This window comes from Gorilla gorilla, chromosome 10 (genome assembly GCF_029281585.2).
Source record: "Gorilla gorilla gorilla isolate KB3781 chromosome 10, NHGRI_mGorGor1-v2.1_pri, whole genome shotgun sequence".
NCBI lineage: Eukaryota > Metazoa > Chordata > Mammalia > Primates > Hominidae > Gorilla > Gorilla gorilla.
The window spans coordinates 20,361,398-20,505,576 of record NC_073234.2 but is presented as its reverse complement, the minus strand read 5'-3'; the positions used below and the strand labels follow the sequence as shown (position 1 = coordinate 20,505,576).

Below are 144,179 nucleotides of genomic sequence, written 5' to 3'. Positions count from 1 at the left end.
CTGAGCTTACTCTATCTGCAAAGCCAGGAGACCGACCTGTGTTTCTTCTCATACTACAGGTCACCCGTGGCATAAACGGCTTAATGTGGATGTACTTCAAGGAAAGGGAGGAAAACCAAACAACTTAGAAAATCAACCATCCCCCCTCCCTGCCAAGCCTTGGTTCTCGACGGTGTCTGTGCACATCAAGATTGCAGCGATGTGCGGGGGCCTCGGGCACGCAGTGTTGCAGTATTTTCTGAAAGGCTTTGCTCGCTCTCTTCAGTACTTTTCCTCTTCTCACACCCTGGAGCCTGCAGAGAAATAGCCCTGGTTCCCCCTAGTGGCAGAAGCTCATAGCGCCGACCTGGGACACTTCCCACGATCGTGGTAATTAGCCAGTAGTTTAGTTACAACCACACTCTCATTAACTAACAGCGGGAGAAGAGACTGTCCCTGTTTCCTTGGAGACCTAGCAGCGCGTGCTTCTATTGCATTGACTGTTCCTGTAAGCTCAAAAGCCCCCAGGTTGTTATCGCATAGTGTTTACTGCATTGGATGGAGACCAAGCCCTGGTAACACTGTGTTCCCCGCCGGTGCTTCTCAAAGTGTGGTCCTCGACCTATGCATCAGCATCACCTGGGAGCTGGATAGAAATGCAAATTCTCAGGCCTCTTACGCCTACTGAGTCCATAACTCGGGGGTTCAGAGCCCAGGAATCTGCATTTTGACAAGTTCTCCAGCTGATTCTGATCCACAATGAAGAATGAGGACTGACCTAGACAAACCATGCCCTGGTATTTTGTTCCTATTAATAACCAGAAACAGCTGGGCACAGTGGCTCACACCTGTAATCCCAGCACTTTGGGAGGCCGAGGAAGGCGGATCACCTGAGGTCAACAGTTTGAGACCAGCCTGACCAACATGGAGAAACCCCATCTCTACTAAAAATATAAAATTAGCCGGGCGTGGTGGCGCATGCCTGTAATCCCAGCTACTCAGGAGGCTGAGGCAGGAGAATCACTTGAACCCAGGAGGTGGAGGTTGCAGTGAGCCAAGATCACGCCATTGCACTCCAGCCTGGGTGACAAGAGGGAAACTCTGAAAAAAAAAAAAACAGAGACTTTTCCCATTAAAGAGCTAAACAAAAGGAAGTGGAAAGATACTTCTTCCTTGTTCCAAGCAATATGTATCCAATATGATTCCAATCAATAACATTTATGTATTGACTGGAATGAGAAATGCCTTCTCCCAGGTTTGTCTCTAAGGAGATTCCCCTACTCTCCCCATTGTCATCCACTTTGTCATCTAAACCCACCTTGGAATGGAGTCACTGAAGCATCTCCAAGAGATGAAGCAGTACTTGGAAATTGAAAGCAGTGAGGACTCTGTCACCAGCAGGGGAGGTGGCCTCACAGAGCCCCCTGAGCTGGCACCGGCTGGCACAAGGTAAGCAGGACCAAAAAAGAAACCAGACACCAGGCAAGCGACTGTTGACACAGGAAATGTAAGCCTTGGCCCTGTGCTTGCACTTTTCCAGCCTAGTGCTGTGAAATGCATCAATTACTGTCAACATTGTTGAGCTCAGAAGGGCTCAGCATCATTTTGATGAGTTGGCTGGTTCTAAGAGGCCAATCTCATTTTATTTTAACTGGTATTTTTTTTTAATGCTTGCTTATGTGGGAGATGGGGGCCACTTTTAATATGCTTCAGACTGCGGAAAGTAGCAAGTTGGTGACAAATGACCCATACATAACACAGGAGGAAAAACTGAACATACCACTGTCTATTGCAGGAGGAAATTTGGAGACCGCCTAAATCAACTTCCCGCTTGCCAGAAGGGGAAACCAAGGCCCTGAGTGGAAGACTGACACCAGAGGAAAAAGGGTTGCATACAAGGTCACCTTCCATGTCTCCCCTCCTCACTCTGGGTCCAATGATCAGGTAGGCGTTCAAAATAATTCAGCCTGATTCTTAGCCTGGTGAGATTCCAGAAAATCTGTAAGCAAGTGGTATTGAATTTGACCTGGAAAATCATTTTTCCAAAAGACACCTGATCCCTTTGCTGTGTTATATCCTGGTCCCTACAGATAATTTCCCTCCACAGAGCAAACTGAGCCAAAGTTCCCAGGGCGTCTAGCCTCTGCGTGGAGTTTCCAGGAACACTTCCTGCTGCTTCCTGCTGCTTCCTCTACGACCTCTTCCTGGAAGTTGCAGGCACCCATAAGCAAGGACTCTCTAAGATGTCCACTTGCTTTCACAGGCCAGGAGATCGGGGGCCTCTGAGGCCTCAGCTCCCCTACAACTACTTGGAATCCCCGAGCAGCCACATTTACTTCTGCACCCAATACCTCCGGCGGAGTGGGGCAGAAGGGCAGGTGATTACCCCTTAACTGGTCATCCAGCCACATCTGGACGGCTGGCCGCACCTCTGTCAAAGGGGAAGAGAATCCGGCAGCCCCTTAGGAAGGCAGTGCTGACTCCCAGCCCTGAGTAGATTCACACCGCAGGCTGGGTTGGTCCTTCCCTGTGAGCTCTTCCAACAGGCGTGGCTTACCCCAGGGCAGCACTGAGCGTCTAGGGAGAAATATTAAATACAAGTGGTGATGTCTCCCTCTAGTGGAGAGTCGTCAGAATGCGAATGTGGCTCTGAATCTTCAAGGAAGGGAGGTCGGGCTCTGCTGGAAGCTACAGGGCTGATGTGTGCGGCTCAAAGATTCTCATGCCTCATGACCTGAGGGCCATGTGTGTGGCCCTCATGACCTGAGGGCCATGTGTGTGGCCCTCATGACCTGAGGGCCATGTGTGTGGCCCTCAGGTCACACACACAGCTTCTAGAGGAAGCTGTGTGTGTGTGTGTGTTTGTTTGTTTGTTTCATCATGTCCAGCACGTGGAGGCCTTGGCCATAAAGACAATCACTCTTCATCCCATAAAGACAATCACTCTTCACCTCTGACTATAGCCTCACCGTCAGCCACAGGTGGGCTTGAAGCCAGAGATTCCGGAGTGCTTCTCCCCTACCTTGGAAGCCTCTTTCAGCCCCGCCTCGCTGTGAACCAACCACCCTCCCTTCCCTGAAGCTTGTTTTCCTCCGTTTGCTAGGGGGTGTGGTGTGCAGGTCCACCCGCTGACCTCCCGTCTCTAAAATGTTCTGACACACAAGGACTCCACAGAGATGACTGAATGAGTTCATGGTTCATTGTTCGTCTAAGAGGCAGCCAGGAGAACTGTTCATGGCCTTCTACACTTGGAGGGAGCCCGGCAGCCACACGCACTTTCATGAACATCACCGCAATTTGCTGTCGCGATGACCATCAGATTCACCTTATCCTCACCTCTCCCACTTCGCCCCAGCCACCAGGTTGGCTTTGTGTTCTGAGATTGAGCTGAGAGAGATAGGTCCTTCTCTGCAGCCCACAAAGCCAAAGCAGGCCCAGGGTTCAATCAGGGCTGTTGGCTTGGCCTAGGAGCCCCATGAAACTGAAGCTGAGGAATTCCAGGCTTCCTTAGCAGAAAAAGAAAGTCTGTGTGACCCATTCCGTAATAGTGATGACAATAATGATGATGGTTAACACTTACGCATGCTTCCCGCCGGGCAGGCACAGGAAGCGCTGTGCTTACAGCAACCCACTTAATCATCCCAGCAACCCTATGTCACAGGTCATCCCAAAAACCTGCCACTCTTGCCTGGACCCAGAATCACTGTAATAAGAGCCAGAGTCACCTGGTTATTATAACTTCCTGCCACAGAGCATGGATGCTTAACAGGTGTGGAATTTACACGCATCTCCCTAGCCAAGAGGAGAGGGCTTCCATTTTCCAGCACGGACTTAGAAATCGGCTCACCCTTGGTTATTCTCGTGACAGTTACTAATCTCAGAATTACTAAGTGGGAAGAGACACTGGAGATGATCTGGTCCATTTCCCCATTTCCCAGGTGAGCTAACTAGGGAATGAAGATGTGGAGTGCTGATATGAATCCCACAGTGAGGTAGTGGCAGGGCTGCGGCTGCCCCCCAGCTCTCTATGCTTCAGCCCAAAGCTTTTCCACTCTCCCATGCTGTGGCCGCCATGTACTCGAGTGAATGAACAGCCCTGAGGTCTCCCCTTCGACAGCCCAGGAAGCTCCATGGTCATCAGCCAGCCCAACTGAGCTCTGGAAGCAGAATCTTTCAAATATCAGCCTACAGCACCCAAGAGTGTCCTGGCAAATTGTTTCTCTGTTACCTCACCCTGAAAATGAAGACAAGAGTCACCTCTGGAGAGACACATTCCAAAGACAAGCAGACGCAGAGGGCAGGGCCAGCTGGAGGGCAGCCTGGGCCATCAGCCCTCCTGCTCACATCATGGTGGGGGGCCATCCCCCATTATCTGTCCACTCTGGAAGAGACCACCTTGGCCCCTCCTCAGGAGCTATGATGGAGGTGTTCTCAGCCTCCTACTGGTTTTTCTTCTTTTCTCCAGAATGGTTTCAGGTCCTTCTGCTGAGGCACTCCACATACCCAGCTTTCCCTTCCCCACCACCTCTACCCCAGAGTATTTGGTGTCCTGCTTCCCATTTTGGAGTAGCTTCCAGCAGATGTCACTTGCCAGCTGGAGTCAGTGCCAGTCATATCGCCAACTTTCCTAGGAGTGGCTAGGTGGAAGGAGCACCTTCCAGATAGTCTGTCTCTACGGCTCTGTCGCCATAGACTTGGTGGCATTTCCCTGGCCTGAGGGTACTTTAGCGTTCTCTAGCTACTTTCTTGTGGGTGCTCTGTCACATGGCCAGCCAAGAAGCAGACCTGGCCTGCTCTAGTGTGAGTGTGGAAAGTGGGAATGTGAAGAAGGTAGTGAATAAAATTGGGGGGTGGGTGTGTGAAGGGCAGGAAGGGTGAGAAACTAAGAATGAATCACAGACACTCAGATGCCTCCCACCCCAACACAGGGTCAGGAAGACAGGCAGGGAGTGCAATGACAGTGTCTCCTCCCACTGGCTTCCTCGAGAGAAAGGTGGAGGCTGGGACATGGAGTCAGGCCCTGCTAGACCTGCTCTGAAACATGGAGGAGGGTCGGCCGGCATCAGAGCCTGCTTCGCTGGCTAGGGTGGCCCCGCAGGCCAGCCTCTGGGAGCTTCTCGGAGGGGTGGCAACCAGCCCCAAGCAGCAGCCAGGGAGAGGGGTCCAGCCTCCAGGGCCCAGTTGCTGGCTCAACTGCCTTTCCCTTCTTCCACTCACCACTCAAGTTCACCACCTTGGAGTCCTCCTGGCCTTCGCTTTCTCTCACGCCCACCCCGCATCCAGTTCCTCCTGTTGGCACACTCTGCAAAATGATCCGGATCTGTCCACGTCTCCACCTCCACTGCGACAGCCTAGTCCAAACCATCCTCAGCTCCCTGCTGGACTATTCAAACAGCCTCCTAACTGGTAATTCTGTTACAATTTACGTCCGGTCATATCCCATCTCTGCTCAAAACCCTGGAGGAATGGCCTCTCCTCCGAGAGTATAAGCAAAGACCTGCAAGGCCCCGGCTGATGGGCCCCACTCTCCACCACTCAACTGTCCCTGGCCCCACCTCCTGCTCTCCTGCTGGCTCACTGCCCCCCCGCATGCCACAGTGCCCTCCTTGCTGTTCCTGGAACATGCCAGCCACGCACCCACCTCAGGGCCTTTGCACTTGCTCCTCCTCCGAGAACGTTTCTAATTTCTAACCCTCCCCTGCACCGCACATCTACCTGGCTCCCTTTGGCCTCATTCTGCTCTTTATGCAAACATTACCTTGTAAGTCATACTTTCCTTGTCTCCCTTGCTTTAAGCTGCTGTCCACCCCGCAACCTGACACACACACACACACACACACACACACACACACACACACACTCCTGCTGTATTCTCTAGCCCCCTTGCTTGATCTTCCTCTGTTGTCTATACTCACCTAGCATACAACATATTTTAATTATTTATTGTATTGTGTGCCTTTCTGCCCAACCAGAACCCGGCCTTTGTAGGGGCATGGGCTCTTGTTGCTTTTATTCATTTCATTCACCTAGAAAAGTGCTCAGTACATAGTGGGCACCCAATGAACGCTTGCTGAGTGATGAACAAATCAATGTTAGACATGGTTTGGGAAACAGACCCTCACAGGAGATGTCAAAATTGTTGGGTTTATGTAGTAAGAAATTGGGTAGAGTTCATATAGTAGAGTTACTGGGTTTATTTAGAGAAGGCTGGCAGAGAAAAGGGGTGTGTATATGTTTGTGTGTGTGCGCGTGTTTTTCAGGGATGTTTGACAGCCACCTTCACTTGTAGTAAATAATGTGTGGGCCCCTGATTATTTGTATGTAAGTGTTTTAACCGTACGTATTAACCAGATCCAGCACTTCCTTCATTTATTTCCTCACTCATTCATTCACCACACATTGTATGAGTGACAATTCTGTATCAGGTGCTCTGCTAGACACATGGCGAAGGCTACGGTCCCTGCTGTCCAGACTTCTGCAGCAACGTCATGAAGCCCCAGCACTCAGGACAATCTGGGAGGGTGTGGGCATTAAAGCAACCTGGAGCCCCAGCAACACCTCATTAGGAAAGAAAATTCCACGCAAGAAAATCATCCTAGTCCTTCATTTTGTCAGGAAGAGGAAAAGATTTGTGAATGAGTGACTAGCAGTGGGAATGTCCCCCACCAGAGATCCTAGAAGAGTGCAAGGGCTTGTTTGATTGTTAACAAGTAGCATTACCCCCTTCCACTGAGGACAGGCCAAGAGAGAACAGCTGTCAGTTGCAAGAACAATGCGGGTGACTAGAAAGAACGTCCTTACTGTACCTGGGAGACCCCGCACACAGCATCATCTGGCCTCTGGGAAGTCCATGTAAAAAAATAACTCTGCCCTTGATATTTGCTCATTCGTGTGTCTATCAGAGGCAGATAACTCTTAGATCATGGGTTACGCATCTTACTTTCTTGCAGGATGTCCCCTATCTGTGGGCCGGCTCATGGCAGAGGGTGATCAAGCCCTCTTCCTGGTGATCTATGTGTGGCCATCACATCCTCCTGTGTAGTGAGGATGCCCAGCAAGCTGCAGGTGCTCTGAATTTCGGATCCCTGCCTACTCTTGTGGAGACCACTCGGCTTGTCTGCCTAACTTGGCCGTCAACGTTTTCTCATGGCATAATGCACAGCCTCTGAGACTTTGCCTTGTGTTTATTTGCCATTCTTCCACAGCCACCCTTGTCCTGGGGGGGTCTGTAACATAACCATGCACCTCCCGGAATCCCCTGACCACCCCATAGCTGGTCTCTTTGCTCACACCACCAGCTTTCACCCTGTTCCTACAGCTTCACCCCGACATTCTGGGCCCCATCTTTAGGGACAGCGGGTCTGGTCTCAGCTTTTTCTGGCTTGGTTGCTGCTTGTGGGAGGCCTCCAGAGCAGTGTCAGGCCAGATGCCTGCCAGCGGTGCCAGGCAGGGGTCTCGTCTTCTGAAGAGGTTGAGGGTCCAGCTGCTGTCAGAATTCTATGCGTAGATGTCCCTGCTTGCACCACCTGCCAGCATTTTTCCTGCCAGGGAGGAACCAGAACAAAAGGACGTGTAGTTAGTGATACAAGGTTGTGTCGCATGAGGGATGGAACTGAGAAACCTGGACACACCAGTGTCCTTCCTCACCCCGCTGGCATGTGCCTAGTGAGCTCCTACCGGGTCCCCATCCTTAGGTGCTCTGGTCTGTTCAAACTGTACCTCCCACTGCCACCCACTGAACTCCAGCAACTAATTGGTGACTATGAGCTTGTACAACCTGAAGCCATTTCTGCCCGTGTTGTCCTTAATACTGCTGTCATTAATACCCCACCTTTAATGGCCCCTGAGTCCCTCTAGAGTCAAGTCCAAGCCGTGTGCCTGACTTCCAGGCCCCAGAAGGCACAGTCTCATCTCATCTATCCAGCTGCTCTCACCGCTCCCTGACACCTCCCACCATCCACATGGTCGAGAGGTCCCCTCTCGGACCCTCAGCCTGCACCAGCGTCAGGCGTGTCCCTCTCTCCCTGAAAGAGTTCCTGCCACCACCTGGCTCCTCCTTACCCCGCCCCTACCATGCCGGAATGTTCTCGAGTCTCCTTCCCACAGTGCTGAGTCCAGTCCCTCTAGGCCCGGCTGAACCCCCACCTCCAAGAGCCCCTTTGGCTGTCCCCTGCATGACTGATCTCTCTGCTGCCTTTACCATCGGGCCCACACTCTATTGCAAAGCCTGTGACATGTGCTGCCCGAAGTCCTGTGTTTAACATCCACCTCTGCCGTGGCCTGGGCAAAGTTAAACTCCTCACTTGTCATCCCTGACACAATGCATGTGTCTCTGTGACTACCACAAAGCACTCCAAGGGCGAGCCAGCGTAGCCAAACAAACCAGCAATCATTGTCATTTCTGTTTCTGCACGTGAAACGGAAGCAACGACAACAAGGTGTTTGTGAAACTGCTTTGGAAAAGGTAAATAAGGTTTCCATAAACTCCAGTTGGTATCATGATTGTGCCCATGCAATAGATTTCTGCAGAAGGAAAAGACTTCATATTTGTAATTTAAATCATTTGGGAGCAAGCCCAAAGGTCCATAACATGGAGTAACTTGTAATCTTACTCAAGCACAAATTTAACTGTAAAGCCTGGTGTTCAGGACAGCAGTTTGCCTGGTGACAGTCACTGACTGTCTGGCGTCAGACTCACAAGGACATTGCCCAGAGGCTTCCTGCTGGCTTCGTCACCTGCAAAGTGGTTAAAAAAAAAAAAAAAAAAAGAGCAAAAATCTCTGTGTGAAATTCCAGTGGCCATCAGGTGAAAGGTAACACCTTAGCAAATGGTCAAAGTTTTCTTTGGTTGTTTCAAAGGGAAATGAACAGAAAACTCATTGCTCTTCCCACACACATGTGATTCAGGAAAAGACTGTACAGGCACTTTTGCATTCATAAATGTGGAGTTGTGTCAGGTGCCTGAACACAAGTTCCAAACGCTAAGGGTCATTAGACTCAATTCTCCTGCTATGAATGTAAATTAAACATCATAAGCTTTCTCCCTGGACTGCTCTATGGCTCCACCTACAGCATGTTCTTAGGGAATGCACCGTAATTTTTTTTTTAATTTTATTAATTTTTATTTTATTTTTATTTTTTGAGATGGGGTCTCGTTCTGTCGCCAGGCTGGGTGCAATGGCGATCTTGGCTCACTGCAACCTCCGACTCCCGGGTTCAAATGATTCTCCTGCCTCAGCCTCCCGAGTAGCCGGGATTACAGGGGTGTGCCACCACGCCCGGCTAATTTTTGTATTTTTAGTAGAGACGGGGTTTCACCGTGTTGGCCAGGATGGTCTCAATCTCGATCTCCTGACCTCGTGATCCGCCTGCCTCCGCCTCCCAAAGTGCTGGGATTACAGGCATGAGCCACTGAATGCACCGTAATTTTTATATAAATTCCCCCATTACTGGGGAAGTCCATCTGATCTAGAGTTTAAAATGGCTGATTAAAAAGTTGGGATCAGCTCGACCAACATGGAGAAACCCCGTCTCTACTAAAAATACAAAATTAGCCGGGCGTGGTGGTGCACGCCTGTAATCTCAGCTACTCGGCAGGCCGAAGCAGGAGAATCGTTCGAACCCGGAAGTCGGAGGCTGCGGTGAGCCGAGATCGAGCCATTGCACTCCAGCCTGGGCAACAAGAGCAAAACTCCATCTCAAAAAAAAATTTTTTTAAGTTGGATCTTTTCTCTTTTTTTGCTCCCTCCTGAAACCCTACAAAAATAATAGTGTAGGAAAATTTTACAGAGGAGAGAGGAGGTAAATTACACAGACAAATAAATCAGAATAGTGGATGAAAATATTAAAAGCCAATTTGCAGATGATGGAAAGCCCCTGGAGAAATAGCATTTTACTTGGGAGGGGGCAAGATTTAAAGCCTGAGTCCCTGCTGATGCCAATGAGATACAACCTGATTTACCCCCAGGAACCTATAAAGGCTCAGGAGTTGAGGGTGTCAGGTGCAACAGAAGCAGGGTTGAGGGGCAGAGCTAAAAACTGGTTGCAGGTGGACACGCCTTTTCAGGTCTCCTTTGCAACCTCACAAAGCCAAGCACCTACTCATCCCACCACCTTGTCAAAAGATGTAAAATTTATTCTGGAGAAACTAGACCAGAAAGGCCTAGACTCAAGGAAAGCTGGCACCATATAAGGCTCTGGAGGAACTGTACTGAAAGCAAGGAGTTAAGTGTGAGGGGAAAGTCCACATGCTGAACGGTGAGACAGTTGGCCACTTCCCCTGCTCTGCTCCCAGGGTAATATCAAACAGGCAGTTGGAGCATATTTTCCTGGAAAAACCAAAGGATTCCAAGAAAAAAAGGCCTGTAGACACTGGAGGCCCCCAGTGAGACAGCCTGATCCCAGCTTCATCACTCTGCAGTAAGCTCACCACTCCACAGGCTCCAAAGACACAGAGATTCCTGTAAGCTTCTTAGTATTTCACTCATGAAAATGAACAGAGATCATCAAATTACAAACATCTCAGGAAAGCCTCTGAAAGGTCAAAACCAAAGACAGAAACTCAGAGAAAACAGAAAATTCCAGAAGCAAGAAAAAAACTTCAGACATATTAAAAAGCCTCAGATAAATAAGATGGACTATTTTATCCATGAAAGAAGAACAGGCTGCTATTAAAAAAAGGAACCACCCAAGAAGAAGGAAATAATTCTTTGGAAATTAAAAATATGACAGCCAAAATCAAAACTTCAACAGAAGAGCTAGAAACTAGGGTTGAGGAACTCTCCCAGAAAGTAAAATGGAAAAGAATAGAGAAAAAATAAGAAAATTTGAGAACCAGCCCAGGGGATCCAGAGTTATAGAAAAGGAGAACAGGCAAAAAGAATGAAAGAATATTATTAAAGAAATAGTTTTTTAAACGTTCAAGAATTGAAAACATGCATTTCCAGACCCAGAGTGCCCAATGAACACTCAAGAAAATGGATAAAGATAGACCTACATCAAGGTATAGCATCATGAAATTTAGAAATTAAGATATCAGATGTTACCAAAAGCATCATTAGAAACTAGAAGACAATGGGTGTGGTTTTCAAACTCAAATGCTATCCTCATCAAAGCAACTACTTGCAGCAGAGAGGCAGAGGGAAATCTTTGGACAATAGTAAAGAGGTGTTCCGGCTGGGCGTGGTGACTCACGTCTGTAATCCCAGCACTTTAAGAGGCTGAGGCAGGTGGATCACGAGGTTAGGAGATCGAGACCATCCTGGCTAACACGGTGAAACTCCATCTCTACTAAAAATTAAAAAAAAAAAATTAGCTGGGCGTGGTGGCGGGCGCCTGTAGTCTCAGCTACTTGGGAGGCTGAGGCAGGAGAATGGCGTGAACCCGGGAGGCAGACCTTGCAGTGAGCTGAGACAGCACCATGGCACTCCAGCCTGGGCGACAGAGCGAGACTCCGTCTCAAATTAAAAAAAAAAAAAAAAAAAAGAGGTGTTCCAGGACAGTGGTGAAGCAACAGGCCTAGACCATACTGGAGCAGGGGGACAGAGTGGCCCCGGAAGTCAAGATGAAGGTGAGAGAGAGCCTGGTGCATTTGCATGTAGGAGGAGATTGACATTTCTGGTGGGAAGTTTACTGAACTCCACTCTCCATTTGGGTATCAGTGATAGGTATATAGAAAACTAAACAAGGAAAAAGAAGATGTTCAGTAACTCCAAAAAAGCAAAAAGTAGTACAAGAAAGGAAACACAAATACAACACTGCACATTATGTCGCTCGAGGAGGAATACTATTGACACCATCATAATAAAGTAGGATGAACACTGAACTAATAAATATGTCATTTATATTACAGTGGGTTGAGATGGGTATGTGTCTATATTGTGGAGAGTAACGGTGGGCAGTGTAAGAAAGCTAAATCCTTATCTTGCATAGTTGGAAGTCAATTTTCCTAAGACTTAAAAAATAAAAATTAAAAAGCAATGTTAGTATGTTACAGGTCTAGCATCCCTAATCCCAAAATCCAAAATCCAAAATGCTCCAAAGTCTGAAACTTGTTGAGTGCCAACATGAAATAGTGACACCTTTGCTTTCTGGGGGTTCGATGTACACAAACTTTGTTTCATGCACAGAGTTATTTAAAAATTACCTTCAGGCTATGTGTACAAAGTGTATATGAAACATAAATGAATTTTGGTTTAGACTTGGGTACCATCCCCAAGATACCTCATTATGTATATGCAAATATTCCAAAATAAAAAAAAAAAAACTCTAAAATTCGAAACATGTCTGGTCCACGTATGTGAGATAAAGGATCCGCAACCTGCACTGAGAAATCCAGTGACAAATGTAGAAGAAACAGCTAAAGAGTTCCAAGAAATTGTTTCTGAAGGATGCAAGATAGGGATGAGGAAGGCTAGGGCAGGGGATTGTTACTGTTGTTATAAGCCTTATTGAAATGTTTTACCTTTTTACCCCTAGACTAATATTTTAATTTAAAAGAAAAGAAACGACACATGAAAATGGCCCCAAACTGAGTCTCTGGACTGAAGAGGCTGAGTTCTGAGGTTGCCAGATTTAGCAAAAACAAACAAAAAAGGACACCAGGTACATTTAAATTTTACATTTAAATCTTTTAGTACAAGTATGTCCCAAACATTGCACAAATTACTCCTAGTTTATCTAAAATTCACATGTAACAGGCATCCTCTGTTTTTTCTAGGAACTGCGTGCCTAATGTCCAACACCTCCACAACAACGCACGTAACCGTGACTGCGGAGCATCCAGAAAGAGAAAAGCTTAACAACCTGCAGAAGGACAGAAGTTCACGTACAAAGAAATCAGAAAAGCGCTGACTTCTTGCAGCAAGGGTGGAAGTTAGGAAACAGCAAAGCAATGCTTTCAAAATTCTAAGAAACCATGATACCCATTCTGGAATTTAACATCCATCCAGTAATTAATAAAGTTTGAGAACTGCATAAAGGCATTTTTAGGCATGAAAGCTCAAAACTGTACTTTCCATTTACCCTTTCTTACCCTACTGAAGGGTTTGTCCCATCCAGAGAAGAAATAAACCAAGAAAGAAGCAACATATAGCCCAGGAAAACGAAGACCCAATGTAGAAGGGAAGGAAAAGGATTCCCAGGACACCAGCTGTACAGGGCAGAGAGAAAGCAGGCAAGACAGTGGGGGAGGGAAGCCTCCGCAATGGAAGGCTCCAGGAGGAAAGGAACCGAATGGTCCAGAGCCTGATGCATCTGATCCCATAGAAAACCATGTTTAAAGGGTTTTTTCCATCTCTGTTGGAAAATCTGGAAATAATTATAAACAGGAACACTGAAAATTAAGCAGGTGAAGAAAATGAGGCAATTATTAACAAAATGTTTACAAGAGATTAAATGAACATTATAATATACTGCTTGACAATGCAGAAAATAGTCTTTGATAGTGATAATGACAGATACACTGAACACTGATTTAACCAAAATATTATGGGGGAGGCAGAGAAAGTGGTAGACGACATACATGTACAAAGGCAAGAGGTAATGCCAATCATGCAGTCACAGTCCTTATGGTAGCCCAAAGGCCCTATGCAATCTGTGTCACCCTGGCTTACCCCACCCAAATTACTCTCCTCCTCATTCACTTTCCTCCAGCAGTAAAGGCCCCTTTGCTGTTCTGTTCCTCAGTTACCCCATGTCCTCCCACCTCAGGGCCTTTGCACATGCTGTTCCCGTTGCTTAGCATGCCCTTCCCCTAATATCCACAAGGTCCAGTCCTCCCATCCTTCAGGCTCTGTGCTCAGATGCCATCTTCTCAGTAAGGTCACCGCCTTCTCCCACTCTGTCATTTAACACTGTACTTCTTCCCTGACATTCCCTACATCACCTCTGCTGTTGCTTACTTTTCTCCATATTATTTATAATCATCTCTATAAAGGGCACCACCTCATTATAATGAGATGGTTATAGTAATATTTTATTTAAACATTTGCTTATTCTCCCTACTGGAAGGAAAGCACCATGAGGACAGGGAATTCTGTTTGCTACATGTATCCATAATTTGTTTGCTGATGCATCCATGGTTAGAACAGAGTGACTGGCACATAGTAGGTGCTTTAGAAAATGAAAAAGTAAATCAAGAAATAGCAACGTCTGCATTTACTGGGAAAAAATAAAGGTCAATCCCAGAAAACGAACTTAAAATAATTGAAAGTGGTCCCCCTATGGACTGGCTTCATGGTAAGGAAGAGAGAGACATGGGCAAGCCGGTTTTCCTTGGAAGCCTCATACTATTGATATGGTTTTGGATCTGTGTCTCCACCCAAACTTTATGTCAAATGTAATCTCCAATATTAGAGGTAGGTCCTGGTGGGAGGTGGCTGGGTAGTGGGGGTGGAGTTCTCATGAATGGTTTAGCACCATGTCCTTGGTGCTGTCCTTGAGATAGCGAGTGAGTTCTCATGATATCTGTTTGTTTAAAACTATGTGGCACTGCCCACCTCGCTCTCTTGCTTCTGGTTTCGCCACGTGAACTGCCTGCTCCCACTTTGACTTCTACCATGAGTAAAAGCTCCCTGAAGCCTCCCCAGAAGCAGATGCCTCCATGCTTCCTGTACAACCCACAGAACCGTGAGCCAATTAAACCTCTTTTCTTACAAATTATCCACTCTCAGGTATTTCCTTATAGCAACGTGAGAATGGCCTAACATAACTATTGTTTCGCTTTTCAAACTGTGTGCATATATTACGTTAATAAAAAGTAAAGAATTTTTGGCCAGGCGCGGTGGCTCACGCCTGTAGTCCCAGCACTTTGGGAGGCCGAGGCAGACAGATCACAAGGTCAGGAGATCGAGACCATCCTGGCTAACACGGTGAAACCCTGTCTCTACTAAAAATACAAAAAATTAGCCGGGCGTGGTGGCGGGCGTCTGTAGTCCCAGCTACTCGGGAGGCTGAGGCAGGAGAATGGCGTGAACCCGGGAGGCGGAGCTTGCAGTGAGCTGAGATCGCGCCACTGCACTCCAGCCTGGGCGACAGAGTGAGACTCCGTCTCAAAAAAAAAAAAGTAAAGAATTTTTAAAAACATGATCACTGCTTTGCCCTCCACCCAAATCATATTTCATTCCAATGCCAAAATGAAGTGACTATTGAATTATCTACTATTTTGTATTATTAATGCCTAGAAGTCATCCTCTTCCTCCCTTTCTGTCTATCCCACCACCTCCAATTGATTCCCAAGTACCAAAGCTTTCACCTTCCCAAAGCTCTCAACCCCATTCACCTCTTTCCATCTCCATCACCATTGCCCTAGTCCCACCTTTCACCTGGCCACGGACACAAGTTTTATAATTGGTCCACCTGCATCCATCCAGTCCCTCCAATCCATTACACTGTGGCCAGACTGATACTTTCACTCACAAATCCGATCATATTACCCCATCTGATATGGTTAGGCTGTGTCCCCACTCCAATCTCATGTTGAATTGTAATCCCCAATGTTGGGGGCGGGACCTGGTGGGAGGTGACTGGATCATGGGGGTGGATTTCCCCCTTGCGGTTCTCATGATAGTGAGTTCTCATGAGATCTGATTGTTTGAAAGTGTGTAGCACTTCCCCTTTTGCTCTCTCTCTGTCCTGCCGCCACGTGAAGACATGATTGCTTCTCATTCGCCCTTTCACCATGACTGTAAGTTTCCTGAAGCCTCTCCAGTCATGTTTCCTGTATAGCCTGTGGAACAGTGAGTCAATTAAACCTCTTTTCTTCATAAATTACCAAGTCTCAGGTAGCTCTTTATAGCAGTGTGAGAACTACCAAACCATTTCACCACCCCACCACTTGAAACTCACCTAAGGTATTCATCCTGTGGCTCCAAGGCTGAAGATAAAACTCTTCACCTGTGGACCTAGCGCCAAGCTCACCGTGCTCATACTTACCATGTTTCTCTCATCACAGGGTCTTTGGATATATTGTCCCCTCTCCCTGGAATGTGGTTTCTACCTCCTTTGACTATTTAACTCCTGTTAGTTATTCAAATACCAGCTAAAATGTCATTGAGTTAAATGTCCCTAATTTGGACTTTCATAGCAGTTTTGTGGGTATCAGTTCCTAGTAACATGTGCGCAGTGGCAATTTTACATTTGGGCTTAATGGATGAACATCTCCTTCCACTCCTCCTCCTCATCAGCACACACACACACACACACACACACACACACACACACACACACACACACACACACACACGTAAGCTCCATAAAAGGAAGAAATCTTTTGTTTCATTTATCTCTATATCCCCAGTGCCTAGAAGACAGGAGGACCTCAACACATATATGCTGAAAAATTGGTATGAAACACTATTCTTTACTAAGGCAATAACCAGTATGTATTGCTTTGGTTTAAATAACATTTTATTCATCTGTCTCATCTCTACCATAAAATTCTACAACTTGGAGATCGCATGTTTTTTCTTTGAATGCCCTGCTTCCCTCTCTCCTCTCTATATTACCAGTCCCCATTTTTAGATATAAAATTTAAATTTCTGGAAATGGAAATTGACTGACAGAAAGCGTGCAAAAGATCATGTGTTGTATGAGTTTCTATGCCGGCAAGCTAACATGGTACAAAACCCTCCTTCACAGTTTGCCTTTTAGACATAATCATCGATGGTATATTTCCAACACTTCACACATGATCTTTAAATACGTTACCTTCCTCTGCACTTCAATACATATTCAATTGGCTGAATTCCACTGAACATCTGATAGAGCACTTTAGGTGAATCTAATGATTCTCATCTTGCCTCAAGTCTATTAAGTTTTAACACCTATGCTTTGTGCTGTAGATGTCTCTATTTTCTTCTCACTTTTATAAAATAAGGACAAAAAATTGCCAAAAATAAGATTAAATCAATCTTATTAAATCTTTATTATTTATTTTATAATCTTAATAAATTGCCAAATTATTATACATACAGCATTATTACACAGAAAAGATGGTGATACTGGCTGGCTGATGGGGCCACCGTGAGAATGCTCATCTGTCAGCTAACGCACACGATTCTAAATTCAGCATAAGATGAGGGCATTAGGGGATTCTAAACTTGAACGTCCAATGTTGAGCACCACTTGTTTATACTCCTTGTGCAATTAGGTACTGCCTGATAATCCAGTATTAATGTCACCCTTTGCTGAGTAAAATGAGTTTAAATTCATCCTTTCTTTTTCTTCCTGCTTATCAGGACTATATGATCAACCAAATATTCTTTAAAGTTCCTTCTAAGGAGTAAGACTATCAGGTTGTCTTCCTTAAATAAGCTCCCCTCAGACACAAGCCGCAATCAACACGGGGAGTCCTAAATTTTTGTGTTCACAATATAATACAATTGAGAATCTTCCTTGTGTGCACTTTAAAAACACCCTATCCTCTGCCTCCAATCAGTCTCTGGCAATAGCTTGCTATTGGGGGACACATCCCTAAATGGGCTCCACTCCCCAGAGCTTGGGCTATGCCACATCAGCAGGGAATTCTGGGACCAGAATCTGAACCATCCTTCTTGCTGACCCAGTGTGTACCACTGACCATCTCAGTCTCATTGGAGTTAGGCTCAACAGATGTTTCCCAAGCATTCTGCCATTTCTGTGATTGATGTGGAACGTGTCATTCCTTAAAACCTTGAGCTTGGTAAAATTTTCTACTTCCTGCAGATTTGTCAACAGAGCCCTGTGCATTCATTCCCAGGAGGTAAAGAAGTGGCATGCAACAAATTAGGGCTACAGTTTATGCTTTTTAGTAACAGCCATTCTGGCTGGTGTGAGATGGTATCTCATTGTGGGTTTGATTTGCATTTCTCTAATGATGAGTGATATTGAGCTTTTTTCATGTGCTTATTGACCACGTGCATGCCTTCTTTGGAAAAGTGTCTGTTCAGGTCTTTTGCCCGCTTTTTATTGGGGTTGTTACTTACAGGAAAATAGTCCAGACACTCTCAAGCGTCACTTTAAGAGGATGTATACATATATATATATATATATATCATCACCATCAATGAAATGCAAACAAAATACCATTTTATGCCCAAATCAACTGCTTCTTTCTCCAACTAGAATACTCAGGAGTGACATAAACCCTTTCATATAGAGTTTATCATTTCTTTTCCCTGTTTGCCTCTTACCATAGCCATCCATTATAACTTTTCATGATGGAAGTTTTTTCTCTTCCAAAAGAAAAAGTACACAGTCATTATAAATAATTCACTGACTTCAGAAAACTATAAAAAAGAAACAAAAAATTGTGAATATCCCTTCTACCCAGAAAAAAAAGCACTTTGCCTTTGGAGTCACACAAACTTGGTCTTAAGCCAATTGCTTGGTGGCCTCCTCTGATAAATGGGAATTATAACTGAAGCTACTCCACAATGGGAGGATTTAAGACAGTGTTAATATAAGGCACAGTGTTCTGTAACTGCTAGCTATGACTATTATTATTAACATACTTCCAGTCTTTTTTCTATGCATGTATATATACATGTCAATGGGCACTTTTTATGTTTCCACAAGGTGGCTTTTGTTTCCTGAATAGTTATTTAGAAAATACATTGCTTTGATAAATAAATACTGTTGACTTTGAACAACTTGGGATTAGGGGTGCCAATCCCTGAGCAGTTGAAAATTTGCATATAACTTTTGACTCCCCCAAAACTTAACTACTAATAACCTACTGTCGACCAGAAGCCTTGCTGATGACATAAAAAGTCATTTAACACATATTTTATATGTTATATGTATTATGTAGTATATTCTTACAATAAAGTAAGCTAGAGAAAAGAAAATGTTAGGAAAATAGTAAGGAAGAGAAAATATAGTTACTGGTTATTAAGTGGAAGTGTATCATCGTAAAGGTCTCCATCCTCATTGTCTTCACACCGAGTAGGCTGAGGAGAAGGAGGAAGAGGAAGGGTTGGTCTTGCTGTTCCAGGGGTGGCAGAAGCAGAAGAAAATCCATGCATAAGTGACTCATGCAGTTTAAACCCACGTTGTTTACAGGTCAACTACGTTCAATTTATTAAGATTATAAATCTTTAAACCAAGTCTTCCTTAAGCTTTTGAGTTCAATGCACAAACTTTATTATTCTATGCATAAGCAGAGTTTGCCCGCTTTTTTGTGCATATTATGCCTGAACTCCTGAGAGCCTTTGAAAGCAGTCAGAGCAGGAGAATATCTTTAAGGATATGTATTATGGACCAATGTTTGTGTTTCCTCAAAACTCACATGCTGAAGCCCTACACCTCAGGATGCCTGTATTTGAAGATGGACCTCTAAGGAAGTAGTTAAGGTTACACGAGGTCATAAGGGTGGGGCCCTAGTCCCATGGGATTGGTGACCTCATAAAAAGGGGAGAGACACTGGAGCTCTTTCTCACTCTGTGCACAGAGGAAAAGCCATGTGCATCCTCAGTGAGAAGGCAGCCATCTGCAAGCCAGGAAGAGAGCCCTCACCAGAAACCAATTTGCTGACACCTTGATGATGGATTTCTAGCCACCACAGCAGTTAAAAAATAAGTCTCTGTTATTGAAGCCTCCAAGTGTATGGTATTTAGTTATGGCAGATAAGTTATGTGTTCTGTTCAAAATCAGGCAGCAGGTAAACAGCAAATAGACATAACAGAGTTTCTCATTTTTCAGAGATGACTGAGTAAACTGGACCATCATATCCCATTTCATGTAGGCTACACTTGAAAAGCAATAAGAGGTCAAGAAAAGCAGCTGTCTTCAGTCACTGCTCTGCAAACAGTATCACCCTGTAAACTCTCTGGTAGCCCCGAGTGTGTGTAAGGTGCCATGCTACCACCTCCCAGTATCAAAGGCAGGGAGCAGGGCTCCTAGACAAGCCAGGAGCCACAGAGGCTGCAGGCAGAGCTTTAGGTTTGTTTCTGAATAAACCTATTCGTCAAACATCTCCACTCAACTTGATTCCCAGGTAGCTCTGAAATTTTTATGGAGGACATCCCAAGAACAAGAGACACTGTTCCTTACCATCCCCTCCAAGCATCTGAGGAAGGGGTTCTTAGGCTCTGGGAGAGGGTCAAGGGGGTGCCACTGTGGCCATGGCCACAGGAGGTGGAACTTATGAGACCCTGCAGCCGAAGGCAGTCAGATGATGATAACCACCCCATCCCTCCCCACCTTATGCCCTCTTAGTGGGTGTGCTTATTTTCTGCTCTCTCAGAGTGGAACACTTGGAGAGCGGTCTCTGCAGTCTAGCGCAGCAGCACCCAAATACAAAGGCTCTCTTCAAACCGCCTCTGAGCTGCAGAGCCCACACTCAGGCAGTCTATCCATGCACTCCCAGCAGATGCTCAGTAAGTGACTGTAGCCTCTTCTGCTTGGGTTACCATAAAAGCCTCCCACAGGTGGAGCAACGAGGAGTGTGTGGAGAGCAGTCTGTACCCACACAGGCAATAAAGGGTTGCATTGTCCACAGAGGACATTAAAACAATAATACTGGCCAAAAATTGATTGCTTTTTATTTCCATATGCGTCTGTGAGTAGACAAAAAACACAAACTCCTTCCTCTGCTCTCACACCACAACAATCAGCACAGATTTCTGTGATAAAATCTTTGGGGATTCCTCCCCACCAACATGCAAGCAATTGCAGCAGATACCAGCCAGTGTCCTCCAATTCCATTCTGATGCTGTCTACCTGGACACAGCATCAGATCCCACAGGTTGAGGGCTCAGCCCCACAAGACTACCCCCAACTTCCAGTGCCAGTCACAAGCCCCAGGTTGTTTTGCCTGTGCTTCTGAGGGACTGGTTTTATACACTGGAGTTGCCATGACCCCCTCCGTGGGTTTGCTTAATTTGCTAGAGTGGCTGACAGGACTCAGGAAACTTACTTACATTTATGGGTTTATTACAAAGGATAGTGATGAAGAGATGTACAGGGCAAGGTATGGAGAAGAGACACGGAGCTTCTATGCCCTCTTGGGGTGTGCCACCTTCTAGGAACCTCAATGTGTTCAGCTATCCAGAAGCTCTTTGAAACCAGTCCTTTTTGGAGTTTTTATGGAGCCTTCATTACATAGGCATGATTGATTTAACCACTGGCCATTGATGATTGCCTTGACCTTCAGCCCCTCACCCCTTGTGGGGGGCAGGATTGAAAGTTCCAGCCCTATAATCCTGCCTTGGTCTTTTCAGTGACCAGCCACTGTCCTGAAGCTATCCAGGGACTGCCAGCCATCATTAAACTCATTGACATACAAAAAGAAATCACTCTGGAGATCCGTATGCCAGGAAACAGGATGAAGACCAAATATATATTCCACAATATCACTAGCAATTATAAGCAATGTCAATGATAAAATATTTCTCCTGGGTGAGCCGCCCAGGCATGTCTCCCTGCAACTGGCTATATCAGACACTGCTCCCACTGGGTGCCCTCAATGCTAGTCTGTCGCACTCCCATCTTGCTTCAGCCAGAGGCATCATTCCTAAATGTGACCTGAGCACGTCACTTTGATCTAAAACTCCTGCTTGCTCCCATGGCCTTCAGAATGAATCCCACTTCTAAGCAGCTTCATGACTCTTCACAATCTTGAGTCCAACTTATTTTTCTAGCCTTTCCCGCACCCTTTCTCTCACTCCATATATCCCAAGCTCCTAGCTCCTTGAACACAGCATCCTATTCTTGAACCCCATACCTTTGTTCAAGCCTTTTCTTTTATTAAGAATTTTATTTTCAACAATGAAAATTCCAAGTCATCTTCCAAGGCCCTGCTGAAGTGTTAATTCCCCTGGGAAACCCTCCCTGACCCCCTCCAGTGCCAAGGAAGAATTTGTTGTTCTTCCTCACTTACCCAGACCACCTGTTACCTGCCTTCACAGTATCACTTACTGCAGAGTCCACCTGATCTATTCACTGCAGGAAGAGTCCAATCAACAAGAGTGAGGTCTGGTATAAAGACAGTGACTTTTGGCCAGGCGTGGTGGCTTGCGCCTGCAATCCTAGCACTTTGGGAGGCCAAGGCAGGTGGATCACCCGAGGTCAGAGTTCAAGACCAGCCTGGCCAACATGGTGAAAGCCCGTCTCTACTAAAAATACAAAAAAAAAAAAAAAAAAATAGCCAGGCACGATGGCAGGCACCTGTAATCCCAGCTACTCAGGAGGCTTAGGCAGGAGAATCACTTGAACCCAGGAGGTGGAGGTTGCAGTGAGCCAAGATTGTGCCATTGCATTCCAGCCTGGGCAACAAGAGCGAAACTCCGTCCAAAAAAAAAAAAAAAACCAGTGACTTTTTATTCCATAGCTACCTTAGGGGAAGAAGTACAGGCTTCCTGCCTTAAGGGCACCACTTTGCTTTTGGAACAGAAAGAAGGTTCTTTTTGAAGGGGGCCTAGCATGAATGACATGCAGGAGAGGAAGCCAGCAGGTCGGGGTACACATATTGGCTTCGGTGCCTTATCTATCAGACAGCTGAGTTGATGTCTTTGTGGGCAGGACTAGGTTGTTCAAGGTAGCCAAGACTCTCCAGGTGGGAGAGAGTTTCCTAACAAGCAACTTTGGGTTGGAGATTGACTGTTGTCCCATGAGGAAGGAAGTCTCCTGGTGGGAGAGTTCCACTCTGGAACTTCTAAGCGCATAGTTAGATGAAATTGCCCTGTAGGGAGTGTCTGCTGAAGGGAAGGTAAAGGTTAGAATTACATTTATAAAGGGCTAAGTAGGAAGTGGGAACAGGGAGAAATGGAGGGAAAAAAAGGAAAGAAAAAAATAATTTAAAAAAAATCATTCTCGGCCAGGTGTGGTGGCTCAAGCCCGTAATCCCAGCACTTTGGGAGGCTGAGGCGGGTGGATCACAAGGTCAGGAGATCGAGACCATCCTGGCTAACACGGTGAAACCCCGTCTCTACTAAAAATACAAAAAATTAGCCAGGCGCGGTGGCAGGTGCCTGTAGTCCCAGCTACTTGGGAGGCTGAGGCAGGAGAATGGTGTGAACCCGGGAGGCAGAGCTTGCAGTGAGCAGAGATCATGCCACTGCACTCCAGCCTGGGCAACAGAGCAAGACTCTGTCTCAAAAAAAAAAAAAAAATCATTCTCTGTTTCTTAGAAAAATGGGAGTACTCAGTTACATTTTGCATTTATTAGTTTCCCTCCTATATAGACTCCAAGAATGCTAAATTCCTAATCCCAATAGTTGAACCCAATACATTGGTTAGGCTACATTTTACTGGTTAACAGAGTTGTTGTGCCTTAAGTCAGTCCTCATAACCAGCTTGCTTTTCAGTCCCTGGCCCCTTGGGTCAGACCGGGCACCTTTCCTTTCTGTCCGTATGATTCTCACTCCATGAAATCAGCTGGGTAAGAGGGCTTAGAACCACTTTTGGGTCTTGTTCTCTCACCCTCCTGAAAGTCACCTCTAAAAGAGCTTGTCACAGATTTTGGCTCCAAGGTCGATGAGAGTAGGAGACCCCACTTTGGCCTGTAGTCCCATTTGCGGGTTTCAACTCAGTCTTTTACTGGAGAGCCCTGAATTGCAGGTAGCTGGGTCCTGCTTTAGATACTAATAAAGTGGTACCTTGCTGCCTGCATTGGTCTTTACTGTCAGAACCCACTGGTGATAAGGCATGAACAGCAGGGCAGGATCTGAGCCCTCACGTAAGCCCTGAAAGTCTGCCCTAAATCCCCAAGCCCCCGCTTCTACCATTTACCACCATTGTACTTCAGTCAGCTGTTTACTCGTATCTGCCATCTAGACATGACCTTCTTAGAAGATTAAAGTTTTGCTCACCTTTAATTCTCTAGTGCCTCACACATTATAGGCTTAATATCAATGTCTATTTAAAAAAATAAGTGGGTACAAGACACCACGTAAGTTTCTTCTTCCACACCCTACCGGTTCCCAACCCAGCTGTCACCCCTCACTACTGCCTTTGTGCTCTCAGAACCCCAATTTTGTTCAGGTTTCTGGAAGCCAACACTTCAAAGAAGACAGGCTGGCTGGGCATGGTGGCTCACACCTGTAATCCCAGCACTTTGGGAGGCCAAAGTGGGAGGACTGCTTGAGCCCAGGAGTTTCAGACCAACCTGGGAAACATAGCAAGACCCTGTCTCTACAAAAAATAAAAATAAAAATTTATAGCCAGACATGGTGGGGGTGCCTGTAGTCCCAGCTATTCAGGAGGCCGAGGTGAGAGGATCTCTTGGGCCTGAGACATCAAGACTACAGAGAGTCATGATCACGCCACTGCACTCCAGCCTGGGTGACAGAGAAAGACCCTGTCTAAAAAAAAAAAAAAAAAAAAAAAAAAAATTTAATTTAAAAAAGAAGGAGACGAAGAAGAAGAAGATAAGTCCCTCCCAGCCTAGGGATGACTCCAAGTTAATCATGGTAATCCTAACCGTTGGTCTATTCTGGTTAGGACAGCCCCGCCCTAACCACAGCCTAAGGAAAGGCTCATAGGAGACAGCTGGGGAAGTTTTCCTCATCCTTAGGCTCAACCCTTCCTGCCTTCACACACTGTTGTGTGAGGACATGATGCTTGGAACTGCTGCTGCCATCTGTGAGCATGAGGCAAAAAGCCAAGCAAGTCCTAAGAACAGACTTCTTCAAGCCCTAACATCATTGGCTATGGCAGACCCACTACAAAAAACGCTTCCAATGCTCCACCTGCCCTTGGCAATGTGACCTTGAAGCTCCTCCCACGAAGAGGCAGAGTCTGTTTCCTCATTACTGAGTCTTAGTCAACAGCACTGCAGCAGAAGTGACTGCACCAACTCCAAATCTTGTCTCAAGAGGGATACTCCAGGCTGCCCTGCTAGAGACATGGGAGCAACATGGGCAGGATACTGAGGCTCCCTGGCCGACAGCCACACAACCCCCAGCAGCACCACCTGATCAACCTAGAGATGACCACAGATGCATGAGGGATCACAGACACATGAGGAAGCACAGGTGAGACCAGAAGAGCTGCCCAGCTGAGCCTAGCCAAAATTGCTGACCTGCTTGAATTGGGAGCTATAAAGTAATGGTGGTGTTTCAAACTTTTCAGTTTTTAATTGGTTAGCTATGTCACAATAGCTAACTGATGCATTACGAATCCTGAAGCTGTCCTTCCTCAAGTCTCCATTTCATATGAGATAAAAAATGTTCTTTTTTTTTAATGCCACTGTTACATGCAGCCTATAGTTCCCTGATATTGTGCTCTGAGGAATAAAAACGATGAGACAGGGCCCTGCCTTCAAGAAAATGGCAGCCCAACTACACTTAAGACGTATTTTCAGCTAGGTTGTTGACCCCCTGAGGTGAGGGTTTGGTGGCACATGTATCTCTAGAAAGGACTCTTACAGTCTAAAAATGTACAGCAACACAAGGTAACCTCTGCTGAGTGCAAAAGGAGTGGTCCAGTCCACATAAAGACTTCATGAAGAGCTGGATATGAGCTAGGTGGTCTTTGAAGGAGATTTAGGATTTTGAGTCACGAGGACAGAGGGAGGGTTGAGAGAGGCAGGACCCTCTCTGGGTCTAGAAAGATGGATATTCCATAGGGATTTGTTCTGGAGACAGGTGAGTGACTAGGAATTGAATTCAGATGTGGTGATTTAGGGCATGAAGCACATAACAAGGACAAAACAGTGTCTCAATGCAGGCCTGCAAATGTTCATTCTATGAGGTGAAGAATGAACAGAGGGGCCAGAGGTACAAGCCAATGTCCTCTGCAGCCACCCTCAAAAGAGTATCAAAAAGCGTATTGTCTCAGGAGTATCAGGCCACCGCCCCATAACCTCAGATGTGACCAGGCCTGAAGGATCTCCTTCTACCTGTGCGTCCCTGCACCTCTCACTTTATCTTACCCAGTGGGCGCACTGCCACTGGGGTGGAGTCACAGAGGAGGCCTTGAATCAATGCTGGGTTGTAGGTTGAACAAACTTCACAAGACTAGAAAATAAGTAATAGAGAGGTACTTGTTTTTTTCACATTGCCAGAGTCTCACATTTCCCTCTCTGTCTGAGTTTTCCCAAGCCCACAAGGGATGGTCGTGGGCTGACTGATGACACCCAGGCTCTCGGGACATGAAGAAAAGCAAAAGAAAGGCCCTTATTCTCTGGTCCCAACCACAAACATGAGGGCACTAAATAATTCCACAACTACACCATCTTCAGAATCAGAGCACTAGGAAGGAGAGAGTTATTACTCACTTTGACCAGGAAGCCTTGTTTTACTTAGCAATGAGTATTTGCTAAGCATATCTTCTACTCAATAGAACACCCTCACCATGTTTCTGTGAGACCAGAGTGATCCCCATTTTATACTGGAGGAACACAAGGTGTATGAGAAATGTGCCCAAGATCTCAATACTAGTGACTCGGAGAGCCAGGGTTTGAGCCCAGATCAGTCTGATACTGAGACCTGTGCTCTCTCTGTACATAGTATGCAACAACTATCATTTCTTCAAAGTCCGAGCTGAATGCAAGCTCTCCTAAGAGATTCTTTTCAGAAGCTCTGTGTCTTAGCCAAGGGAGTAAGTGAATTAACACACTGGACTCCAAAATCCAGCTCTGTTATAAAGTAGTCATAGTAGCCACGTGGCCTTGGGCCAATCAAGTCATCACTCAGGACCCCAATTCTTTTTGGCATTTACAAAAGGAGAAAGCGGAGCTGGAGGATGGATCCGACCCCTTCCAGCTCCCATGGCTGGGAGGTTTTCCATCTCTTCCACAGAGAGGCTAGCCCAGACTGAACCAGAACGTTTTTTTCCTGACTAACGGTTTCTAGGAAAGAGGCTCATGCTGGCTGGCTCTCAGGCTCAACCCTGGTCCAATCCACTGTCAGCAGGACGTGGTCAAGCAGGTACTAACTTGGCTGGCTGCTTGTGGGTGATAAGGAGTTATTGTGAAGGACTCTTGGACCCTCTGATAGCTGCCTGACAATGCCCAACCAGAACAGTAAAGATCCACCAAGCCAGCCGCTCCGGGCCACATGCAACTTCAAGGACCACTTTGTGCATCTGCACCAAGGCTCCCTCTGTTTTGAGAAAGGAGAGCTCATCGGTCCCATATTCCACCACAGTCCTTGCAAATCCTCTCACCTGGCAGGAAAGCCACCTAAGGTTGTTGTATAAGAGGAGGAGGCACAGCGGGGACCAGCTTTGTTGGCAGAGAGCTTACCTTTCCTGAAAGTCAGTGCTGAAAGATCAAAAGTCACTGAGGACCCTGCTGACTCCCCCACACCAACTCACAAAACCAACAACCCGTGGTGGGCAGGGCCTGAGAGAGGAAAGTGAACGATATCCTGCAAAAGTCTGCTAGGGGGTGGCTTCGTCTCAGTTGCAAGGCTGCTGAATAAGTAGGTAGGTAAAGGCGATGGGGAGAATCAGCATTTGGAACTCTTCCCTGGGTGCAGCGCCCCTGCCCGCATTGCCTGCAAGGCAAACCCCGCCTTCTCCCGCAGCCTCCCACTCCACCCAAGCAGCCCAGGGACAGAGGCTGCAGGATTCTGACACAGGAAGTCTGCAGTCACTGGGAGCCTCTCCAAGATACAGCCTGTGTGAAGGAAAAGGTTTGGACAAGGAGAGGAACAGTAAAGAGAAACAAAAGTCCTCGGTTTGAATCAGGAGATATTTTGAGCCCGCAGCGGGTTGCGGGGTGGAGGATGGCGGAAGGGGCAGATGCCGTTACCTGGTTCTGTTTCTCTTTCGCTGGCCACCTTGTTAACCTCCCATTGGCCAGGTGTCCGGAGTGGGACTCACCACTGCAGGGGGCTCCAGCCCCACACAGCCGCCTCCCAGGAAGGACTCAGGTGGGCTTTCAGGTTATCCGGGGTGGGATGCAGGGGTGAAGGAAGCTTTGGTGGTGGATGTGAGAATTTGGGATGGGGGTGTGGAACTTTACCGGCTCCTGCCATGCAGCGTGCACAGTGCTTTCTGCAGGATGGCATCGAAGGGGCTGGAGCTGGGGGGTAGCACGTCTCTGTCCTCAGACCACGGTGGAGGATGTGGACTGTCCAGGCTCCAAGCTGTCCATCCCTCAGTGCCATGACCTAACTGTTAAGTGGGATGGAGCATGGGAGGGAAACGCAACTGCACGTTTCAGAGAGAGGCCCTCTGAGCAGGAAGAGTGGCTGCAGTAGAAAAGATGTGGCTGAGAAGGGGAAGAAAGAGCCTCGCGAGCATCAGCACTAGGAGAGGCAATTGATTTCATCCTGAGAGTCTCAGGGGAGTGGAGGCTGCCCCTTCCAAAAGAACTGGCAGGACTGGCCATGAGCCAAGTAGAGAACAGCTGCTGCTGACTGAGGGAGAAGCTGTGCAGCTTCGGGCAATTCAGTCAACCTCTCTTGGCCAAGGACAATATAATAATGCCTGCATTACTGACCTTAGTGAATTGTTACGATGTTCAATGGTGAAAGAGAGTTGTAAAATGTGAAGTGCAGTTAAATGTATAGGTGCGATATTATCAGCAGAACTTCTTGGGCTGGAGGTACCCAACTATGGCTGCACACAAGAACCTCTAGAGACTTTTTTTTTTTTAATCCTGAACTTGGAAACCACCCTAGATCAGTTATTCAAATTAGGGCAGGCAGTGAGCAGAAGGACAGGAAGTGGTACTTTTTTCAAAAGAATCTGGTGATGCTGATATCCTATGAAGGTTGAGACCTGCTACCTAAGACTTCCCCAAAATCCATGAAGGTGATCACTCAGAGCACATGTTTTTTAAAAAAGCATATTCTCAGGCTTCTCCCAGATCTTCTGAATCAAAATTTCAAGGGGTCCTGGCAACCTCTATATTTAGCGAACAATAAGAGCAATGTGGACACGTTATGCCAGTGAAAAGTTTGTCGATTAGCTCCTTTTCTACTGGATAATCATATCCAGCAATGCTTCTGGACAGCACAGGCAAATCAGCTCAAGGAGGGGAAGCACCCTCCTCAGACGGTAAGTACAGACATGCTTTGGGGGGATGGGGTTACAGTAGACAGCCAAATCCCATCCTATTCCTGCTCCACCGGGGTGAAACTCCAATTATAAAATGACACATTTCCCAGCCAAAGTGCCTGGGAACCTTAAGATAAAAAGGAAACGATGATGAGTTATCTATAACTAACAGCATCAATTATGAGTGCTTTATTGCTGTGTCAATAGATTGTTCAGGCTTTCTTGCTTCACGCACTGCGGACTCTGTTCCATTCATAAAATTATACAAACACTTGCACATCCATGTACATGCACTCACAAACACAGAGACCCCAAGCTCGTCAAACACACAAATGGGAGGACGAAGAGGATGACAGGAGCCGGTGAACTCTTATCAGGCAACTGCATTACTCCGTTCTAGCATTATTTGCAGGATTCCATGCTACATTAGCGATGTTCCCAGGTAACAGGACCCCAGGGATTCTTCATTTTAGCTCTTTCATCCCACAGGGGCAACACTAGTTTAGCAGATAAGAGCACGACTCTGGAGCCAGACTGCCTAGGCTGAAATCCTACCACCCCACTTACTGGCTGTGTGTGACTCTGGGCAAGCTACTTCTGTGAAATGGAGATAACAACGGGGCAACTGGGACGATTAAATGCGCTGGTACACATAAGCCCTTAGAGGCATGCCTGGCAAACAAGATGCTACGTGAGTGTCCGCTGCTATCAGTGATTGTTGTTTCTGTTGTTGTTTTACTATAGGTGAGAAAGGTGATACCTAGAAAATTAATTGCTCACTTTGTTTACATCTCTTGACTCTTTTAGGAGTATAGCCAAGGAAGGAGTCATAAATGTGAACAAATATCTACACTACAAGTGTTCGTTGCAGCACCAGTCATTAGAAGCAACCTGAACGTCCAATAGGAAGTGGGTTACCAAAAGAACGCTGCATCTCTATGACGGCTATGTAGTAATTGCATGAGAAAACTAGAGATATAATATGAAGCTTTTCAGATGAAATGCTGAATGATCTCTATAGAGATATAGATACAGACATAGACAAAGTTAGTCTAGGGGAGAAATACAACCGAGTTCCAACACTGAGTGTCTCCATAGAGATACAGATACAGACATAGACAAAGTTAGTCTAGGGGAGAAATACAACCAAGTTCCAACAGTGAGTGTCTCTGGTGGTGGGGTTATGGGATTTTTATTTTCTCCCTTATACTTTTCTAAATCGGGGTAATTTTCGATGATGAGCAGACATTCCTTTTAGAGTCTGAAAATAAAGCGTTCAATTGAAGCAACTTGCTCAAGGTCAAACAGCACATTAGGAGCCCACACAGGCTTCCTATCCCTGTCCAGGGACTGTGAGGCTTCATGAGGCTGCACTAAGAGTAGGAAGGAAGCTGAGAGGGATGAGAATGATGAACACACACCAAGAAGCAGCAGGACCTTGGTGGAGCTGTGCAGGGCTAAGCCCCAGCTCGGAAGCTTCCCAGGGCAGAGCTGTGAGGGCAGAGCTAGGCACTTTTCCATCCCAGAGCCACTTTGTGGCACAGTGAGGTGACCCAGGCACTACAATCGAATGCCTGCCCTTGGGGCTGCTCACTGCTGTCTCCCAGAAATGGAAGAAGCCAGCTTCTACTTTGTCTAAGGATACCAGAGAGTAACACCAACCTTTCTTTCCTTTGTCCTTTCTACAGACTTCTTCCTCTAGTGTGGAGTCTGAGACCCAGGGAATACTGGTTCGCATCCCTGCTGGGCTGCACTCCCCTGCTTCTCCTTAATATAGAAATGTCTTTTCTTGCCCAGCATTTTTCCCATCATAATGCCAAGGTGCTTGAAATGGCCAAAACCAAGGAATGTTTATTTTGCAACACCGAAATAAAGAAGGATCTGGAATCACTTAATAACTAGGATAGACTTCATCTAAGAAAAATAGAAAGGAGGGAGGGAAGGAGGAGGGAAGGGCGAGAGAAAGGAAGGAAGGAGGGAAGGAAGGAAGGAGGGAAGGAAGGAAGGAAGCAAGGAAGGAAGGAAGGAAGGAGGGAAGGAAGGAAGGAGGGAAGGAAGGAAAGAACGAGGGAGAGAGGGAGGGAGGAAAAGAAGGAAAGAAGGAGGAAGGAGGGAAGAGAGAGGGGACGATGGAGGGGAGGAGTGAGGAAAAGAGGTAGGGAAGGAAGCAAAGAGAGGCAGGAGGGAGGAGAGGAGGAAAGGAAGGAGGGACGAAGGAATATAGAGGCAGAAAGGAAGGAGAAGGAAGACGTTTATCATTGCTTCACGGTAGATAAAAATTATTGTCTCTCTTTCAAAACTTTGCTACAACCTACTCCGTATATTTTTAAATGTAAGTTCTGATCTTTGTAAAATAATAGACTGGAGTATATGAGCTCTGAAATTCAGTGATTCTACATAAAGTTGAAAACCTAGTAACTCCAACTCTCTTTTTCAAAGATCACTCCAGTGGCAAAAGCCAAGCAATAAAGTCTGTCAAGTTTTCAGGCAGCCAGCTGCACATCTGATTAATACACTTGGGTATCCGCAGAATTTTCAAGCAGAAACCCAGTCGTTGAATCCAATGACCTCACTTTACAGTGAAGACTCTGGTGGGAGAACAATACTAATGGCTACCATTTGCTGAGGGCCAGGCAGGTGACATGTGTAGGGTCACACAGCAGGTTAGTGACAGACCCAGAATTGGATGCAATCCTCACCCACCCCACAGTCCACTTCTTCTGACTTTTAGTGGCTTTAATACCAGAAACTTTTCCTCATGGCTCAAGATGTACAGAAAAGGAATCGGTACAAAGGCAACAACAGGACAAGAGCAATTCCCTCCTTTCTGCTTTTGCCTCTGAGCACAGAAGGGACACCATGGAAGAAGGAATTTCAGCCTGGACCAGTTGGTGAGGAGCAGACAGCAAACCTCAGGCCTTGCTAGATGAGCAGAGGAGGGTCAGAGGTAAGAGCCCTCAGCAGCACCAAAACAAAACAAAACAAACAAACAAAAAACGCCTAGCAGAAAACAGCTTTCCAGGGGACTGAAATGCAAGCACCAGAGGAACCAGGTCCAACTGTGGTGTGTCAGCACCAAAAATGCCCTGGGAGAAAGGACAAATGTCACACTTGAAAACAGTGTTTAGGAAGATGGAAAAGAATACTGAGAAAACCTGGTTACATACAACTCACTGCTGGTATTTGCATCTTTCTCAGATTGTGAGTAAGATTTCATAAATAGGATAGTGAGTAAAGGTTATCATAAACGTTTTCATCAAAAGGTTTTAGTAAAAAAATCCATGTTACAATTTTTGATTTGGTTAACAACGTGCATAGGAATTGGCTGTTACAGTGTAAAGCAAAAGCCATGCAGATGACCTCATTTGCCTGGCAGAGTGCATCAGAGCTGTGGACATTTCCTAGCAAGGTAGCTCTAAACCTAACAAATAAGACCAACTCTTACTGTTATTTTCTCAGAGACTTCTATTTAAGAAGACTTATAAGGACTATAGGGAAGAGGATGTGTTTTATCACATTATTCAGAGCCTTATCAAAACCACTTCCGTTTCTGAACAACTCAAGAGGGGTGTGAAGAACTTTAAGAAGGTTGATAAGAAGCCACAGAATGGTCCAACTGAAAAAACCTTTCATGGCTGAGGGTCCATGCACTCAAATCCATTGCAACAAGCTTCAGATCTCTTCGAGTTTTTCAAAATGTATTTGTTGGATGAGTTTTGGGGGTATGTGAGCAGACATTACTATAAAAGGGGGATGGAGATTCTATGGTAAAAATTTTTAAAAATGTAAGAAGTTGAAAAACACTGGTTTAAAGAAGTGAAATAGTTTTACTGCTGCAGGACTTCTCAGAGCCTTTAATTTCATGTTCAGATGCATTGTGCATCTCCAAGAGGCAGCATTTCTGAAACATAGTGTCTGGGGATTCTTTCTCCATGGAAAGTTGCGTAGGATTGATGTTCTGCAGATCACATTTGAGGAACTCTGGCATGAGTTATTCTAGGTAACATGGTCACTTGAGTATCCATTTCAGCAGAAGACAAAACAGGAGGAAGGAAGTTTAAAGTGCAGCAGGAGATGTGTAACTGAGAAATGAGGAAAACATCCTGACAAAGGGTGCTCAAACACAAGTAGCTTGAAGGAGTCTATATTATGGAGTCTCTTTCTCTGGGCATTTTTCAGAATAAGCCCGGAATAATCTAGACATTTTTCTAATACACAGCAAGGCAATTAATTCCATGACTTTTAGAATTCTCTTCCTGCTCAATTATTTCATGTCATCTGTCCTTATTCTCTATTGATATATTAAGTGAGTTCAGCTGACTGGCTTGCAAATTAAAGACATCCCTGAAATGCTGAAGGTAAAGCCAATACATCCTCTGTAAGTTGAGTCTGTTTTCCACAGATTTGTATTATAATTGCAAAGAAAAGTGTTGACCTTACGCATTGGGGAGGAAGCATCCTTCCTGCACCCTTGTGCATTTCTTCCCGCTCATTCTCCCGCTTACGGCAGCCCACAGGTCAGCCAAGTGAATAGCTGAGTCATGCGATGCTTCCACACTCAGTCATTCAACCTCTCTGTGGATTCCCAAGTTTTCTGGAAGTTCTCGCTGATCTCGGGGATTCTCAATAGGTAAGTCACCTCATTGCTTATGTTCTTTCTTTAGGAATTTAACAAAATCCCTGGATATTCTCTGCTGCTGGCTTTTTTAGCAAGGAAACAGTTTCACTCTAAGAAGGTAGTAAGCCCCTTTACATGAGTCGCCTCTGTTATGACCAAGTATTTGATGATTTAATAGCTGAATCATGGTCACTATTTGATCAGAAAGTCCAAATCTACAAAACAAGAGGAACTATTACATAGATGGACATATTTCCCAAAAGACTGATTTATGAGAGCTTTGAGTGGTTTTAACTGTACCTAACGTTTGGACAAAAGGCCTTGCTTATGCCTCAGTACTCTGTCAAAGTGGGCAAATAAGAAACAGACCATGAAATAATAACTTTTGCTGAATGCTCGCCACATACCAGGCCTGTTAGCATTACCTGCTCTAATTCCACCCATTCACTGGCCACCATGAGGGATGTCTATTAATGGCCCAGTTTTACAGAGGAGAAAACCAAGGCTCAGTGAGGTTCTGAACTCTCCCCGGGTCACACAGGCAGACACCAGTGGGGAACAGCACTGGGAGCTGACTTCCTCAGGGTGGACAGATATCACCTTCTGCCTACATTGTTCACAGATAGACCAAGAGGCTCAGAACCATGTCCTCATGTCTCCTGTCCTGCCTCACCTGACACAGCTACAGGTGTGGGAAAGGCAGTGCTGCCCACCTGCAAATGCATCACTTACAGTCTGCATGCAGTAAGAAAAAGAGAGATTATGATAGATTTTCTTGGAATTCCCCATTTTATTTTTTTTTTTATTTTTTTATTTTTTTTTTTTTTGAGACGGAGTCTCGCTCTGTCGCCCAGGCAGGAGTGCAGTGGCGCAATCTCAGCTCACTGCAACCTCCACCTCCCTGGTTCAAGCAATTCGCATGCCTCTACCTCCCGGGTAGCCGAGATTACAGAAATCTGCCACCACACCTGGCTAATTCTTGTATTTTTAGTACAGATGGAGTTTCACCATATTGGCCAAGCTCATCTCGAACTCCTGACATCAAGGGATTCGCCCGCCTCGGCCTCTCAAAGTGCTGGGATTACAGGCATGAGCCACTGCACCCAGCCGGAGTTCCCATTTTTGAACATACATTTTGAAAAATATCTCCTAGTTCCTACAATGAAAAAAAAAAGCTTTTTTTCCTTTCAAGTCTGATCAGCAATCCTCATCATTTCCATCATTTCCAATGCCATAGCATTCCTCTTCCTTCCACTGGAAGAACGAATTATGATTGCATGAAGTACACTATAAGCTAGTTTAAATTCATTTTTCTACCGACGACATGCTCTCTTTTAACTATACTGTGTAGTTTTTTAAATGTGAAAGGGCTCACTTCTATTAAAAAGCGACTCGGAGAGGAAAATAATTATATTATACATACACAAAACAACAACAACTTTTTGGAAACTCATCTGTTGGAACAAGTGAGGCCTACAAGCATTCAAATGTAAGGCTCATGATGGATTTTATTTCATCCCAACCTGACTGAACATTTCCTGCCTTCCTGGAAAGGGTAAATATAAAGCTTAATAAAAGGAAAACATTTCTTATCTCCTTCCCAAGGAAATAATGTTGGATGTGGTTCCAAATCTACGGCCATTTAGCTTTCGGCCAATAAGCTTCAAAGACAGAAGATTCCACCTGAGAGCTGAAACCAACTGGGAATAACCCAGGAGACGCAAGATCGAATCCGGGCACAGCCATGGGCCTCATGACATCGCAGAAGCAACCGGACAGATGCACAGCCCGTGGCTGGGTGGCCAGTCATTATCAGGAAAGCCACATGATGCCACTCATGAATCCCCACTCTGACGCCCACTCAGTCCTAGCCAGCGGGAGTGGAGTAGTGCTCCACAGTCTGACATCACAGAAACAGGAGGCGGTTCTCTAATTGGATACATCTCTGAACGCAGAAGTTTGCCTGATTTCTCATTTTTACCATTTTGGTTGGGAGTTCTGAATTACATCACACATTCCCCTGCCTGCTAAACTGGACACAGAACATGGCATGCTCTTGTTACTCTCCAGTGCCTTCTTCTCTGTGCAGCCTCACAGTCCTGTCTCTCATGGGTAGCTGGAACCGGCTCCTCCCAGCAAGCAGCCTTCATTTCTGCTCTCATTTCTTTTTTTTTCCAGCAAACACACATACTCCCATCTCCATCTGACCTGCTACTTCTAAGTCAGATAGTTGATTCTGAGCCACTTAGATGAAATCACACAGGAAGGCTCTGAGTATGGCCGCAAGCACCAGTGCCCCCAGGGGTTACCAGGTGACATAAGCCAGGTATCATTTTCCCTAAACATGATACCCTTTCCATCTTTCCTTTTCTAAGCTTTGGTAGAAATGTACATAGAGAGAAATATCTCCCACCTATGAAAAAACATGGCTAGGGGCACAATTAAAACTGACAGACAGGCTGGGCGCGGTGGCTCACACCTGTAATCCCAACACTTTGGGAGGCCAAGGTGGGCGGATCACTTGAGGTCAGGAGTTTGAGACCAGCCTGGCCAACATGGTGAAACCCCCTGTCTACTAAAAATGCAAAAAATTAGTCGGGCCTGGTGGTGGGCACTAATTCCAGCTATTCAGGAGACTAAGGCAGGAGAATCGCTTGAACCTGGGAGGCAGACGTTGCAGTGAGCCGAGACCATGCCATTGCACTCCAGCCTGGGAAACAAGAGCGAAACTCCATCTAAAAAAAAAAAAAAAAAAAATGACAGACGGCCCAGCCTCAGCAGCGGGGACTAAGAACGATGGGCACTGGGCAAAGAGAACCCACGTCCTTCTTCTGCAGGGGGCCGCTGTCCCTCAGCTTTTGCTGATGGTGGGTGGAAAGCAAACATGCAGGATCAACAAGCCCAGACCTTTGCTTTTAAGAGAAACCAAAACTTCAGATGTGTGTGTGTGAAATATTCCAGTATTTCTTAATGTTGCGTCCCATGTGGCTCACAAGCCACAAGTGACAGTTGAGGACCTCTTATAAGGTAATCTGCCCAGTTTTAGGGAAGGTGCTCTGTGATTGCAATTTGGAATTGCTGGAGGCATGTAAAACCATAAACCAGGAGATTGCAGATGCAGAAAAAAGAAAAACAACACACACACACACACACACACACACACACACATCCAAGTGAGTAGAGGGTCTGGTTGGGGAGGGTGTGCCTGGGCACCTGCGTGTGCACACGTATGCTCTCCTGGGTGAACGCGATCCTTCCCCTGAAGCACAGAAAGCAGTCTTCTGCAGGGAACACAGCTATTTTCCCCACCATACCGGACCTCTTTTCTCTTTCCACCAATGCCAAATTGCCTTAAAGCAGCTGGGGAGTGCCTGGCGGATTTATGGCTCAACTACCAGGCCTTCTGGACACGTTCTTCCTCCTCACCCTGGTCCTGTGATTTGTAAAAGAGCTCTGCAACTGACAGTCACTTCTCTTTCTCTATCAGGGCAACAAAGTGCAGGGAAGAGTCTAGAAGCTGGTTTCTGCCTCCCAAGGCATCAGAAGTCAGCGCTCCTGGGTAAGATGCTGACCTTCTGCATCCCTTCCTTCCGCTATAAAATTCAGAAGACTCAGATAACCCCTTGACTTCCTGATTTCCAATCTATGACAGTTTCCTTCTGTCCGGTCACTAAATTTAACAGAAAAAATAAAGCCTTAAGAGGTTAAAGAATCCCTTAATCAGTGAGATTAGAAGCCCAGAGCCTGTACATGAGCCCCTCTTTGTCCAGTGCTAAATACCTTTGGTCTGCACTAGCCCTCAGTCATTAGTCCTCCCTTAAAAATCCAGAAGCTGCTCATCTGGTTCTGGGCTTCTCTAGCTAGGCTCACTGCCTCTGTGCCCTGGAAACTCAGGGGAGGGAAAGATAAAATTTAAAATCACTTAATTCCATTTTCTATGGGCAGCTCTGCTAAGGAGTTTGGTTGGGTAGAAAATGAATAGTTATTTTTAAGTGTGTGTGTGTGTGTGTGTGTGTGTGTGTGTGTGTGTGTGTGTGTGTGTGTTTAGGTAATCCTTACAGTTCCATTTCCCATGGGAAAATATGCTGGAGTTGGAGTTAGAAAATTTGGGTCCCAGGCACAACTCTGCCCCTAATTTCGTGTGTGATCTTGGGCAAATTATTTCACTTCTCTGCATCAGTCTCCTTCTTCCTAAAGAGGCATTCACTGCCCCCTCCATCTGTGACCCTGAACACCACCCTCTGCAATGCTCCAGGGCTTGAGGGAAGGGTTAAGTGAGAATTCTCATTCTAGTTTGGCTGGAAACAAACTTTGTTAAAATATATACATATTACCAGTATATCCATCCTATTCTTCCAAGACATATTCAGATTATATTTCTGTATATTAAATCACACCGTAAGTGCAATTATTTAAAGAAATTCTGCTGTGAATCCTCTGGGCAAAGAGCCTTCTGGTAAAAATAGCTAGCTATCCTGAGTCTATTTTTTATGTCATATTTCATTTAAATGTTTATTTCACAGAACAAAACTGCAGTTGGCAGGGACCCTGCCTTTCTCTGACGTGCAGGTAGTTTCGGCCCCACTCTCGGATGGGCGTCTGGTGTCTCTAAGGGTCTCTCTGCTGATCGGCAGTGGGAAGAGCCACGCTTTGCTAAGAGTTTATTTCCTGCTAAACTCTTTCACTGGCTGCGTCTTCTGAATCTCACAGCAACTGTGTAAGACAAGTGATGTTAGCTTCCTTATTTTGCAGATGACGAAACTGAAGCTCGGTGAGGTTAAATGAGGTACAGCTAATAAACAGTGATTCAGACCAATTCTCCAACTCCCATGGCAGGCAAGCCAGCAAGCTCAGAATCCTCAACCATGAGGGCAGCCACGTCACCTTGCCCTGGGATGGGGCCTTTGTTAAGAAGCCGTAGTGGCTGTGGCAGTGAGCTGAGGGTGAAGACAGCAATCTGGCCCGTGCCAAGACCCCTAACAAGAGATGTCATAAATGCTCTTTAGGTGGAGTGAAGGCCAATGGAGACCCGCAAGGGCAGGGGAGCTGGCTTCTTCCAACTACAAGGCCTCCTGTCTCCTCCACCTCAAAGAAGGACAGGAAAGCAGAAACACACCCACGGGAGATTAAGGGGTACCCCCACCTGCAAAGGGGGCCGTGAAGGTGACTGGGGAAAAGAATGCATGCTGACGGTGAGGACCAGGACAGTGGAAGTTTGAAAGCCACTGGAACAGGGTAGGAAAACTCTGGGCCAGGGGCTGGCTTGTGGGTTCTGTCCCTTCTGCTAACTATAAGACCCTGCATTCTTCCCAAGGAAGAAGGCATGAGCAGGTGTGTGAGGAAAACTCGAATGGAGTGTCAACCACTGAGAATGTTAAAATGGGAGAGGGAGATCAGTGGCAGTACTGAGAAAGGGATCCATAGAAAGATGTTCCACGTATACATACTACACACATATAGAATATATAGCACCATATGTGTGTGTATATATGTGGGTATATGTATAAGCATGTATGTATGTGCCTGTGCATAGGTGTGTATACGTTTGTGTGTGCATATACGTGTGTATACATGTGCATGTGTATATTTATGTTTCTGTATATATACGTGTGTGTATATGTGGTTTTGTGTGTGCATATGTGTATATATGTGTATGTGTGTGTTTTTGCATATGTATGTATGTGTATATATGTGTATGTATGTATATATATTTATGTGTGTATATACGTATGTGTGTATATGCATATGTATGTGTGTGTGTGTGTGTGTGTGTGCACTTTCAGAGACCCATAGGGAACAAAAGCACAGGACACCTGCTGCTGCTCCATCAGAGACAAGCTGGCATGTAAACAGAAGTCTATATACACATTTAGGAGCTATGGCTTCATTCTTCTTGCCCAATAACAGTTAGACCCTCACTGCATTCCATTCTGCTCCATCTCCCCTGAAGAGGATGAAACACACGTTACTGTGTGCCTTTAAAGACATCACAACCCCTCTGAGCTTCAGTTTTCTTATCTGCCAAAGAAAAAAACAAAGCCTAGCCTACCTACTTCATTTCATTGCTGAAGGATGATAATAACAGCTGACGTTGTACATTTAAACACTGTACATACATTAATTCATTTAATCCTCAAAACAATCCTATCAGATTGGTACTATTATTATCCTCCATTTGACAGAGAAAGAAACTGAGGCCACAGAACTGTTTCATAACTTGCCCAGTGTTACCCAGCAAAGGAGGGATTTGAGCCGCGACGATCTGTCTCCAGCAACTATGCTCGTAACCCCTTTGTTAAATAGCATGATGTCTGAAAGCACTGAACGTGTTTGAAAATGTTCTGTAAATGAATGGCACCATTCTTATTCTTGCTAGGACTATTCCCACTGGGAAGGATGCAACGCAAGGTCAGGATTCCCTGGGTGAGGATAAATCCTGCAACCTCAGATCTGCAGCCCCACTAGCCAGGTACCACGCTTCCAGTGGCAAGTCCTCCCCGCCCCTCCCAGCTGCAGGACTGTCTTCCTATGTTCTTTTTCAAAGCAGTGTCTCTGCTGCCAAGAGCAGGTTTGTCTGTCTCCTGGAGACAGCGGTTGTCAAGCCCTGAGAGAACAGCAAGCATGTCAAAAATAGCAGCGCCAGCAGACTGCGTGGCTGCAATTTCCTTTTGAAATGTCGGCTTTGCTCTCACCAAAGAGCCAGGGTCTGTCTGCGCTCCTTGCAGCCTGCAGCAGAAGCTGCTTAAGATTCCAAAATGTTTTCTAGGAGGAGGTAAAGTGTATCTGCTGAGGCTCGTGACCGAGGAATGAGGAATTCTCTTTAGAGTAACGATGATGAGGTTGGAGTTGGATTTAAAAAAAATTGTAATAAATCCCATCAGGACTAGTCCCCAAACAGGTCAAGTGATAGCCAAGGTTAGACCAGTGCGAATGATACTTCCTGTAGGGCAGGAACCTTTCCTCTTTTGTTCTGAAAATGAGGGAGTCCCTCTCCTATTGTTACTGTGCACCTTCAAACACAGCAGCTGCTTTGATAACCCTTCAAAGGCAGTGGCTGATAGATTTCCACTCCCCCTTCAGGGTACCAGGTGAAGCCAGGGGATGAGGACCAAGAAGACCAAGAGGCAGGGTGAACTATTTTCTCAAGTTCAGAACAAAGGGACATGAAAAACATGACCATCCCCAACCCCACGGAGACTCACTCAAGGCCAGCACAGGAAAGTGGTTCATCAGGAGACCTGGCAAGATGAGAGGCTAAGAGCCCATCTGTCTTTCTTCCCCGCGGCCTATGTCTGGGAAGATCCCTCTCCCTGCCAAATGCCAAGCTCCAGACCCTGTTCTGCCATGAGCTATCTGTGCAACCCGAGGCAAAATATGAAGTGGGATGGAGAGAGAAACTCCTACCACCTCGTAAATGGAGTTCTTTTCCTCCCCTAAGTGACTGTGACAAGGTAGGATTGGAGCACACTTTCCTCCCCACTTCCTTCCCATGGCAATAACACACAGTCAAAACCCACGTGAGCCAGGATGGCAGCTCCAGCCAGATTGTCCTGGAAGGACCACGCTCTCTGGGAATCTATCTTGGAATGTATGTTGAGTTGCAGGCAGATAGAAATGCCGCTGCAAGCAAGGGCTCAGCCAGCGGAGAGGAGAAACGACAAGCCACAGGACTGGCTGGTGCATCTGAGGAAAGCACCAAGGGGAGGCAAGGGAGGGTCCAGTGGGCACAAGGCAAAGCAGGCCAAGAGGGGATCAGAGTCTGGGAGAGAATCATTGAAAGGCTCAGTAAGACAAATGAAGGCCGTTACCGCCCACTTCTTTTGTTTACCCGAAGCACCAAAGACTGATGGGACCTCATCATGAGGCTGTTAAGCATCAATAACGACTGTAGAGGGACTGTAGGGAGGGGGCCAGGGAAAATAAAACCTTTATGTACCCACAAAAAAAAATTTCAAAAAATTCAAAAATAAAATAATAACCATAGTAGATAAATAAATAAAACCTTGGGCCCTATGCAATCTCTTAAGGAATTCTGAGTTTACAGGTGCAGGGATTTGGTGGGGTTTTTGGTTTGTGGGAACTTTTCTTGGAGTTTTTTTCTTTTTGCCAGCAAAGTGTAACTTCCCTGGGCAAGCTCAAGACCGTAGTCCTGTATAATGAATAATGTTCAACATATATATCATAGTTCAGTGCATGCTAATTATGCCCTGCACTTACCCAAAAAATGGCATGACATATCTTTAGAGGAAAAAAAAAAAAAAGAAAAAAGCATGTAACTCTCATAACAATTTGATGTCAAAACGAAGCACACACAGACACACAGACACACAGACACACACACACACACACACACACCAGTTCGTGGTATTGTGCATGAATAGCAACGATCGACTGCATATAAGCTCTAAAGTGTCCCCATGTGGCAGAAGAAAAAAACTGTCATTCTATTCTAGATATTGTCTGGTCCATTTTTAGACATGCTAAGCTTCTAGATTTATAGGACCAAACCGTTCTCCCAGCCCAGATGGAAAACTCCCAGATTATTAGACTCGTTGCTTTCTTTTTTTTTTTTTTTTTTTTCACAATTCAATGATTTTGGGGTGCGGTTTTTAGAGTTGTATGATTATTACCACAATCCTGCTTTACAGCATTTCTATTACCCCCCAAAACTTATCTGGGGCCAATTGTAATAGCACAACCTTCAACCCCATGGGGGCCCCTCAGGTTGTCCTAGTGTCCTGCTGCAGGTGGGACTTAGCCCATGCTCTAAGACTTCTAGCAAGGAGTCCATCAATTCTCCTTGCGGACTGCCTGGTGAATCTTAATCCTCCTTGTCAAGGAGTGTTCCCTGCACCTTGCACCACAGAGATTTATGTCCTTTCCTTTTGTTCTGCCTTCAGTACCCGAGAGAGACAGCCAGATACTAGCAAAACCTTCAAGTGAATTAAGGGCAGTTCTAAAGCCATCCCCTATTTAAGGCTTTTTCCAGGCTAACTCCAACCTTATGCCTGCCTCCTAAGCCCTCTTTTCTCTGTTTATTTGACATTTCTACTGTTCCTCTGTCTTTGACCTCTCTGCCAGCCTCCTAAGCTTGGAGACCCTGAGGTGGTCCAGGGCTACTCAGCAGAGGATTTGTCTGAGACTTCTCAGGGTCATTCTCTCCCTCCCAGCCTGCCTTCTCTCATTTATGCTTGCAGGTTCAGGAAATTTCTGGGAGACATTTTTCTGAGCCCATGGCAGTCTCATCTTGCTTGGCAGGTTCATGACTTGCCTCCACAGAGGTGAGCATGGTAGGAAAGAATGGCAGAGTGAGAAGTCAGGAAAAAGTGGAATACTCCTGCTGCAGACAGACCTTAGCAAGCACAGCTGTCCTACAGTTCAATGTGCGACCTCGACGTCAACACTCTAGGTGCTCCCAGCCACTGAAAAGGTGGAGAGAGGGAGAAAGATAAGCAGGAAGACACACATAGAAGGAAGAAGACGGTAAAAGAACAGAGGGGGAAAACCAGAAGAAAGAAAACTGGAGAAAGGGGGAAAAAAAGCAGAGACAGTAAGAATGAAAAGAAGGAAAGAGAAAAATGCACAGAAAAATAGATAATTTTTTAAAGGGGCCAGCAGCATCAAGGGGACAGAAACACAGAAAAAGGAAACTGAAGTTAATGGAGTCAAAGAAAAATACACAGAAAAAGCGAGGTAGCCCCTGAGGGAAGGGGAATGAAAACCTTGCATCTCTCCAGATACACACGTTTCCCCACTTTCTCTCTCTCCCCACCCCGTTCTAATTTTGCCTGCAGGACTGAGCCAAAACCAAAATTCCCCTCCAGTAGAACCTACCTCACCTGCAAAGAAGGCGAGCTGTCCCTCCTCGCTCCTTGGGGACGAATATCCCGCATCTCAGGCTGAGGCTGGCAGTTCCAGGAAGTCCTCTGGGAGCTCTTTCCGGCTTGAGTCAGGTGTAGTGATGGCTTGGACCCTTCCTGTGAATCACCACCCCAGCTGTCCAGGCAACCCAGAGTGCATATTCTCTTGGTGCTCAAGGCACAAAATCCAAATAAAGAGGCTCAGGGTCAGAGAGGGATCACTTGACAAAATTCTTCACAGAAACTAGGTCGAGCTACAGCCTCTCAGTTTTTCTTCGATGTCTTAAGAAGAAAGATCTTTGAGATTCCTCCCAGGAGCTAGATAGGCTGTTCCCGGAGAGGAAGAAGTTGCAATTCTCCGCCTCTTGTGGAGCTGGGAAGAGCCTGCCTCTGCAGAGATGGGAACTCCATGATATCTAAGACTATGATCACACCTGGTGAGGCCCAGCTTGGCCACCACTCCAAGGAGAAGTTGTCCCCTCTAAGGGCTCCCCTTGACAGCTTGAAAAAATTAATACTGACGATGGTTTAACTGGTTGCTTAACATTCAAATTTCTGAAGAATCAGGAGTAAGATGAGGCAGCTTCAATGACTGGGTGGGGAAACTAGGAAGAAAAGTCCAGACAGGAAGCTTTGAGGCCCTGCTTCCTCCACATTTTCCAAAAGTCCCACATCCGTGCCCTGGCACTCCCAGCCCCTAAGCCACGATGTGGGAGGTGCTCCCATTTGAAAAGCTGGGAAGATGTAGTCCCCTGGTCTCCCTTGATGCCCAAAGCAGAAGATAGAGAGAACAGTCTGGAAGGCTGCTACGGCAACCAGAGTCCCTGGTGAGCTGGGCTCTCCACAAACCCTTTCAGGCGTGCTCTGACTTGAAAAGGAAATGTTTTCTCAGGGATGGTGATGAGGGTGATTACATACACATATACAGAGATACATGCATACAGGTCTCAACTTTTACCCTCGGCTGGGAGCTTCCCTTCTGCCTCTGGAATGGGCTTTTCTCTTCTTTCCCCAAATAGCCAGCAGCAATGGGAGAGATTTGGAAAACTAGCACTTTCTGACCTCAGAGCAGGTTTTTGCATCATAAACATCTCTATCTTCTACTGTGTTTCAGGTTTGGAGAAGCCAAGCTCCCAGTCAAGGTGACCTCCAGCCATGGAAGGATCCCCCTGAACATATCTAAAGAGAACCCTCCTTTCTGAAGGGTAAGAAGAAAGGCTGAGGGGCTCAGTCCAAGAGGCCAAGGAGGGATTTAGGGAGCCAATGGTCCATAATGGCCTATTCTCAGGCTTTGGATCCAAAGCAGGAACTCTGGGGGAAGGCCTTGCCTATGGGGGTGTGGGGAGAACTAAAAATCAAATCCATGACTAAGATTCACACGTTTGCATAGCAATGTCCCCAGCTTCCCAGACATTCCCCATGAGGTAGGGAGGGGAAGACAGTAATGTTCCCATTTAATGGGTGGGTAAACTGAGGCACAAAGCGTGACTGTGGACCCAAGTTACCCTGTAAAGTTATGGCAAGATCGAGATTTAGAGCTGGCAGTCACAGAAGCCACACTGCCTCTCAAGCAAACCCTCATAAGGCTGTCCTCTTGTAAGTTGCTCTTCGAGAGAATAATTTTTTTAAAAAAAATTATCATCAAAGAGTCTGAAAGCATAGATATAAAATTAAAAACATGTTAACAGTCCTTTCAGTTTCAGAACTGCACCCAAAAGATCTCAGAACAGTACATCACAGTTTATCAAAGGCAAAAAACAAATGGCAATGTTACTGAGAAACAAAAGGGGAGGTGGGCAGGTGGATAGACGGCAGTGGTCTCACAATGGAAGAAAATGGCTAAATCAAGTGGGAACGCCACCAAGTCACCTTACCAGTGAGAGCAGGTCAAATGCAGCTCCAAGGGGCAGAGCAGGCAAGTGTTTGCTTGACTCAGCAAAAAAGCCTCTTAGAGTGAGGCTGTTGGCAAAGGAATAATGCTTGTTCCTTATTCTAAACCACATATTTCATGCCCATAAAATGGGAAGAAACCCATGCTGCCATCCAATGTGTGCTTTTACCTGTCTAGGGCTTTAAGCTGGAGTTTGCTTGAGGAAGCCTTCAACAGCAATCCTAAATCAAATTCCCAGGAAGCAAGGTAGAGGGCTAGAGAAAATTTGGGGAAAATGAAGGAGAAAAGGCTGCCATCTGCAACACGATTCCTCTGCCCCTTTGAGAAAACAGTATCTGTTTAAGTGGCACCTTGCTTCAGACTGTGGTCAAGCCAGTTGCTTGACTCTGCTCAGACATTCCTCCTGGCTCTGTGGTTCCCTTTCTCCAGTTCTTCTGCTCAGGAAGGCACTTGCACAAAGAGTATTTGGCTCTGAGAAGGAACCTTCCTGGAAGCTGGAGAGTCAGGGGATCAGAGTGGGGAGAACTAAATGTAGACCAAACACCAGTGCCTCTTGTGCTGGGGCACACTTTGAAAAATCCATTGGCCTCTTTGGTCCTGGACTAACCCCCGTGTCCTCCAAGTGGTAAAGTTTGATTGTATTCTCTAATTCCATCCAAGTTTAGAAACGAATAACCTATTTTGAGGCTATGCAAATAAAGATTCTACCAAGGGTCATCTGCAGGAGGACCAGTGGGTGTTACAGGGCACTGGAATAACAGCAAGTTGAGTACTGCTTCTGTCCTCCAGCTTCTTCCAGTTACCAAGTGGCCTGAAGCTAGGAAACGCACATGACCCAAAGCAAAGAACACTAAGGAGGGAGCGAAGACTCAGATAGGGCTGGTTTCCATCCTGTTGACATTGCTGTTCCTTGAGATATTGTAAGTCCCAGACATGAAAAATCAGTCTTGAGGGAAGGTCAGACATAAATGTATATCTCATCCATATGACAGAAGCTGGGCATGATTGGGTGGCACCGCTGGAATTTCAAAAATGTCACTTAGATGGATTAACCTTGAATGCTGCAGGGATTAAGCAACAAGGTTGATAGTCCAGGTATTTGGTCCTGGATGCCAGGTAGTGGGTGTAGGGGAGAGAGTCAAGAAGTCAACTGAAGCTAGAGTGAGTAGTGGAAATGAGAAGGAAGCCTAAGAGACTGTTAGCTCAGTGCTCCCCTCCTGCAGGCCCTGCCTGCATGGGTCAGACCTCCGTGAGCATTCTTTTCTCTGCATAGGCCCGATGTGGTGTAGGAAGGTAGCTGGGTCTCCGTTCCCGGTTAGCCTCGGGGAAGTCAGGCTTGCCAAGTCCGTTGTCAGTTGCCCTCAGGTCCGGCGCAGGCTGCCCACAAGTGACGTGGGTATACTGGCCTTGCTCCTCCTGCTCCGTCTCCCGGTGGTAGAAGTAGTTGAAGTTGGAGACGATGACGGGCACAGGCAGGGCAATGGTGAGGACCCCAGCGATGGCACACAGCGAGCCCACGATCTTGCCCCCCACAGTCATGGGGTACATGTCCCCGTAACCTACCGTGGTCATTGTAACCACTGCCCACCAGAAGGCATCCGGGATGCTGGGAAAAAGCGAATCGTCATCGTCAGCCTCTGCGAAGTAGACGGCACTGGAGAAGAGGATGACCCCGATGAAGAGGAAGAAGATGAGCAGCCCCAGCTCCCTCATGGAGGCCTGCAAGGTCTTGCCCAGGATCTGCAGCCCCTTGGAGTGGCGGGAGAGCTTGAAGATGCGGAACACCCGGACCAGGCGGATGACTCGGAGGATGGCCAGGGACATGGCCTGCTGCCCATTCTGGCCGCCTCCTCCACTGGCTGGTTGCTGCTCCTGCTGCTGCACCAGCTCAGTGCCCAGGGTGATGAAGTAGGGGAAGATAGCCACCAAGTCAATGATGTTCATGATGTTCCGGAAGAAGGCCGGCTTGCTAGGGCAGGCGGAGAAGCGCACCAGGAGCTCAAAAGTGAACCAGACAATGCACAGCGTCTCCACCAGAAAGAAGGGGTCTGTAAAGAAGGAGCCCCCAAGAGTACTGAGTGAGGAGGAGCCCCCGGTCCCCATTTCCCCAGGGGTGATGCCATGATGAAATGTGTAGGAATCGTCTTCATCCTCCTCTTCCTCCTGACTCCCCCTGGAAACTGGGGAGACTCGACTCACACCACCATTGTTTCCACCTCGACCATCTACACGGAACTGGGGTAAGGTCTCCAAGCAAAAGATGACTATGGAGATGAGAATGACCAACACGGAGACGATGGCGATGCCCCTGGCCGGCCCAGAGCTCTCTGGGTACTCGAAGAGCAGCCACACCTGGCGCTGGAAGGGCTGGGAGGGCAGCGGCTTCTCGTCCTCGCCACCTTCGGGCAGGCAGCCCTCGTCCTCCCGGAAGGCCGCCAGGGCCTCGTCCCCCAGCTGGTAGAAGCGGATCTCCTCCAGGAAAATGTCCAGGGGCACGTTGACTGGCCTCCGCAGGCGGCCCCCAGACTGGTAGTAGTAGAGGATGGCGTCGAAGCTGGGCCGGTTGCGGTCGAAGAAGTACTCGTTCCTCAGGGGGTCGAAGAAGCGGACTCGCCGGCCAGGGTCTCCGAGCAGCGTGTCCGGAAACAGCGACAGGGTGCGCAATTGTGTCTCAAAGCGCAGCCCGGAGATATTGATCACCAGCCGCTCGCTACTACAGCAGCCCCCGCCCCCGCCGGCCTCCGGGAAGTCTCCCGCATCCTGTTGCTCCCCCTCCGGCCCACGGACCTCCCCCGGCGCCGCCAGCGTAAGGGATTTCTCCGATCTCATGCCCCCTCGGAGGTGCGCTCCCCGCCACTAGGACGGCGCCCACGACACAATCTCTGGAGTGCGGCACCCGCTCCCCAGCTCCCGGCTGCGCCCTCTTTAGGGTGGGGCCCGCGCTCCTCCCGGTTCGCGGTCTGACCTGGCGGTTGGGTCCGTGAGCCCTAAAGCCCTGGTCCCTGCAAGGCTGGGTCTGGGGAGGTGACCTGGGCGCTGGGGATTTGGTTCTGCGCTTCCCGTTACCCGCGCCCGGGTGCTAGAGCTTACTGGGATGCCCGGAACCGCACACAGGCGTGTGTGAAACTGGCTGCCCGAAAAGACGCGTGGCTTCGCCCCCAGCGGTGCCTGAGACCCGGCTCCCGGACGCAGAGGTCCGCCCTCCAGCCGGGCTAGCTCTTCCCAGTTCCCACTGCACTCCTCCAGCCGCTCCGGACCCCCGACTGCCGCTGGTACCGAAGCGCCAGATGCGCCTCCCTCCGGCTCGGCAAAGACTCCTGGCGGGGCTCGGCCTCCGCCCTGCGTCCACCGCGGGGCTGGGTCCGGCCAAGGTCGCGGTTCCGGCCGCCACAGCCGCCACCTCCTCCCTAGGAGCCGCGCCGCAGGCCTCGCAGAGGGCCCGGGGCTGCCCCGGCGCCCGAGCGCGGGGACCCACCTCCCCACGGCTCAAGGCTTCGCTGCCGCCGCCGCAGCTGCAGCGGCTCGGCTCTCCGCTCTGCCCTTCCTTCCCAACACACACTCTCCAAGTGACGTGGCAGGCCCCGCCTGCTGCCCCCTCCCACCCCACTCCCACATCACACCCCTCGCCCAGCCAGGGGCTGCCGCGAGCCAGGGCGCCATGGAAATAGACGCACACTTGCCTCACCAGTAAGCTTTCCCGCGCTCTCCTGGCACGCCTCTCGCTTTCACACGTTCACATTCGCGCCCCCCTCCACAAGCGCCGGCACCCTAATACCACACCCCCTCCACCCCCGCAGTCGGCTCTTCTCATTCCAATTTACCGAGTTGACCTGCGCAGTGTATTTCATCAATAAGAAGACACACCCCGCCCCGCCACACAATACGGAGCACTGTGCATCCACTCATACAGAAATCTAAAGAAAACATTAAATCATACATTCTTCTGTCTTCAGGAAGACCCGTTTGCCAACCTCTCCAATATCTACAGGAAAAAAAAATAGAGAAAGTATTTTTGAGATGCCTTGAGAGCTTCCGATTTAAATTCCAATATAATTCTCCGTCTACCTTTGCAAGCCTGGGAGGGCGGGGCTGCAACGCTCCTAGAATTGCAAAGGGATGGTAGAGAAAGGGTGGCAAGTCAATCAATGCCTTTCCCATCAGAAGATTTCCAGGGGAGTCCTGAGAGCCTGAGGCAACAACCCCAGTGAGGAAGGACCCAGAAGATGGAAGCACCTCAGAGATACCTCAGCCCAGGGCACAGTGCACCCTGGGGATCCTTTGCTCCCAACCACCCCGAAGGATGCATCTGGAATTTCTGCTTATTGGGTGACCAAAAAAAGGGAGAAGAGGGTGAGTGGAAAAGGGGTATGTAAGAGTGTTGATTGAAAAAAATAATAGCTACATTTACTGGGCATTGAATATGCGCCAGCCACATTCTAGGTGCTTTCCCAGAAAGATGTCCTCTGCTTGTAGGCCATGTTACAACAAAGACCCCTTTGGCAGTATTGGAGTAGGGCAAAGTTGGTTGTTAGGGACCAGCTGACTCTTCCTAACTCTCCAGCAAGAAGGTGATAAGAATGGTTTTCCATCCATTTCTGTCTTTCTTCACGAGACCAGACAAGTTGGGGTATGGTAGAGGAAGACTCAACTGATCTTTTCAGACTGACACTTCCAGGTAGGGTTGACATTTGCTTCTCTGTGCCTCAGTTTCCTCTTTTCTGGCTGGCTGTAGCCAAAATGAATTGGCTAACAACTACAAAGTGTTTTTGTGTAGCTTCTGGTGCATATTAGATCATTAGTATGCATTCATTGAGGTTAATGATGAGAATGACACATAAAGGTGCTCTCAAACCACAGGATGCATCTGAGAGTTCTTTGTATTGCACGGAGTATTTTAAAACCACAGTGGTTCTCAGCAGCATTCACTCTCAGAGAGTTGGAGGAAGGAGAGAACCAAGGCTCCTGGATGTGTCGGGAAGGGATCAGGTGTTGAGTGGGTAAGAAATGTGCTAGTATTAGAACTCACTGCATGCTCATTCTCCAGTCTTGCTCCTCACCAGTTGAGCCAGGCAACAGCCTCTGCTCCCTTTCTGTGCTTGCACAGCTGATTTCTGGCACCAACGCCCTGTGGGCTTTTTTGATCCTCCAGGATAGAAATCAAAAGAGATCAGAGCATACAGTAGCAAAGAGAAAGATTTTATGAAAGCTTATGGACATAAGGGACCAAACACCAAGAAAGGAAGTGGGTTGCTCTCCAAAGTCAAGGTGTGGGTTCCCTTTGTGGAGGTCTGCAGTAAGGGGAAGTCAGGGCATATAGAGGTGACGTTTTTCTGGCGCATGTACGGTGGCTTAAGATGCTGCTTCATACAACATATGTCTCATTAGCATCTTAAATCTCCACCTGTGGGCATGATTTTTAGTACTAAAATAAGGAAAAGTTCATGATGAGGTGAAAGTTAAGCCTAGCTAGGCACGTAGGGCCTCGGAAAGGTCCTTAGTTCTCTAAAGCAAGGGGTTAATTAATTTGTGGTTAATAGCTTCCTGGGCCTTTGATGCTGACTGGCTGGGAATTACAGCTTGAGTAAAGGGCTTTTGTTCTTTTTTCTCCAAACCACATCACAACAGGAAAGCAGCCAGCTTGCCCATCTCATGCTTGCCTGTCTCATTTCCACTCCTTTCTCTCACCTTGCATGTCTCCGTGCAGGGAGAGAAAGCAAGTACACGGAGTCATCCAGCGGAGTTTTCTCACTTACAGACTATGTAATTAAGCCATTTAGACTCCACACAAAAGTTGCTCTGTTTAAAAAATTTTTTTGAAAGAAAAGAAAAAAAAGGAAACCAACAGCAAATACACTATAGAAGATACTCTTTACCCTCATCCAGTTATCTGTCACTTTACCCTTATCCAGTTATCTGTCATTATTTTCTGAGTCATAAATTGACTAACCCCTGATTCTTTTTGTTTTTCTTTTCAAATTCATAATGAATGATTCATTTGCAGGTTTGTTTTCATCATTGCCATTTTTATTCACGAGACTGTCAACTAGGTCAGTAATTCTTCAAAACCAATCCTGGCAAAGCATGGGAAGGAACCTTCATTCTGCAGAAGCGTACACACCCTGATAAGGTGTCAAGAACCTCCGTTTGAGTACCCCTCGGGTTAAGCCTGACTGGGCTGCCAGCCACCCTACAGGCAGAGCTGATGTTCTGTGATTAGCTTCACATCAAGCATGAGGTTGTGCCCCAAGAAGGGTTTCACTGTGCCCGGGGAGGTTCCCCTGAGAAGGACAAGCCATTGGCAAATTCATGAATCAGAGTTCTGTTTTTAGTTCTTTTGTGAAATAGACTCATTTCTTAGCTTAAGAAAAACCCTATGCCTAGATCATTCCCCCCTAGCGTATGTTAAGGATGAGTACAATCACACCTTCAGAAATGCCAGTTCCCAGGTGAAGAAGACACAGCTCCATCCATAAACACAGCCAAGTGGCTTCCAATGGCAGGTGATTTTTCCCCAGCATTCACCAAGCACCAATTTCATGCCAGCACAGATTTTGTTGTTATTTTTTGTTGTTGTATCCAGATTCAGATGTTTGCCATGGTCATAGCAATCATTCATTTATTTAAAAAGTATTTATTGAGCAGCTACTGAGTGCCAGCATGGTGCCAGGTGCTGAGGATTTAGCAGTGATCTATACAAAATATCTGCTTTGATAAGCATAGATTTTCATGTAATAAATAAATTACATTATAGACAGAAAATTTTAACAGTAGACAATAAGGAAAATAATTCCATATTGCAGTAAATGCCTTGAGGAGGATAAATGGGATGCTATGTCAGAAATGAACTTGGGGACTCAACTTTGCAAGGGTAGCTGGAAAAGTTCCCTCTGAAGAGGTAGTATTTCAACTGACAATCCAAAGAGGAGAATGGAGCCTGGCACGGTGGCTCATGCCTGTAATCCCAGCACTTTGGGAGGCTGAGGCAGGTGGATCACCTGAGGTTAGGAGTTCAAGACCAGTCTGACCAACATGGCAAAACTCCATCTCTACTAAAAATGCAAAAATTATCTGGGCATGGTGGAGGGCACGTGTAGTCCCAGCTACTTGGGAGGTTGAGGCAGGAGGATCGCTTTAACCTGGGAGGTGGAGGTTGCAGTGAGCCGAGATTGTACCACTGCACTCCAGCCTGGGTGACAGAGGGAGATTCTGTCTCAAAAATAGATAAGACAATGGGGCCACAGTGCCAAATGCAGAGAAGAGCATTCCGGACTGACAAGTGCAAAAGCCCTGAGCTAGAAAGGTCATGGGTGTTCAAGGTCAAAAAGAAGGCCGTGCGTTGGGAGAATGGGCAAGGGAAAGGGAGGTGCAAGATAAGATTTAAGAATTAGCAAGGGTACCATCTTGTAGGGTGAGGTGTTCAGGTTTTATCTTAAGAGCAGTATGAAGCCAATGATGGTTTTCAAGCAGAGGAGAGACGTGATGTGATTTACTTAGAGGCTGTGAGGGGAATGAATTATGAAGAGGTAGAAGAAGAAATAGAAAGCCCAGGAAATTGCAGTCGTCTGGGGAAAAGATGATGGTGACTTGGGCCAGAGAAAGGTAGAGTCAGTAGAGATAGAGTGGAGAGGAGGTGAGGGGAACTGAGGAGGTATGTTTAGATGATAGAATCAGCAGGAATTAGTCATCAATAAAACATGAGAAATAAGCAGCCAATGCCAACCTCAAGCAACTAGGCAGGTAGGTGTCGCCCTTTACTGAGACAGAGAAGACAAGGGGTTAAACAAGTTGGGATGCGTCAAGACCTCACCTTTAGATGTTTTACATTGGAGACGGAAATTATACATGCAAATTAAGACATCAAGGAGGCGGTTATTTATTTAGGTCTGGAATATGAAAAAGAAACTTACGATTTATGAATTTAAAACATCTAGAAATATATACATTCATGGCACCAAGGTCTTCTGCAGAAACAGAATATGGACAACGAGGAGAAATGACCAGGACCGAGTCCTTTACAGCAGTCTTCAATCTACCGGTCAAGGTCAGGAGGAAGGGCAGCCAGCATAGGAGGCTGAGGGGTTGTAGGTGAAGTCAAAGGAAAGCCAAGACATGGAGAGCTCCCAGAAACCAACAACCAGGACTAGACCCCAGGGGCCCCATCCTCCTGGGCCCACGCTGGCCTTCCAGTGGAACACATGATCTGCAACAAGTCAGGAGTACGTGGGGGGCATCCATGGGAAGAACCACCTAAGAATGGATGTATGCACCCACAAGATGAGCACAGATAATGTGAAGCATTGTGTGATAACCATTTATATTCTGACCTCTGCCCTAGGTTCTAAAATGTACCTATTCCAGGTATACAAATGACATAAATGATCTGTCTTCCAGGCTTCTTTACACTTTTATTTTGCTGTGTGTGTGTGTGTGTGTGCACTTGTCATCATTCTGGTAATACGATCCCTGAAGTTTTCCTCTTTCTCTGTGTAACCTCTGAGAATGGTTCTTCTCATGGTCCTGTCACCCACAGGCCCCTGCTCTGAGGACAGGGTGGCGAGTCGTCAGCTCCCTTACCTCTTAGTGAGAGAACACAACACTTGTGCACAAGCATGGACACACCCTCCCTAGAATGACCCACCCCACTCTTGAGCTTTCCACTGTGGAATCCAAACCACTCAGAGCCAGCGAGAAGTAGGGGTGATGAGTCTGAGCCCGTGTCCCTCCTCTCACCATCTAACTCTGGGCAAGGCTCTGCCCTCGAGCTTTGGTTCTTCAGTGTGTTCCAAGTGGAAGCTCCTCTGTCCAAACACAGCGTTCTGCCTGGCCCAACCCCCTTCTCTGGTCCCCTCATTCACCCCTTTCCCCAGGGTCTGGGTCATGTTTACTCCTTCTCTTAACCTTCTCCTACTTTTTCTGCTGGAGAGAGAAGACAGCATTGAATCCTGGGGAAGAAAGGGAGAAAAATGGATGACCGCGTAATTCTATACTTTGCAGTCAATTTTTGCTGTTTTCCTTTTGTTCCCCTCCTTCTACACACACACACACACACACACACACACACACACACCCCCCAAAAATTTGGTCATCTGAGAGTTACATTAAAAAGAAGTCAGATATCTTGAACTTCGAGGGTTAATTTCCTGCAGTAGCACCCACTGGTTCCACACACTCATTGATGTACCCTGCCAACACTTGATAGCACAACGCTTTGACCTGAAGCTCCCTTCTATTCATTTCGTCTCTGGATACACTGTGGCCATTTCCCTCCTCCTGGGCTTCCCCTGTGGCCAAGTGGATGGAGTCAGGGGGACAAATGAAAACACATGTGCTATACAAAAGCACTATTTATAATTAGCTGCTTAGTCCAGTTTTTAATGAGGATGATGATGTCAATTACAAAGTAGTGATGGTGATGATGATGTTCCATAATTCAGCAGAGAAAAATCTAACAGCTTTCACTTGGGTGAAGCTGTATATTAGAAAAGAAATGCATTAGACATCTGTGCCACACCAATCAACAGCCTCAGGAAATTACTATCCATGCCAAGAAATAAATCTATAACGAACTCCTTATCCTTCGGGGAGGATCCCAAGAGAGCTTGTTAGTATCCTAAGTTTGCAGCCTACATCTTCATCCAATTCTCCTCCTGTGATAGTCATTAATGCTGTTTTCCAAATGTCTCCAGCTCTCTACTTTTCAGGAACATGGAGAATTTTACTGTCTCACTCACTTGTGGCTGTGTGGTACCAGGCAAGTAGTTCTGGACAGTGAGTTATAAGCAGAAGTGATGTGTGTCACTTCTGAACCAAAATATTTAATTCCTCATGGGAAAGCCCCCAGGACTTTCTTCACGCCAGCCACAATGACCAGCTTTGTTCAAGATGGTGGCTGCTCTGTCAGAGTGAGCTGCATTACAGGGTAAGGTGGCAGGAAGCTTGGCCCCCAGCTGAAGCAATAGTAACATAAGTGAGAAACAAACCCTTATTGCTCTAATCCTCTGGTATTCAGGGATTGATTTCTTCCCATAGCAGAATCAAGTTTACCCAAACTGAAGTAAGAAGCTGCCAAAAGTAAAAAGTTAAAACCTGTGACATGGCCAGGCATGGTGGCTCACACCTGTAATCCCAGCACTTTGGGAGGCCGTGGTGGGCAGATCACAAGGTCAAGAGATCGAGACCATCCCAGCCAACATGGTGAAACCCAATTTCTAAAAATACAAAAATTAGCTGGGTGTGGTGGTACACACTTGTTGTCCCAGCTACACAGGAGGCTGAGGCAGGAGAATCGCTTGAACCTGGGAGGCGGAGGTTGCAGTGAGCCGAGATTGCACCACGGCACTCCAGTCTGGCGACAGAGTGAGACTCCGTCTCAAAAAATAAATAAATAAAATTTTAAAAATTAAAAAAAAACTTGTGACATTGGTTCTGTGGCCAGATGACAGGTATTGAAGAAATTTTATAGGAGGCCATTGCAGGCAATCCATGTTACAAATGGAAAAATATTCTGAAAACTGTCATCTGTGATAACTTAGAAAGCAGATTATATCCCTAAAATCCTGCATATCTAGGCAGATGGTTGAAAAACAGCTTGTTATATTGTATGGTGGCCACTGCTGGCTGCATCTGACAATGTAGTGCAAGATATTGATGAGTTCAGAAAAGATTTGGCCAGAAAGCAGAGATGAAATGGACAGGAGAGAGTCCAGAAATGTGGGGATTTTCAGTGTAGACAGAGACAGCTGCTTCTCATTCCCCAAAGAAGTAAACAAAACTTAAAAGACCTTTATACAAGAAAGACTGATGAGTGCTTCAGCTCATGCCATGGAACAAATCAAGCACAGGGCAGTCATGTCCATTGTCAGTTCCTCTGAATGGAATAAGTCATTTAGGGCAAAAGTTTAATTGAAGTTATGGCTTCAAAAAATCATTCCAACTGGGCAAACTGGCTCAAGTAAGAGTGAGAGAAAAAACAAGACTAAAGCTGTAACATCCCACAAATAATATATATACCCAAATTATTGCTGTTAGGTTCAAGTTGAGAAGAACCATGGCTCCCCCAGGCAAAATACACTTACCTATTCCCTAAGGAAGATAACCCCAAAGTCCTACCCAGTCCTGGTATCAAGCTGAAATGCTAGGTTCTCTAGCAGTGCGTAGTAGTTTTTTATTAAGGAATGACATGTGCTAGTCTCTACATCAGTTTTGAATATGGATTTCTGCAATTCGGAGACTTAGAAACCCAAAAGACAAATTATCTGCCTCTATCCCATAGCACGACATACAATGGCTCCTTTAGAATAGGATAACAACTGTAACCATAGGTGTGGTTATTGGCTATCAGTACATAGATCTGCCTGAAACACACAGGAAAAAGCCTAAGAAGATTTTCAGACAGTCATCCTGCCAAAGGAACCATGACCTGAACAAAACCATTCATGACTTTTCAAAATGTAATGTACCGTTGGGCCCCTAAATTATCACGGACAAGAAGCCGGCCAAGAAAGCTGCTCAATATCATCTGCAATTCCCATCTCTGATAGGAGCAAGGAGGGCAACAGAAAGAAGACCCTCCAGAGGGACAATCCATAGGCAGAGAACAGTGGGCTGGGATCTACTCCCAGGCAGCTAAGTGAGGGTCGAATTCTGTTTCACAGGATTTCAGAGTCGTTATGGACCAGTGACTGCTGTGCTTCCCCAGTCTTCCCCCTTTCTGAATGAGAATACTGATTGCAGTTGTCCTACTTTAAATGAATCTTTTCTTGTCTTGTGGGAAAGAAATGATTACTTATCTTTTTGGAGCCTAAGTCTCAGAAAGGAAAGGATCCACATTCACAACTGATGTGGAGACTAGAACATGCCACTCCCTAAGGTGAAAACTGCCCTGTTACACACCACAAGAGACCCTAGCATTTCAGCTTGATACCAGGACTGGGTAGGACTTTTAGGCTGTCTTCCTTAGGCAGTAAGTAAGTGGATTTTGCCTGGGGGAGACAAACATTTTGTGACCCTAATGGCAAGCAATGGTAGTCATTGCTGCTATTTGACAAACATTTCCAGCTTGTTCACCTCCTGGGTACATGGTAAGATTGTGTCTTTCTTGGTTTTCATGTGATTGAGTGAGAGTCATGTGACTAGTTCTAGCTGATAAGTTGTGCCATGTGTCATATCTGGCCTGTAGCACTTAATTGCCAATGCTCTCTTCCTCTGCCATAATGATCCATAGCACTTGAGAAGGTAGCAACCCCATCAGCCTACAACCCAGATTGAAAGACATAGACCAGAACCCTAGGAATGCCAGGGATGGCTATGTAGTCTGAGCAGTAAATAGTCCTTTGCTATAATCCACTAAGCTTTGTGGGCTGTTTGTTACTGCAGCATAACCCTGTCTCTCCTGACCAATATGCCTACTTGCATTCCTGCTTGGAAGATAAATACAATACAGAGATCATTAATATTCTATTTTCTATGCCTAGAAGAAGAGAATAGAACATGGATCATGAAATTAATTTCAAAAGCCTAACTTTGGCCAACTTTTTCATTCTTACTATTGCTTACTTCTCCTCCTACCACAGCTTTCTATAGAGATCTTCACTTTGTTTATATTAAACTGGTCTGAATTTTTGCTCTTCCTTGTCCATTTTCTGACCTAACTCTACCACTGAAATGATAGCAACCTGTTGTCTAACTCTGGTGTCCTATCTGCATCTCCAATGGGGTCATGGACAGTAGCTAAGTCTTTATGATAAAATGTTGTAACTTTCTTCTGTTTACTAACTTTTCAATAAATATTGACTAAAGATAGTAATAGCTAATGATAAGCATTTTTTGAATGCATACTGCATTCCAAGCACTTTGCTAAGAGGTATGAGGTAGAAGCTTTTCCTAGCCTCCTTTTAAAAATGAGAAAACAGAAGGACAGGAAGCTTAATTTACCAGCTCACAGAGCCAGTGGGTACCTGAGCAGGCTTCAAATGCAGCCATTCTACAAAAAAAAAAAAAAAAAAAAAAAATTTGTTTTAAGTTATCCAGGCATGGTGGCACATGCCTGTAGTCCCACCCTGGGAAACTGAGGCAGGAGGATGACTTGAACCGAGGAGTTGGAGGCTGCAGTGGGGCTATGATCATGCCACTATACCCTAGCCTGGGTGATACGGTGAGACCCTTCAAAAAATGCGCTCAGTCTTGAGTCCAGAGCCCATTTGGGGAGCTCTCTTTCTTCATGTTCCCAAACTGTGTTCTACACAACTCTAGTTCTCACCATGTTAATAGATATTTACACAGACAAGGCACTCCACCCTGTAGCCTTGTGGTTAGGATTCCAAACTGCTGTGATCTGGGTTCCACTCCCGATCAAAGAACCAGCCACCTAGAGACGTAAATTCTTTAACTCAGAAGAAAAAGAAATTAGTTTGATAAAAAATCGATTTGATATTTATAAACACCACCCCAATGAAAGGAGTTTAGGAATCTTACACTTTGTCTCAGAGAGCCTCACAACAGACATTAGAATAGTAAAGCCTCTGATACATCCCAATGTTTCCCAGATGTATTTAACCACAAAACCCTATTCTCACCAAGCCTCACATTCAGAGGCACTTGTGTATCATAGAACATAAGAATATAAGATCATAGAAATCAAGCACTAGGAGGGATGGTGAACCTCATCTCAAACAACTGCATGATTTTGCTGATGCCAGAATCAGAGTATAAAGTGAGCAAATGACTTTTCCATAGTCTTAATGGCTGCAATGACTGAAATCTAGATCTCTTAATTCCCTGTTCAGCAGGATTACTCTACCCCAAAAGGTTATAAATAGCAAATTCTCCCAGGACAAAGCGGCAGGTCAGAGAGAATCACAAGTTTCTCACAGACTCCAAGGATCCTGAGGACAAAGACCCTGTTATTATACCTTCTCCCCCTGGCCTAGCACAATGTCCTTCACAAAGCAGGTGCTCGATAAATGTAAGTTAATGAGTAACAATGAGGGACAGAAGGAGGATCAAGCAACCAAGAAGAAGAGACAAAGGACCAGGTGGCTTATGTGCAGAGAGCACTTGTTACTAAGCAGGTGATATAAGGAATGACACAGGTCCAAAAGGATCTCTCTTCAGCTGCAACACCATCCCCTCTCAAGGCACTGATGGAGTAGAAGCAAATTCTATGCAGCTGCGCATGTGTGCATGAGAGAGAGAGAGGGGAGAGAAAGAGAGGGGAGAGAAAGAGAGAGAGACAGAATGTGTGTGTGTGTATGTGTGTAGAGGGGAGGAGTGGCTTGATGGAAGGAGAGCTGGACAAGACACACAAAGCCACGTTCAATTGCAGGAATTGCCCCAAATAGCAGGCACGAAGGGAAGGAATACCAAATGCCAGTCCATGGAAGAACAAAAAAGCCATGACTTTCAGGGCATGTTCTGTAAAAATGAGGAAAATATTTTCCTGCCTCTTCTACCACTGGAAGGAAGCATAAGTTCTTTGAATATGATCTCCAAGAGATTGATCTTAAGCCTTTGGCACAGTTAACGAAATTGTAGTTTTAAAATTCATATCTATTGCTTATTTTGGTAGATGTGGAATCCATGGGATAAAAAGGTATTTTTAGTTCTGAAAACAAACTAAAGGACTTTATGGTTAAGAATGGTCAAGACTAGGATATGGTTCGTGATGGAGACCTTAAGGCAAAGGAAGTTAAATTGCTTTGCATCCAAAAAAATGATTTTCAGTTTTCTCCCAGAGTCAGACATTTGGAAAAGCCCATGGTTGAGAAAGAGAAGAAATTAGAGAAGACTCAATATCTGTTGAATAGGACAGGTCCCCGAAAGAAGATGGGAAGGCAAGGTCTCAAAGACATTACTTGTGAGGCACTATTCCTGGTGGGATGCAGAGACTGGAACAGGGATGTCTGATGTCCACTTTTAGGCTGTTCTCTATTCGGGGCTCAAATTCCCCTTCCAGTCTGGGAGAAGGAAAGGAAATTGCTTCAGGAAAGGAGGAAAGGGGAGGTTAGGGAAGATCCTAACAGAAAAGGAAGACCCCGCTAGGTCCACTGGCTCACCTTTCCCCCTTTGATGCAATTAGATGGGAGCAGTGTGGTGAGCTGGACAGGCTGGTTGCCTGTTTCCACCCGAAGCATTCATGTCACCCCTGTGAGCACATTCCAGGCAGGGAGCCGCTGCTCCTTGCCTAGTGAGTCTATGTTGTATGTATTCGGGCCTCAAAGATTCTGTTTCCCTTCCTGAGGAGCAAAGGGTGTGATTTTAATGTTCTGGTTCTCCTGCTTTACAGATGTAATGAAATAGCTGGGGCTAAATAATGCAAAACTCCAGGTCCACTGATGGTAACTTCTCTCTTTTTTTAACTACAGTCTCTAATTCACTCAAAGGAACAAATTATGTTTTATGGCCTTTTATAAAATATTCATCCCCTCCTCCTCCAGCACTCTCAGTGGTTCAGGAAGCCTGGAAATGGCCCTGTGTAAGGAGGATCTCATTTCCTCCCAGACACAAATTACAGAGGCTGCCAGGCTCCTCATAACAGAGAGGGGTGATGCTGCTGCAATGGGCTGAGAGCACAGACTCCACATAGACCTCCTGGGACGTTTGGGGATTGGGGCCAGCAGCGATGTGAGGCAAGTGAGCAAGTGAACGGGACCTGTCTTGCCCTTTTTTGGAGCATGTCCATTTCATCCATTTCTTTCTGTAGGTGAAAGCCTGGCCCAAGCCCTTCACAGTCCACCTTCTCCCATGCATCCTCCTCTCTGATATTTGGGTGTTGTTTCCAGCCAAACCCAGGTTTAGGAAACAGTGCAGTAGCCCGAGTCCAGGGAAGGGGAGGATCAGTTTGTGGAGGGTGGGGTGGGAGAGGTTTCAGGGAGAAGAGGGTGAGGTGATGGCTGTTCTGAAGAGAAGGGAGATTCTCAAATGTACTCCCACTTGCTGTTCATTTACATTTCCCATCCAAATGACCAAGGGACACAGGAATGTAACAACATGAATAATGATCTTCCTGTTTGGGTGTTTTACAGTTTACAAGGAATGTCCACATCTGGAGCCTTGAACACTAACGTTGGAGTCAAAAGCCTGACTTGCGAGCCTGGCCAGGCTGCTGATTCACCTGTGTCACCTCGTTTTCCTGGGCCTCAGTTTCCCCTCTTGCACAGAGAGGGGCTTAGACCAGAGGACTGAGGTCCAATGTAAGTTTTAATCCTGGTTCTATAAGCCTCAGAGCCTGGATGTGTGCTGCCAATTCTAGGCTTATACCATTTCTGAGGGTCTCTGGGCATCTGCCTACTGATTGGTAGAAAGAACCACATTTTACGAAGAACAACAGTGGGAGCAACTCCCTGATGACAGCAGTTTTCCCCTAATTCCTGTCTGGCCTGATACTGCAACAGCAGACATCACAACCAGGCTCTTCCTCCGGGCAGGAGTGGGCTTTATGCACCCCTCCCCGCTGAGCCGGGCCTGATTCTCAGAGGGGACGCGGGGGAGGAAAAGTGCTACCAGCTGCGTTCTACACAGCACAGAGGCATAGAGAGGGAGGACGCAAACACACTCATCATTTCGGTGCTATTTCCCCTCATTTCCCTCTATTCTAAAGTATTCCTGTACCATTCTATATTGGGAAGTGCCATTTCTGAGGATAAGATGAAGGATGGCAGAAGCTGAAGGATCTTATACTAACAGCCAAAATATGGAGAGGTAAAAATTACAGTGGAGGACATTTCCAACTGATTTGTCATCGAAAAATCTCAAAGTACTCTGTATCTACCATTTATTCCCAGAACCCATTAATCAGAAAAGCCTGTACCAATTCATGCAGGCCTTTTATATTATCCTAGTATGCAGGTAAGAATCTGTGAGCCCTGAGCACCTCAGGCTTTATTAACTGCAAAATACACGGAATTCTCCACCCATTTCAGAGATGACTTGAGCAATATTTATGCATGTGGAGAGAATAAAAAGAAGGCTCCTTGAGAGGACTGCCTCTCCTACCCTCACTCTTTCTTGTCATAATTGCCTTCTTTCTTTTGACCATACATACGGCAGACTTGAGAACAATCTGTTCATTTATTTGATAAATACGTATTAAGCATCTTCTGTACACCAGGTACAGTGTTAGGCCCTGGATATAGAGTGGGGAACAAAAGAGTCATGGCCTCCGCCCTCAAGGACTGTCTATCTAGTCATATATACACACACACACACATACATACATTCATATCACTCCTTCCACGTTGTGATGGTTAATACCAAGTGTCAACTTGATTGGACTGAAAGATGGAAAGTATTGATCCTGGGTGTGTCTGTAAGGATGCTGCCAAAGGAGATTAACATTTGAGTCAGTAGACTAGGAAAGGCAGACCCACCCTCAATCTGGGTGGGCACCATCCAATCAGCTGCCAGCACAGCTAGAATATAAAGCAGGCAGAAAAAATGTGAAAAGACTAGAGTGGCTTAGCCTCCCAGCCTACATCTTTCTTCCATACTGGATGCTTCCTGCCCTCGAATATCGGACTCCAAGTTCTTTAGCTTTGGGACTCGGACTGGCTTCCTTGCTCCTCAGCTTGCAGACAGCCTATTGTGGAAACTTGTGATCATGTAAGTTAATACTACTTAATAAACTCTCATATCTATCTATCTATCTATATATATATCCTATATATATATAATAGGATATATATATAAAATAGGATATATATCCTATTATTTCTGTCCCTCTAGAGAACTCTAAGTGATATGCAGGTACATATATATACGGGGGGAGAGAGAGAGAGAGAAAGAGTCCCCAAACAGCCCCCAGCTGTTTCAGTGTTCAGCCATTCAAGCCATTCCAGCTGAGGATTCAGACATCATAAAGCGATACAGAACGTTCCCACTATGACTTAATTCCTGAATCACAGATTTGTGAATATAATAATAATAAATTGTTGTTTTAAGCCACTATGTGTTGGGTATGTTGTTATGCGGCGATAGATAACTGGTCCCCTCAGAAAAGTCAAGAACTTGCAGAAAGTCACTCAAATAATAAGTTACGGAGTGGAGATTCAAACCCAGCTGAGCAGTTATAATGAGCAGCCTCCCAGGGAGTGAATACAATGTGAGAGCTCAGAGCAGCCCAATGCTTATCCTACCCATCTGCTTTCCTGAATGCAGAACTAACCTTCTGTGGCTTCCTTTTTCTTTAAACACACACACACACACACACACACACACAAATGCGCACACACATACATGCGCACACACATACATGTGCAAGCATATACACACACATATTCATGCAGATGTACATGGGCATTGTATTACACTATCTCCTCACCCGATGGGCATTCTTACAGGAAAAGGATGTGCATGCAGCCTCTCCCTTGGGGGAGAAGGCATGTGCTTGTCAACTCAAAGGGTCAGCAGACCTTCAGGAGGCCAGGTCTGGCGCATGTAGGCCATGCTATAGCCGTGTTCTGAAGCCCAGAGAATCCAACATAAGGTTCCAATTCGAATTCCATTTCCATGAAAAAAACTTCCAGCCTAATCCTCTGGTCCTTCCCAAAGCCAAGAAGGGGCCCTGCTCTAGGGAAGTGCCCCACATCCCCACAAGACAGGTTCTTACTCCCTGGTCAGAAACAGGGAGACCAGGAATGGATAAGTGAGTGCAAGTGGAGGGCTGACCCAATGCTGTCCAGAAATTCTGCAGTTGGCAGTCCCAAATTTGTCAGCTCAGAGATAGGCAGAGGAAGGAGCAAAGCCACATTTTGGGCACAGGAAAGGGAAGTTGCCATTTTTAACCCCTTCTGTGTGTCCAGATTCCATTTCCCACAGCTGCTTAGGGAAAGGTCAAACCACGTGAGCATCCTGGATTCCCTTCAAGCCATGGATAGACTGGGAGCGAGCAAAGGGGACTTGAGCCCCAGATTGTAAAAGGAAACATAAAGAGGAGTGTTGAGTAATTTATAAGGTCAGGGACAATGTCATATTCATCACAACAGCCCCATTACCTAACTTGGGTGCCAGGTAGATAATAGATGATCTATGTTTGTTGAATTAATGAAAAAAATGATCCCCATACAACCACCTTGATGTCAACGTCCTGAAATATTTCAGGAAGTGGCCGGATTGCTCCCAGAATCATGACCATCATCTTCTGAGGAAGAGTGGACACTAAAAGAGTGGGGCTCTCTTGCCCATCGGTAGAGCTCAAGCTGCTGGAAGATTATGTGGAAAGAGCATAGGCTATTGCCCCAGATGTCACCTATCAGCGCGTTACCCTGAGCATGCTCCTTAACCTCTCTGAGCCTCATTTTAAAAGGAAGTTAATTTTTTTCCAAATTAACAGGAAAATATTTGAAATATTTCTCACTAAGCATGTACTTCAAAAGTGTTTTGTTCCTTTCTCTTCATCTTGGTTTGCCACCTCTCCAGGTATAAAAATCTTTGACTCTACATCTCTCCGTTCCTTCTCTTCCTTTCCACCCTCTTGCCCTTGCAGTCTGGCATACCTGACAGCTCAGGCTTGCAGATATACTTTGGGACCTGAGCCTCCACTGGAGTGCATCTGAGGTACTGACCAGAAATATCTCAAAGGGGTTTTAAGGAAAACTATCAAAGACTTTGAGATAGAGCAGCTTGGGTTTAAATGATATCTCCTTCGCTATAGACAAGTTACTTAACTAATATGGGCTTCCAATTTCTCATCCATTAAAAAAGGGAGTTACAGTGGCATCCTCACCAGCATTATTACAGGGTTGCCACCTTAGGATCTGCCAGGCTGTACCCTGCACAGGGCAGCTGGTGAGCATGAGGCTGCAATGGGGCCCACACTGCATACCCTACACCGTTGTGTCCCAGTTCAGGGCTCTTTGCTCCTGGAGGAAGGGGTGCTTTGTTCTGATTTGCATGAAGGTATTCTATAGGCAAAAGGTGGCTCTGGAATAGTATGAGAATGAAGTGGGATAAAACAAGAACATCACTTACCCTCATGCATAATAGGAGGAAGCTTTAAAAATATACCCCAAATCTGATTACTTTTTCTCACCACGTTACTGCCGCTCTGGAAGTCTCTTGATTAGTCTCCTGCCAGCAGTGTGCTGCAGCTGACTCATGATGGCTCACAAGAGCTGACTGCTTATATTTTCAGGGCTTTGAAGAGTCCATTGTCGAATTGTTGGTAGTTTGAAATTGGCCATGGTGGGAGCATTTACACCACAAGAATTAGCAGGCATTACAAACCAAGGCCTTTATCCCCACCTGGAGAGCTGGTTTACCTGCATACCACTCACTTCACCCCCAGCAGACAATTCTCCATGCACAGGCAGAGTGATTTAAACAAACAAACAAACAAAAAAACCACATAAATCCACATGCATCATTTGCCTGCGTCAAAGACACCTCGTTGAACTAAGTATCAAGTCTAAACTGCCAGCCTGGGTCCATACCAGCCCCATGGAATTGGGCTAGTACCTCCCTCTGAGTCCTCATTGACTGACACTTCTCTCCCCTCCTCAGCTTCAGCCATGCTGGCCTTTGCGGAGTTCCTGGACATGGAAAGCTCTCTGTGGCTTCAACCCCTTTTACACTTGTGTCTTCAGCCTGGAGCACTCTTCCCCCAATATACTTGCATCACTTGCTCCCTCACTTCTTTCTGGTCTCCACTTAAATGTCGTGTCTTTGGAGAAGCCCTCCCTGATCACTCCATCTAAATAGCATAACCCACCTATCCTCTGCTGCTGTTTTATTCTTCCTCACAGCACTTATCACCCTGCTATAATGTATATTTATTTGCTAACAGTTTTATTGAGATGCAATTCACATACCAGACATTTTGCCCATTTAAAGTATGAAGTTCAATGTTTTTCAATGCATGTGAAGAGTTGTGCAACCTTCACCACAATCTTAGAACATTTTCATCACCTCCAAAAGAAATCCCTTTAGCCCTCACCCACAAAAGCTCCCCCAAACCACCCTCCCCATTTCCCACCAGCCCTAAGCAATAACTTGTTTCTGTCTCTATAGATTTGCCTATTCTGGATGTTTCATATAAATGGAATCACACTATACATGGTCTTTTGTGACTGGTTTTTTTTACTTACTATGATGTTTTCAAGTGTCGTGCCTACTATAGCATGTATCGATATTTCATTCCTTTTCATTGTCAAATAATATTCCATTGTATGGATATGCCACATTTTATTTACCCATTCATCACTTGATAGAAAGTTGAATTGTTTCTACCATTTGCCTTTATGAATAATGTTGCTATGAGCATTCACATACAAGTTTTTGTGTGGACATGTTCTTATATCTCTTGGGTATCTACCTAGGAGTGGAATTTCTCAGTCATATGGTAATGCTGTCTTTAACTTTCTGAAGAACTGTTTTACATTCCCACCAGCAATGTATTAGGGTTCTAATTTCTCTAAATCCTCACCAATAATTGTTATTTTACTTTTCAAAAGAATTACTACATAGCCATCCTAGTGAGTATGAAGGTGGTATCCTACTGTAGTTTTGATTTGTATTTCCCTGATGATTAATGAATGTTGAGCATTTTTTCATATGTCTGTTGGCCATTTGGATATCTTCTTTTGAAAAATGTCTATTGAGATCCTTCGCTCATTTTTAAAGAGTTATTTATATATTCTAGATACGAGTCCCTAATCAGGTATATGATTTGCTGTATTTTCTCCCATTTGTGTTTTTTTTTTCTTTTATTAATAGACTTTATTTTTTTAGAGTAATTTTGGGTTTACAGAAAAATTGTGAATTGTCTTTTTGCTTTCTTGATAGTGTCATTTGAAGCACAAAAGCTTTTAAATTTGATGAAGTCTAATTTATCTATTTTTTCTGGTGTCGTAGATAAGAATCCATTGCCAAGTCCAAGGTCCCAAAGATAATGCCTATGTTTCTTTTGTCTGTTTGCTTGTTTGTTTTGTTTTGTTTTGTTTTTGAGATGGAGTCTCACTCTGTTGCCCATGCTGGAGTGCAGTGGAGCAATCTCATCTCACTGCAATCTCCACCTCCTAGATTCAGGTGATTCTCCTGCCTCAGCCTCCCAAGTAGCTGGGACTACAGGCATATGCCACTACACCTGGCTAATTTTCGTAATTTTTTTAGTAGAGATGGGGTTTTATCATGTTGGCCAGGCTGCTCTTGAACTCTTGACCTCGAGTGATCCACCTGCCTCGGCCTCCCAAAGTGCTGGGATTACAGGCGTGAGACACCTTGCCCAGTCATGCCTATGTTTCTTTTAAGAGTTTTATAGTTTCAGCCTTTACACCTAGGTCTTGGTTTAGCTTGAGTTTATTTTTATACATGGTATGATGTAGGGGTCTAACTGTGGCTATCCAGTTGCCCCAGCATATATATTTATTTTTTAATGTACGTATTTTCCTGCTTAGGCCATCAACTCCATGAGGACAGAAATTCTTCTCTGTTTTATTCACTGACGTGTCTATCATTAGCACCTAAAACATTGGCACATGGGGGCACTGCATATTTGTTGAATAAATGAGGAATAATTAACTCGATAAATGTTATTTATTGTGATTATCATTGGTTTACCCTTGCTTTCTCCTTCCTTCCTTCCTTCCTTCCTTCCTTCCTTCCTTCTTTCTTTCTCTTTCCTTCTTTCTTTCTTTCTTTCTCTCTTTCTTTCTTTCCTTTTGAGACAGGGTCTCTATCTGTTGTCCAGGCTGGAATGCAGTGGTGCAATCTCAGCTCACTGCAGCCTCAGCCTCCCAGGCTCAGGCAATCCTCCTGAGTAGCTGGGATTACAGGAGTGCGCAACACATCTGGCTAATTTTTGCATTTTTTTGTAGAGGCGGAGTTTCGTCGTGTTGCCCAGGCTGGTCTTGCACTCTGGGCTCAAGTGATTCTCCCACCTCGGCCTCTCAAAATGCTGGGATTACTGTAGGCATGAGCCACCATGCCCGGCTCATTATTTTACTCTTTCAACCCCTCTGGGCTTCAACCCTGCAGCTTAAAATTCCTATGACTAGGCCTGGTGTGGCGGCTGACGCCTATAATCCCAGCACTTCCGGAGGCGGAAGCAGGCAGATCACCTGAGGTCAGGAGTTCAAGAGTAGCTTGGTCAACATGGCGAAACCCCATCTCTACTAAAAATACAAAAAAATTAGCCAAGTGTGGTGGCACGTGCCTGTAATCCAAGCTACTCGGGAGGCTGAGGCAGGAGAATCGCTTGAACCCAGGAGGCAGAGGTTGCAGTGAGCCAAGATCATGCCACTGCATTGCAGCCTGGGCAACAGAGCGAGACTCCATCTCAAAAAAAAAAAAAAAAATTCCTAGGACTAACCAGTCTCTCCAATGCCTCCTACTGCCACCCTTGGTCCTGGCGTTTGGTTCTTTCTGGTTCTAACTCTGATCCTCCAACCAACCAAAAGGTCCACTCAGTCCTCCCACCTCCTATGTGAGCCTTCCAAGCTCTCTGTTCCCTCCCAGTTTCCTCTTCTCTCCTCTTCTCTTTCTGGAGCTTCTCACCCCCTAGCCATTCTAGCCTCTGCCCTCCAGGGACCACCCATCCTGCTCAATGAACAGTCACCCTTCTTAGTAGGCCCTTAGTGTTTGCCTAGAGTCTCACTTCCACGAGGTGCTCTCAGGTTTGCCTTAGAGATCCACACGAGACCCCTATGAGGCAAATCAAGCACTCAGTGTTCTCCCTATCTTACAAATGAGAGCCTGAGTCCCGAAGGGCTTGCTCAGGCTTCTTGCAGGTCCCACAGTTTGTTAGAGGTGGCATTATGCCTAGGACCCAGGTCTTCTGACTCCAGGTCGAGACAACTCCTATGAGCAAAGAGATTTTTGCTTGCATGAGGACAACTCTACCAGACTCTCTGAAATGCCTTCCCAAATTTCTAGTCATCTCCTTGGTCAAAAGAAGCATTTTTTTTACAACACCAGTTAACTTTTAACAAATGATTGCTGTGTGCCGGATCCTGTGCTGTTTTACGTACATTATTCTTCTAATCCTCACTGATCTCCAAAGTTCAGAGAAGCTAATGAACTTCTAAAAAATCATGAAGCTAGCAAATGGCAGAGTTGGAATTCAAGCCCAGGTTTTTAACAACCAAACATTACAACTCCCTCCCATAAGGAAATTCACCTTAATAGGTTCCATTTTACACAAGGAAAAGCAAAACTAGCTTAAAGAAAAAAACATCTACAGAGTTCTTCTTTGCCCCTAATGGTGAAGATGGCTCTGCACTAGTCCTTATCCTCCTCGTTTCTGAAACAGGGACCCTAAGCAGCTCCAGGTACTGAGTCCTGAGTCCTGAGTCTTCTGCACTCAGCTGCATGCCTCCCTTCTTCAACCTATTCCTCCTCCCCCTTTTCTCTAGCTCCTGCACCAGGCCCCAGTCTCCAACCTCCCCTTCCCCTCCCACCCACCCCAAGACCAGGCCCCTTTTTGTTTTTATGTTCTCTTTCTGAATCAGAGAAAATCTGCAGCCTTCCCTTCCCCAAGTAGAGCCAGACTAGCCTGTGGCTGGATAAAAGCTCTGAGTCGTGAGCCACAGTCATTATTTTACTTTAACTTGTCATGTCCCTTCTTCCAAATGATCCCTGTTCATCACTCTCTGCAGCCTGCCCCTCAGCCTGCACACATGTGGCAGCGGCTCTCCTCTGAACCATTCTTGGACATCTTCAGAGAAGGACCCGCCTCCTAGGCCACCATTAGAGCCCCCTCCCCACCAGCCCCCGGCCTTCTAATCGCAGAGTTCATTACAAAGCCTGTTGCAGCTCTCAACAACTGGGCGCTTAATGGAGATGGATCTGTCCCCCGGGATGGCTCTAAAAGCAGCACACAACAGTTAATAGTTTCTTCCTGCTGTTTTTTCCAAGGCAGGGATTGAACTGGTGAAAGGGAAAAGAAATCATCTCCTTAATATATCTTTGGAAAGTAAATACTTGTTCAAATAAAATAAAATCATCATCCCTGGAACATGCAGGAAGGGAGGCAGAATTTCCTCCATTCCTATTTAGGACCTTATCACCTGGGGTATGGACGGGGACAGGGAAGGCCAAGTAGATTGAGAAGCCTGAGGACCCAAACATTTGGGGTAGGCAAAAACTTACTTGATTATAAAACATTGGCATTAGCAGTCCCCCTACTCTCTGTTCTATTGATTTGCATACTCAGTTGCACAAGCACGTGAATTAGTCTGGGCCTTTCTCTAAGGCCAAATTCTACTTAATGCTCTTTTAGGGGACCTATCTTGCCCTACTTATTTCTCTAAATTATCTTGTCTGATTTAATTCACCCCTCTTCCCCTTTTATCAGTCCTGATTCCACTCCCATTATAATCCTCAATGCAAGGGGGAATTAGTGTGCACAAGTTGGGGATGGCAGAGGGAGGAGGGAAGCAATTAGGAAAAGCAGCAGCAGAGGAGGATAAGCAAGGCAGAGGACCTACCGGCAGAGCTGGGAGGCAGCGATGCATCTGTCAGACAGAGCTTTTTCCAAGGGTGCCAAGGGCTAATGGACTATATTTTCTTTTGAAGTATTTTTTACTGATACTAATGGGCTATTTCTTACTGAGTACTTTTTCCTGATACACTCTAAAAGGAAACATTGAAGAGAACTGCTCTCACAACCCACAATTTCCATTTCCTCCCTGAAGCATTTGTTGTTCTCTGAGGCACTCTTTGCAAGGCACACACACACAAACACACACACACACAACACATGAAATACTTATGGCATACTAGGCGCTGCTCTAAGTTAGCACCTACTTATCTAATTTAATTCTAAAAACAATTTTATTTTTATAGTTGGAGAGTTGGCCAGACTGACCAGTTTTTCTGTAAACCATTTCCTTTTCTTCCTGGACACATAGCTGGACTACATTTCCCAGCTGCCCTTGCAATTAGGTGCAGTCATGTGAGTGAGTTCTGCACAGTGGATTGAGAGCAAAAGGGATGCGGGTCATTCTTGAGCTGGCCCATAAAACTACACAAACTTTAATATTATCCCTCCATTCCTCATCGTTTGGACAAATGAGGAGGGCTCTGGGGACTGCGTCGGCTGAGGGGTTGAGAGAGCCACAGGCGGAGGGATCCCGAGTCTCTGAGCCATAGTTGGAGAAGAGCTATGCAGAAGAACCACCTGACCAGGGACACCCACCTTGGATTGTCACATCAGCAAGACATACATTTTTATTTTGTTAAACTCCTAAAATTTTGGTTACGGTAGTCAGCCTACCCTGACTATTACAACCCCCATTCTCTAGACTATGAAATTGAGACTCAAAGAATTTCTATGACTGCCCCTAAGGTCAAATAGCTATTAAATGGCAGAGCTGGGATTCACAGCCAGATTTTCTGGCTAAAACCATTGCTTTTGCCACCATACCACAGCTGTTTCATAATCGCTTCTGCTATTGCTTTCAAGGAAGCAAAAAATCTGCTGAGACACGCAGTCATTTTATACAAATGCATTTACAGTTCATTGAGGCTGTCCTAATTAGTACCTTAATGAAGATGGCCCTGGGGGAAAAGAGACCTAAAGGAGGGAGGTAATCAGGGCCAGATCCTGGACGTAATGTGGGAAGAGATGCTGCAAAGTCACCTTGAAGGACCTCAAAGCAGCCTTAGCCAACAGGGGCAATACAGGCTTAGGGAGATTGGCAGCAAGGGTAAAAAATGGGTATACTGTGTTCACATTAGAAAAAGATAGACTGAGTATCTCTTCTGGCAGGAAGAAAGTCATGAAAATGCAATAAAGAATCTTTGGAAAGCCATTATGCACAGCCAGCACACTAGCCCACCATCACTCCTCTGTTAGAAATCCTTGTCATTTCCCAGTGGCTATAGCATAAAATCCACCTCCTTAACTTGCAAACAAGGTTAATCATGATCTTCTACTCTTACCTATCGAGTTTCAACTCCTTCTTAAGGAGGGCAGAGGTAGAGTAGGAAAAGAGTACGTTATGCTCCAGCAATTTGAACTATCTTAAGTCCCAGAGCACACCATGCTGTCCAGGTCTTTGCAAATACTGTTCCCTCTGCATAGCCCTCCATCCCCGGTCCCAGCCTCCATAAAGATGAGGTCAGGTGCCATCCCATTCTCTGGTCTGGGTTTGATGCCTCTCCTCAGTACCCCCATGGTCTCCTCTGCACATCTACATTATATTGCTGGTCAAACGCATTGCAATTGTTCATTCTCACCTCCTACCAGACTATGTACTGTGCATCCTTCATATCCCAGCACTTCACAAGCACATGGAACACAGTGGGAGCTCAATAAATGCTATATAGGTGTGTGGCTAGATGGTTGAATAAACAGAATCCTGAAGAAAAATTACTTGGCACTGTGATAGGTAATGGGCTCTCCCAAAAACGTCCACATATTTCTCCCTGGAACTAGAATGTGTTAAATGTAAAAAGGGAATTAAGGTTGCTAACCAGCTGATCTTAAGATAGGGAGATGACCCTGGATTATCCAGATGGCCGCAAGGTACTCACAGTAATTCATAAAAGACGGAAAAGGGAGGCCAAACAGTCAGTGTCAGAATGATGACATGTAAGAAAGATTTGACAAGCCACTACTGACTTTAAAGATGGAAGAAGACCGCAAGCACAGGAAGGCAGGCAGCCTCTGTAGGCGGGAAAAGGCAAGAACAAAATGAAACAACGCAAATTCTCTCCCAGGCCTTCCAGAAAGGTGTCAGCCCTGCATGCCAAGAAGTTTCAAAAGAGAAAACCACTAGTCATTCGTCCACATTAATTGGACATCTATGTGCAGAGAGCTGTGCTAGGGCCTGCAGGCATATAGAGCTGTATCAGAACAAATCCTGACCTTGAGTTCTATCCTTCCAGGAAGTCTGGGGTCTGGAGGGGTGCAGCAGGTAATGACCTGAAACTAAAAGATATGAGAAAGCACGGAAAGAGGGAGGGAGGGAAATGTAGGAAAGAACTGTAATTTGAACATGTGGCTGAGCAGGTGTGTCTCTTGACAAACACAAGCACATGGAAACACTGAAGTAGGCCACTTGCCACGTGACAGCAACAGGGGCCTCCGAAGGCAACCATCCTGTGTGGGCTCCAGATCAGGCTGTCCCAGGAAACCAGAACTCACTACATATGGAAAAGAGCTTCCCAGTGACAAATCTACAGAAGACAAGGGAATGAGACTTAAAGCATGCTAAATCCAGAAGTCACTCTTGTCATTATACAGATGTCATTACACAGATGAAAGAATCAACACATGGAGAGAGGAAACTACCTTTGTTTTGAAGCCAGTCTTCACACAACCGCACATCCTCAGCCCTTGACACAATCTCTATGGTAGTAGTCATTACAGGTGTCATAGCTAGTGTGTGTGGCCGCCTAATTCCCATTGTACTATCCATTTCTTGAGGCAGGGGATAATCTCACCTGCTTTTTAAAATTCTCTTGAACAGTGATTAATGCATGGTAATTAAAAAATAAATATTTGTTGAATAAATGAATGTAAGATCCAGAGAGGGAAAATCAAATAACAAGAGAATTTTCAAATCATGGTACCAGGTGAGGCCGGAGACTAGGGAATTAGGGTAACCAAGGGTTAAGGCATAAGCAAAAGAACAGCAGGTGAAGCCAGTTCTAAGCAAGATTAGGCAACACACAGGCCACATCCTCACTCCTGTGATATCAAGGCAGAAGTCTCCACTTCAGCCTCTGATTGGTCGGGGGCCAATCCTTCATAGGGTGTAACTGATTTGGAAGCCTCTACAGGGCACCTGGAGTGTTACCCAAATTCTTTACCCTAAACAACACTGTAATCAGGGCTCTTGAGCCGCTTTCTTGAGCCTGCTCCCACTCTGTGGAGTGTACTTTCGCTTCAATAAATCTGTGCTTTTTTGTTGCTTCTTTCATTGCTTCGTTCTTTTGGTGCTTTGTGCATTTTATTCAATTCTTTGCTCAATGTACCAAGAACCTGGAAAACTCACAATCAAGACTTTCCATCCAGTAACATAGGAAAAAGGGATTAGTAGTGATTTTTCTTCAATAAATATTTATTACTTTATCATCTAAGATAAAGTTATGTTTATTTTTTTATTTTTTTAAAGACAGGGTCTTGTCATGTTGCCCAGGCTGGTCTTGAACTGCTGGGCTCAAGCAATCCACTGGCTTCAGCCTCCCAAAGTGCTGGGATTACAGGCGTGAGCCACCATGCCCAGCAAAGAAAGATATGTTTTAATGAAAGTGATTGAAAGGTATGTTTTTCTGTTTCTTTCAAAGCATATGTTTTTCTATTCTGCAACACTCCTGGAAAACCCATGTTGTAGTCCTCATTTAGGTGCTTACCAGTTGTGTGACCTTGGACTGAAATTAATCACTGAGAGCCTTAGTTTCCTCATCAGGAAAGTGCAAACAATGAGACCTATTTTGTTAGATTGTCTGAAGGATGAAAAATAGCATTTGCACAGCCCCCCAATACCCAGCACATAGTAGATGTTCAATAAATGATAACTCTTATGAGCCTCCCCCTAGGCCGGGATACTTCCCTTTGTACTCAGCTAGGAAACTTTTAACTCCATAATAACAGAGAAGCTCCAGCCTTCCAGGTTCCCTCCCGTTCTACCCTACGTGAGCAGAACTCTTTTCTTCTAATATGCTTCCATCTACCTTCTTTATCAGATCAGCTGATCCCTCTGCTGTGCTGAGAAGGTGAGGGCAAGCTCTGCTCCACACAGAACCCGGCCTTAAAGGTATTCACCCACACCATTGCTCTGCAGAGTTATCCTCTAAATTCCATACTAGAAACTTTTATCTTTCGGCAGGTGACTTGTCTATATCCATAAATATGGACTAGTGAATAATGTTGGATTTCTAAAAAAAAATACTAAATTGAAAAATCAGACTGGGCACGAGTCATGCCTGTAATCCCAGCACTTTGGAAGGCCAGGGTGGGAAAATTGCTTGAGGCCAGAAGTTTGAGACCAGCCTGGGCAACACAGCAAGACCCTGCCTCTACGAAAATTTTAAAAAATAAAAAAATTAGCTGAATGTGGTGGCACATGTCTGCAGTCTCAGCTACTCAGGAGGCTGAGGCAGGAGTTTGAGGTTACAGTGAGCCAGTGAGCTATGATTGTGTCACTGCACTCCACCCCGGGTGGCAGACTGAGACCCTGTTCCAAAAAAAAAAAAAAGGCCGGGCGCTGTGGCTCACGCCTATGGTCCCAGCACTTTGGGAGGCTGAGGCGGGCGGATCACGAGGTCAGGAGATCAAGACCATCCTGGCTAACACGGTGAAACTCCATCTCTGCCAAAAACATACAAAAAATTAGCCAGGCGTGGTGGTGGGTGCCTGTAGTCCCAGCTATTCGGGAGGCTGAGGCAGGAGAATGGCGTGAACCTGGGAGGCAGAGCTTGCAGTGAGCTGAGATCACGTCACTGCACTCCAGCCTGGGCCACAGAGCGAGACTCCTTCTCAAAAAAAAAAAAAAAGCTATAACAGCATATATAAAGGATGGTCCTAATTTCATGAAATACATAAATATGTTCAGACACATAGGTTCAAATAAAAAATATGAAAGTGAACAGAATTTAGTATTATTACATCCAAGCAGTAAGATTATGCATGGTTTTACTTATTTATTTTGTGTTTATGTGTTTTGGAAATTTCTACAATACAATGAATGTGGGGTTACTTTTACAGTGAGAAAGAAAACAAGTATTATTCATTCATTTGTTTCTGTACGCACTTCTTAGGGAGAAGGCAGAATGGAAAACACTTCCATTGGCTGCTGTGTTTACCCATATGCCCCACAGGGTCCCTGTCCTAGGATTCACCCTCTGTCTTCTTTGCTCTTTCATTCCATCCAGGCAAATTCATTTTGGGCTCCCTTTGCTCCCAGTTCCACATCTCTATTTGCTCATAGCCGCATCCCCGGAACAGCTCAGGCCTCTCGAACAGGCGGTGTCCACTTTTCACTCACCTCCTTAAACCCCCTCAATGGGAGTCTTCTCCACATCTCCTGCCACCCCTTCCAGCCCCATCCTTGATTCCCAGGGGTCCTGCTTTCTTTTATGTATCATTCAACTTGATTCTGCCAAGTGTCAGATGAGAAAGAATGAAAATTAGGACTGTAGGTGGGAAGAAGGGAAAAAAAGAAAGAAACCCATAAAATTCAAAGGAAGCACGACTAAATTGGTGGAACTTTGGTATATTTAGGCCAGGCATCCAGCACCTATAAAGTCTCGAAAGACAACAGAAAGGAGTTCACAGCGTCTTTTTTTTTTTTTCTCTTTTCTTTGACCCTGGTAGTAGGAGGCAGGTGACTGTGTGTCTGAAAGAGAGTAAACAGGATGCTCCTTGTGTAAGGACACCTACTTTCCAAGGACAAACACCACCACAAGGTCCCCTCCAGACAGGAGGGAGAACACCTAGCCTCCAGGCAAGCAAAAATTCCTCTTTCCTGTCTCCAAAGCCACACCTGCGGAGAGCGTATTTACTTTGGTCTTTCATATTATCTGACTCATGGGTTTAATTAAACTTTCTATCTGGCTATGTGTCTTTTACTACACTTGAAAAAAAAAATCCCAGCTGTGGCTTTAGAACTGATTTGCACACCCAGTCCAGAGGCTCATTTATAATCACAAATATCAGATGTCTGATGACAGAGTTAAAGGTATTACTGATTAGAATAACGTTATAAGAGAATCTCTGTTCCTCTACAAAGTTTTCTTTTTTTAAACTTGGGATGTTTGTCTCTCTTCTTGTTGCTATTTCAGGGAAAAGAACTGCCAAATGGAGTTTTTCCATCTTTGACTTAAAAAGGGGTGTGGGGGGGTAGAAGCTCGTCCTTGTTATAACACGAGTGCCAACAGTTGGCCTGGAATCAGTGTTCACAGCCAGATTTTCAAATTCCAGTAACCAGGAGTCTGTAATGAAAAGACACCCACAAATGCCTCTCTCTGAGGCCTCTGGCCAGGAGGCGTGGGGACCTTTGATCCTGTCTGGAGCCAAGAGACCCTAAGGATGGAGTGAGGACAGGCAGAATGCTGCCAAGAACTCTGCTGGGTGTGCTTTCCCAAAGCACGTCTGAGGTAAAGTCTGTCTGTCCCTGGATTTGCCAGACCACTCCACACCAGGGCCAAAGGCGAGCTGGATTACAGAACAGGGACCTGTTTGTTGTACCACATTGCTTTCAGGGAGCAACTGGCCAGCAAGTCTATTTGCCCAACCTCAGCCACCCCGCCACAGGCATCTTGGCTGCTCTCTGAAGAACCTCCCTTCCTTGCCTTTTGGGTGGAAGTGGCCCTGAATTGCTGTTATTTTTCCAAACTCCTCTGTGCATAAACAAGATGTTTGGAAAAGCTCAGATGGCCACGGATCTGCTGTGTTGGCCACTGACTGTCACTTGCAGGGCAGCACTGGACAGCATCAGCAGATGTGCTTCTGCCTGGCTCTAGACCTTGCCTCAACCACCAAATCCCACCCCTACCTCCACCCCACCACCTCTCCCTCTCTTTTTAAGAGAACTTGGCTACAGGGAGTTCAGACTGGTAGGGGTGAGGTAGATGAGATGCCTTCAGTAATTTTAAGGGTGTTTCTTATCAGAGATGTAAGGAATCCTCCCTGTTCCCAAAGGGTTCAAGGAAGAAAGGGGGAATCCCATAGGTGGGAATCTGCCTCTCCTGACAGAGCTCTTCTCAAGATCCTAAGAGCTGGGGTAGGCTCCAAAGAAGAACCCTATATGGGAAATTGTCTGTCCATGATTAAAGGTCCCCTGGGCAAAGTATTTCTGAGTAAAGACCCCCTGTTGCTTCCTCTGACTGAACACAAAGATGCACACGAGCAGATTAGCCCACAGATCAGTGGGCAGCCAGGGCCGGCTCCGCGGGAGCTAGGTGCATCCTGCACACAAAAGCCCTCCCATCTGAGGGTGAGCAGAGGCGAGGAGAGCCTCCGGAACCCTGCTGCAGGGAAGAGAATGAGAGTAGCAGCAGCCACAGGCTCTTTTCCTGCCTCACTCAGCCACCGCTGGCCTGCCAATCCCCAGGCTTAGCTACAGACATGTTTACACTGATCCACTGCCTGCCATCGCCAGAGGTTCTCATGGCTGTCCAGGGCCCCTGAGCCCACTGCAGCGGCTACTGGAGGCAAGTGTGGCTCCTGCCTACACTATCCCTTTCCTCACTCATAAGCCCTGCTGTCCACTGACCCTGTGGCAGCTGCACCTCCAGCCACATCCATCCCATAGTGTCCTTCATCCACCGAACTGTCTTTGCTGTTGCCACCCCTGTGGCCCCAAGCCAGTGCTTTCCTGCCCCCTCAGTCCACCTCCACTGTTCCCTATGCCATGCTGGGGAACTCATGAGCGAGCGTTCTAGGCCAGGAAGGCAAACAAGGCCAGGCAGGTAGCCAGTCCCCAGGACAGCAGTCTGCCCAGGACCAGAGTTCCAGCCCTCTCTTTCGTGTGTGACCTAGCGTCTGGCTCCAGCTGGACAAGAGCAGCCCACATGAAAATGACAGAGCCCCAGGTTTTCAAAGCAGAGCACAACAGAGCATTTGTGCCTAGAGCACCTGCACTGCACGATCCATGGCACCTATCCCATATCTGGGACCAAACTCTAAGGAAAGAGTTCCAGTAGACAGGGAAGGGACCCCATGATAAAGGTTGGGGCTGGGGGCTTCAGGAAGAAAGGGGTTCCACAGGTTATGATGCTAGAGTTGGAGATACTCTTGGATTCCTTTTGTTGTCATTGTTACTGCCATCTGCTTTCTTAGATTTCCTCTTTCCCCAGGGATCAGAGGAAGCTGGGAGGAACATGTTGCTCCACTCCATCTTGAGTGAACTCCATCTTCAACAGAACTCTCCTGCCCTGGAGAGAAGCTCTTGAAGATCATAAAGTCACTGGACTAATTGTTGGAGATTGTCACTGTGGTGACTGTGACCCAGGGAGGGCCCACTAGACACTGCGCCTGGGCTGCTGTCTACCCAGCCCTGCCTCTCACAGCCAAGCACCGCACATACACACACAGGCATGAGAAGGTCACAAAGGCTGCAGGGAAACTAATTGTTTCAAAAGCATTTTGAAACACTTGGCTTATTAAGAAATGTTTTCCATTTTTTATTAAAGTACCTAAAAGCACCATATTTTTATTAAAAAATACCTGAAAGATTCGTGTTTAATTGTTTAATGGTGAACCCAGAGCAGTAAATTGAAGGAGACCGCCTGGTAGGTTTAAGCAATGTTAGGGTAGGATTTTCAACAATTCCCAACAGATAGTATCTTTGGGGCTCAGGAATAAAAAAATTAAAACTTTCAGGAATTCTCCAAATCATAAGTTTCTCTTTAAGTATTTCTAAAATTAATTATACTCTTTACTCATTGTTTTGGATATCTAAAAGTTAGTTCATAAATAAGAAATATTAAGTTCAATAACATTTATGAAAACTATGGTCTGTAGCAAATATTCAAACTCTGGGACATTCCAGCAAACATTATTGTGTATATTCAGATAAAGTAACATTCAGGTACCCTAGTAAGGCTAGCAGCACTAGATAGACTCACAGGTTGAAACTGCCAGTTTAAGAACATATTTCGCTTCCAAAACTTGATATTTCTTACAATATCCTTCATAAGATTTGTATGAATATTTGCATAAAATATACCATGCATAAAAAATACTAATATGTATTTTGTTTGCAACAATTACTCAACATTACAAGCAGACAAATCACAAACACATTTATAACATGGCTATTGCTACATATAAGGATGTTAAACTGATTAGATCATGACTGCTTTTCTTTTTCTTTGCACTCCTGTCCTGGTTTTCAAAAATATCAACCTTAATCTTGGACTGTGTCTGTGTTTTCTGCTCTTGCGTTTCATTGGACATCAATGGTTTCATCAAACCAGTAACAGCTCTATGTCGCTTGCAAAACTTTAATTCTCACTGGAGAATTATAAAGCTCTTTTCTGTTTTCCTCATTTTTCAACTGATTTTTCTTTGAATTTGAGATTTGGAAAAAGCAGAATTTCCTGAGCAATGCTAGGAAGGGATTCCCATATGGAAAACCCGGTCAAGATCCACTGCAGACCCATCAGGAAGGCCCACAAGCAGGCTCTCTGGAAAGCAGAGTAGAGAGCTTGATGAGGGGGGAATAGCTGGGGCTCGGGGGCTCCAGGACAAAGTCCTTGTGACAACAGTAAAGCACAAGCCCATTTTCATCAATTTAGTCTCAGCTAGAAAATGCCCTGGAAGCAGAACCACCAGCCTCACTCAGCAGTTAATGAAGAACCTTCAAAGAGTGAAAGAAGGTTGACAACTTACTTTGAAAGGACAAGTCCTGACTTAGCTTTTGTGACTTGTAAGACAGAGAAGGAAAATACTAACATTAGGGAATGTTGACATATCTGGTTTCATTAGTTAAAGTTAAAACTATACCTACTTCTTATTTTGTTATACAAAGTTGAGTTTCTTCCTGGCTTTTTTTTTTTTTTTTTCCTATGGAAGCCAAAGAGCTTTCTGGTGATATTGACAGATTTGGTTTTTATAGTTCCAACGAGATGGTAGATTTGGAATCTTGAGACATAAAATGTTTGTGGGAAAAAATTGTGTTTGTTAAAATTATAACTTCAAGGCATGAGCAGTTGATTTTACCCTTTAATCCTAGTGATAATTAACTCAACCTGACATTACAGACCTCACTCTATTTCATTTAATCTTTATAAAAGGACTTCACAAATTTCTTTAAATTTAGAAAATTAGCTAAAAGGACATTTCCTATTGTTAAAATGTATTACATGTAAAATAAGGGAACTCTGTAAGAGATTAACTTTAAAATTCTAGAATGTCAATGCATTATGGCATGGCTCACAGCTCTGTACCCTTTAGGTCTTACACAGATGAGGAAGTTGCTCCCTCTGAAGAGAGAATCGGGATGCTCAAGCCTCATGTAGGTGATGCTTAGGGCCTGGAGAAGAGAAACAACCAGGCACATGATGGCAGTGACCCCTGAGTCTCCAGGCCCTGCTTCCTTTGGAAAAGTGCCAGAATCCTAGGGAAGCAGAGGCTGCAACAAAGAGCGGGATAGATCCAAGCTGCATTCCTGGGATTTGTTTGAAGTCTGGCATTGTAGGGAGAAGAACAAGCAAAGCTGCCTTGTAATTTTAGTTTTGGATAGGTGGAATGACAAGAGGAACAAGCCTGTTACTTTAGGGCCAACAAGAGAGGAGCATTTTGTAACAGTAAACTGTGGTTCTTTAAGGCTGCTCTAGTGTGGCTTATTCCCATAAGGGGATAAATTGGGTACGGCCATCTGGAAATTGAGAGGTAGTGTGGGATGGGGGGAAAATGGCCACTTGCAAGATGCCCCAGAGATTTGCACTTTCTGAGCCAAAGAAAGGGAATGAATGACGGGTCCACAGTTCCAGATATCCAGCTCCTAGAATCAAACAGACTTCTCTGTTGGAGTTTTGGTGACCTTTCATACTCCAGGGTCATCGACTAGTTTACTCGTCATATTAACTGTTGTTTACAAGGTAACACTGACCTACAGGAGAGCTCCAATGTTCCCAAAAATCAGAGAGAGAGGGGTCAATAAATAATTAACTTGGTTGCCAAGGGAACAGCTTCCTGAGTGGACTGAAGACAGCCGCTGAGACAACCTTCACGTGTCCTGGCCATTGAAGGTTGCAAGTAGACAGTGACCAGATACGCATAATTCCATGTACATCTTAGGACAAGGAATGAATAGGTGGTTTTAGGGCCAAGGAAGCAAATCAATACCTTCTTTGTCATAACTAGCAGGCTACCCTCGAGAACAGAGCTGCTGGCGGAAGCTCAGGACCTCTGGGAAGCTGGGGAGCCTAAGCAGCTTTCTGTATCCTCACTGTAAGTGTGAGAGAATCACAGATTTCCCTCAAAGAATAAAGTACACCAAACTTGAATTAAGCTGCTATTGCTTATCATTGCAGTTAAAAGGGAAGAGATTTTTAGTGTCTATCTAGATAGGTGTTGAGTTTGTTTAATTTTTTTTATTTTTAAAGAATTTCAGATGTACAGAAAAGTTGCAAACATAGTACAAAGAATTCTTGTAAACAAACCCTTTACTGTTCATCCAGATTCACTTTTCCACATTTGCTTGATCATTCCCAGTTTCATCTGTCTATCTATCTATCTATCTATCTCCATCCAGCCACTCCTCCATCAAATCTGTCTACTGCTCCATCCATCCATCCATCCATCCATCATCTATCTATATAAAATCTCAGAGCTAATGTCCCTTCCCCTCAACTCCATCCAGTGACTATTTTGTAAAATAAAGAACATTCTCTTATATAGCCAGAGTACAATGATCAAAATCAGGATACAATGCTATTATCTAATCAACAAACCTTCTTCAACTTTCACCTATTGTCTACTGCTGTCCTTTACAATCAAAGGGGGAAAAAGCCCTCAGGTCCAGGATCTAATCCAGGATCACACATTACATTTAGTTATCTCGTTAGTCTCCTTGAATCTTAAACACTTCCTCAGTCTTGTCTTCCATGAGTTGATATTTTTGAAGCATACAGACCATTTCTTTTGAAGAATGTCCCTCAATTTGGGTTTGATTGATGTTTCCTCAAGATTATAGGTTCAGGTTCTGTATTTTGGCAGGAAAACCATAGAAGTGATATTGTTTTCTTCTTGCATTATATCAGGAGGCCCATGATATCCGTTTATCCGACAACTGATGATGTTAACGCCAATCACTCAATTAAAATTACCGTTATTTATTTTAATACTCAAATTGTCCCAGATTTGGCCAGTGGAAGCCCCTTCAACCCGACCATTGTGGTCTGTGACAGGTCCCCATAATTTTCTGAGCAGTTTATAACTTTCTAAAATAGAAAGATATCCCAGCCCCAGCCCTAAAATTAGCTATTTCTCCAAAGTCTTGTAATTCCTTTCACTGGAAAATATTTAGAAACAAGATCTGCGTGCTGCATGTTAGGTGTGATCAATGTGTGTGTGCATGAGTGAGTGTGTATGTGTTCATTTACAATATGGAAATATAGTTAGGTTCACTTATTTTTGTTTATACTCCATTTTGGGTTTCTATCTTTATTGATTTTATATATTTATATTTTAAGCATTTGAAACATAACACGGTTCTAGAAGTCAAAATTATAGAAAATACACAGTTAGAGAAATGTCACTCTCCCCACATCCCTTCTATCCCGCTCCTATTCCCAATTTTTTCTGCCCTATTTCCAACCACCACCACCTATTGTAACCAATCTCATTATTTTCTTATTTATTCTTCTTATGTTTTACTTTGCAGAAATGAACAGATGCAGGTATATTTTTCTCTTATTTCTTACCTAAAAGGTACATAGTATAGATACTATTTTTCTTTTCCCACTTAACAAAAGATACTGGAAATCGCCCCATATCAGTTCAGAGAAAGAGTTTTGTTCTTTATCATAGCTGCATAGTACTCCATTATATGGAGGTATTCAATTATTCTCTGATGTTCAGCCACATCTTTTTTTTTCAACATTTCGCAGTTACAATGAATACTGCAGAGTCACTTTGTGTGTAAGTATTTTCTTATTTTTAAGGTAAATCTCTAGAGGTGGAATTACTGGCACAAATAGAAAATGTACATACAGTTTCTTTAGATATTGCTAAATATCCCCAGTTTGCCTTATGTATAAGATTGCCTGTTTCCCACAGCCCTTCCAAAAGAATGTGCTGTCTTACTTTTTAATTTTTACCAATTTAAGTGAAAAGTATCTCAATACAGTTTTAATTTGCATTTCTCTAACTACGAATGAGGTTAAACATCTTTTCATATGTTTAAGGGTATTGTGTCTTTTATCCAACTTTCTACTGGGTACATGCTTTTTCAAAACTTTGCTGTGAACTGCATTTTCCCTTCAATTTGCCAGGCAGAAGCTAGAAATTATACATTTGCTTAACATTCATCTTGTCCCTTGATTTTTTCATAATAAAATCGTATCTGCAGTAGTTTTAATTCTTGATATGGCAGTGTTCAAAGTGAAATTTTAATCAAGCTATTTATAACCTGTACGCTTTTAAAAGTTCATTTTTATAAGTTTTAATTGATTAAATTCTGTACCAAATTATCACTGTCCTGCTTGCCTAAGGCCTAAAGAAAACCTAATGATTCCCCAAATCATTTCCAAGCAGCCCTGACACGGGACTAAAAGAGAAAAGTGGCCCTCTGAAGAAGGGGTTCTGGGAGCACATGCTTGAAGGGTAATCCCACAACACACCACACGCACAGGACCATCCTACCTCCTCTCCCACCATGGTGCCCGGTCCCACCAGCCTCCAAGACCTTGCCAAAAATTGGCAGGCCGAGATACATCTTCCCAACTCACCAACTAGCAGAAAATATTTATCCAGTGGGCAGCCATAGAATCCCTGGTTTTAAGATTTTGCCTGCAATCTCTTCTTTGCCCCCAACAAGCGATGCCCCTCTGATTCAAGCCTCATCTTCTCCATAATTTGCAAGAGTAGGAGGGGGGAATAGGTAATTAAGTCATTAAATGTTATGACCTACTAAGAGAAAGGCTCCGATGGCCCTGGATTTTCTTGCCCTTCTCAACACACTGTCCGCTGGACAGCTGTGATGAGTCGAGGTGTCTTCTCTCCTCCCCTCAGCCTCCAGAATCTCTTTGGTGTGGGAGAGACTGATCATCCAAATAAAACTGCCATGGAAGGATGAATGGAGGAATGTTTAAAAGTCACTTATCTATGTTCTGCATCTCTCAGGACAGTCCAGGCAGGAGGGAGAATTAGTGCTACCTGAAGAGGTGTCATGCTGCCCGCCTGAGGAGGGCCCAGCCTCTCACGTGCAATGGCCCCCGGCAGCCTGGGGAGTCCCCAAGCAGATGAGCTGGGGAGGAGGTGTGGGGCAGATGGCGACAGTAGCTGTCGGGAAGGAAGGCTAAACATCGTGGGCAGAAGTCAAAGATAAACTTCCATCCTCCTCCTTCTCATCCCACGTAACAGCCAAAAGATGCTGGTTATTTCAAGGAGTTTCCAAGAATGGCATTTGATATATATCACGACCTTCCCAGGGAAGCTGGGGACGAGGCATCAGAGCTTCCTCTCCTCTCTCCAACAGAGACACCCCGGCACACGCACAGGCCCCACCTGAAGTCGCCATAAACAGACATACACATGCTTTCTTTCTCATTGAGAAAGAAGCTGGGAGTGTTAGGAGTAGAAGCCATTCCACTTGCAAGAATTGATGACCCAGATCCAGCGCCATCTGAGGATCACTGGCTGTTGGTCTGACCCCAGTCTCTGACAGTGTGCTGGATTTCCCACACTTGCGTGGTACAGGTCTGGAGCACAAGCACATGGCTACCCGAAACATCCTTCTTCATCTCCAGACACCGCTTGGTATCCCTGTTTATGACAGCTCCTCCCTGGAGGGGAAGAGAGACAGAGCCAAGGTGCTGAAATGCCTCAGTAATTCATCATCTCTTCTAGCCCTGCTCTCCCTGCTGTGCTCAGCCACATTCTTGAGGGACCCCTCAGTGCTCCACAAATCATCCAGGGAAGAAAGGGAAGCAGAATGTAGGATGAGATCACCCCGTGCTTCCTCTACCAGCCCCATGGCAAACTGACCAACCAGGCGATGTTGCGCTGGCTTCGTGTGATGCCCTCAGCCTCTCCTGAGATGGAAGCATTGGGTCAGTACTGACTACCATGGAACGAAGGCATCTGTGAGAACCGTGGGCCTTCTCAACTTGGCCCTCCTCTCCGCGTCCTCACCCCTGACCCCATGAGACCCATCAGGGTCACCTTCACCTTGTGCTTCTCTCCCTCTTCAGGGAAACTGTGTTGTGGGCCTGGAGCAGGAGCTACATTCAGGAATCTCAGCCTCTGAGGCAGCTTCCCGCCTCTCCTATGGAGGGGACGTCGCCAAGGTTTATAACTGGGAACATGATAGGCTTTAGTGCTACAAAGTCAGGGCTGAATCCTTGCTCTACCACATACGAACCGTGTGGGCTTGGGCAAATTACCTAATCTCTCCAAGTCTCAATGCCAATCTCATCTATAAAATGGGTTTAGAGTTAATATTAAGGTTAAAATTAGGATTAATATTGATGGACCATCTTGGGCCTGACACATGAAACATGCAACAAATCTTAGTTCATCTCTGCCACTCCCTCACTCTAATAGGAGGAGAAAGGAAGGGCCATCCTTCTCTTTGATCCTATGTGATTCCCACAACCTCCCTGAGCTTCTTCCCCCTTATCTTCATATCTCAGCAACTGACACTCCTGCCATCTGTCCAAACTACCGTCTCTCCTGGTCCTGCCCTCTGCTCCCGGCCCTCTATCTCCCACGTCCCTCTCCACCCTTTGCAGGACTCACATGATCTACATTACTGCCTGGGTCAGGCTCTTTCCTTTTTATGCCCTGCACTCTGCTATCATCCTCAGGGTGCATAACATTCATTCTGATGGCTAGTGAGAAACCCTGACCTCACTGTTCCCCTTCAGACAAACTGCCACCAAGTTCTTGAACACCAAGTGGGACTGACTGCAGCTGTAACATCTCCAAATTTCTGCTTCCTCTCTCACCATCACCTCCCTGCCTCTCATCTCTTCCAATCACAAACTGCCTCCAACAGCCCTTGCTCCCCCAAAATTTGCCTGTCCCTGGACTCCCCCCAGCCCCAACCACCCTTTCCTCCTCTGAGCACCCATCCAGCATTGGCCATTCAGGGCAACGCTTCCGATTCTGGAACTTCTCCTCCACCACTGCCACCACTCCTCTCTGCTTCCAGACCACAGAGTGCTTGTGGACAGGGTCTGCCAACTGAGCAGGCCTGGCTCATAAACCTGCCCACAGCAGCCTGGCCCCAGGGCTCAGCTTACTCCTCAGGGTTCCTCTTCCAGGCCTCCTCAGCATGCTCTGTCTGTCAGCCCCCACCTGGCACTCACTTTAACTAAATGTCAAGAACACCACACTCCTATTCAATCTTCCCGTCCCCTGCAAGCCATCAGCGATCCTGAGGACACAGTCTCACAGATGATCTCAAAAGAGTGGCCCCATGCCCGCCTCACCCGCCAGCAGCCCCCCTCTGTTCCCTGAGCCCCAGCCATCCTCGATGCTAGAGAAACACTATTCCTAACATCCATCTTTTATTTCTCCCTCTTTGCAGATTCCTTTTCTACTGCCTTTAAACATGTCCAAATGTCACGATATTAGAAGGACAAAATAAACCCAGACCTTAACTCTACTATCCCTTTCAACAAACATTCAGTTTCTCTCCCTTTCAGAATCAAATTCCCAAGCAACGAGGCAATAGCACACCGTGGTTAAGATTCCGTGTTTGAGTGCTGGGCATTTACTACACTGTGTAGCCCTCAGCAAATAATTGGACTCCTCAGTGCCCCAGTTACTTCATGGGTGAGATGGAGCTAGTGATCACACTTCTCTTATAAGACTTATGTTTTATAAGAACTAAATGAGATAATGTTTAACCCAATGCATGGTGCAAATATGTATTCAATAACTCTTGGTCACAATAATTTATTGTGACCTTTTAGACAAAGTCAGTGGTCTGTTTTCTATTTCCACTCAACTTCCACGTGACATGAGCTTTGACAGTGTTCCACACATCCTCTAGTTTCTTTCAAATTGTGTTCATCTGGATCTTACACATTTTTGTTTTGGGTTTGATTTTTTTTGTTGTTTGTTTGTTTTGTTTTTGCTTTTTTTTTTTCTTTTGAGACAGAGTCTTGCTCTGTTGTCCAGGATAGAGTGCAGTGGCATGATCTTGGCTCATTGCAACCTCCACCTCCCGGGTTCAGGTAATTCTCCTGCCTCAGCCTCCCAGGTGGTTGGGATTACAGGCGCCCACCACCACGACCAGCTAATTTTTGTATTTTTAGTAGAGACAGGATTTCACCATGTTGGCCAGGCTGGTCTCAAACTCCTGACCTCAGTTCATGGTCTGCCCGCCTCGGCCTCCCAAAGTGCTGGGGTTATAGGCATGAGCCACCGTGCCCAGCCATTTTGGTTTTTATTTTGGGGTGCTGCGTGTCAGAGTTTTTAAAAGGATTTTTCTTTTTGTTTCTTTTTCACTTTTACAAAAGTAATAGATGCTTCTTTTTTAACTTGGAAAACATTTTTAAAGTATATAAAATACTTTAAAATAAATGGTCAGGGCTCAGGGCACATGGGCTGCTGGCAGGTGAGGCAGGCATGGAGCAGCTCCTCTGAGATCATCCATGAGGTCATGTCCTCAGGATCGCTGATGGCTTTCAGGGGAGGGGATGATTGACTAGAAGTGTATTTATAGAAAATATATTTTAAAATATTTTATATATAAAGTATATAAAAGCACTCATAACAAGATAATATTGTATATGTGGTCTTTACATCTTGCTTCTTTATATAAATTTAACATTCTATATACATCTTTTCCAATTTTATTAATTTTTTGAAATAGATTTCTTGAGAACATCATTTGAATGGCTATATAATATTCAGTTCAAGAGATGAGCAAAACCTCCCCTACTGTTGGACATTTAATTTTTCCTTGTGTTTCACTGTGATAAGTATTAAGATATTTTCTACATTAATCCTGGCCTATGTTCTGTACTATTCTTTAAGTAAAGATATTGTCCTAAAAAAGAATCAGTGCCTTAAAAAGGGTTGTAGTTAGTTTGGGTTCTGAGGAGTGTCTGGTTTTCCTACACGTGGGCAAGTTGCTTCTGGAGCCGTGCCAGTCTCCATGCTCACCAGTGGTGTGTGGGAGCACTCCCTCCCCACTTCCTCTTTCCCCACACTTCCAACCCCTCACCACGAGTGCTCTTCTCCTCCTCACTATTCCTCACTACTCCTCACAGAGACCCTCTTTGTATTGTGAGCTGTTGCTTCACCCCGAAGATGGATGACCTTCTCCAAATGCCCCCTTATTTCAGTGGCATCACTATCTTAACGCTGTGCTCCTCAACTTAAAGTCCATGTGTCTGACTAGCCCTTCTCTTCTTGAACTGGGTCCCCGCCCCATCTCTGGCTCTCTTGTGAGTCACAAGGGTCATAGCCTCCTCTGATACACCCAAAACACAGAATCATGAAATCAAAGAAAACGAAGGGATGATCTAGTCTCATCTCCCTCTCAATTTTGGAAAATTTCTTTGGTAACTTTTTAGTAAATTAATTTGTAAGTTGTGTCTACAAAGTAAAGTGAGAACCAGAAGAGCCCAACATTCAATCAAGTATCATTTTTCATATCTGAAAGAATTGTAGACCTAAGAGGTAAGATGGATGGAGAAGGATTAGATGGAGTGAACCCACTCAACACTAACTTAATATTAGGTAACACACCAGAAATTACATGATCACCTCCCTTTTCAATTTTTGTGGTTCTTGACATAGTGGCCATAGAAATGGACCCAGCCTGTATGTTAGAATGGTTGGCAGAATTTCCCTGGATGTTCTGCCTTCCAGATCTCACAGCCAACCCAAATCTCTTTTCTGTCAGTAGCCTCAGTCAGCTGAGAAGGCGATCATCCAAAATTTTCTTGGCAAGGCAACCTTCAAAATGTTTGGAATGCATAATTATTTATTTAGTAATGGTAGGCTGTTATCATGAAAAGAAAAAAACACAAAAAAAGATATGAAAAATGAGAATAAAATTTTATCTAAAAATATTATTTCTTTAGAATACATTGTATCTTTAATTCTTACGAGGTTTAGGATAAAGTATAGCTATTAAGGGAATCAAATACATAGTACTTGCCAAAGATTCTGTGTATATTTACTATTTTTAAGTACTTGTATCTAAGAAAATTGGCATCTTACAGATTAATCTTGTGATAGCAATTTTAAAATGTGTATTTGAGTAATTAAATTGGTGACTCGATGGTGAAATTTTACTGACTTTATAAACACTTCTGAAACATTTAAGAGAACTTAAGAACTGAAAAATTTAAAGTCAGGTAATTGAAGTTCTTAAGAAACGAAATTTAACATATTAAATTTGTAAATACAGCTCATCATGTTTAATGGAATTTAATTTATTAAATTAAAAAATCTTCTTTAAAGGGGATTGTCAAAACTTGTTAGGCTTATAGATAAAATAATAAAATTTGTAAGCTGAAATTAAAAGCTTAAAGAAAAACCATGATTCTTTGAACACTCCTTTGCACCAAGTACCATGCTAAATGCTTTACACACACTATCTCATTAAATGTTTTAATTTATAACTTGAATACAATGAATATTAATTTTTTAAAACAAAGTAAACTTGTTGTAGTTTTCTTCACACGAACAAAAAAGATATGATTAAGGACATCAAAAACTCATATTTAGCACCCTAGGCCTGCTAGATGCTCAGACATGCTGTGCTTGGTGACTGCCATTGACAGAGAACTCACCACTATGCTCAGCAGCCTATTCTGTAGGAAACCTGAAGCTGTAAGGCCTTTAGTAAGTCCTCCCCTTGCTCCTACATTAAGTCAAAATCTGCCTCCTTAATCTTTATCTGTGGGTCTCAGTTCTGCCCTCCTGCAACATTAAACAAATCTGCTCCCTCTTCCTCACAAAGACAGAATCACCTTTTCTCTATCCATAAGCCTAACAAGCCTTTCAAGCTAATATCTCCAGGCCTGCCAATCTTCCATTTGCTCTGCAACCATTTGTTGAGTGCCTGCCATGTTCTAGGGGTTGTGCCAGATCCTAGAGAAAAAACAGCAAACTCCAGGACCTGCCCTCCAGCTCACAGCCAAATGATGAAAAGAAAAAAGTGAGCAGACAATTGCAAGAGATGGTGAGACCAGGGCTACAAAAGTACCCCTGAGAGCACCTAGAGGAACCACCCAACCGACTCCTCTGGGGTCACGGAAAGCTTCCCAAGGGAGATGATGTCTAAGGCCAGGGGAACACTTTGTAATTGGCCTGGTGAAGAAGCGGGAGGAGAGGGAATAATACCTGCAGAAAGGCCTAAGTTCAGAGGGAACCTGGATTTTCATTGAATTACATGTAGTTCCATAGAATTGGAGCTTAAAGTGAGACATCAGAGACTGAGAAGACATTACCCTCCTCCTTCTAATTGATATTGTCTAGTTCAGGGAAGCTTAATCTAGGATGCAAAAAACCTCTGAAACTGTAAGCAAATCTTGCACATAGGTTCATATGTATGTTTTCCTGGAGAGAGACTCCATAGCTAGCAATGAATTCTCAAAGGGGTCATTAACTTTGAAAAGTTAGAAACTGTTGAACTAGATTATCCGTGTGGCACCTGAACCAAGCATAGTACCGCATTCAGAGACACAGTCAGAGACAGAGCAGTAGCTCCCTCCAGGAGGTACTGCCCCTTCCTAACGAATTGGCCCAAGAGTGCAGAAGCTTTTGGAGCAAGCCCATCCATTATAAATTCCCCACAGACTGTTGTCAGCCAAGACCCTCGCGTGATCATCACATGAATTCTGCCATATTCCCTCCACCCTGTCCTTGGTCATTTGATATTGAAGTTAAAGGCAGAGCTTCTACATTAGCCTCTGTCAGATTTCAGCGTAGTATTCCACACCCTCTGATAATCATTAATAATAAATGGATCACAATGGCTAATGCGTATTGAACACTCTTCTGCTCCAGGCACCACGTGAAATGCTTTACACACGCTATCTCATTTAATCCTCCCAAAAGTCGCATACAGAAGATATTATCATCTCCATCATTTTATAATGAGGAAACTGAGCTTCAGAGAGGGTAAGGAAATTGCTATACTGAGCTAGGACTTGTGCCCAAACTCTCAACTGTTCAGCTACAACAGACTCCAATATTTCTTCTCCTTAACCACCCTGCCTTAGTCAAGAGACTCAGTGTTTCTTACCAGTTCCCTGTTTCCAATCTTTTCCCTACACAGGGCCACAAAAAGTAATTCTCCTAAAACACTATCAAATCAAATCTGAACCTTTCATATACCTATCCTTTAAAAAACACGTAACTCGCTGGGCGCAGTGGCTCACGCCTGTAATCCCAGCGCTTTGGGAGGCTGAGTTGGGCGGATCACGAAGTCGGGAATTCAAGACCAGCCATGGTGAAACCCCGTCTCTACCAAAAACACAAAAATTAACTGGGCATGGTGGTATGTGCCTGTAATCCCAGCTACTCGGAAGGCTGAGGCAGGAGAATTGCTTGAACCAGGACCTGGGAGGCAGAGGTTGCAGTGAGCCGAGAATGCAATATTAGGTAACACACCAGAAATTACATGATCACCTCCCTTTTCAATTTTTGTGTTCTTGACACAGTGGCCATAGAAATGGACCCAGACTGTAGGTTAGAATGGTTGGCAGAATTTCCCTGGATGTCCTGCCTTCCAGATCTCACAGCCAACCCAAATCTCTTTTCTGTCAGTAGCCTCAGTCAGCTGAGAAGCCACTGCACTCTAGCCTGGGCTGCAGAGCAAGACTCAGTCTCAAAACAAAACAAAACAAACAAACCAACAAACAGAAACACATAACTCACCGGTTTAAAATCCCAATATATATGCAGTCCATTCTTAGCTGCCTTGGAGCATGGTTCTAAGGTGGGCTTCTCCGCGTTGCCGGGGTCTGTCAGGCAGCGATCACTAGCACTGGCCTCTGCAATCAGTTGTCCCACATACAGCTCCCCAGTTAGGTGATAGTAGACATTCTAAAAAAAAAAAAAAAAAAAGCAGAGGGCTCGCCATAGGCATTGTCAGCCAGCAGGAGACCCTAGCCCGAGGGACAGCAGGAAGAATGATCTTGGGGCCCCTAGACACCCAGTCACACCAAGAGCACTGAACCTTCCTGGACAACATGAAGCAACCTCTGCTTCCTTCTCCTTAGTCTCTCCTTGAATCCAGGGAGAAGGCCAGGCCTAGGAGGGTTCCAACAGAATCATAGCTTACATGGATGAAGAAGCTTGTCTTTGAAGAAAAAACAAAACTGAACTCCAGAATCTGTCACTGCAGGCCTCAGCTATGGGTTTGTTGTCAGAAAACATTTCATATTCCTGGTCTGACACTATCTTGCTCAGTGAGCTTGGACAAGTAGGTTATTAATGTGTCTCCATTTTTTCAACTAAGTGCAAATGATATCTATTGTGCATGCCTCAAAAGGTTGCTATGAGGGCAGCATGCAAAGTAAGAAGATAGATGTGAATATTGTCCCTAAAAAAAAAAAAAAAAAAAAAAGTCCAGGCCAGGTGCGGTGGCTCCCGCCTATAATCCCAGCACTTTGGGAGGCCAAGGTGGGCGGATCACGAGGTCAGGAGATCGAGACCATCCTGGCTAACATGGTGAAACCCCGTCTCTACTAAAAAAAAAATACAAAAAATTAGCCGGGCGTGGTGGCAGGTGCCTGTAGTCCCAGCTACTAGGGAGGCTGAGGCAGGAGAATGCCGTGAACCCAGAAGGCAGAGCTTGCAGTGAGCTGAGACCGCGCCACTGCACTCCAGCCTGGGCGACAGATCGAGACTCGGTCTCAAAAAAAAAAAAAAATCCCCTGACTGCACCTTCCACATGGTGCCAGGGCCCTTCCATCCCTTGGAGGAGCGTCTGCTCAGCCTCTATCCTCTCTAGCTCTGTTTCCTTCTCTATAGGAGAAGCACAGGTGGCTTCACCCGTCCACTTTCCCAGGCTTTCCAGTAGCAGTGAGAAGATGGCGGGAGCAGTGGGAGGAGGGGAAAAGGAAGGGACCAGAGGTGATTGTCAATGCAAATATCACCATGGAGAATGAATGTGACAGAGCATAGCTTTTCTACCTATCCTCCCTGTAACTGAAATGGAACTACGTTGCCATGGCTTTCTGAAGAAACTAAGACGTGCTCAGTTACAAGTGCAGGTCTGGGTTTCACCCTTACCCAGGATGCTCCGCTCCTGCCTCCCCATCACGTATCACGGAGTCCAGACCCAGCAAAGGTTACCAGGGGCTGAGCCACGACTTGCCCAGGCAGGGCCAGGAAGATTGTGGAAGATACCTGTGAGCTGAATTCATGGCAGTAATACATGATGGGGGTGTTGCCTGGAACGGGTCCCTGATCCAAGCAGACATTTTCATCCAATAGGTTTTTCATCTGAAGGGGACAAAACACACGGCAACACTGTTAGAAAGGGCAGAGAATGAGGCGCCATCCCTCCCAGGGCCTACATTTTCCCCCAACACACCGAGGACACCAGGAACGACCAGCCACAAGGAGCAGAGGGCTGGGGTCCCGGCAGGCATTTTCTAAGCACTGGGAAACAGACCAATGCCGAAGGGAGGCGCTGCTGCGCTGCCCACATCCGGGAAACACCCATCACCTCAGACCATCATCACACACACAGGGAGGGGCGCCTCCGCAGAGTTCAGGTGGACAAGGCCAATCGCTGCAGCTGCTGGAGAAACGGGGGCGGGGCGGGGGGGAGTCCAGGCAAGAGCTACAGTTTCCAAGGGGAGTAGAAGCAGAGAGAAGGAAAAGAGATGGGGATTGGGGAGCAAGGGACAAAAGGAAACTGAGAGGGTTGAGGGCAAAGAGCTGAGTAGAAAGCTGAGGTAGGAAGGGCGTCTTGGGCAGGACAGGCAATCACGAGATTCAGGCCGCATTGTCTTTCACAGTCAAACATTTAAAATCCAAAGGGCAATTTCATAATACATACTCTTCCATAGCCCACGATGGTGTGGATCGGCTTCAAGAGTGGATAAACATTTTTCAGGTACCAGTCAAAAGTTTTACATTTCAGTTTTTCCCGGAGTGCCATTCTGGAAGAAATGTCTCCAAAATCTATTCCAGAGTTCTGCAAATAAAACGCCAAGTGTTTCTGTGCTTTGATTCATGAAAGCTCTGTTAAAGCGAACTAAATATGGCCTGAGAAGGACTCCATATTTCTACATGTGAGTCCTTGTGGACGGACTGCAACCCAACTTAATGGATAGACAAGATTGAAACCCTAACTTAGGACTGTGCACCTGTAACAATAGCTGGGTCTTGGCCAATCCCAGCAGCCATACTTCAACCATTCATCCATTGTCCAGTGTTCAAGTGTTCAAATAAGGCAAACACGGAGCTGTAACCAATCCAGCTGTTTCTGTACCTCACTTCCGATGTCTGTACGTCACTTCCCTTTTTTTTTGGTCTATAAATCTTCTTCCACCACATGGCTGCGCTGGAGTCTCTGAATCTGCTGTGATTCTGGGTGCTGCCCCATTTGCGAATCATTCATTGCTCAGCTAAACTCCTTTAAATTTAATTTGGCTGAAGTTTTTCTTTTAACAGCTCCTTCACTCCACCAGTGGGTATGGACCACGCATGATGGAACTGAGTATTTTTCTGATAGCCCGTGAAGTAACCTTGATATTTTCTATTTCCAGAGAAAGTGGAAAAACCTTAAACCCTAGAAAATTCTGCTCTTTCAAATTCTGCTCCTTCAAGGCCTGCATAGTGGGGCCGCTCAGGTTTATTTCTCCTCATAAGCTTACGCAGATTTCTCCTCTTTGAGATGATATTTACATCAATAAAACCCAACATACTCCTCACGATATGGCCAGAAAAGGCTTTTGGAAGGAATACTCTAATACCAAGATTTGGAGATTAAAAGAGACTTTTTTAGAAGTGCTATTTGTGGGGAATCAATGTAAAATAATACTAAAGAGGCAAATTAGGAAAAGCAGAAACCACTTGTGTATCTGCCCTTTCCCCAGAATTTTCCTTTGGGGCTCATTGTGGATCATCCCATGTAAAAATTTAGATCATCCTTTGACGGTTCAGTATTTTACAGACAATTCTTTGTACAGCTTGGGACAGTCACAATATGACTGTGTGGAAATAAAAAAGCTAGGGATGTCCTGGAGGGTACTTGTTTTCCTATCATACCTTGGCATACTGGGACATCAGAATCAACTCTTACCCATCTCTCTTCAAACAATGATCCAACTGTAAGAGGTTATTGGCAGCTTCGATTAGGAAAGGAAGCATTTTGGTATCTTTAAATGATAAAGAAGGCTCAGGCATTTCTGCACATTTTTACAATCTCCAGACCTAGTGATCCCAGTGTTAACCTGGCTCCTGACCCTAGGAGTCCTTCCAGACTTTCTCTTCTAGGTCCATCCACAGTTACCCACCATCCTGACTCCCTGTCTTTCTGCGGGCTACATTAGAACCCGCTACGATGGAGGGATGAGTTTGTCAATGAGATAACTCCTCCCTGTGGGCCAAGACAGCTCCACATGCTCTAGCCCAGAGCCAGAGTTCAGGGACACGAGAGAGCACAGCACAACCTTAAGCAGCCAGTGTATAAGATGTGGGCTTAGCTCAGAAGGCCATCCTTGGCTGGGTGCAGGGGCTAACACTTTTAAACTCAACATTTTGGGAGGCCAGGAGTTCCAGACCAGCCTGGGCAAAATAGCAAGACCCTATCTGTACCAAAAAAAAAAACTTAAAAAAGAATGCTATCCTCATTCTTGTGCATCCAACAAGATTACAGTGCCTTCTCCTACCACCCCACATCATACCTGCTATGTTTATATCTCTCATTATAAAAGAGAGATGAAGAACATGGAACTCAGAAGCCAGATTTCCTTGGTTTGAATCTTACTCCCTGCATCACCTTAAACAAGTTTCTTCCAACTCTCTGTGCCTCAGCTTCCTCATCTATAAAATGTAGAATAATAAAAATAAAACCTATCCCCTACATATGTTGTGATGGCTAATAAGTTAATACATAGAAGGGTCCGGAATGCAGTACTGTACTGTTACATAAATGTTAAGAGCCATTATTATCACACCATCAGGACCTTACCCTAATTCTTTAGGGCTGCGATGGCACTTTTGCTTTATCCCTCCCCATTACATAACCGCCACCTCCTCCTCTTTCATTCTTCCGTGCTGCTGTTCAATTCCATGACTCACCTGGAGAGGTATGTTCCAGGCCAAGTAGACCATGAGTTTGTGCTCATCCATCCAGATTTCGGCCACTCGCAGAGCATTGCGCTTCAAGGCAGGGGTGAGATCCAAGGCGTAGGGCTTGTGGTGTCTCTCTAGGTGGGCAATCCGGGAACAGGGCAAAATCTCGACCTTCCCTCCACACTGCCACACCTGCAGAAGAAGACCAAAAAATCACCCGTGCTTCACAGCCAATGAATTGCATAGCTTATTGACACAAGAAGACTACATTTTAGAACCGTTTTTAAAGAATGTAAGCTCAGCCCTCCCACTCCTGCCTTTATATTGCCTCCTCTAACTTCCTTATCTAAATCATCTTTCCTTAGAAGTCTAGTGAACTGCTTCTCTCCTGTCATTCAAACAACTCCTGAATCATACTTCTTTCAGGAAGTCCTCCTACATGGACCAAAGGAGGGGCTGCCTCTGCTCCCTTATCCCCAAGGAAAGTGCCCATGTCCTGAGAGGCACCATGCCCTGAGCCACTCTCACTGCACTAAGTTCCTCATGCCCCTTCTCTGCCTGCATGCTAGACAAAGGGCAATGTGGCAGACAGACGCCAAAGTGACCCCATGATCCCTCCTCCTGGTGTCTACAGCCTTGCCTGATCCCCTCCCCTTGAGTGTGGGCCTGTGACCTGCTTCTAACCAACAGAATATGGCAAAGATGGCAGGATGTGCTTGATTACATGGATCATGAATACACTGCATAAGATTGGAGGGTCCATTTTGCCAAGAGATGCTCTCTTTTGTTGGCTTTGAAGAAGGAAGCTGCCATGCTGTCAGCTAACACATAAAAGGGAAGACATTAAGAGTGGCTTCCAACTGATACCCAGCATGAAACTGAATGCTTCCTCAGCCTGGAAGACTTCAAGGAACTGAATGCTGCCAACAATAATGTGAGCTTGAAAGCAGATCTTTCCCCAGTGGAGCCCAGATGAGAACCCAACTCTGGCTGACACCTTGATGGCAGCCTTACAGAAGACCCAGCTAAACTGTGCATGGACCTCTGACTGTGAAATAATGAATGCATCTTGCTTTAAAACACTAAGCTGGTGATAACATCGTTATACAGCAATAGATAACTAATTTGCATAACTTGACCAAATGGCTTACGACCCAATTACAAATATTCATTTTTACCATCCTGATGGGTACAAAACATACTTGTCAAAACACACATTCTAATATTGAGCTTAGAAAATATGATGTTCATCTCAGTAGCGAATAGGACTATTTAATCATATTGGATCGACGTGATGTCTCCTGCGTCTTCTCTTCATGGTTGCCTAAGTGAGATGCAGTTTCTGGGAGGTAATTAGCCCACAGCAGTAGCTAACAACCTACCACGCTCATGCCAATGGGAGCACCTGAGATAACAGTGTGTAGCTTAGGCCACGGCGGTTCAGTTAACTTATCAAGAGTGTCCAACTGAGTAGTCAGTCTCATTATCTGACTTTCAAATTGTTTTCACCCTTTTCTTCACTTCTTAAAACTCTAGATTCCCCTTCCTTTGCACCCTATTTCCCAGAACAATCGACTAAAAAAAAAAAAAAAAAAAAAAAAAAGCAAGGTTTTGAAATCAGACTGACCTATGTTCAAATTCTGGTTCCATCATTGCACACCTGGCAGCTAGAGTGTTTTGCCTCTAGCTGCCAGGTGTGCAATGATGGAATAAGTTGACCCTCAACTTATTCATCTGCTATAAGGGCACAGCCACTATTTGGGTTTTCACCAGGATTAAATGATGTAACAAGGAATCAGTTATGGCAGCCTCTGAGATAACCTGAAGTGCACATTCTTTTTCATTATCCTTCTCTGGCTCTCCTCATTGGCCCCCAGAATCATGTGGAGGTTACATCCAGCTTGCACTCAGATATTATTATTCTCTCTAGCCAAACATTCAAAAATCCAAATATTACCTTACTCCAATTTTCCTAGCTGATGGAGGTTTTCAACTCACATGAATTCAGGGAGAAAAATTAACTGTTATCATAAGAAATCTTAAATTCAAGTTAAAAGTCAAGATTGCTGAGGCCAGGTGTGGTGGTTCATGCCTGTAATCCCAGCAATTTGGGAGGCCGAGGCAGGCAGATCACTTGAGGTCAGGAATTTGAGACCAGCCTGGCCAACATGGTGAAACCCTGTCTCTACTACAAATACAAAAATTAGCCTGGTGTGGTGGTGCACACCTGTAATTCCAGCTACTCAGGAGCTGAGGCAGGAGAATCACTTGAACCTGGGAGGTGGAGGTTGCAATGAGCCTAGATTGCGCCACTGCATGCCAGCCTGGGAAACAGAGCAAGACTCTGTCTCAAAAGAAAAAAAAAAAGATTGCCGTTTATGAAGTTAATGCCCATAATTAGCTTTGCCCAAAAGTTTTCAAACTCTGCTCTCCAAATTTATTCCCACTTGCCAAATTCCTTCCATCATCTCTCTCTCTCTCTTTCTCTGTCTCTCTCTCTCTCTCACACACACACACACACACACACACACACACAGAGACATTAAGCTTCTGCTGATAATAATATATTACTTTGTGCCATATACTGTCCTAATACTTTCCATAAATTTAGTCCTCACCATACAGGTATCTCCCTTTAAGTAACCTGCCCATGTTCACCAGCTAGTAAATGACAGAGCTGCATTGTGAACCCAGGAAGTTACATGTTCAGTTCTGGCACAGTGTGTGAAATATACAAGGTGCTCAACAAATGCTGTTTTTTCTTTCCTACCCATCATCTCCATTTACACACATTGATGAGCACCATCCCTGTCATGGCCACTAGATGTCAGAATAAAGCACTCCATGCAGCTCTGATGTTCAAGATCTGCTACTGGAGAAAAATCCTAATAAGTACTTAGATGTTTTAAAAGGCAAATAGTCTCACACAAACCAAGAAGCTGGATATGGGCAGAACTGCTTGATCCAAAAAAAAAGGAAAAGGATGACCCTATATTTTAAGCAAAGTTCATTTTAAAAATCACAAAATATTAAAAGAAAGAATGTCTTGTAGAAACTGAAATGGCAGTGTTCTATGTGTGTTTGGGAGAATGAAAACAGAGAGACTCAGCCTAGGTGCAGAAGGAGAGAACAAAGCATAAGGAACTCAGAAATAATGAGGGCTTTGGGTCTTAAGTTGAAGAATTGGGGAATTCACCTAAAGCTCTGGTAGGTAAGAAAACCTAGCCACAGTGTAACTAGGGTCATCCTCAAGACTTTGCTAAGTACCATAAACAAAGTTATTATTTTTGCATTTATATTTTTTGTGTTAGACAGTACCTGTACTCCCAGTGTCTATTCTGCTCTATATCTACAGTGATAGAAGAAACATCTGGGCACATAACCCAGTAACTAAAATCTATATTTCCCAGACTCCTTTGCACACAGGTGTGGCCATGTAACTAGGTAATGGCCAACAGAATGTGAAAAGAAATAATATACACAACTTTCAGGTAGTGCTCTTAAAAAGAAAGAGCTTGCTCTCTCTCTTTCCCCCTTTTATCTTCCTACTGGCTAGAATACAAATATGGTGTTGAGTGTGGCAGTACCACCAAATAAAAGTCTTGGCCCCTATCACCCTAGAGCTGCCATATCAATCCTGAACTGCTTATGTTCAAACTGTTATAGGAAAGAGAAATTAATTTTTATCATGTTGAAGCTTCTGTTATTTTAGCCTCTGTCAGAGAAGCTGAATGAGCATTCTAATTAATATCTTTATAAAATTATATCAAATTCATTATTACATTGTGACTGTACCATCATTCTTATGAGGTACATTAAACAAAATGCTTCTCTTCATTTCACAAATGGGAAAACTGATCAGACCACTGCATTTGTCTGTTTTCACACTGCCATAGAGAACTGCCTGAGACTGGGTAACTTATAGGAAAGAGGTTTCATTGACTCACAATTCAGCATGGCTAGGGAAGCCTCAGGAAAATTACAATCATGGCAGAAGGCAAAGGGGAAGCAAGGCACCTTCTTCACAAGGCAGCAGGAAGGAGAATGAACGCAGGAGGAACTACCAAACACTTATAAAACCATCAGATCTTGTGAAAACTCACTCACTATCAGGAGAACAACCTGGGGAAACCCCCCCCCCCCGCCCCGCCCCGACGTGATCCAATGACCTCCACCTGGTCTCTCCTTTGACACATGGGGATTATGGGGATTATAATTTAAGATGAGATATGAGTGCGGACACAAAGCCTAACCATATCAACCACCATCCAAAAAAGGTTAGTTTTCTCTGCCAAAGAATGATTATGGCTTAAGGTATAACCCAGAAAAGACTCAAAATTCATTTGTTAACATTAAATGTGGAGTCCTGAGTGGGTCCTTACTGGGTACAGTACATGGCTATGGGGTCATCAGTTTCAGTTAGAAAGAAATTAAAGACAGTGGAATGAAATAAACTCTAGATGGGAAATTACTTTGTTCCTCCAGACACCACAGTGGATCAGAGATCACCTTGTCACAAGCACAGAATTTCAGGGCTTGGAGGGGGAAAAAGGTCACCTTATAGAAGCTTAGTCCACAGTGACTTAGCAGAGACAGCATTACAACTCAGGGTCAGTGTTTGTTACAATGCCACCCTGACATTCTTATTATTGTCATTTTTACCGTTAAACATTTATTGAGTGTAAACCATATGTCACTCACCATACTAGGTGCTTAATGCAGCAGGTATGGCTTAGAGGGCTTGTATGTTGCACAAAAACTCTTAAGAGGCAAAGCAGGATTTTGACTTAAGTCTGTCTGTCTCCAACACCTGCGTAATTTCGACTATTTTCCATTGCCTCTTTTAAGAGTTCGGCCTTAGGCTGGAAGACGAAAAAAGATGAACTACCAAGAACAATCACAAACCCCCGGGCCAGCCCCTTCTAATGAGGTCCTGTAGATTATACCAAAAAAGTAAAAGAGATACTGTGGAAATGATATTTTATCCACAAAATCTCTTCTAAATTGATTCTGATTCATGAAATTTACTGGCCCTAATTCTTCACACCATTTCAGGGTTGGCCATGTGACTTACTCTGAAATAGTTTGCTACTTCTAAACCTAGGCCTTACGAGACTTCACATGGTCCCATTTGCCCTCTTACACACCGTCAGAAGAGCTTTCTGTCCTAGGTAGCTGCTATCCCACATTTGCCTGAGCCCCAGAGTGAACACGTGTGGAACACGGCCACTCCATCCAAGCCAGCTGGATCTGCAAATCTGTGAGAATTGATTATTGCTGCTTTAAGGCACTGAGTTTGGGTTGATTTATTGCATGACATTTTTTGGCAAGAGTTAACCAATACACTGACATATTTTGAATCTGCACTTGTAATTTTTCTATTTTTCTTGGTTTGCATCCTGAATTCCCTTATAGAGCACAAAAATTCAGGTTGGGAGAGGTGGTGGAGCAAGATGGTGGACTAGAAGGCTCCACCAATCATCCCCCTGACAAGGATACAAATTTAACCACTATCTACACAAGCAAAGCACCTTCATAAGAACCAAAAATCAGTTAAGCACTCACAGTACTCATATTTTAACTTCATATTGCTGAAAAAGGCACTGAAGAGGTAGAAAGGACAGTAGTGAATCACTGATGCTACCCCTCCCCCATCCCCAGTAGCTGCAGCATGGTGTGTAGACAGCATTTCTGTGTGTTGGGGGAGGAAGAGCACAGCAATCATGAGGCACTGAACTCAGTGCTGTCCTGTTAGAGCAGAAAGGAAAACTGAACCAAACTCAGCTGATGCCCACCCAAAGAGGGAGCATTTACACCAGCCCCAGCCAGAGGGAAATCACTGATCCCAGAAGTAGGACCTTGAGTTCCCACAAACCTTGCCACCAGGCTAAAGTGCTCTGAGTCTCTAAGTAAGCCTGAAAGGCAGTCTAGGCAACTATTAGGGGAATCCTAGTGCTGAACTGGGCCCAGAGACAGTGGACTGGGGATGGGGAGGCAGGTCACACAACCTACTGAAATATCAGTTGGGGCCACTAAGGCAGTACTGGCATGACCCATCCCTAACCCCAGGATACACAACTTGCAGCTCCAAAACAGACTCCTTCCTTCCACTTGAGGAGAGGAGAGGGAGAAGTGAGGAGGACTTTGACTGCATCTTGGATACCAGCTCAGCTACAGCAGGCTAGGGAATCAGTCAGAGTTGTGTGGTCCCTGGTCCAGGCCCTAGCTCCCAGATGACATTTCTAAACACAACCTGGGCCAGAAGGGAGCTCGCTGCCTTGAAGGGGAGGACCCAGTCCTGGCAGCATTTATCACCTGCTAGGTGAAGAGCTCTGGGACCCTGAACAACTAGCAGCAATACCCAATACTACATTGAGGGCCTTGGATGAGTCTCTGAGACTTGCTGGCTTTAGGTACCAGCTCGGCCACAGGTGGGTAGAGCACCAAGCAGTCTCTTGGGGGTCCCTGATTCCAGGACTTGACTCTTAGATGGCATTTCTGGACCTGCTCTGGGCCAGAAGGGAGCCCACTTCCCTGATGGGTGAGTCTTAAGCCAGGCAGCATTCATCATAAGCTAACTCGAGAGTCCTTGGGCCCTAAGGGAACATGAGTGGTAGTCTGGCAGAACTCCCTGTGGGTCTGCGGTGGCACTGGCCTCTAACTTTGGAAAGAAGAGGGAAGAGTGGGAAGAAGTGTGTCTTGTGGTTTGAGTGCCCGCTCAGTCAAGCTCAGTCACAATACAATAAAACATGAGGTAGACTTTTAAGGTATTTTACTTTAGTGTCTGACTGCCAGACAGCACCTCTGGACCCACTTGGGACCTGGAGGAACACACGGCCCCGAAAGGAAGGACACAGGCCTGTGTCCTGTGTCCTGGCTTTGCCACCTACTGATTGTAGAGCACCAGGGTCTCAAGGGAACATAGGAAGTATACAGTGAGTGGTTACAGCAGGCCTTGAATGAGACCCAGTTCTGTGCTAGCTTCAGGTCTGACCCAGAGCAGTCACAGTGGTGGTGGTCACGGGGTTGCTTGTGTCACTCCACCCCCAGCTTTAGGTAGCTCAGAACAGAAAGAGAGAGAGATTCCATTTGTTTGGGAGAAGTAAGGGAAGAGAACAAGGGTCTCTGCCTGGTAATCCACAGGATTCTCCCGGATCTTATCCAAGACCATCAAGGTGGTACTTCTATGAGTCTGGAAGAACCACAGCATTACTGGGCTTGGGGTGCCCCCTAAAGCAGGTACAGCTTAGACCATAACACCCATGTCTTTTTGAATATCTGGAAAGCCTTCCCAAGAAGGATGGGTACAAACAAGCCTAGACAGTAAAGACTACAATAAGTACTCTTTACTTAGAATAAGTAGACTAACTCTTCAATGCTCAGACATAGAAGAACATTTACAAGTATCAAGATAATTCAGGAAAACATGATCTCACCAAATGAACTAAGGGACCAATCCTAGAGAAACAGAGACAAGGGACCTTTCAGATGGAAAATTCAAAATAGCTGTTTTGAGGAAACTCAAAGAAATTCAAGATAATTAGAGAAGGAATTCAGAATTCTATCAGATAAATTTAACAATGAGATGGAAATAATAAAAAACAATCAAGCAGAAATTCTGGAGCTGATAAATGCAATTGGCATACTGAAGAATGCATCAGTATCTTTTAATAGCAGAATTGGTCAAACAAAAGGGAGAATCAGTAAGCTTGAGGACAGGCTATTTGTAAATACATACTCAGAGGAGACAAAAGAAAAAAGAATACAAAACAATGAAGCACGCCTACAGCATCTAGAAAATAGCCTCAAAAGGAAAAATGTAAGAGTTATAGGCCTGAAAGAGGAGGTAGAGAAAGAGATAGGGGTAGAAAGTTTATTCAAAGGGATAACAACACAGAACTTCCCAAACCTAGAGAAAAATATCAATGTCCAAGTACAAGAATGTTACAGAACGCTAAGCAGATTTAACCCAAAGAAAACTACCTCAAGGCATTTAATAATCAAACTCCCAAAGATCAAGGATAAAGAAAGGATGCTAAAAGCAGCAAGAGAACAACATACAATGCAGCTCCTATACTTTCTGGCAGCAGACTTTTCCATGGAAACCTTACAGGCCAGGAGAGAGTGACATGATATATGTAAAGTGTTGAAGGAAAAAACTTTTACCCTAGAACAACATATACAGTGAAAATATCCTTCAGACATGAAGGAGAAATAAAGACTTTCCCACAAAAACAAAAGCTGAAAGACTTCATCAACACCAGACCAATCCTACAAGAAATGCTAAAGGGAGTACTTCAGTCAGAAAGAAAAGGATGTTAATGAGCCATAAGTAATCATCTATAGGGCTAAAATTCACTGGTAATAGTCAGTACACAGAAAACCACAGAATATTATAACACTGTAACTGTGGTGTATAAACTACTCTTATCCTAAATAGAAAGTCTAAATAATGAATCAATCAACAATAATAACTACAAAACCTTTTCAAGACATAGTATAGTAAGATATAAACAGAAACAACAAAAAGTTAAAAAGTGGGGGGACAAAGTCAAGGTGTAGAGTTTTTATTAGTTTTTTTTTTTTTCAATTGTTTGGTTGTCTGTTTATGCAAATAGTGTTAAGCTGTCATCATCTTAAAATAATGGATGATAAGATAGTATTGCAAGCCTCATGAAAACCCCAAACCAAAAAACATACAACAGATACACAAAAAAATAAAAAGCAAGAAACTAAATCATATCAACAGAGAAAATCACCTTCACTAGAGGAAGACAGGAAAGAGAAGAAACAAGAAAGAAAAGACCACAAAACAATCAGAAAACAGATAACAAAATAGCAGAAGTAAGTCCTTTCTTATCAATAATAACATTGAATGTAAATGGACTTAACTCTCCAATCAAGACATAGAGTGGCTGAATGAATGAAAAAACAAGACCCACTGATCTGTTGCCTATAAGAAACATACTTCACCTATAAAAACACACATAAACTGAAAATAAAGGGATGGAAAAAGATATTCCTTACCAATGGAAACCAAAACAAAGCAGAGTAGCTATATTTATATCAGGCAAAATAGATTTCAAGACAAAAACTATAAGAAGAGACAAAGAAGGTCACTATATAATAATAAAGGGGTCAATTTAGCCAGAGGCTATAACAATTTTAAATATATATGCACCCAACACTGGAGCATCCAGATATATAAAGCAAATATTATTAGAGCTAAATAGAGAGATAGGCCCCAATACAGTAATAGCTGAAGACTTTAACATCCTATTTTCAGCACTGGACAGATCTTCCAGACAGAAAATCAACAAAGAAACATCAGACTTAATCTGTACTATAGACGAAGTGTATCTAATAGATATTTACAGACATTTCATCCAGTGGCTGCGGAATACACTTCTTCTCAGCACATGGATCATTCTCAAGGACAGACCATATGTTAGGTCACAAACAAGTCTTAAAACATTCAAAAAATAAAAATAATCGCATGCATCTTCTCTGACCACAGTGGAATAAAACTAGAAATCAATAACAAGAGAAATTTGGGAAACTAAGACACATGGAAATTAAACAATATGCTCCTGAATGACCAGTGAGCCAATGAAGAAATTAAGAAGGAAATTGGAAAATTTCTTAAAACAAATGATAATGGAAACACAACATACCAAAACCTATGGAATATAGCAAAAACAGTACTAAGAGGAATGTTTATAGCTCTAAGTGCCTACATCAAAAAGAGTAAAAACTTCAAACAATCTAATGATGCATCTTAAAGAACCAGAAAAGCAAGAGGAAACCAAATCCAAAATTGTAGTAGGAAATAACTAATAGATCACATTTGTCCATTTTTCCTTTCGTTGCTATTGCTTTTGGCATCTTTGTCATGAAATCTTTGCCTGTCCCTATGTCCTGAATGGTACTGCCTAGGTTGTCTTCCAGGGTTTTTATAGTTTTGGGTTTTACATTTAAGTTTTTAATCCATCTTGAGTTAATTTTTGTATATGGTGTAAGGAAGAGGTCCAGTTTCAATCTTCTGCATATGGCTAGCCAGTTATCCCAGCACCATTTACTGAATAGGGAATCCTTTCCCCATTGCTTGTTTTTGTCAGGTTTGTTGACGATCAGATAGTTACAGGTGTGTGGTCTTTTTTCTGGGTTCTCTATTCTGTTCCATTGGTCTATGTGTCTGTTTTTGTACTACTACCATCATGTTTTGGTTGTTGTAGCCCTGTAGTATAGTTTGAAGTCAGGTGGTTATTATTAAAAAGAAAAAAATAACAGATGCTGGCAAGGTTGTGAAGAAAAAGGAATGCTTGTACACTGTTGATGGGAGTGTAAATTAGCTCAGCCATTGTAGAAGGCAGTGTGTTGATTCCTCAAAGATCTAAAGACAGAGATACCAATCAACCCAGCAAACCCTTTACTGGGTATATACCCAAAGGATTATAAATCATACACATGTATGTTCATTGTAGAACTATTCACAATAGCAAAGACATGAAATCAACCTAAATGCCCATCAATGATAGACTGGATAATGAAAATGTAGTACATATACACCAAGGAATACCATGCAGCCATAAAAAATGAAATCATGTCCTTTGCAAGGACATGGATGGAGCTGGAGGCCATTATCCTTAGCAAACTAACTCAGGAACAGAAAACCAAATACCACATGTTCTCACTTTTAAGTGGAAGTTAAATGATGAGAACACATGAACACAAAGAGGGAAACAACTCATGCTGAGGCCTTTTGGAGGGTGGAGGGTGGAGGTGGGAGGAGGGAGAAGATCAGGAAAAATAACTAACGGAGACTAGGCTTAATACTTAGGTGATGAAATAATCTGTACAATAAGCCACCATGACACAAGTTTACTGATATAACAAACCTGCACTAGTACCCATGAACTTAAAATGAAAGTTAAAAAATAAAAAAGAAATAATAAAGATCAGAGTAGAAATAAATGAAATTGAAATAAAAAATACAAAAAAATCAATGAAACAAAAAGTTGGTTTTTTGAAAAGTTAAACAAAATTGACAAACCTTTATCCAGACTAAGAAAAAAAGAGAGAATATCTAAATAAATATAATCAGAATTGAAAAAGACATTACAACTGATACTGCATAAATTTAAAGGAACATTAACAGCTCCTATAAGCAACTGTATGCCAACAAGTTGGAAAATCTAGAAGAAATGGACAAATTCCTAGACACATTGAACCTGGTTCAAGATTGAACCAGGAAAAATATCCCAAACCTGAACAGAACAATAACAAGTAATGAGATCAAAGCTGTAATAAAAAGTCTCCCAGTAAAGGAAAACCTGGGACTCAGTGGTTTCACTGTTGATTTCTACCGAACATTTAAAGAAAAACTAATACCAATCCTACTTAAATTTTTCCAAAAAATAGAGGAGGGAACATTTCCAAACTCATTCTATGAGGCCAGTATTACCCTGCTACCAAAACAAGACAAAGACACATTAAAAAAAAAAAAGAAAAGAAAACTACAGGCCAATATCTATGATGAATATTGGCACAAAAATCCTCAACAAAATATTAGCAAACTGAATTTGACAATACATTAGAAAGGTCATTCACTATGACCAAGTGGGATTTATCCCTGGGATGCAAGGATTGTTCAACATATGCAGATCAACCAATGTGAAACATCATATTAACAGGATGAAAGACAAAAACCATGTGATCATTTCAATTGATGCTGAAAAGGCATTTGATAAAATCCAACTTCTATTCATGATTTAAAACCCCTCAAAAAACTAAGTATAGAAGAAACATACCTTAACATAATAAACGCCATATACAACAGACCCACAGCTAATATCATACTGAACAGGGAAAAACTGAAAGCCTTTCCTCTAAGATCTGGAACATGACAAAGGTGCCCATTTTCACCACTGTTATTCAGTGTACTACTGGAAGTCCTAGCTAGAGGAATTAGACAAGAGAAATAAATAAAGGCATCCAAGTTGGAATGGATGAAGTTCAAGTTACCCTTGTTTGCAGATGACACAATCTTATATTGGAAAAACCTAAAGACTCCACCAAAAAACTATTAGAACTGATAAATTCAGTAAAGTTGCAGGATGGACAATCAACATACAAAAATCAGTAGCATTTCTATGCCAATAGTGAACAATCTGAAAAGAAATTTTTAAAAGTAATTCCATTTACAATCACCACAAATAAAATTAAATACCTAGGAATTAAGCAAAGAAGTAAAAAATATCTCTAAAATGAAAACTATAAAACCCTGATGAAAAACATTGAAGAGGACACCAAAAATGGAAAGATATTCCATGTTCATGGGTTGGAAGAATCAATATTATTAAAATGTCCATACTACCCAAAGCAATATACGGATTAAATACAATCTCTATCAAAATGCCATTCTTCACATAAATAGAAAAAACAATTCTAAAATTTATGTGGAAATGCAAAAGACCCAGAATAACCAAAGCCATGCCTAGCAAAAAGAACAAAACTGGAGGAATCACATTACCTGACTTCAAATTATAATACAGAGCTATAGTAACCAAAACAGCATGGTATGAGCATAAAAACAGACACACAGACCAATGAACCACAATAAAGAACCCAGAAACAAACCCACACACCTAGAGTGAACTCATTTTTGACAAAGGTGCCAAAAACATACACTGAGGAAAAGACAGTCTCTTCAATAAATGGTGCTGGGAAAACTGGATATTCATATGCAGAAGAATGAAAGTAGGTCTGCATCTCTCACCATATACAAAAATAAAATGAAAATAGATTAAAGACTTAAATCTGAGACCTCAAATTATGAAACCACTACAAGAAAAAAATGAGGAAAATCTCTAGGACACTGGTCTGGGCAAAGATTTCTTCAGCAATACCCCACAAGCACAGGCAACCAATACAAACATTGACAAATGGAATAACATCAAATTAAAAAGCTTCTGCACCGCAAAAGATACAATCAACAAGGTGAAGAGACAGCCCACAAAATGGGAGAAAATATTTGCAAACTACCCATCTGACTAGGGATTAATAACCAGAATATGCAAGGAGCTTAAACAACTCTATATGTAAAAATTTAATAATCCAATCAAAAAATGGGCAAAAGATTCGAATAGACATTTCCCAAAAGAAGACATACAAATGGCAAAGAGGCATGTGAAAAGATACTCAACATCACTGATCATCAGAGAAATGCAAATCGAAACTACAGTGAGATATCATCTCACTCCAGTTAAAATGGCTTATATCCAAAAGACAGGCAATAACAATGCTGGAGAGGATGTGGAGAAAAGGGAACCCTTGTCCACTGTTGGTGGGAATGTAGATTAGTACAACTACTATGGAGAACAGTTTGTAGGTTCCTCAGAAAAAAAAATAAAAATAGAGCTACCATATGATCCAGCAATCCCACTGCTGGGTATATACCCAAAAGAAAGGAAATCAGTAAATCAAAGAGATATCTGCACTCTTTTGTTTGTTGCAGCACTGTTCACAACAGTCAAGATATGGAAGCAATCTAAGTGTCCATCAACAGATGAATGGATAAAGAAAATGTAGTATGCAATAGAGCACTATTCAGCCATAAAAAAAAAGAATGAGGCCGTCACTTGCAACAACATGGATGGAACTGGAGATCATTATGTTAAGTGAAATAAGCCAGGCACAGAAAGACAAACACTGTATTTCTCACTTACATGTGAAATTTAAAAATCAAAACAATTGAACTCATGGGCATAGAGAGTAGAAGGATGGTTACCAGAGGCCGGGAAGGGTAGTTGGGGGAGAGGGGATGGTTAATGGGTACAAAAATAATAGTCACAAAGAATGAATAAGACAAATAAGACCTACTATTTGATGGCACAATAGGATGACTATAGTTAATAATAATTTAATTTTGCATTTTAAAATAACTAAAAGAATATAATTGGATTATTTGTAACACAAAGGATAAATGCTTGAGGGGATGGATACCCCATTCTCTATGACATGATTATTATTCATTGCATGCCTATATCAAAACATCACATGCACGCCCTAAATATATACACCTACAATGTACCCACAAAAATTTAAAATTTAATTTTTTTTAAATTTAGGTTGTTCATCTAACCTAAACAAGCATAGGAAGCTGTCAGGGGCAGACAAGAGGCATCACTGCTTAAGTGTGAAGCCAGTATTTTTCCAGACACACAGAAGTTGGTCAGAACTAGCACTGGTTTGAGGATTTATTTTTTCTTTTTCTTTCTTTTTTAATAGATACAAAGTTTCACCATGTTGCCCAGGCTGGCCTTGAACTCCTGGGCTCAAGCAATCTGCCTGCCTCAGCCTCTCAAAGTGCTGGGATTACAGGTGTGAGCCACCGTGACTGGGCAGGTTTGAGGATTTCAGTTATATAATGATAAAAACCTGGCTATTTGTCTTAGATTAGACTACATCTCAGCACAAACTCAGGCTATCACGTCAGCTGCTCTGGCTGTGAGTACAGAAGCAGGCTGGCTGCCCACACGTCTGCATTCCCTGGTCACGCTGCCCACTCCTGTTTTTGCTGTCTTTGGCCTTCAAGAGAATTGCCTGCTCCAAGGTTAAGTTTATCCCAGGAGATGCTTGAAAAATGCCCAGAGTCCTCAAGTGAAATAGGGACATCTATCTATTCAATCCCAACTTGACCCCTTCCCACCCCACCTCCCAGATTATATGGGCTATACCAGGAGTGTCCACTCCAGAAGTCCTATTGCCCCCCGTCCTTGGCCCAGTTGCCTAGAAACATAAGAATGTATCCACCTTTGAGCCAATGACATTCAGCCTTGTTCTAGGATTCCAGGGGTCCTACTACCTTTCTATTATTCCCCTTTCTGCTTTGTCCCATAAAGAAAAGGGAAATGTACCCACCCTCAGGCTAAGCTCCACGTTCTCTCCTCCATAGATGAGCATTCCACCATCCAGAGACCCGATCTCTCCCAGGAAGTGCCTGTTAGCAGCCAGGATGCCCATGATTGAAGGACTCCTACAGAGCACACAGCAAGAGTCACTAATCTCTCCATAAGGAGCGGAGGCGAGGGGTGGGATGCTCAATGATTATTTGGGCTTCAGAACTCTACCTAAGTCTGTTCTTATCATGAAGGCCTTCCCTAAACTGTCAGGCAGGACTAAGTGCATGTAGCTTTCCCTGGCCCACTGCGTTATCATAACCCTTCTCAAAATATATTGAAATTACATCTTTTTCTTCTAGGTATCCTTACTTCATAGTCTGCTAAAGCTTGAAATGGCCCAAATGTTTTCCAGAATTTTAAATGTTTTGCTTGATTTTTGTCTGAAAGTCCCTAAATATCCCAAAGTGTCTGTGATTTCTTAACTGGGATAACTTATTGGGGTTTTTTTCCCTCTATCCCTTGTCCTTCACCTCATCCCCTCCCCTCCTTCCACATCACCCCAATTACTACCACCAAAGATAAACAAAATCCATTCAGTTCATTCCTGCCTTCCCACATGCTACTCAAGTTCCCTGAACCTCCTCAGACTTACTTCACTGGGGCAGTGACATCATGCAGATCAATCCAGGCTTGTGGCAGTGCATCGTAGCGGCACCAGAGTTCCCAGTTAAACCCATCAACTGCCAGTTCATACTTATCCAGTTTGAAGGTGTCAAAACGAATGTTGTCAAACACAGGAGACACAATCACAGTGCGGTCTTCCTGAATCCGAGCCAAGATTGGCTCTGCCCTAGAAGAAGAGTGTGCAGAAAGCCCAGCTTGGATATGAGGACAAGCAGTAGGGGAGAGCAGATAAAGCTGTTCCAGGCACCTTGCCCTAACATTGAGTACCTCCTCCATTTAGGCTGTATTGGGTTGTGAGTAGAACTCTCTAGAGTCCAGAGAATCTCTGTACCTTTCGGGATAGCTGAAGCTGCTAGCAGCCAACCCGCATCAAGAACAGGTTTGAAATCAGTACCCAAGTAACACCCCCAGGCCGTTGTGAAGCAGCATTATCAGTATGTATATTACTCCTTGAATTTACGTTATCTCTTGGTTCTCCCTGTTTCCAAAATGATGCTTCTTTCCTGTCTGATTCTCCACATTCTCTAAAGAACATAGTTCTCTTTATTTTATTATGTAATTTCAGGGCTGGGGAAAAACCTTTAAAATAACCAAAGGCTAATCTCCTCATCTTTATAGTTAAAGACACAATGTCTAGTTAAGTGAAGTGACTTACTCAAATTCACAAAGTATTTGGCAAAGTCAGCATTATGATCCAACTGTCAATACTCTCCACCATGCTACTTCTCTTAGCCAAGCAAAATCCCTGCATAAAAGCATGCTGTTTTGGGGATTCCCTTTATTTAAGGCCTGGTGCTGACTTTCCCTGTGTCCACAGTATCCTGTCTTGTGTTCAGTACATGCACAATATCTCCTCTCTGCCCTTTCCAGAAGAATTAGCCTCTTTGAGCCTTACCACCCAACATTGACTTCAATGTGAGCATCCAAGATGGCGACCACGTCTGCTGTGGCAGCTTCCCAGCCAGTGTTGCGGGCTTGAGCAAGACCTTTCCTTTCGGGATGCCGTATTATTTTCAGTAGTCCTGGATACTTCTGGTTGTAAAACTTAATCTTCTCATCCAAGTGTACCTTTAGTTCTCCTGTCAATGAAGTGCACACCTATAGAAATTCTGAGTGCAACAATCAACGTGATACAAAAGTTTTATACTATCATATATTAGTGGCTGGACTACCTCCAGCATAAAATGGGCAATTCTAAGAGTCAACTAGAAAATAAGTAGTATTTCCCCTGCACCTGCCTCTCTTCTCCCTTGCACCTGAGGTGTACTGTGATCATTCCTAATTTCCTTTCCCTGACAGTTAAACTATCTTAAAATGATAATACTGCTTACTACGTGTCAGGCACTGTTATAAGTGCTTTTTCACGTTGAGAAGTTCTTGAGAGAATGAGTGGACAGATCTAGCCTAAGGTGCACAGGTTGATGGAAAACACTGCAGGAAGGCCTGGAACATCTTCATAGCTAAACTCTCAAGACTCTGGAGAATCCATAAATGACTAAAATTGTTTTTAGATATTCCCAGTTGACCTACTTAAGGACCAACTGGGACAGAATGCACAGATTAATCTCTTTGCCAGCTTCTAGCTAGTAAATTTAGCCCAGAAATTATGCAAACAAGATTCACTATTCCTAGATTGTTTACAGGTAGTTTTCTTCCCTCTCTTCCCTCTCTTTTAATAAAGCTTGTCTATGGCTTTGTTCTTGGGCTCAGCCTACCACTGACTTCCTCACGTGTAAGTAAACAACTTGCATGCAAATCACTTAGCAGTATGCAAAATACCTAACCAAATGACTCTGAGTTACTCACTGATAAAATTAATTCAGTTAATTCTGAAAGTATCTCATGTGGTAGGCACTACGATATCCCCACTTTACAGATAAAGAAACTGAGGCACAAAGAGTTTTAAAAACTTTTCCAAGTCACATATCTAGTAAGTGGCACGCCCTGGATGTGAACCTATGCTGGGTTTAACCACCAGAACACCGTGTCTCAAGAACTCTGTGAGTACCTGGTTGGGTTTATCAAGTCCTCCCTCCCTCTCCTCTCTCCCCATAGCCAAAGAACGAGATTCTTGCCAGTTCCTCTCTCAAAAGAAGAGCATATTTGTGAGACCTAGAGTGATCAAGACCTGGAATCAACACCTAAGTGACTATGGCAGTAAAATTTACCCCATTTTAGATCTGCTGCACTCAAGAGTAATTGTCTCCATTATTGAAGGTGCTAAGCAGGGCCAGTACATCTAAGGCTGTTTGCTTCCTCTGGGAGTAAGCTGGGGTAGCCAAGGTTGCCAGTCTGTACACTTACCCAGGCACTACTTTTAGTCAGTAATCCACAGGAGGTGCCATTGAACCTGAATATCTAGATTCTAATTCAGTCACTACATCATTCTGTGTCACTTCCCATTGGATGTGTCTGATTCCTCAACCTAGAGAAAAGTACCATAGTGGGCATGGTGGCTCATGCCTATAATCCCAGCACTTTGGGAGCCTGAGGCAGATCAGTGCTTAAGCCCAGGAGATTGAGACCAGCCTCGGCAACAGAGTGACACTCTGTCTCTTTTTTAGAAAAAAAAATATTAAAAAATTTCAAGAAAAGTACCAAATAGTCAGGACCCTTCCAACTCCAAATTTTTATGAGCCACAGATTCTGAGTCACCTCCTGAAAAATAATGCCTATCATATAGCACAAAAATTAAGGACGCCTCAACGGGTTTTCTGAAGACAACCTATGCTCCCTTCCCAGCTTTGCCCTCCTACTGGTCTCCTCCCCAAAGCCTGTTATCCCAAGCTGGTCAGCTCAGGGTGCTTCTGGATTCCTCATTTTTGTTCACACCATTCTTTCGGCACTCCCTAGTTCTCCATCCCAGCCCAGTTTCCCAGTCTTCCCTCATTTTCTCTGCTGTCTCAAATCCTATGAAGGCTTCAAGTCCCAATCCAAGCCTGCCTCCTCCAGGAACCCTCCTTAGATCATCACACCCCACACCCCCACACCGTGCTTTCTTTTGCTCACTGACGGTTCACTCGGTTTGTCACATTATTCTTTACACATTAAGGTATCTTTCCACAGATGTGTCTTGCCTCATTAATTAAGAAGGAAACTTGAACTCTGACATCCTCCTCCCTGCCCAGTGGCTAGCACATGGTAGAAACTCAACATGCAGTTGTTGATTGTGAAATTTTCCTAAAATTAGGGAGAAAATACAGCATTCCACCTACCTTGATATAATTTTTAAAAAGCTTACACCTCACCTAACATTTGAGTGACATTTAACATTTAAGCTCAAAATATTTGAGTGATGTGAAAAAAGCTTAACATCTAGGGAAAGACAGAAAGGAGGCAAACCTCTAGCACCAGGTTGTGGCATTTCAAAAGTACTACAAATAACACTGAGATAGGTGAGGAGCAGAACACTAGCTAGCATGTAATGGGAACAGGCTCTCTCCTGAGGCCTTTACACGTATTATTTAATCCCAAAAGTGGTCCTATCAGGTAGGCACCATTATTCCCTGATGTTACAGATGCAGAAACTGAGGTGAGAAGTGGTTGAGTCACTTGCCCCCAAATTCACATGGATAGTAAGTTTCTCTTTCAGTAGACATGGTAGAGACTTTCATTTATTCTCTTGTTTAACATAAAACAGATATTTGAGTTATGCTCAGTGTAGGCTCAATTTGGCTGGTGTTTTCGTGGTTAATGACAGAGACTCTCTAATTCCTGTCCCTGTAACACCAAAGAATGGCTGACAGTCCCCTTTTCTGTGACCATCCAAACAAATCATCTCTGTGAAAAACAAACGTGGGTTTCAGACCTAAATGAGAGGAATGTGTTACAATGGAGTGCAGCTTAGAGCAATAAGAAAGCTTTGGTTTTTCTTTATGTGTCTACCCCGTGTTTGTAATCTTGTATTTTTTTATTGCATTGTTCCACAGGAAAAAATCCTGAATTAAGTCTTATCTACACCCCATGGAACATAGCGTATAGGCCATAGAGTATAGTATTGACTTTTTTTTTTTTCACAGAAAAAGATATCTTTCACAGTATTCCAGCTCAACTCTTGTGTTTGCCTCATGAAGACCCTGAGTCCCAAAGAGGTGAGGGGACTTGCCTGACGTTGTCTCAGGCAGGGAGCAGAGCCAGAGTGTTTTCAGAAGTCCAAGGCAGAGGTCTTTCTAATCATGCTCCTATTTTTGGCTCAGAAAACCAGGTGTGCAATTCAGTACCAGTCTCCATGCCCAGAAATGAATGAAACCAGTCTCTTTTCTTTGGTTTTCAGTGGAATTTTGCTCTAAAAATTGTACCTTCTTATTTTTTGTTTAGTTACATTGGAAATAAAAAAAGAGGAAGGTATGCAAAGGATGAATATAAGTATTTTTAGTGTGGAAGTCTAAAAAAGAAGGTTTAAGCAGTCATTTTGTTTGCTCTCTCTCCTGAGAGACAGGTTGAAGGTACAATAACCTATCTGGTACTTAAAGATCCTCAGAGAAGGAACATATTCTGCCTCCAATGAGCTGCCACTTCATAGCCCTTACAGTCAAGAAATTCTTCCTTACCGCTAGACCAAACCTCTAAGTTTTTGTAACTTAATTCTACTCTCTTTTATTTGTTGCACAAAATTAATAAAACTATGAGCCAACAATTGCTGAGAGGCTACCATGTGCAAAATGCATTACATAATTCATGTATTATAACGGGAACACAGTGGTTAGAACCAGGGCTCTGGACTCTGAAGTTCATGGTCAAATCTCAATTCTGTCACTTACCAGCTGTAGGATGTTGAACAAGTTCCTTGATCAGTCTATGCCTTAGTTTTGCACATCTACACAATGGGTCAAAAAGTAATTCCTTCCTCATAGGGTTGTTGTAATGATTAAAATAGTTAACATGGCTGGGCGCTGTGGCTCACACCTGTAATCCCAGCACTTTGAGAGGCCGAGGCGGGCAAACCATCTGAGATCAGGAGTTCAAGGCCAGCTTGGCCAACATGGTGAAACCCCATCTCTACTAAAAATACAAAAATTAGCTGGGTGTGGTGGTATACTCCTATAATCCCAGGTACTCAGGAGGCTGAGGCAGAAGAATTGCTTGAACCCGGGAGGTGGAGGCTGCAGTGCGCTGAGATCCCGCCACTGCACTCCAGCCTGGGTGATAAGAGTGAAACTCCATCTCAAAAAAAAAAAAGGTAACACATGTAAGGTGCTTAGAACAAGCAATGTTAGCTGCCACTATGATCTCATTTAATTCTCACTATAGTTCATAAAATGGTTATTATTATCAACATCCATATTTTGTGTATAAGAAAATCAGAATATGAAGACGTTGAGTTACCCAAGGACCTAACACTTACAAAGGAGAAGCTGGGATTATGAACTCAGAAAGTGAGGACTCAGGTCTGTTATCTTCCACATCTCTTCCTTGGGGGGGCTAGACTCGGGGCACGGGCACCCTGTGGGCAAGAGCTGTTGCCACTATGAAGAGTCAGCACCCAAATCTCTCTTTTCTCCAGGCTTAATGACCCAGGGAGAGTGGTCTGTTCCTCGTAAGGAGCAACTCTAAGTCCCTTCCTGGTATCTGGAGTCCTTCTCTAGACTCTGCTTCAGCCCCCAGGCTTCTTCATGGTGCATAAGAGGGTCACAGGTGGCTGGGCACAGTGGCTCACACCTGTAATCTCAGCACTTTCAGAGGCCGAGGCGGGCGGATCACGAGGTCAGGAGATCGAGACCATCGTGGCTAACATGGTGAAATCCCGTCTCTACTAAAAAAATACAAAAAAATAAGCCGGGCGAGGTGGTGGGCGCCTGTAGTCCCAGCTACTCGGGAGGCTGAGGCAGGAGAATGGCGTGGACCCGGTAGGCAGAGCTTGCAGATCCCGAGATCCCGCCACTGCACTCTAGCCTGAGCGACAGACCAAGACTCCATCTCAAAAAAAAAAAAAAAAGAAAAAGAAAAAAAAAAAAAAAAAGAGGCACAGGTAGATTTGGAGGTGCATGCTCCTGGCCTAACTCCCACCTCTGCCACTGGGTTGCAGTCCAATTTAAGCACACTGTGTGATCTCTTTGTGTCTCAGTTTCCTCATCCATGTAGAGATAATTATCCTCTGTCTTGACTTTGTGAAGATTAAATGTGGCTAGCACAAATAGACCCTCAACAAATGATCTTTTTATTTTCCCTACATGAGAAACCCAAGGTGTTCTAAACTCTAAGCCAAAACCTCTTTCCAGCCAAGCACAGATGATAAGTGGTCATTTTTACAATTATTCTTTGATCACGTTGCTCACCATTTGAGCTGAAATCATCCACCAAGATGATTTCCTTCAACAATCGAGAGGGTGTCCGGTTGATGATACTGGTGATGGCCCGTTGTATAATGGACAGAGCTTCATTCACGAATATGAGAATGACACTGAGGGATGGGAGTTGGGAAGGATATGTCTTCCGAAGACATCTATAAGAGACCATTTTTATAACATATTATTTTTTTAATTACTTCAACACTGCTATCCAATCTTTCCTTTCACTCTGTATGATGTTATATCGACCGATTCATCCACCCCTCAAACTCAATGCAAAGCAAAACTCTTAGTGGCTTATCACAGTAGCAAGATTTTATATGCATTTATCCAAAATTCTCCTGTTATGGGGATAAAATCTTTTTTTATTAATCTTTGCTAGATGTTTCCATTTGAACATTCAACATACTTCAAAAGGAATTCCCGTTCCTCTTCTACACCTGGATTAGTTTCCTTGCTGGCAGCCTTCTTCTTGTCATTGCCACAGCCCTTTTCCCATGTTCTCAGACCCCAGTCACCTTTGACACACCCTCTACTTCACCACCAGAGACAGGTGGCAAACTAGCCTATATTTACTAAATGCTTACCATATGGTAGGCACTGGTTTACCCTTTTTATAGCTTTTTTGGGGTTTAGTTGATATACAAAAACTGCACATAGGCATGCACCCACAATATCATAATCAAGGTAATAAACGTATCTATCAGCTCCAAACGTTTTTTCTATATGTTTGCCCATTTTTAATTTCTTTATTATTGAGTTTTGTAAGCATTCTTTATATATTCTAGACTTCTTATCAGATATATGGTTTGCAAATATTTTCTCCCACTCCATGGGCAGTCTTTGCACTTTCTTGATGGTATTATTTCAGGAAAAACAAAGTTAGTTTTGATAAAGTTCAACTTTTTAATCTTGTTTCACCTATGCTTTTGGTGTCATACCTAAGAAACTCTTGCCAACCCCTATCTGCCAAGATTTGCTGTCATTTTTTTCTAAGAGTTTTATAGTTTTATCTCTTATATTTACATCTATGACCATTTTGTGTAAATATTTGTGTATGGTGTGATGAGGGATCCAACTTTATTATTTTGCATCTAGATATCCACTTGTCTCAGCACCCATTTGCTGAAGAGACTATTCTCTCTCCCATTACATTGTCTTAGCACCCTTGTCAAGAATCAGTTGATCATAAAGTTAAGTGTATATTTTTTCCCCCATGTAAAAGGATAGAGGGAGCTAAAGTTGGGTATTTTCATTCCACCATGTAGAAAGCTAAAGCAGGCTGGAGTTGAATGTTCCCCTTCTCCCAGGTAGGTTAGTGTCAGTCCATTTTGTGCAGCTATAACAGTATACCTGAGACTGGGTAACTTATAATGAATAGAAATTTATTGGCTCCTGGTTCTGGAGGCTAGTAAGTCTAATGTCAAGGTGCTGGCCTCTGGTGAGGGGCTTCATGCTGCATTATAACATGGCAGAAGGTATCACATGGCAGAATGAACAAAGAGAGGATGAAAAGAACAAGAGCCGAGTCCCATGATAACAAACACCCTCTCATGATAATGATGTGGTAAGAGCATTTGCCTATTCACCAGAGCAGAGCCCTCATGACCTAAACACCTCTTCAGGGTCCCACCTCCCCATATTGTCGCAATGGCAAATACATTTTAACATGAGTTTCAGAGAAGACAAACATTCAAACCACAGCAGTTAGGCTATCATAAAACTCCAGCAGGTTAGGCTCTGGTAAAATAGTTTCTCTTTCAGGCAGACCTTGTTAAGAAAAACAGAATAATCTGGCATATTTCAAAATGATTCCTTTTCACCTCTTCTCTCCTCCCTCCCAGAGGCAGGAGGAGATTTTTCTCGGATATTTACTGTGAGGATCTGGCAGAGGTCCTGGGGGTAAAATGTACACAGGTGTAGAAGCTCTCTGACTGGGTCTCCCTGGAGTGTTTAATTCTCAGACTTGTCCACAATTCACCAATTTACAGTTCAGGTTTTCCTATCCTAGCACTGGTTCCCAGGGTTTCTGCTCTGGTAAAGTTGTGATTCTCTGTATCCACCTGTCTGTCTCTCCAGTTTTGGGGGGAGCAGTTTGCCCTGCCATGTCACTTCTCTAAAAGAGCTGAGAAGAGTTTATTTTTCCATTTTTTCAGCTTTTTACTTGTTGTTAGGATACAGTGGGGACTTCTAAGCTCCTTAAAAGCCAGACCAGAAAATGAAAGCCAAACTCTTCATTTTTATTATTGTACTTTTCAGTTTTAGAAGGATCATTTGGAACCTCTTTATAATGTATAAGTCTTTACTGATAGTTTCTATTTGATGAGACATTGTCATTATAACCTTCCTTTAATGCTTTAGACATGGCTAACTTTAGTGCTTTGAATATATTTATAATGATGTCTTTGAAGTCATTATCAGATAAGTCCAATATCTGGGCCCCTTCTAAAGTCTGTTGCTTTGTTTTCTCTTGTGCATGAGTTATTACTCTTTCCTGTATCTTTGTATGTCTCATAATTTCTTATTAAAAACTTATCATTTTAGGCAAAGCATCTAGTAACTCTGTATATAACCCAGGAGTAGATGTCATTGTAATTTGCTTCGTTATTTATTCAATTGGTAACCTAGTTAAACTAATTTGCAGAGTCTACAAAATCCATTTCTCCTGCAGTGTTCAGCCTTTAATGCTCATGATCTTGATCTTTTTTTTTTTTCTTTTCTCTTCTTGTTTTTCTCTTTTAGCCTGGCTACCTAGGGGTTGCTTCTGGGTCATCATAAGCCACTTATTCATCAGAGATTGGATTTAAACCTCCTTGGTTGATTAGATTCCTGGATATATGTGGCATGGAGGCTGCAATCACAATTCAGGGAGTTTACATTTTGACCCACATACTGGTAGCTTGGATTTTCTTCTCTGATAACTCCTGAGAGAGCACAGCCTTAGGTATGCACATAGTCTTCCAGATTACCAGGGATGTGCATGATTTTATTTCTAATCCTGGCTTCCTAGTAGTTGCCTCTGAGTCAGAGTAGTTTATTGTTCAAGCAGTATTTGTTCGGAGGTTGGGCTTAAGCCCCTAATGCTGGTGGGGCTTCAGCTGTTTGCTGATGGATCTGTGTTCTGGTTGGCAAATGATTTTCAGTCTTCCCCTCATTCTACTCTTGCTGTTCCTGAGCAGGTTCAGCCTGGGGCTTGCACACAAACTTCTAGACGACCCAGAGATAAGTGTGATCCAAGGAGGGCTCTTCTGGCAATCTTTTTCCCTGATTCTTCCTGTTAAATTTCTGGTTGTTCTGCCATTTTGCTTGTTGCTACTAGTATTATGGAGCTATGAGCATACTCTTTAATTTTCTCCACCAAGATCTCTGTTGTTTCAGACAACATCATTGAGCTGGAATTCTTTATCCTCTCTTCTAAATAAGGTCAGTCCCTTAAATACAGCTGGGGAGGTTTTCATCCTGCCTTTCCTGCTGAACAGAACTTCTGCACCACTGCACAGAAGCTGGAGGTGGAGACAGAAGCCCACTTCTAGAATGACACCCTGCTCTACAGGTAGATGTGGGCCGGGGGGAAGGAGGTGGCAGCCCCCTGGAGCTCCTGGTCTTCCTAGCTTGTGCATTCTGGTATGGAGCTTCCACTCTGACAGCAAGTTGGAGAAGGGGCAACTGGAGCCCCGTGTTCTTGGACTCATGCACCTGGAGTTGAAATTTCACCCCGTGAGTAGAGGCAAAGTAGAAGAAGGGAGTCACAATTGTCTCTCTCAATCACCTCCACTAGGCATAGAGTTTTTGCATTCCTAGCAGAGGAAGGAGAAGGCGTGAAATGTGGGTGGCCTGCCCTTCCTGGGGTGATACCAAGGACCTATGTATGCTAGGACCTGCAGGGACAGGGAACCCCCTTCTTGACCACAGCCACCAGAGCAGATAACCTTGAGAAGTTTCCATAAGACAGTGCTGACAGTGGGTGGGGGGAACAAGTCATGGCTCCAATGCCACAGACTCCTGCTGTTCTGAAGGATATTTAGTAGATTTTCTTGAAAGAATGTTTTTCCATTTGCATATTTCCTTAGGACAGTTTGTAAAAAAAATTTAAATAATTATAATTTTCTCGTCAAATAGTTGTTTTGCTAGGGAAAGAAAATGTTGCACTCAACACTTTGCCATTCTGGAAGGAAGCCTCAATCCACACATTTTTTAAAAACTTCAAGTAGTTGCCAACATACAAATCCAGATTTCTTGTCTCTCTGACAAAGCAAATATTTATCTCACTGCAACCACTTTTCCAGGAGATAGCCCCTGCTCTGTCCAGGGCCAGGGTTGCTGCAGTTACTCACAGCGTAGCTCACTGTTCACCCGTTCACCATCGCCCTCACCCAAAATGCTCACAACATGTATGTTGGCAGGCATTTGAATTGCAGCCTCTGAAACTGCAAGGGAATTTTAGGCAAAAGCCAAAACGCAGGTGAATGCCAGGGACACAAAAAAGCACACACTCCTTGGAGAACTGCCCTGCTTAGTAGTAGTGCCAAGAGATATGAGGACGGACAGACCAGAGGGACTGGACATTGGAAGCTAGGAAGACTGGACTTCATCCTAGAGGGGCTAAAGGGTTTTAAGCAAAGGATTGGTATGATCAAATTAACATTTTAAAGAAACCATTCAGGCTGCCATGAGGACAACAGAAGGTAATCAGCCACATGTGGACGCCATAATACAGGTGGGAAGGTGTGAAGACCTCACCTAAGGCCAACCCTGGAGAAAGAAAGAAGCGAAAGGAAGATACTTTCAATCTGATTTCCTCATCTCATTCATTATTCAAACGTGGTGGGCAGGTGGAAGTTGAAGGGGCAATACTAGACCACAAAAAAATTCTCAGATTCTAGCAATACCCGCACACAAATCACTTGGGGATCTTGTTAAAGTGCAGCCTCTCATCAGTAGGTCTGAGCGGGGTCTGAGATCCTGAATTTCTTCCAGGCTCCCAAGTGATACCAATGCTGTAAGAGGGTGGTACAGTAAGAGTAGGAGCAGAGTCTCCAGAAAGACCTGTGTTCACTCGAGTCACAGCTGTCACTTTCTATCTGCATGATCTTTTTGTGCTTCTCTTCCTTTCCTTATTTATAAGATGGTGAGGGTGGTGGTTAGTAGCAATAGTATTGGTAGTAATAGTAGGAGGAGAAGGAGTAATCCTCACATCATAGTATTATTATGAGGTTCAAATGTGGTAATGTGCATAAGTGCTCAGAATAAAAGAAGCTCCATAAAGGTTATCTGCTATTCTTACCACTTTGCTGTTTATTTTTGTTCTTGTTGTCATTATTACTTAGACAATGGCAACATTCACTGAGCTAGGAGCAATAAGAGGAGAAAAAGAAGTGAATCAGCTTAGGTTTGGCCATGTGGAGTCTGAGATGCCTCTGAGTCACCCCATGGAATTCCCTGGTAGGTCACTACATATATGGCCCTGGAGCCTCAGAAGAACAGTCTGGATTACAGTCCTGTGGATTCGGGAGTCACTGCCATGTAAGTGGCGAATTCGTAAGTGGATAAAATCACCTTAACTACCAGCAGAAACGAGCCTTGGACTAAAGCCTGAGGATGATGAATATTTAAAGCACAGGCAGAGGAGCCTGGCAGAGATGAACTTTAAATTCTTTAAAGCCTAGTGGCAGTTCCGAATGTCTGGTACGGGATGGTTATACAATAAATCTGTATTTAATTGCGAGTAAGAATAGATGATTATGTTAAATGGAAGACTGATTAAAATTCTGCTGAACTTCTCTTTCCTCTAATCCACATAATCACATCAGTGACTTCAGATTTTCTCTCCTCTGCCCTGTTTCCTGCGCATCTTTTGCATATTCTCGACTATACTTGAAATGCTTTCACGACACTTCTCTTATCTGTACCCACATTTTCTTACCCACCGTATATCAAACAAAAGAGGTAGGAAATGTGCCTCCCATGGTTCCAAAAGAATAATCTCTCCCTCCTCCCTGCATCACCAGTACCTGGCCTGGAATGTGTAGACCAGCACTGTCCAGTAGAATTTTCTGCAATGATGAAATGTTTTATATCTAACCTATACATAATGATAGCTACTAGCCACATGTGCCTATCAAGCACTTATAATATGGCTAATGTCACCAAAACCTAAATGCTTAATTGAATTTTAATTAATTTACATTTAAGTAGCCATATGTGACTAGTAGCTATCATATTGAACAGTGCAGCAGAAGATACTGAAAAAGTATTTGTTGGTTGGATGACATCTAGAGGAACAGATCTCTAGCCACTCCTCCCAGTGGAGAATCACAGTGTACCATCTCAAGCAATGGGAGAGAACAATGGCATAAGGACATAAGGTAAGTTCTATGTGCTACAGCTGGAAAGATAAACTTTATTCATATCACAATTTTGCCTGAAACTACTGTCGTGTGGAACACATAAACTAATTTGTATACATGCAAACAGGCTTTAACCAATCGCAAAATATGTATTCTTACATTGGGATTTTCTAAGGCAAATGATGCCAGCCACATAATTTCCCTTAGAAAATCCCAATGTGAGAATACATATTACATTGGGAGGGCCAGCTTTATGGTATGCAAAATGTGCAGTCACACAGGACCCCACACATAGGTCTCCCCTATTGATTTCATTCATTACTTTTATCATCTTGAAATTCTTAATTATTTTTTAATGAAGGTCCCTCATTTTCATTTTGCACTGGGCTCTGCAAATTGTATAGGTGGTCCTGTTCACAGCAGGACTAATTAGCCTGGCCAACATGGCATGATGAAGTGAGATTTATTTCAGGGATGCGACGCAAAGATAGTCCAACATACACAGATCTCTATATGTAATAAACCACATTAACAGAATGAAGGACAAAAACTATATGATCCTCTCAATAGATGCAAAAAATCACTTAACAAAAACTCAACATTTTTTCATGATAAAAAAATCTCAACTAATTAGGTGTAGAAGAATTCTACCTTCAATACAATAAAGATCATATGACAAACCCACAGCTAACATCATACTCAATGAGGAAAAATTGAGAGCTTTCCCTCTAAGGTCAGGAACAAGACAAGAATGCTCGCTCTCTGCTCTCACATTTGTATTCAACATGCTTCTAGAAGTCCTAGCGAGAGCAATCAGGCAAGAGAAAGAAATAAAAGGCATCAAAATTGGAAAAGAAGTGTAGATTGTCCCTGTTTGCAGATGACATGATCTATATATATAAAGCCCTAAAGAACCCACTACAAATGGTTAAAACTAATAAACAAATTCAGTAAAGTTGCAAAATCAACATACAAAAATCAGTAGCCTTACTATACACCGACAGCAAACTGTCGAAAAAGGAAATCAAGCAATTCTATATATGATAGCTATACAAACACTTAATACTTATGAATACATTTAACTAAGGAGGTGAAAGATATCTACATTGAAAACTATAAAATACTGGTGAATGAAATTAAAGAAACACAAATAAATGAAAAATCATCTCAGGCCGGGGGCGGTGGCTCACGCTTGTAATTCCAGCACTTTGGGAGGTGGAGGCAGGCAGATCACAAGGTCAGGAGATCGAGACCATGGTGAAACCCCGTCTCTACTAAAAATACAAAAAATTAGCTGGGCGTGGTGGTGGGCGCCTGTAGTCCCAGCTACTCGGAGAGGCTAAGGCAGGAGAATGGCATGAACCCGGGAGGCGGAGCTTGCAGTGAGCCGAGATTGCTGGGCGACAGAGAGAGACTCCGTCTCAAAAAAAAAAAAAAGAAAAATTATCTCAGGTTCATGGGTTGGAAGAATTAATACTGTTAAAATGTTCATGCTTCCCATAGTGATCTACAGATTGAATTCAATCCCTATCAAAATTCTAAAGACCTTTCTTTACAGATAAAAAAAACAACTGTAAAAGTTCTAAATGGAACCATAAATTATCCTGAATAGCCAAAGCAATCTTTAGCCAAAAGAAGAAAGCTGGAGACATTACACTACATGACTTCAAAATATACTATATTAAGCTATGGTAATCAAAACAGCATGATACTGCCATAAAAACAGACATAGAGTAGTGGAACAGAATATAGAACACAGATATAAATCCACACATTTATAAGCAACTGATTTTCAACAAAGATGTCAAGAAAACGCAATGGAAAGAGGACTGCCTCTTCAATAAATGGTGTTGGGAAAACGGAATACCCACGTTTAAAAAGAGTAATACTGAACCCTATCTCACACCATATACAAAATCAACTGAAACTAGATTAAAGACTTAAACATAAAACCCAGAAACTGTAAAACTCCTATAAAGAAAATAAAGAAAATTTTCCAGGACATTGGTTTGGGCAATGACTTTTTGGATAAGACCCCAAAGCCACAGGCAACAAAAACAAAAATAGACAAATAGCATTACATCAAACTAAAAAGCTTCTACACAGCAAAGAAAAAAATCAAAAGAATGAAGAGACAACCTACAGAATGAGAGAAAATATTTGCAAACCATATATTTAATAAGAAGTTAATATCCAAAATATATAAGGAACAGAAACAAGTCAATAACAAGAAAAATAAAAATCAGCAAATGACCTAAGCAAACATTTCTCAAAAGAAGACTATAAATGGCCAAGAGCTTTATGAAAAAAATGTTCCATATCATTAACCATCAGGGAAAATGCAAATTAAACTCACATTGCACTATCATCTCACCCTTGTTAGACTGGCTACTATCAAAAAATAAAAGATAACAAGTATTGACGATAATGTGGAAAAAATAGAACCATTGCACAGTTAGTGGGAATGTAAATTAGTATACCCAATAAAGAAAACAGTATAGAGATTACTCAAATACTAAAAATGGAACTACTGTATGATCTAGCAATCCCATACTGGGTATATCTCCACAGGAAATGAATTAGTATATTGAAGAGAGACTGCACTCCCATTTTCATTGGAGCATTATTCATAATAGTGGAATACTATTCCATAATAGATGGAATACTATTCAGCCACAAAAAAAGAAGGAAATTCTGTCTTTTGTGACAACATGGATAAATGTGGAGCACATTATGTTAAGTAAAATAAGCAAGGAACAGAAATACAAATACTACATGATCTCACTTACAGGTGGAATCTAAAAAAGTTGAATTCACAGAAAGAGAGTAGAATGAAAGGTGGTTCCAGGAGCCAGGGTGGGGACTGGGCGAAGAGGGGTTAGAGAGATGTTGGTTAAAGGATACAAATTTCAGTTAGATAGGAGGAATAAGTTCAAGAGTTGTATTGTACGACATGGTGACTATTGTCAATAGCAATATGTGGTATTCTTGAAAATTGCTAAGAGAATAGATGTTAAGTATTCTCACTGAAAATAATTGTGAGGTAATGCATATGTTAATTTAGATATATATTAGCCATTCCACGATGTGTATACATTTCAAAACATCATATTGTACATGATAAGATATACAGTTTTGCCAATTTAAATAAAATAAAATATTTTTAAAAACAGTCACATTTCCAATAGCATCAAAAAGACAAATACCTAGGAATAAATTTAACAAAAGACGTGAACAAACTTATACTGTGAAAACTCAAAACATTGTTGAAAGAAATTAAAGACCTAAATAAATGGAAAGATTTCTCACAGCCGTGGATTGGAAGATCTAATTTTTAAATGAAGTCCTCCACAAATCTACAGATCTGCAGAGCTACAGAGTTAATGAAATCCCTGTCAAAATCCTGCTGGCTTCTTTGTGGAAATTGACAAACTAATCCTAAAACTCATATGGAAACTCAAGGTCCCAGAATAGACAAAACAGTCTTGAGAAAGAAGAAGAAAGTTGGAAGATTCACATTTTCAATTTCAAAATGTACTACAAAATTACAATTGCTAAGACAATGTGTTCCTGGCATAAGGATAGGCCTATACAGCAACGAAAGAGTATTGATATCCAGAAATAAACCCTTACATTTATCACCAATTGATTTCAAGAAGGGTGGCAGGACTATCTGATGTGGAAAGAGTAGTCTATTCAACCAAGGTAGTAGGATAACTGAATAGCTACACATAAAATAATGAAGTTGGACCCTCCTTGTCACATTATGTACAAAAACTAATTTAAAATGGACCAAACACCTAAATTTAAGACTGAAACTATAAAATTCTTAGAAGAAAACATGGGTGTAAACCTTTGCGACCTTGTACCTAGCAATGGTCTCTTAGATATAACACCAAAAGTACAAGCAACCAAGGAGAAAATAGATAAATTGGACATCATTAAGATTTAAAACTCTTGTGTTTCAAAGACGACCATCAAGAAAGTGAACAGACAATCTACACAATGAAAGAAAACATTAACAAGTCATATTTCTGATAGAAATTTGTATCTAGAATATATAAAGTACTCTGCAACTCAATAATAAAAAAATAAATAAGCCAATTTTTTTTAAAAAGAACGTCTCCAAATAGACATTTCTCCAAAGAAGACATATATGTGGCCAATAGTACATGAAAAGATGTCCCACACTATTAGGCCTCAGGGAAATTTAAAACAAAATCACAATGAGATACCACTTCAGACCCACTAGGATGGCTATAGTTAATTAAAAAGAAAAATAATAACAAATGTTAGTGAGTGTGTGGAAAACTCAGAACTCTCATATACTGCTTGAGGGAATGTTAAATGATGGAGTCACTTTGGAAAACCACCTGGCAGTTCTTTGAAAGGCTAAATACAGAATTATCATATGGCCCAGCAATTCTACCCATCAGGTACACCTACAAGGAAAGAAGACATTTGTTCACACAAAAACTTATAATGAATGTTCATAGCAGTATTATTCATAATGGTCAAAAAGTGGGAACAATCCAAATGTTCATCACCTGATGAATGGATAAAGGAAATGCGGTAGGTATAATCCAGACAATGAAATATTATTTAACAATAAAAAGGAACGAAGTATTGATATGTTATAATGTGAATGATACTTGAAAACACTTGATATATATAATATGATATAATGTGAATGATATAATGTGAATGATACTTGAAATGTGAAAAATGTTAGTCACAAAAGACCCCATATTACATGATTCAATTAATACAAAAGGTCCGGAACAGACAAATCCATAGGGATAAAAAGTAGATTAGTGGTGGCTGCCTATGGATGAGGAAGTTGTAGGAAAATGCGGAGGGCCTGCTAATGCCGTTTCTTTTTAAAGTGATGAAAATGTTTTAAAATTGATTGTGGGAATGGTAAATAACTCTGTGAATATACTGAAAAACATTAAATTGTACACTTTAAATGGATAAATTGCATGGTATGTGAATTATATCTCAACAAAGCTGTTTCTAAAAAAGTATTATGAAGGAGGGTGGGAGACACAGAATGAGAAAAAAAAAACAATAGGAAAGGGAAACAGAAGGAGAGGGAGAGGGATTGCTCTTCAAATTAGATTTACCAGCAAAGAGGAATTCAAGTAGAGAATTTGAGCAAAGTCCTAGGGAAGGAGGTAGAGCTACTGGCTTTGGTGTGACTTGTGCAAGTCCCTTCTCAGCTTCAGTTTCCTCATCTGTAAAATTATCAGTTAGGCCCACCATATCTCTGTTTCTCTGGATCAGAGTTGCAAAGGACCTCTGCTCCTCTGACATTTCTGTTCTTTCCCAAGGGTCTGTAAATATTTGGATCAGTTGGTTATCTTCTCTGAGCTGTCATTATAAAATAAATTAAAAACAACAACTTTGCTCAGCCTGAACCCCTTCCCCAACAATCCCCCACTCCCCCAACCTTCAATGTTCACTGCTCCCAAAGCTCATCCTCAAATCAAACTGAGGACCCTAGAAGCCCAAGCCTAGTTCATCCCACCTGTAGTCTCGCGTGTCGGGGATGGTGCGATTGAGAGGCAGCTGGTTGCTGAGGTACGCGTTGTAACCAAACTTCCGGAAGAGGTCCTGGGCCGCCTTCTGCTGGGCCTCAGAAAGATCCTCGCCCCATTGCCTGAAAAGCTGTGAGTGTGGGAAGAGTTTCATTTGGGTTTTGTGCTTCTTTGTCTCATTCACCTTGGTTTCCATTGCCTTTAGAACAGGGCGTACTTCATCTTTCGCCCTCTTCAGTGTGCTGTTCACATTTTCTTGTTGCCTCAGAGCTAATTTCATACTTTCTTCTGCAAATGAAGAGGACAGGGGTGGGAGAGAAAACATTTCAGCCCCTCCTTAGTTACCTGGGTATTCCTTTCCATTCTAATTTCCTCTAATGGTTTACCCACTACATCTTAAAACTTATAAGCTCTCGTCACAGAGGATGTAGTATGTCAGGGAACTTATCCAGCCATGCAAGGCTGTCCCAGCAGAGTATGTACTAGACACGTCTCTCCGTTTAGCCCCATCAAAACTCCTCCATCCCACATCTTCAAAGCTCCTCGAAGAACTGACTATGATCTGAGAAATAGATGGAAAATAAGCTAATGTTTTTCAGAATGAGGCCTGAGAACCACTTACATCAGAATCAATCAGTTGTGATTTTTTTTTTTAATGTAGATACCCAGGCTAATCTCCAAATCCACTAAATCAGGATCTGAGAGTTGGGTGGAAATACAGACAGGAGAAATTACAAGAACCTGCTTTTTAATAAAACCAAGGAGTAATTCTTTTTACAGTAAAACTTAAGAAACACTTACTACACCATTAGTGCCTAACAAAGGCAAATCTGCTCTAACCACTACCACCAACATCCACCTATGCCCTTGCTTTTCCTGTGCTTGATTTACGAGGAACTTTAAAATTGGAGATGTCCTAGTCTTGCAATTTCCAACTTGCGTGATCATAAGAATGTCTTCAAAAGCTTGTTAAAAATACAGAATCCCAGGCCTCCCCGGAAGATTCTGACTCAGTTCTGGGGTAGAGCCTGAGAATCTATATTTTAAACAATGGGTCTAGATAAATCTAATTGTCACATTAATTCGGGAAACACTGCCTTAACTCAAAAGAACGAACAGACAGTGATAGACCCAGGCAGAGGATGTTTTATGCAGAAGATGCCCTCCAGGATCCATGACGTCATCTATTATTTACCTCACCTTTCCACCCAGTAAGATTTGTGCTGGAGTATCTTAGCATATGCACCTTGAACTCCCTCAAGCTCAATCTGCGAACTCAGCAAAAAGAGAGAAAAAATAACCATTTTAGTGTTTAGTGATGATGACATTCTTCAGCACTAAATCCCACCACGGTGATCAAGGCACTCTGACATAGGATCTACTTTGTTTCTACTAATCCTCCCTTAAGCCCACACTAAACTTCAACCAGACTGACAGGATCACGTGTAGCCTGTCCAGCATCTTTCTACAAGCTAGAAGAAGGCATCCTTTCTTTCTGAATGATTGCAACTCAGGGTCACCAGCTTGGTGAGGGGACAGCCCCATTGTGTGAATTTTCTCCGGGTAGACGCATCTCGCGCCACAGCACATGGCTTGGCAAGCAGAATGTGTGCTGGATTTCAGATCCATATACAGCCCCCAAGAGGGAAGCAGGGGAGTCCTGTGACTGGGAGGAGAACATGTTTGTAAAGTGACGTAAGACTGGCCCAAAAAGAAGGAAAAGGAGAAAGAGAATCACCTCTTCAAGTGGTTAAGACAAAAAGAGGATAGTCGAAAAAACTTGGGCAAAAAGTAAATGGTAGGTCTCTCAAAGGAGGCTCATGTGAACACCATGCATACTTGTTCAGGTAGAAAAAAGAAGTGAGAGCATACTGTTTACAGTGTCCCAGATGGAACACTATGGTTATTCATACTTTTCTGTCCTAAGCATACAGGGGCCACAGGGTGGTACTGGGTTCTTCCTACCTCTGAGCTCCTCTGCGTTCTTCCTTGGGGGGATATCTGATTTTCTCTTTCACTCATGGCTGTCAGTGGGAGCTGGTTTGGACCTGGCCATCCTAAAGTCAATTTGAGGAAATGCATAATCTGGTGGTATGAATACAGTGTCACTAGGTTATCCCCATAACTTATACTGAAACCTTCCAAGCCCCAAAACAGACACATCCATTGACATTCCCCTGGTGGGGCTTTTATGAACCCTGAGGGAGGTTCCAGAAAACTGGCTTAGAGTCATTGATCCTTCCCTCAATAGGGATATAATTATTATTGTTTGCATTTGCTCTTGGTAGCTTACATGATTCAACTAAGTATCCTTATTGATTTCTGATTTTTTTTTTTTTTTTTTTTTTTTTTTGAGACGGAGTCTTGCTCTGTCACCCGGGCTGGAGTGCAGTGGCACGATCTCAGCTCACTGCAACCTCCACCTCCCGGATTCACGCCATTCTCCTGCCTCAGCTTCCCGAGTAGCTGGGACTACAGGCGCCCGCCACCACGCCCAGCTAATTTTTTGTATTTTTCTAGAGACGGGGTTTCACCGTGTTAGCCAGGATGGTCTCGATCTCCTGACCTCGTGATCCGCCCGCCTCGGCCTTCCAAAGTGCTAGGATTACAGGCGTGAGCCACCGCGCCCCGCCGACTTCTGATTTTTTTAAATCTTCCTGGAATCCTGGAGGCAATGAGCAAACAGGATGAAGGGTAATTAAACAGGCTTTTAGTTACAGGAAGCCCTGTGGGGGGGGAAAAAAAAAAAGCATTGCTGATCTAGAAACAGGGCCCAGAAGACTTTTTGAGGTTCAACTCAGGTGGTAGTGAGTCTCTGACATCACAACATTTCAGAGCGAATAAAATGTGGGAGCACCAAGAATAACAAGAGAGATATTTGCAAAGAAAGAAAGAGGAGTAAACCAGATGGCTCTGGCTGGCTCCTCATGGCACATTGTGTCCTAGCTGATGGAAAGAATAGCAGGGCTTTGGGTAGAACTCCTGTCATTTTACGGCTTGAGGAGGCTAAGCCAGTCTGATGAGCCTTGGGGATGGGTGAGACAGTCCTGGTGTGGTCTGGGTGCTCTGCCAAACAGTGAGGGTGGTGCTGGGGTCACCACCCTAGGTACACAGGCATCCTCCTGGTGAAGCTGCACCAAGCATATTTGCATGGGCAATGTCCGACCCACCCAGGTAAGCCAGGGCTTGTGGAGCTGATGATCTTCCCTCTGTTTCATCCACTCTCTTGCCCCGTATCACTCTTCCCTTCATCCCTGTCTGCCTGTCTTTTTCTCTCTCTTTCCTAGACGCACCCACTCATTTATTCATCTGTGGAATTTCGATGTATGAATAGAAATGAGTAGTGAATGAGACGTTCATGGAAACAGCACTTATGAAACTTGCTTTCCATAAAACTGTACCATAATAAAATATGATGAGTCTTATGAAGGAGGACGCAGAAGGTGCTATGGGTGCCTTAGGCCTCTCCTTCTCTCCCATCACACTTTCCCTTCTTTTCTTCTTGTCTCCATACAAACTCTTTCACTCTCTCTCCCTGGACTCCCTCACTTCTCTGCTCCTTTCCTGTCCCAGCTCTTTTCTCCTCTCTCATCTCCCTTCTCACTCTCCTCGCTCTTTCCCTGATTTCTTCTCTCACTTCCCTTTTCTCTTCCTGCCTTTCCTTCCACCCATCTCCCAGCCTCACCCTGAACCCTGACAATGCTCAGTTCTCATTTTAGAAGACACTTTCCCCAACTCCAGCCCCATGTGCACACACCTGGGCAGTCACATCCCTGCCCACACATGGAACACCTCCCTATGGGGTTCCAGCATTTGATCCCTGTTACCTGGGAGCAGGGGGAAATTGCTGCTTCCCTTGCTGAAGCTGGATGCGCAGGCACATAAAATTCAGAGGCATTAGAGTTCCATGGTGAGCCGGAATCACAAACAAACCCCAGAATGTGTTGAAATCTTACCCTTACGTTTAAATGAGGAGGTAAAAATTTGGCACAGAGCAGTTTATAGATCACCTTCTGCATCTGCTTCACAGCCCTATCAGGTCAGGTTGATAACTATCATTATTGTTATCATCATCTCCATTTACAGACCAGGAACCTGAGGCTGAGAGAGAGAAGCACTTGCTCAAAGTCACACAACCACAATGGCACATCAGGATTCGATCTTAGGTCCTCTAACAAAGCCCTCATTAGTTCATGAAAGGAGCACACCGCAAAATGGAAGTGAGGCCCTTGCCCCAGAAATTGCCACCTCTCTTCAACAGCCCCTACCACACATAGGTGTGGGGAAAGGAAAGAGAGATCAGATGGTTACTGTGTCTGTGTAGAAAGAAGTAGACATAGGAGACTCCATTTTGTTCTGTACTAAGAAAAATTCTTCTGCCTTGAGATGCTGTTAATCTGTAACCGTACCCCCAACCCCGTGCTCCCTGAAACATGTGCTGTGTCGACTCAGGGTTAAATGGATTTAGGGATATGCAGGATGTGCTTTGTTAAACAGATGCTTGAAGGCAGCATGCTCGTTAAGAGTCATCACCACTCCCTAATCTCAAGTACCCAGGGACACAAAACACTGCGGAAGGCCACAGGGACCTCCGCCTAGGAAAGCCAGGTATTGTCCAAGGTTTTTCCCCATGTGACAGTCTGAAATATGGCCTCGTGGGAAGGGAAAGACCTGACCGTCCCCCAGCCCAACACCCGTAAAGGGTCTGTGCTGAGGAGGATTAGTAAAAGAGGAAGGAACGCCTCTTTGCAGTTGAGACAAGAGGAAGGCATCTGTCTCCTGCCCGTCCCTGGGCAATGGAATGTCTCGGTGTAAAACCCAATTGTATATTCCATCTACTGAGATAGGAGAAAACCGCCTTAGGGCTGGAGGTGGGACCTGCGGGCAGCAATACTGCTGTTTAAGGCATTGAGATGTTTATGTGTATGCATATCTAAAGCACAGCACTTAATTCTTTACCTTGTCTATGATGCAGAGATCTGCTGACCTTCTCTCCACTATTATCCTATGACCCTGACACGTCCCCCTCTCCGAGAAACACCCAAGAATGATCAATAAATACTAAGGGAACTCAGAGGCTGGCGGGATCCTCCGTATGCTGAACGCTGGTCCCCAGGGCCCCCTTATTTCTCTCTATATACTTTGTTTCTGTGTCTTTTTCTCTTCCAAAGTCTCTCGTTCCACCTAACGAGAAACACCCACAGGTGTGGAGGGGCAACCCACCCCTTCAATAGGCCTAAGGACAGGTCTATGCTAGACATTCCTAAGGCCCTTGGGATTCTTATTCTTCTGGTTGCCTGCATATATGTAGATATAATGATAGTGCATGTGCACAAGCCCACACACACATACACACACACATGCTCACCTCCCCCATACTGCTTGCTCTAATTTCCACTTCTACTCACTTCATTCTCAATACCCATCTCCCATTTGAAGGCACAGAATTCAGTGTCAGATGCTTCAATGAGCGACAGATGAAAATGTGACCTCTCACCCATTTTTCCTTCCATATCCCTTTTTCCTAAGTGCCCCAAACACACACACCCACACACACACCTTCCAGGTTAGCATTGTAAACTTACTCAGATCCTGCAATTCCACCTCCAAGTGGGAGAGTCTCTTTATCACTGCCCCGTCGCGTTTATTCAGATGTAAAGGAAGCTCCCTGTGGAGACCACCCGTAAACAGGTTTTGTAAAGTCCCCTTGCTAGAAAATACCAGAAGGAGATTGACAGCAATGGCCACAGCCAGCCCAATGAAGAGGGCTTTGGGGAGTTTTCTCCAAAACATCATCTTCTTCCTGGGGGTCATCCACTCCCTGTGGGGCTGAGTGTGTCACTGCTGGAGCAGGTTAAGAATCAGAACCAGCCTAGCTTTTGTGGGAAAGAGAGTTCTAGGTGCCAGTTGAGTTGGTCTCCCCTGTGTGAGACACCCATGGGAAGCCACAGGTGGCCTCTGAGGAGCAAAGTCTCCTTACTGCCTTCTTTGTCTTTATGCCCGGAGAGGATAACCGCTCAGCGGCTTTCCACAGGTTGCTCAGGGAGATAACACTCCCTTGAAGCAGAGGAGTATAATCAAACACCTTGGCTCCTCCTGAAACCCACTCCCACCCATTTCAGTCATTAAAGATCTTAAGTAGTTTAGACACACGCCTTTGCTCAAGGAAATTCACAGAAACCGCCACTGTTACACATCTTATCGAATGACTCACTGATTAATCCTTTTTACTCATCCCTTCCTCCCCTTCCCATCTGCCCTAAGAACAGAGAGCTTGTAAACCAATAAATTGGGTGGAGCCCAGAGCTCAGGGCCGTGAGCACGCCTCCAACGCTCTGGTCCCCTGGACCCGCCTTTTAAACGCTTATTCTGCCTCTTTCTAACTCCTCTGTCTCCGCCGGACTCGGGGTACCCGCTGGGTGGTGTGGGGCTGGTTTCCCCAACAGCTTTCTCCCCACCCAGCTTCATAGATGACACCCTGCCTGCTAGGCCAGATGTTCTCCGGCCAAGAACACTATTATAGCTGCCTGGCTTCTCCCTGAGCAGCGTCAGGTGTGAGGAGTGCGCATGGCAGCTGCCCAGTGACAGGTAAGTCACCTGGACACACCTTGTACTGTCTCAGGAGTCAGAAGAATGCTTGCTCCTGCAGCTAGCTCAGGCTGCCTGGGTGAGAGGCTTTTCTCTATATATGTTTGTTTGATGTTTAATGTTCTCTCTCCCTGGAAAAACCACCTGGGAGACTCTGACAGGGCATGTGAGCTCTGCTCCTGTGGGTATAAGAAGGGGATAAATAGGATGAAAAAGAAATCACGAAGCAAGAAGTCTCTGTACACTTAGATCCTTGCTTTTTTGGAGAGTCGGGATCTAAGATGTCTTTTTACCTAACTCTACAGGGTTTTGGACATAGTAGGTGTGCAACAAATGCTTGTCCCACACACTTAAGGAGAGACTTTCTTGCTAGTTCCTAGGACCTCACTGCCTAGAAGCAGCTGGAGAAGAGCTGGAGGCGGTGCCCGGGGTTGAGCCTCAGGGGATGACTCCGATTCACTGGTCTCTGTCCTTTGCTTGTCCTCTGCACAACTTCAAACACTGGGCTTCTGCCCTGCCCCGGCTTCCAGTAACTCCTTTGCCTCCACACCTCACACTTATAATATGTTTTGGACAAATCACCAGTGATCATCATTGTAGAATAAACACTTAAAATTGTTCCCCAAGGCTAAAAGTTCAAAGTTCTCAGTCTACTGTCAATCCCGTGAAAATCACAGCTTCCACCCCGGCCTGGCTCCTTGGACTATTTACTACGTACCAAACACAGCACATGGTGACATGTGCTGAGGCGGACATGTGGATTAAAGAAAAGTAATGTGGCTTTAGGAAAAACAGGATGAAAATGAACAAAATGAAAAGGAATCACTTCTTCTGTTTCGCAGGGATAGAAAATGTCTCCCAGCCTCCCACTTGCAAATTAGACTCAAAACATAAAAAACACATGATCCGGCCAGGCGCAGTGGCTCACGCCTGTAATCCCAGCACTTTGGGAGGCCGAGGCAGGTGGATCACCTGAGGTCAGGAGTTCAAGACCACCCTGGCCAACATGGCAAAACGCCATCTCTACTAAAAATAACAAAATTAGCTGGGCATGGTGGCAGGCACCTGTAATCCCAGCGACTTGGGAGGCGGAGGCAGGAAAATCGCTTGAACCCAGGAGGCGGAGGTTGCAGTGAGTCGAGATCGCGCCGCTGCACTCCAGCCTGGGCAACAAGAACAAAACTCCATCTCAAACAACAACAACAACTACAAAAAAAAAAAAAAAAATGCATAACCCTTCTGCTTCTGGGACAAGAAGAAATACCTACATTCATCTTCTCTATTCCTTCCCACCAGGGCAAGTAAAAAGTACACATGATATGTAAAACAAACCTAAGAAGACTCTGAAAGGTAGAGAGAACAGGGCAAGCTGACTAGAGATCTCCAGATATCCTAGCTATTGTAGGAAATAGATTCCAAGTTGCTGGATGCTGGAGCAGTCAACAACTTGGAAATGCAATGGGCAGAGACAATAGAAGCCCCAAGAAAAAGCTGCTTTCTCTAACCGAAGAAACAGGAAATGGGAAGCCTAGCAAGACAGAAAATGTTTAGACAACAACTGCCCTACTCCAGCCAAATGCCACTGAAAACCTTGCAGTGCCATGCCCACCACATCCACAGAGGCCTCGTGGGGAGCCTAGACTTCCAACCTCACCCCAGCTGTGAGGGTTTGCCCCTGCATCCCCCACCTTCCCCTCCAGGGTGTGTCAGTGAAGGTCTCTTGGGGAGCTGGCATTTTTGTCATTGTCCCCACATGATATCAGTAAAGGAACAGTGGCCCTCCCCTTTTCAGCCAGTGTGGTGTCAGCAGAGGGCTAGTGGGGAACCTGAACTCCCTCCCTCACCCATCAGTAATGAGGCAGCCCTCCCAACCAGGTGTCAGTGGAGGCCAAGCATGGAACCTGGGCTTCCTCTCCCACCTGGCAGCGATGAGATGAAATCTCCCTCTCCCCACCAGAACAGTGTATGAAAGGCCTGCTAAAACAGATTTACATAGGATCCAGAGTCTCATAAAGTTATATTCAGAATGGCCAAGATGCAATAGAAAATCACTTGTCATATCAACAACCAGGAAAATCTCAACTTGGAAGAGCCTATCAACAGACACCAACACCAGCCGGGCATGGTGGCTCATGCCTGCAATCACAGCACTTTGGGAGGCTGAGGCAGGAGGAGGATGGCTTGATTCCCAGGAGTTTGAGACCAGCTTGGGCAACATAGTGAGACCCTGTTTCTACTAAAAAATAAACTTTTTTTTAAATTGGCATGGCATGGTGGCTCACACCTGTAATCCCAGCACTTTGGGAGGCTGAGGCAGGCAGATCACTTGAGCCCAGGAGTTCAAGACCAGCCTGAGCAACACGGTAAAACCCCATCTCTACAAAAAAATTTAAAAAAATCAGCCAGGCATGGTGGCACATGCCTGTGGCCCAAACTACCCAGGATGCTAAGGTGGGAGGATCACCTGAGCCCAGGAGGTTGAAGCTGCAGCGAGCCATGATCGTGCCATTGCACTCCAGCCTGGGTGACAGAGTGAGACCGTGTCTCAAAAAAAAAAAAAAATTAAAGCAGATACAAACACCAAGATGACACAGATGCTGGAATTGTCTGACAAGGATTTAAAAGCAGCCATAGTAACATTGCTTGAACGACTGATTATGAACATGCTTGAAACAAATGAAGAAACAGCAAGGAAATCAGATGTTTTAGCAAAGATATAGAAATCTCAGGAAAGAAACTGAAGACATAAAAAAGAAACAAATGGAAATTTTATAAGTGAAAAATACAATAAACAAAATTTAAAAATCACTGGGTAGGCCTCAACTGTAGAATAAGGACAGAGAAAAGAATCAGTGAACTTGAAGATGGAATAATAGAAAATGCTCAATCTGAAAAACAGAGAGAAAGTAGACTAAAAAAAATTAAACCTCAAAGACCGGTGAGATTACAACAACAGATCTAATATTCATGTCATCGGAGCCTTAGGAAAAGACAAAATGTGGGGCTAAATAAGAATGTAAAGAAATAAGGGCTGGCTGGGCACGGTGGCTCAGGCCTGTGACCCCAACACTTTGGGAGGCTGAGGCAGGTGGATCACCTAAAGTCAGGAGTTCGAGACTGTGGGGCCACAGCCTGACCAACATGGTGAAACCCCATCTCTACTAAAATTACAAAAAATTAGCTGGCCGTGGTGGTGCACACCTGTAATCCCAGCTATGGGAGGCTGAAGCAGGGGAATCACTTGAACCCAGGAGGTGGAGGTTGCAATGAGCTGAGATCGCGCCACTGCACTCCAACCTGGGCAAGAAAATCGAAACTGTGTCTCAAAAAAAAAAAAAAGAAAAGAAAAGAAAAAGAAATTTCCAAAAGTTGGCAAAAGACACAAACCTACAGATTCAAGATGCTGAGCAAACCCCAAATAGGACAAACTCAAAGAAATTCATGATCATCTGATGCCCAGATGCATTATAATCAAACTTCTAAAAACTAAAGACAAATAAAAATTCTTAAAAGTAGCAAGAGAAAAATGACACTTAGAGGGGAAAAACAATTCAAATGATAGAGTTCTCATCAGAAATCAAGAAGACCTGAAGAAAGTATCACAACTTTTCAAGTGCTGGAAGAAAAGAATGGTCAATCCTGAATCCTGTATCCAACAAAAATACCCTTCAGGAATGGAGAAGAAATCAAGACATCTTCAGATAAGAAAACTAGTAGAATTTGTTTCCAGCAGACTTACCTCAAAAGGATGACTACAGAAATTGTTCTAAGTAAAGAAATGACAAAAGAAAGAATCTTGGAACAAGAAAAACAAAATAACAATGTTAAAATCTGAGTAAATAGAAAAGACTTTCCTTTTCCTCTTGAGTTTTCTAAATTACGTTTGGCAACCAAAAATCATAACATTGTCTGCTGTGGTCTGAAAATATATGGAAGAGATATTTAAGACAATTATACTATATATGGGGGAGGGCAAATTAGGGACTTAAATAAGGTAACGTTTCTTCACTTCACGTGGACTGGTAAAATGGCAACACCAGTAGACTGTGTTAAGTTATGTATATACAATGGTGATTACATAGTTCTAAAGTATCTTGAGTGACAGTGTTTGCATGTCTACATGTAATATCTACATGTGATAAAATAGCATAGAACTATATACACATAGTATCAATGTCAATTTTCTGCTTTTGCTATTGCACTATAGTTACATAACTACATATATAATATAGGAGTGTCATCAGCTTCTTCACTATTTCACTATAGTTACAAATGCAGTTAGATATCTTCGTTCTGGGAATACTAGGTGCCCTCTCATTCGTCCAATCACTGCTCAGTTATATAGTTATATATACAGTTATATGAATATAATCGTAGTCATCGGGAAAAACTGGGTGTAAGAGGTATACAGAACCGCTCTGTACAATTCTTGCAAATTTTGTGAATCTGTAATTATTTCAAAATTGTTTTCTTTTAAAACAAAAAGATTCCTACCCTGTATAAAGTGACTGCTGAAGTAGATCACTTTCTAAAATTACAAAGTCTTTATTAAAAACACCACAAAAATTGTGGCTACCTCTAGAGTCGGCAGGGATTGGAGGACTGAGGGCTAGAGGTGGGAGGAGACTGCTTTCACTGTGTAATTTTTTTAATATATTCTACATTTTGTGTCTTATTACATGAATTATCCATTAAAAATAAATAAAATAATTTGATCAAACATTGCACCATAATCGGTGCCATTTTACTGCTGTCTAGAATAGGTCAAAGTTCACTCAGCTAGACAGGCCAGCAAATACTCCTCTGCAGTCCCATGTGCACTTGTCCTTCTCCACTAAGACGCTGACGAGACCCCTCTTTCTGGGAACACTGGGTGCCCTCTCATGCATCCAATCACTGATCAGAACACTGGGGCAGTATTCTTCCAGTGTTTACTTCATAAAATTCACCTGGGTAGCTTGGTAAAAATGCAGATGTCCAGGTTGTAAGCCAAAAGATCCTATTCTGTAGGTCATTAGGAGACCCGGACGCCTGCACTTTTAACAAATCCCTTAAATGAATACGTTTACACTCTGACCCAAGGGCGCCCGCAAATCCATGGGAGAGGGGCTGATTTACAGGTAGAGTCAATGTGCCTACTACCCTGTAGGAGGCCCCAACTTGCACCAAGGGTCATGAAAGGGCAAGTGACCAATCTGCCTAGGGATGTGGCATCTTGAAAGATTTAGCGTGTGCATGTGTGTGTATGTGTGTGTGTGTCAGTTCCTCCAGCAAAGGGAGCATGTGTAACGAAGGTTATGGGGACAAGAAAGTATAAATTTTTTTTTATTATTTTAAAAATAGTAGGGGCCAGGCACGGTGGTTCACACCTGTAATCCCAGCACTTTGGGAGGCTGAGGTGGGCGGATCACAAGGTCAGGAGACTGAGACCATCCTGGCTAACACGGTGATACCCCATTTCTACTAAAAATACAAAAAATTAGCCAGGCATAGGGGCACATGCCTGTTGTCCCACCTACTCAGGAGGCTGAGGCAGGAGAATTGCTTGGACCTGAGAGGCAGAGGTTGCAGTGAGCCAAGATCGCACCATTGCACTCCAGGCTGGGCAACAGAGCAAGACTCCGTCTCCAAAAAAAAAAAAAACAGAAAATAGGGCTGGGATCTCACTTTATTGCCCAGGCTGGTCTCAAGCTCCTGAGCTCAAGCAATCTGCCTGCCTCAACCTCCCAAATAGCTGGGATTACAGGCATGAGCTACCACTCCCGGCCACAAATTATTTTAATGAAGATCAAATGGATAAAAGCAGTCAGAATGTGGAGGCAGAGGCGGGGACTGTGATAAGATGATAAGAGCTGTCTACCTCATTTTCGTTTATAATAGCAAATAATAATAAGCTGACCTAAAGTTTCCAACCGCAAGTGAATAGTTAAATAATTAACAGTGCATAATAGTTAAGTAAATTATGCCATCTCCACTCCACAGAATATTAGAATATTATGGACAGCAAGGAGATACTGTTGGAAAAAGTATAGATTTTAGAGCGAGGTAATAATTCTATTACTTACTAGCCAGGTAAACTAAGGCAAGTTATTTCACGTCTCTGAACCTAATTTACCTTATGTGCAATATGGGGATATATAATACTCTTCTTTGAAGAGCTGTTATGGGATATGGGATAACCTTTGTAACTTGTCTGGCATATTCAATAAACATTAGGTAATTTTCTAAAATTATAAACTCTTTATTAAAAACACACACGAAGTCAGGCAAGATGGTTCATGCCTGTAATCCCTGCACTTTGAGAGGCTGAGATAGGTGGATCCCTTGAGCTCACGAGTTCGAGACTAGCCTAGACAACATGACAAAAACCCATCTCTAAAAAAAAATACAAAAATGAGCTGGGTGGGAGGAGGTGGAGGGCACCTGTAGTCCCAGCTACTCGGGAGGCTGAGGTGGGAAGATGGCTTGAGCCCAGGAGGTAGACGTTGTGGTGAGCTGAGATTAAACCACTGCACTCCAGCCTGGAGCCAGACCTTGTCTCAAAACACACACACACACACACACACACACACACACACACGCATGCAAACACAAAGACAGTGGTTACCTCTAGAGTTGGCGGGGATTGGAGAACTGAGAGAGGTAGGAGGAGACTAATTTTCACTGTGCAATATCACTGATTTTCACTGTGCAATCATTGCTATGGTTTTTGTTT

At 44.2% G+C, this 144,179-nt stretch overlaps 2 protein-coding genes and 1 long non-coding RNA gene across 8 annotated transcripts; 1 reads left to right on the top strand and 2 right to left on the bottom strand.

Annotated features, from left to right (window-relative positions):
* Nucleotides 1-7,145: 7,145 nt before the first annotated feature.
* KCNA6 (potassium voltage-gated channel subfamily A member 6) lies at nt 7,146-48,109 on the bottom strand. 5 transcript variants are annotated; one of them, XM_055357844.2, is made up of 3 exons: nt 43,361-48,109; nt 18,844-18,908; nt 7,146-7,520 (listed from the first exon to the last, which is right to left on the bottom strand). In XM_055357844.2, exon 1 carries the CDS (start codon nt 48,104-48,106, stop codon nt 46,517-46,519), a length of 1,590 nt encoding a protein of 529 aa, XP_055213819.1. In that variant the 5' UTR covers nt 48,107-48,109; the 3' UTR covers nt 7,146-7,520; nt 18,844-18,908; nt 43,361-46,516. The 5 variants fall into 5 exon arrangements, with proteins under 5 accessions (XP_055213819.1, XP_055213821.1, XP_055213822.1 ...); XM_055357846.2 differs by having other exon boundaries at nt 18,844-18,943; nt 43,366-48,109; XM_055357847.2 differs by having other exon boundaries at nt 43,366-48,109.
* On the top strand, nt 27,487-30,142 carry LOC134756546 (uncharacterized). Its single transcript, XR_010129292.1, has 3 exons — nt 27,487-27,776; nt 29,398-29,599; nt 29,716-30,142. It is a non-coding gene; the product is annotated as an uncharacterized lncRNA (long non-coding RNA).
* A 34,139-nt stretch (nt 48,110-82,248) lies between the features above and the next one.
* On the bottom strand, nt 82,249-137,208 carry GALNT8 (polypeptide N-acetylgalactosaminyltransferase 8). Of its 2 annotated transcripts, none has more exons than XM_004052530.5 (11): nt 136,462-137,208; nt 130,867-131,164; nt 118,978-119,144; nt 113,598-113,781; nt 112,671-112,868; nt 112,038-112,152; nt 97,122-97,307; nt 94,873-95,010; nt 94,215-94,310; nt 92,739-92,906; nt 82,249-85,672 (listed from the first exon to the last, which is right to left on the bottom strand). In XM_004052530.5, exons 1-11 carry the CDS (start codon nt 136,688-136,690, stop codon nt 85,520-85,522), a joined length of 1,932 nt encoding a protein of 643 aa, XP_004052578.3. In that variant the 5' UTR covers nt 136,691-137,208; the 3' UTR covers nt 82,249-85,519. The 2 variants fall into 2 exon arrangements, with proteins under 2 accessions (XP_004052578.3, XP_055213817.1); XM_055357842.2 differs by lacking the exon at nt 136,462-137,208 and adding an exon at nt 132,842-132,954.
* Nucleotides 137,209-144,179: the final 6,971 nt, after the last annotated feature.

Excerpts from the sequence above, each read along its gene's own strand:
- KCNA6 (XM_055357844.2), bottom strand. The coding sequence starts at position 48,106 with ATGAGATCGGAGAAATCCCTTACGCTGGCGGCGCCGGGGGAGGTCCGT.
- GALNT8 (XM_004052530.5), bottom strand. The coding sequence starts at position 136,690 with ATGACCCCCAGGAAGAAGATGATGTTTTGGAGAAAACTCCCCAAAGCC. Across the intron at positions 119,145-130,866 it reads CCCGACACGCGAGACTACAG|ATGTCTTCGGAAGACATATC; the intron begins GTGGGATGAACT and ends GGTCTCTTATAG. Across the intron at positions 97,308-112,037 it reads ACGTGGAGCTTAGCCTGAGG|GTGTGGCAGTGTGGAGGGAA; the intron begins GTGGGTACATTT and ends CTTCTTCTGCAG.